The 107,841-nt window shown below is 41.7% G+C and overlaps 14 protein-coding genes across 20 annotated transcripts; 7 read left to right on the forward strand and 7 right to left on the reverse strand.

Moving 5' to 3' along the window:
* Positions 1-24,849: 24,849 nt before the first annotated feature.
* On the forward strand, positions 24,850-30,863 carry LOC120425369 (protein HEXIM2). Its single transcript, XM_039589878.2, has 3 exons — positions 24,850-25,942; positions 26,006-26,296; positions 29,564-30,863. The coding sequence occupies exons 1-3, from the start codon at positions 25,450-25,452 to the stop codon at positions 30,007-30,009; spliced, it is 1,230 nt and encodes a 409-aa protein (XP_039445812.1). The 5' UTR covers positions 24,850-25,449; the 3' UTR covers positions 30,010-30,863.
* Positions 30,864-32,169: 1,306 nt separating this feature from the next.
* On the forward strand, positions 32,170-33,350 carry LOC120425371 (single-strand selective monofunctional uracil DNA glycosylase). Its single transcript, XM_039589880.2, has 3 exons — positions 32,170-32,687; positions 32,748-33,011; positions 33,081-33,350. Exons 1-3 carry the CDS (start codon positions 32,244-32,246, stop codon positions 33,348-33,350), a joined length of 978 nt encoding a protein of 325 aa, XP_039445814.1. The 5' UTR covers positions 32,170-32,243.
* An 81-nt stretch (positions 33,351-33,431) lies between these two features.
* LOC120425376 (tRNA-specific adenosine deaminase 2) lies at positions 33,432-33,929 on the forward strand. The gene has a single exon (XM_039589888.2). It carries the CDS (start codon positions 33,432-33,434, stop codon positions 33,927-33,929), a length of 498 nt encoding a protein of 165 aa, XP_039445822.1.
* Positions 33,930-33,977: 48 nt separating this feature from the next.
* LOC120425367 (tetratricopeptide repeat protein 30 homolog) lies at positions 33,978-36,913 on the reverse strand. Its single transcript, XM_039589875.2, has 2 exons — positions 36,460-36,913; positions 33,978-36,403 (listed from the first exon to the last, which is right to left on the reverse strand). The coding sequence occupies exons 1-2, from the start codon at positions 36,517-36,519 to the stop codon at positions 34,505-34,507; spliced, it is 1,959 nt and encodes a 652-aa protein (XP_039445809.1). The 5' UTR covers positions 36,520-36,913; the 3' UTR covers positions 33,978-34,504.
* Positions 36,914-37,064: 151 nt separating this feature from the next.
* On the reverse strand, positions 37,065-37,415 carry LOC120425384 (cystatin-like protein; the record flags this gene model as incomplete). Its single annotated transcript, XM_039589899.2, has 1 exon — positions 37,065-37,415. A coding segment is annotated over one exon (303 nt), but the record flags the coding sequence as incomplete, so codon positions are not given.
* A 7,386-nt stretch (positions 37,416-44,801) lies between these two features.
* LOC120425365 (uncharacterized) lies at positions 44,802-52,268 on the reverse strand. 2 transcript variants are annotated; one of them, XM_039589871.2, is made up of 6 exons: positions 51,856-52,268; positions 50,385-50,438; positions 48,010-49,647; positions 45,909-47,942; positions 45,674-45,846; positions 44,802-45,614 (listed from the first exon to the last, which is right to left on the reverse strand). In XM_039589871.2, the coding sequence occupies exons 1-6, from the start codon at positions 52,009-52,011 to the stop codon at positions 45,167-45,169; spliced, it is 4,503 nt and encodes a 1,500-aa protein (XP_039445805.1). In that variant the 5' UTR covers positions 52,012-52,268; the 3' UTR covers positions 44,802-45,166. The 2 variants fall into 2 exon arrangements, with proteins under 2 accessions (XP_039445805.1, XP_039445807.1); XM_039589873.2 differs by lacking the exon at positions 50,385-50,438.
* Positions 52,269-55,712: 3,444 nt separating this feature from the next.
* On the reverse strand, positions 55,713-56,473 carry LOC120425375 (uncharacterized). Its single transcript, XM_039589886.2, has 2 exons — positions 55,965-56,473; positions 55,713-55,904 (listed from the first exon to the last, which is right to left on the reverse strand). Exons 1-2 carry the CDS (start codon positions 56,459-56,461, stop codon positions 55,721-55,723), a joined length of 681 nt encoding a protein of 226 aa, XP_039445820.1. The 5' UTR covers positions 56,462-56,473; the 3' UTR covers positions 55,713-55,720.
* Positions 56,474-57,260: 787 nt separating this feature from the next.
* Positions 57,261-59,646, forward strand: LOC120425366 (protein FAM161A). The gene is made up of 3 exons (XM_039589874.2): positions 57,261-58,812; positions 58,871-59,112; positions 59,172-59,646. The coding sequence occupies exons 1-3, from the start codon at positions 57,280-57,282 to the stop codon at positions 59,593-59,595; spliced, it is 2,199 nt and encodes a 732-aa protein (XP_039445808.1). The 5' UTR covers positions 57,261-57,279; the 3' UTR covers positions 59,596-59,646.
* Positions 59,647-59,784: 138 nt separating this feature from the next.
* LOC120425373 (uncharacterized) lies at positions 59,785-61,046 on the reverse strand. The gene is made up of 4 exons (XM_039589881.1): positions 60,751-61,046; positions 60,542-60,677; positions 60,206-60,482; positions 59,785-60,140 (listed from the first exon to the last, which is right to left on the reverse strand). Exons 1-4 carry the CDS (start codon positions 61,029-61,031, stop codon positions 59,899-59,901), a joined length of 936 nt encoding a protein of 311 aa, XP_039445815.1. The 5' UTR covers positions 61,032-61,046; the 3' UTR covers positions 59,785-59,898.
* Positions 61,030-62,033, forward strand: LOC120425388 (uncharacterized). Its single transcript, XM_039589905.2, has 3 exons — positions 61,030-61,034; positions 61,403-61,698; positions 61,749-62,033. Exons 1-3 carry the CDS (start codon positions 61,030-61,032, stop codon positions 61,883-61,885), a joined length of 438 nt encoding a protein of 145 aa, XP_039445839.2. The 3' UTR covers positions 61,886-62,033.
* On the reverse strand, positions 61,957-63,256 carry LOC120425370 (uncharacterized). The gene is made up of 2 exons (XM_039589879.2): positions 62,321-63,256; positions 61,957-62,253 (listed from the first exon to the last, which is right to left on the reverse strand). The coding sequence occupies exons 1-2, from the start codon at positions 63,183-63,185 to the stop codon at positions 62,069-62,071; spliced, it is 1,050 nt and encodes a 349-aa protein (XP_039445813.1). The 5' UTR covers positions 63,186-63,256; the 3' UTR covers positions 61,957-62,068.
* A 3,542-nt stretch (positions 63,257-66,798) lies between these two features.
* LOC120425374 (transmembrane protein 192-like) lies at positions 66,799-68,924 on the reverse strand. 3 transcript variants are annotated; one of them, XM_039589883.2, is made up of 6 exons: positions 68,770-68,924; positions 68,462-68,559; positions 68,172-68,311; positions 67,732-67,864; positions 67,146-67,672; positions 66,799-67,078 (listed from the first exon to the last, which is right to left on the reverse strand). In XM_039589883.2, exons 2-5 carry the CDS (start codon positions 68,495-68,497, stop codon positions 67,166-67,168), a joined length of 816 nt encoding a protein of 271 aa, XP_039445817.1. In that variant the 5' UTR covers positions 68,498-68,559; positions 68,770-68,924; the 3' UTR covers positions 66,799-67,078; positions 67,146-67,165. The 3 variants fall into 3 exon arrangements, with proteins under 3 accessions (XP_039445817.1, XP_039445816.1, XP_052562016.1); XM_039589882.2 differs by having other exon boundaries at positions 66,799-67,672; XM_052706056.1 differs by lacking the exon at positions 68,462-68,559 and having other exon boundaries at positions 66,799-67,672; positions 68,770-68,916.
* A 3,979-nt stretch (positions 68,925-72,903) lies between these two features.
* Positions 72,904-83,868, forward strand: LOC120425368 (adiponectin receptor protein). Of its 3 annotated transcripts, none has more exons than XM_039589876.2 (5): positions 72,904-73,038; positions 81,408-82,182; positions 82,255-82,442; positions 82,505-82,698; positions 82,760-83,868. In XM_039589876.2, exons 2-5 carry the CDS (start codon positions 81,410-81,412, stop codon positions 82,895-82,897), a joined length of 1,293 nt encoding a protein of 430 aa, XP_039445810.1. In that variant the 5' UTR covers positions 72,904-73,038; positions 81,408-81,409; the 3' UTR covers positions 82,898-83,868. The 3 variants fall into 3 exon arrangements, with proteins under 3 accessions (XP_039445810.1, XP_052562015.1, XP_039445811.1); XM_052706055.1 differs by lacking the exon at positions 72,904-73,038 and adding an exon at positions 73,395-73,551; XM_039589877.1 differs by lacking the exon at positions 72,904-73,038 and adding an exon at positions 80,034-80,173.
* A 2,277-nt stretch (positions 83,869-86,145) lies between these two features.
* LOC120425378 (leucine-rich repeat protein soc-2 homolog) lies at positions 86,146-101,344 on the forward strand. 2 transcript variants are annotated; one of them, XM_039589890.2, is made up of 4 exons: positions 86,146-86,292; positions 88,380-89,486; positions 89,930-91,417; positions 99,454-101,344. In XM_039589890.2, the coding sequence occupies exons 2-3, from the start codon at positions 88,654-88,656 to the stop codon at positions 90,798-90,800; spliced, it is 1,704 nt and encodes a 567-aa protein (XP_039445824.1). In that variant the 5' UTR covers positions 86,146-86,292; positions 88,380-88,653; the 3' UTR covers positions 90,801-91,417; positions 99,454-101,344. The 2 variants fall into 2 exon arrangements, with proteins under 2 accessions (XP_039445824.1, XP_052562014.1); XM_052706054.1 differs by lacking the exon at positions 86,146-86,292 and adding an exon at positions 87,568-87,690.
* The last annotated feature ends 6,497 nt before the right edge of the window (positions 101,345-107,841 follow it).

Genomic DNA, 107,841 nt, shown 5'->3' on the forward strand with positions numbered 1-107,841 from the left:
CTCGGTGAATGAGAGTCATGAGAGTGCTCACAAATTTGGCGCGTGTGAATCGAAAATCGGATGGCATGGGCTAGTGGAAACAAAATGTTTTGTAATTAATAACTGATATAGAATTTATGAAAAAAAAAACTGATATAGAATTAGGTTTTAGCACAAAATATTTTCAAGTGAAATTGTAGTGAATTTAACAGTGTGCATGAAATTTACGTAAAGATTCGTGAAAGTAAAGGTTTAGCTTTGTGAAGGTAAGGAATGAGCATTTTCTGAAAAGTTGAAACACGAGGCTTTGGGAACGATCTCAAACTACGTAATGTCATCAAGTTGATCCAGATGTCAGTCGAGTATCGACCATCGGTTGCTGCGATCCTGTCTGACATCGAAGTAAGGCCGTTGCAAATACTGAGCTTATGTTGTAATCTAAAACGCATTTTTCCGCATTTATAATCATATTTAGCATGTTTGGGCTGGATTAAAAATATTTTGATTTTTTATTAAACACCACATAAACCTTTATTTGAAGAGCGGCCGTGGCTGACTGGTTACGGTGTTCACTTTGTGAGCGAATAGTCCTGGGTTCGATTCCCATCTGCTCCCAACGAGAAAAGTTAGGAAAAATAAATCTTAAAACTCTGAACAACGAAAAACCAAAACCGGTTCGATCCCCCGTCCTTTGGATCGGTAAGCAAAAATGCTAACCACTAGGCCATCGCGACTTGGTGAGCTACATCTGGAATTAGGAATACTGTTACTACCAAATATATACGCGCTGGGTCCTTGTCCATTTGACAAGGGTTCGGAAGTTCTGAATCCGATTGATGCAAACGTTCATCAGGGCGGGGCTTGTCGATAAAGCTGAAGTACCTTGCGCTTGGCTAGCCAGCATAGAAATGGGTCACCGAAGCTCGGCAGAGCTAACACCTTCCAAATGCCTATGCGAGTTATTTGTATGTATAGAATGTAGGTCTAAAAATACATGGAAACAACTCAATTTGTAAGAAGTGGCCGCGTGGTCCCGTTTGGTTGGTTGCACACACAATACCGCAAAAACATTATTTTTGGCAAAAAATAAATTTTCTTCAATACTTAGAAATTTTGGAAACTAATGATTGCAAAACAACTGGGCAGGAGCATTTTAAACACTTTTCATTTAAATGTTAAAACCGTAGCTCGTAAATTCAGGATTTCAGACGCTTCATTTAATGAAATTTAAGACCTAAAATATGTCAAAAATTTACCAAAAATTTGCTTCAAACAAGATATGCCAGAAGCAACACAGAACACAACCTTTGCCTCACTTGATAACCACAAACATCGTTTCGGTGTACACTCAAACCCCGATGGTTTGACACCAACTGTTGTCACTTTTTAGTTTGACACCCCTTTTACACGGAGTTCACACACACTACACAACGTTTGTTTTTCGCTTGACAACAATAGGGTACCAACCAACGAGGTTTCAGCATATTTTATAAATTTACTTAAAATTTACGACTCATGGATTTTATTTCCGACTTAAATGTATGTTTTTGTTGATAAAAATCCATGATTTATTCTCGGATTTATTATGTTTACCAACTCATTAGGATGTATCTGATTAACTGATAGAAGCTCTCGTGTTTTCAAGGAATCATTTTGCTCCAAATCTAATTTGGTGCAAAACTGTCAAATTATGGCACTCGCCCGCCATTATGGTACAGTCCCAAACTGTCACCTCTTACTTATACGGTCACTGACTTCCAGTGATCGCGTGCCACATTATATCCATGACGCAACGCCTAATTTTCCCACAACGGTGGCTTAACCCTGATCTGCAGATGGTTGGTGGCCGAGATCGGGCGGATGTCATCGACCTCTGGCCGTCGGTCCGGTTCGGTGTAAAAGTGTTACAAAAGCTTTTTTTTGTGTGCTTTTCCACACCTTGATTTTGGGGTGGAAAAAAACGCATAACAAACCGCGAAGAGAAAGAGATCGGGGGTAGGAACGAAAAAATATATTGGTTACGAAAGAAAGTGCCACTGACCATCATTTTTGCCTTTGCGACCTGTTATAAATAAATGTGTGGAAGAGGAAAGGGGCAGGTCAGCGATATTTGTCCTTGAAAATAGTTTCGAGTTCGCTTTCAAAAACACAGTTTATGTGAGATTTTCATAAGTTGTGACGAAAATAGGTAAATCACCCCTTGACAACTCCAAAGCATTTCACGAGAGCTTTTAAGTGAAACTCATCCTTAAATGTGAAAAAAAAACAACAAGCCGTACACTGTTTTGATCAAAACAAACGGTCAATTGTTTGTTACGGTTGATTGCGAAACGTATCCGCTAAACACCTGAATTGACATACAAAAATTACCTTTGAAGTCGTTGCCATAATGGAGATCGCAACCTGTCAAACGACGAGGGGTGCATTTTATGGCGCTAAAAGTTGCATCTTCACAGCCAGTTAAAAATAAAATCTTTCACCACAATTTTACGGCTGAAGAGCGACGTGCATGAGGAGGGGGAACCGCGGTCGTGCTAAAGCCAAAAAGGCAAAACGAAATATAAATTTATAATCACTCACCACACTGACCACGAGGGGTGGTCCGACGAAACGGAGCGGGGAGGAAGTAAACACTTTTTTTTGTACGCAAAAGGTCGCCAATGTAAAACTAGAAAATCTACCTTTCGCGAACTGGCCCGCACAGGTTCCAGAGTTCGCATTCCGAACTGGAACAGTCGATTCAGTAGTGCTTGAAAATGGTTAATTATGCACTTTCTTTGTTGTGTTTTGCTTAAAATTGGGCGATGCTATAAAAAAGGTGCGCGCCATTATGGCGCGGTCCCTGTCAAATGTCAAACCATAATGGCCGATCGCTGTTGGCCTTGCAGGCGGTGGTGGTTGCGTGCAGCAGAGTAGGGTACATCTGCTTCAGCACGACTTTATTCTAAATGGTCACAAATGAGGCACACAAAACGTAAACGACTAGTCAAGCGGAAATTATAGCCCTCACTGCATGGAAATTGGTCGTTTTCGCTTTGCCGTTGCTGTTGTTGTTGTGTAGATGCTTATTGCTCTAGAGCGATTCCATTATGGTTCTGTTTTTATGTGTATCTTTTCGGCTTCCCTCCCCTCTCATTTTTGCAAAACAGAATTGCATGAGAATAGTTCCACTGACATAGAGCCGTATTGAAGACCTTTGAACATGATCAAATTTGGATAGAGCTCGATCATGAGGTTGAACGTCAAACTTTAAAACACAGATCACATAGTTAACCTGCCATTTTTGACAGTTGTGACAATGATTTTGAAATTTTCGACTTATAGCGTCTTGAGTATGCGTTCTATGTTGTTATGTTTCAAACAGATGCGGAATTTCGAAAATGTATGCTGCCTTTCAAAAACACATTTCATTCATTCCTGTGCGGCTAGAACAGCTGACGGGATTCGGAAGAAAAGGTGTGTTTTGTCACCGTGCCAGGATAACACAATGCCAAAACAAGTCATCAGGCTGAATGTTTTAATGTCACGGCATGAAAATTTGGGAAAAAAAGGAAATCGGAAACGAAATAGAAAAGCCAAAGGGGGATGGTGCCGACAGAGCGAGTACACTTGGGAAGGTGAAGGAAAAAATAAATCAAAAAAGGAAAATTGAAGTGGCCTGACCATGGAAACGATCGGGGCTTGGCAGAGGTGGAAGAAGAAGTGCGGATTAGGGTAGAGTTGGTGATTATAGTACTGACAGTTAAACCGGATTAATGATCAGCTCCAAAAATCACCCAAAACAGATTTTTGAAAATTACTTTTTCTTAAATTTAACAGTTCCTCAAACTAACAGCTTAATAGCTGGCTAACCTTTTGGCCAATTGAGCTTGCTTTCCGTTGTTCTTGATGGGTTTTTTAGTTAGCTCAGCTAATGTTCCTACTATTTCAACTAATTTTTGAAATTTCAGTCAAAATATTCCAAAACTCATCTAGTTTTCCGGTGACATCAATAATACAAAAATATACAGTGAGTCAAATATTTGTCCGTACCCCCCCGTACGGGAAATGTTTGTGATATAAAAGTACATAAAATTCGACTAAAGTGCCATGTTTTATACATCAATCGACGCGGCAGAATGTCCTCTTTAAGACACTGTCATTGGATTTGCAAAAAACTTTTTCTTGAAAAATACAAAAATTGTTTACTAAAAAAAGTAAAAAAAAGAGGTCAAATAATTGTCCGTACCCCTAGTAAAAGTACAAAATCTGATCGATTTAAGTGAATTCATTTATGAAATGTTGTTTCAGTGTCAAATACTAGTACCTTTAGCCAGTTTGTGACAACTTTGAACTTCTGATAAGTTTGTTTAGTTAATTTATATTAAAAATTGGATTAAATTTAGTTTTTTAAAGTAAAACTTGTCAAAACATTAGTTTATAAACAACTATTTTTATAAAATTGCTATTTTGTGTTGTAAGAGTCTCTATTGAACAAGTTTCAACAATATTTGTTCAAAATATACATTGATTTCATCTTTTTTATTGACATTTTTCGACCAAAAATACTGTTTCGGAACAATACCGTTAAACAATCCGGATTGTCCCGGAACCGGTTCAACCCCTCGGAGGGAAATTTTGTGGTGATCAGATAGAGGACAAAAAAACCCACCTCTTGCAATTTGAAGCATCCAATTTCGTCCACTACAGCCCGATTACGATTCCCTAGTCTGAAATTTGAAATTTTCAAATTCCCCAAGCAAAACATTCTGACCCAGAACGGTACAGAAATTCTCAGCACGGAAAGTGAAAATTTCAAATTTCAGACTAGGGACTCGTAATCGGGCTGTAGTGGACGAAATTGGATGCTTCAAATTGCAAGAGGTGGGTTTTTTTGTCCTCTATCTGATCACCACAAAATTTCCCTCCGAGGGGTTGAACCGGTTCCGGGACAATCCGGATTGTTTAACGGTATTGTTCCGAAACAGTATTTTTGGTCGAAAAATGTCAATAAAAAAGATGAAAACAATGTATATTTTGAACAAATATTGTTGAAACTTGTTCAATAGAGACTCTTACAACACAAAATAGCAATTTTATAAAAATAGTTGTTTATAAACTAATGTTTTGATAAGTTTTACTTTAAAAAACTAAATTTAATCCAATTTTTAATATAAATTAACTAAACAAACTTATCAGAAGTTCAAAGTTGTCACAAACTGGCTAAAGGTACTAGTATTTGACACTGAAACAACATTTCATAAATGAATTCACTTAAATCGATCAGATTTTGTACTTTTACTAGGGGGTACGGACAATTATTTGACCTCTTTTTTTAACTTTTTTCAGTAAACAATTTTTGTATTTTTCAAGAAAAAGTTTTTTGCAAATCCAATGACAATGTCTTAAAGAGGACATTTTGCCGCGTCGATTGATGTATAAAACATGGCACTTTAGTCGAATTTTATGTACTTTTATATCACAAACATTTCCCGTACGGGGGGGGGGGGGTACGGACAAATATTTGACTCACTGTATATAAACAAACAAAAAGGCAAGAATATAAGAAAAACAAAGCACGAAAATACAAAAAAAAACAAATTTGCAAAAAACAGCAACAGTGGCTTACCCCTCGGCAGAATTCTACCGAACTTGAAAATCAAAAAAAAAATACTGCAAGATTGACTGTGTACATCCAGATTTGACTGAATATTCCATCAAATTTTCGTTGAAATATGACGCTGACGCAACGCTGACATTTTTCCCATTAACTCATTTTTGAGTAGATTACCCAAGTAACCACCCAAGTAACCATCCAGCACTAAAACATGGTCACTATTTAGCACTGATAGCGCATTTATAGCTGCGAGTAAAAGCTTATCTGCTTTGACATCAGCACTTACAGCTACTCCAGTGCTGAACAATTGCCGAGTTTGGACTTTTCTCGGCTGATTTAGTGCTGGCCCCTACTGTTGTTATCCACCCCTGCAGAAAATGTCAAAAAGTTGAGAGAGGCAAAAATATTTCTCTCTCTCCCTTTACTTCTGCTCCCAATGCTATTTTTATCCGTTTTGTTTACTCTGTACTTCATTACCGACACAGCTGACTGATTTACGAATTCGATTTTTTTGACTGAAGATGAATTGTTCGGGATGTGATACCAGAAGTTGCAGGCTGCCATCGCTGGGGGTAGATTTGGAGACCGTATCCTCACGTCTAAACTGGAAGTGGATTATTCTTGTGATTTCGGAGCATCTTATGCCTTCTATATTAACTCCATCATGAAGTTTTTTGCGAGTCAAATGGTTTCTCAAGATTAAATCAATCAAAGAATAACTTTTAAAAACAATCATTTTTTATTCAACGAAAAAGAGAATATTATTTCAATATTAGACCAGAAAAATAACACTCCATTCTAGCAGTGATACTCAGTGATGTCAAGAGTGTCTTGGAATATGACTTTTTTGGCCAGCACTTCTTTTCCTCTGGGTGGTTCTTTTCTGACCACTGATATCCTGCCTTACGCCGTCCCTTCTTCCGTAAAAACACCGCTCCGGCTGGTTTCCGTCGCAGGAACTTCTGTATCACTTTCCTCATGGAGGATATCTCCATATCCAGATCATAATCAAAATAAAAAGTTGAGCAACCAGGGTGTTTTTCTACAAATGGATAATATTTGTGTAAAATTAATTGTTGAAATATGAATAAAATACTTACATTCTTTTTCCAGCAACCAGCAAAAGCTACGGTAAAAGGCGAGCAAATGTTGACATTTCACCATAAAAACATTCTATCTCGCTCACTTTTCTTACGCGAGCGGGACCGTGTTGCCAGTTTTATGAAAATTGATAAACACAGTTGCCAGCACCAGCACTTACGCTGCACTAAGTCAGTATTGCTGAGTGCTGTAATCTTAGTGCTGATTTGCATTTACACGTGCTGTCGCATGACTAACATGCATTTGAATGCTGAAATATTGCTGTTTAAGTTTTTGTTTTAGTGCTGGATGGTTACTTGGGTAGCTTTCGACAATAATAACCTTATTATATATGAGTAAACAACTGTCAGATTTAAGTGAATTTTACTCAGAATATTCATTGAGTCAAATTTATACAGATCTAAATGATATTCACTAAAATCTGACTGCAAAAAATACTAAAAATCATTCCTGAGAAGGTTTAGTTTTGACAAAAAGTGAGTAATGCGAAATGAGAATGTAAATACGTCAAATCCACAACGACCCAGTCAAATCAATCCGAATTCGGAAACGGAATCTAATTAGAATCGTATACAAATTCAAACGCAACAACCGGTGTAGTGTTCGAACCGGTTGTTGCGTTTGAAACGGAATTTGTGTACGATTCTAATTAGATTCCGTTTCAGAATTCGGATTGATTTGGCTGGGGACCAGTCTCCTTTGGAAAAATTAATCATTTTCAGTATTTTTTTTGAAATTTATTGTGATTAGTGGGTGGCTACCAAGGTGGCTACAGTGTGATTAAACATTTTAATGAACGGCAATGAAGCAGAATTCACGGTACTTGAAAAATATGGTCAACATTTGTGTTTTGAGGCAGAACCGTGGTGGTCATCATCGAAGACGATTATCAGCCGATACACTTGGTAAGAATCTTTGAAAACAAACATCTATTTGTGTCTAATTTTCTCTCAATTTCATTTTTCAGACTCTAATTTCAATTACTTATTTCCACCAAGAAATCATCAAGAAACCAGTTCATTGATTAAAGTGTCTTATAATTATAAGTAGTTAGAATGAGTTCAATAAAAATAAATCGCTTTCAAACAAAAAATTACTCTTTTTCTATAAAAAAAACCAAAAAAGCCGAAATATGTACGTCAGATAATGGCAGGACATTCTAAATAACAAAGTCGCCGGAAAACGGCCCGACAACGGCCCGTCAACGTCGATTTTCTCAAAAGTCGATTTCGACGATCGTCGGACAAAGTGTTGCATATACGCACGAAAAGGGCCCGAATTCCGTCGGACAAACCGTCGGAATTCGGGCCGTTTTGTCGAGCCGTCGGACGAATTTCGGGCCGTTGTCGGCCCCGTCCGTCAGTCAGGGTTATTAAGGGCGTCTGACAGCTTCTCGTTAACGACCGAGGGGCAAGACGCCTTTAGTTTGTAAAGCCTTCAAAAAACTTATCTTATTTTTACAAAAAAAAAAAGATTCTTTCAACCATGTTATAAATATTGACAGTTGAGCTTGAAAATCACAAACTCTACCCTATTTATGATTGCATTTTTCTTGTACTGCCGTGCGCGTGCAGGAAAGAGAAGAAAGTTGCGGCAGAACGAAAGCAAAAGCTACTGCGAGTGTGCATGCTCGGGAATAAATACAGAGAGAGAGAGAGGGAAAGAGTCGGTGTAGTTTTGGGGAAAAGTAGGTCAATTTATAGAAGTACACGGAGGGAAACGATACACGTCGGATCGATTAGTGGTTGGACATCGCAGCAGGCTGCACGTTTCCCACAGTGCTGCAGCTAGATATCATCATCCCCTTTTTGTTGATAGACCCGGTGAATGAGGCTAGCTGATGAAAGATTAAAGCGGAATTCCTCTTTCAATTAGAGTGTAGAACTATCCGGTGGCACGCAATCCGGAAAAGGCGATTTTTGGTTTGATTAGTTTTTCGATGACAGTTTAAATTGAAAACGGTGGTTTTATAGCAAATGTTCTAGGTTAGAGCGTGCACAGGGTGGGGTAACTACCCCAGCATTCTCAGAAATTTGTTCTAAATTTGCCCCACCTTCCTCGATGAGCTGGACAAGCTCAGTGGTTATGGCCGATATAATTCTGAACTAAATCTACCAAAAATCCTTGAGAAATCGCTGTCTTCTTAACAGAACTACTTGCCAAATTGACAGCTATTACTTGGCTATTACCATTAATGCTCTGGTGACTAAAACAGACTTGATGTCTCAAGATATACAGATTCACACGAACCGGTTCATAAAGCTATGAAGCCAGGCTCAAAATTTTCCAAGTTTGTTTGTTTTGTTTATGTTTGCTCCTCCATCACCTAATCCCTATTTTCGTTCGCCGCATGCTTGGCTTCGTGATGTTGATGGGCGCCTCTTTATCGCAAAGATATCGACGGGCAAGTGCTTTTTTTCTGTGCTGCACGTTGCATAACCTGGCACAAGCAGTACCTGCTACGATTACATTCTTGCCCGCTGTGCAAAGTGGTGTATGGCGTACGCCTGCTTTGACCACGTCGCCTACTTGCCCTTTGGCGCCCTTGTTGTCAATTGCCCTTTTACGGAGATCGCCATTAAAACTGGACGGCCATTCTATCACGGGACCCACAAAACAGAGAGCCTTCCGCTGAATTGCCTCGGCAGGCGAGATGAGTCCACTTTTCGTCACCAGCAAAGCTTCAGCGTCTTTTCTGTATGGCTTCCTTATCCCTTGATTCGCCTTCTTCTGTGTAATTCGACAGCGATGAACAACACCAGAGAGATTGCTGTCCGCTGAAAGGTGCACCGCCTACTGTGGACCATTATGGCGACTTTGACAGCTATGGGCGCCATTATGGCAAGGCTCGTTAATTTTCCGATTTTCCATGTGCACGTCGCATTCCCCTTTATGTGTGCACTCTACTACGCACAATTTAGATGAGATTTCTTATGCCATTATGCGAACCTGTTTTTTTTTTCAAGCGAGCTCCGACGACGATGGCGTGAATAAATGACGCAGCAGTTGAAAAAAGTTTTTTTTTGCACCACTATCTCTAGCTTGAGCCGAGCTAGGCAAAGAGCGAAAAGTGGCCAAAAGTCATGCAAAGTTTGAGCAGAACACGAAGCGTTCTGTTCTGCGCCCAATATGTACGTGTGTATCGTGTAACACGATTGACCGTGCTCTCCGCCGCGCGGAATGAAAATAGAAGTAAACATAAAACGAGCAAGAAAAAAAAAACATGAAAGCAAAAGTTTGAGCGACGTTACCTTTCTTATGGGATGGGAGAAGTGGGAAATGTCACGCTCTCTGACATTTTTTATAGCAAGCTGTCACGTGATGCCAGTGTTTGGACTCCTTGTAAACTTTGCGGTTGGTATTTTTTGTAAACTGCGTGACTTGCCATAAATTAAGGCGGCCATTATGGCAACATGGCTTCCGCTGTGGTTATCAGTAAATATACTCCTCGCACATGACGAGTAGATGAACGGCCCGCAGAACTTTTTGTTTATCACACATAAGCCCCCGATGTTTTTTTCCCCCCGCAAGCTATCTGTCTTTGGTTGAGTTTCTTGCTTGCCGTGTCTGCTTTCGACATTCACAAACACACATCGCGCGCAGTAGGCCTCGCACATACAAGCGCACAACTCATCCTGAACCACAGTCAAAGCTGCTGTCTATAACACTGGCCTACTGCGATGTGTTAAGAAGAGACGAGCAAAAATGAATGCCTTTTATTGTTTGTTGATGCGAATTGAGTATGAATGGGCGGTGCACACATACGGGCGCACGCACACTACCATCCACTCAATGCCGTAACTGATTAAAGGTGTGTGTGGTCGCGGTAGGCGTTGCCAGCGCGCTAAATGGTTGTGGTAATGAGCTGCGATATTTATTCAGCAAAATAAGCATTGGAATCCGCGAAATGTCACTCTGCGTGATAATAATCGCGGAGCGCGAACTGTCATCGCGAATAAGGTACATCTCCCCGGGAACGACAATCACACAATCAGCGGACGATTATTTAATATTCTACTCAAACGGTTCGCTATAAACATGTAAACAAACGATTCGAAAAGAACGTGAAAACGAAATCGTTTCGCTTACACCGCGAATCACGGTTGCGGGCATTTTGACAGTTGCTCACCCTTAATAATCACTCACCTTGCATTCTGGGTGTACGCACAACCTCAACAAAGGGGGGCTTTTAGTCACGGTTCGGCTTGTCCTCCCCTTCTTCTTTGCAAATACCTCGAGCAGCAGGCACAAGAAGTGGCCTTTGGGAGCTTTGTGACGAAGAACGGAGGAGGAGGTGCTGCCTTTCGGAAAACGATTGTTTCCGTTCCAAGTAGGCTGTGAGTTTTAAGGTATAGGAGGGGAACACATACTCACTAAACCCGATTGCTGCGATTTATAAGATACTCCATCTTAGATTAGCTCGACGGCGATTAACTTGGCTTGCTTTGACCTTGAACGCTAGATGGAAGCCGATGTTTCTAGTAAAAGAGAATCCTCAGAGGAGGATTCCAAAGGGTTGTAGCAAAAAAGAACCTTTAAAGGTGGCCACATGAGGGTTTGTGTGTGCTGGATCAAACCACTAGGTCGGTAGGTAAGGTTTGTTACACGACAAAATAAAGAACGCAAAAAGTAGCAAAAAAAGCAACTTTGATGAAGAAAACGGTCGACCGCGCTGAAGTTGACCATGTCATGAAATTTTGATGCGAACTTTGGGCTTCGGGAGAGGGAGGGTGGGGGGAGGCGCTTCAGACCCCGACGGAAATACGGTGTTGAATTGGTAATGAACTGGCTCGATTTTTTTTGTTTTGTTGTTAGCCACGCCGTAAAATCGATAGGCCACTTTGAATTGTGTTCTGCATACACGCTCTAGCACTTGAATTAAAGACTGAGCAATCGACTTTAATTCGGCTTATTAAACTTTTATCAGTTGACAGTAAGCAAGAGAGCAACTCTCATTTTTCTCCCCATCTCTCGTTACGTTTGCTTTGCTCTCATTTTTTTCAGAAGAGAGCTTCGGAAGTAACAAGGAAAAAGAGAGCTGCTATCTTGCTCACTGTCATGTTGGAACAGATCATGGAAGAGTTTTATTGTGAATAAAAAATATAAAAAATATAATGAAAAAAAAAACGATTTAAAGCATTTTGCTGATTGCCAGAATTTCTCCGTTTCCGAAAGAGGCCACGCAACAACGCTCTCAACGAAGCCGCTGCCCAATTTAGCATCCCCAAGGGTTCCGCCCTCAACCGCCATCATCCGTCTTTGCATCCTTGGCCCCAAATCTATCCACCTATAATAGAGGCGCTTTGCTGATTGCATGTATGTGTGTGTGTGTATGTTCTTTGCAAATATTCGTACGCGCAAATTTTACCATTATTCCGCTTGGTCTGGTGGAAAATGTTGATGCTGAAAAAGGGAACCATCATTTCAGAGGAGGTGCACCTATTTGGTGCCTATTTCATTCGCTAAGTTGTTATTGGAAACGTATTAGGGCAAAAATAGGCGCACACAGCCTAAATAACGACACAAGACGACGGTGGACGAACATCGGGGTAAAGGTGAGCTAGGTGTATTGTATGCAAAACACATACAGCCCACAGGATTGTTGTGCGGGTTGGAGAGGGCGGACCGGGGAACCGGAGACGGAACCGGTTGGGGGCTCCAGCAATTTTCGTTGATGATCCAAACATGTGTCGCGCACGTTCTCAACCTCATAACACGGAATTTAAAGGTTGCCAGTGCACGAAAAGTTTGATATTTAAGATTTAGAACCATTTGATATTTAAGCATGATTTAAAAAAAAAACAAATGATACCGTCTAGCCCCTCGTACTTTTTTGAATTTGACACTTTTGACAGATCTCTTTTTTCACCAAGGGGCAGGACGTACTTATTGATCGAGTATCGACTTAATTATTTTCTTTATTTACGACAGTTCTAGCAAAACATTGTAAAAGGACCGAAGCCGAAGTGTAAACAAAGAGTCTATCCTGCTCATTCATAATGTAAACACCAACTGACGTGAGCAGGATAGATTCTTTGTTTACACTTCGGCTTGGGCCCTTTTACATTGTTTTTCTTGAGTTGATTACTCGATCCAGGGGTTGTACACTTTGCTTTGATTACTCCCGCTAATTATCGAGTCAATTCGTGTCAAGAAACGCAGCAATTTCCTATTCCCTATAATTTTGGCACGAAGCCGTCTGTCACCAAACGCACGTCATCGTCGTCATGGCTCATCAAAGTGGGCGCTGAGTTCGTCATCAACGCGCCGAATAACCACGTAAAATCAGGGCAGACTCGATTGGAGAAAAACCTCCGCAAGAGGAGAGAGAGAGAGATGAGCTTTTGTTTTTCACTCTCATGTATAGTCGCCGACGCCCCTCGCTCCTTCACATCTGCGGTCCCCCTTCGCTTGTATGTTTTATTTATACACCTTCTATGCAGCGCTTCACGAGGTAGTACAGTCTTACCCCCGCTGTGTTGAACAACCCCGGGATCCGGAACAGGTTGTGACCGGGGGTCGGACACTCTTGTAATAACACTTCATCAATGTTCAAACTCCAAAACTGTCAAGGTTGTTTAAGGTGGGAAGTGTCAATTCATAATATTTTTTAAGAGAGTGTCCAACCCCTCGGCCCAATTCAACCTACACGCCTACTACAATGACGGAGAGACGTAGAATCGCGGAAAGGGTGGTGCAAAAAAACACGCCAAAGCACTTCTTCAAGAATATCCATGGAGATCCCAGTGCGAGGTGGAGTTTAGTCTAGTAAGCCAGAAACTTTGCTTTTTCCCCATCCGAACTCCAAACGCAACAAAGCAGGCCGAACAGCAGGCCCGTTGCCAGAGGGGGTTCGATTTGGGAGTGGGGAAACGGATTGACGTTTGCGGACGGGGGGTGGGACAGGACGAGGGAAAAGTGCGCACTAAGCACACGATACACCGAATACACGAGATCCAGTCACGGACAATTCGAGCGAGCGCGCGGGCAAAGCAAAGTGACAATAATAGGGTTGGCTACCGCGGTTTTTGTTTGGCAAAACTGCCATCGCGCCATAATAAAACGCTGCCCTCTGACAGTTATCAGCTAGCTTGACTGTTTGGGGTGGTCGACCCTATTATTCCAACACCGACTTGGAGGTTAAAATCGCGCTTGGAAACGACGACGACGACGACATTTTTCTTTCGGTACTGCTTTCCTAGTCGTTTCTTCTTTTTTTTGCGCGACATCCAAACGAAAATGTCGATGAACATCCGAAGATATCAATGACATCACGAATGACGTTACCGGAGGTTGCAAAAATAACAACGTGGCACCTTTTTTTTTGTTGCTCGAAATTGCATACATTTCGGATCCATCGAGTCGTAATTAACGACTTTTGGACGCGCCCTCTCTGACGTGAGGTGTATCACGTCGTCGTTAAACGGCAATGAGCGCCACGCAGTAGGCCATGTTATCGCCAACTGGAGGTCTTCAGGGTCAACTAGTAGTAGGCCGAATTTGAAAACATTAATTTGATATGCAGCGGGCACAAAAAAAAACAACATGCATCGGGTGACTGCCAATGGGTTATTCATAAGCTATGTTTTTTTGCAAATTAAAAAAAATCAAAACAGAAAAAGCTTCAAAATCAATGTTTTTGAACAACTGTCAAATTAGTCGCTTTCGATTATGGATGACCCCCTCCCGTTTATTCGTTTATTTTGCTGCTCCGTTTAGTTGTTTTGTTTCTCGCGGATTGCTACTTTGCACAATGGTTCTCCATAGCGGACGCGCCGCGGCTTATAGGGTAAATTACACAGCAAGAAGAAGAAAAAAAACAAACGCACGCGAAACCATGGTACCGTTGAAAGTGTGTTTGTGAGTTGCAGTTTAGCAGTGACCTCTGGCGGTCGAAAGTCGAAGCGCGCAATCAAGTAGGCGGAGGTGGAGCGGGAACTCATCTCAAACATTGCTACGGCAGAAGTCTCAGCGGCTAGTCGTGTTTTTTCGCGGTGTGTTTGGCGCGTTTTTCACGGCGAAATCGAGGCGTGTGCGAGCGGACAGGCCCGTTCCGGTGGTCAGAGGAGCCACAATCTGGTCGTCGTGGACACGGCGGCGGTGCAGCAGTGGAAGAGGAACGAGTTCCTGCATCCGAGCAGCAGCAGCAGGAGGAGTCAGCAGCAGCGGCCGCGGAGGCAGCTGAGGCGAGAGACGGTCGTTGGCAGGAGGAATCGGCCCCGGAGAGTCGACTGCGGTCGGCGGACCAGTTTTCGGCCAGGCCAGGTCGGAGACAACCCCCGTTGTTTACGTGGCTGGCAGCAGGCAGCACAACAACAACAACAACAAGCGCGCGAAAACGAGCTTCCCGCGCATCCCGCTGCGAGCGGCAGCCAGTGCGGCCAGTTCGGCGGTGAGTGCGAAAGGCGAGTTTTTTGTTAGCGTTTAGTTTTTTTTTTTTTTTTTCTCATAGTTTTTTTTTTTTTGGTTAGTTTTTTTTTTCTTTCTCCTTTTCTACTTTTGCGATTAGTTTCATCACTTTCATTTTCGTTTAGTTTATCGCGTTTATTCGCAAACATGGATCCGACCGAGTCGGACCATGAGGAATGCGACTTCGATTCAACCCTTGAGGGTGACGAGGACGTGGACATGGCGGACTCCGTTTTGGGAGTTCCTTCAAACACCACCAACAGGGACCTCTTCCTGAAGGATAAGGATGCTGGCGGTAAAGGGGGATCCTCGGACGGGTCTAAGAGGACGAAGCGAAAGCGTCCTAAATCAGATCCGAATCCGGTTCCCCCTCAACCACCGATTCCTCCCTTGACTCCAGACCCGATTCCTCCCAATCCAGATCCAATTCCTCCCAATCCAGATCCAATTCCTCCTAAAACACCGGTGCCGAATCCGGATCCAAATCCCCCTCCGCCCCTGAATCCTCATTCTCAAAAACCGATTCCTCGTCCTCGTCAGTATCAAGAGGGATCGCAAACGGAATGGGTGGTCTTCTTCCGGCCCAAACAGAAGCCGTTAAACTTTGTACAGATCACCAAGGATTTGCAGAAGCACTATCCTGGGGTGGTCGAATGTACCAAGCTGAACAAGAGCAAGCTCCGCGTGATCGTGAACTCCGCGGTGCAAGCGAATCAGATCGTAACTGATCTGCGGTTCAGCATTGAGTACCGTGTTTGGATTCCGGCCCACAAAGTCGAAATCGATGGCGTGGTGACCGATGACAGTCTGTCGCTTGTCGACCTCTCAAGGGCGGTGGGACGCTTCAAGAACCCTAAACTTCCAGCTGTGGAGGTACTCGAGTGCCGGCAACTGGGCAACGTCACCACCGAGGGTGGCCAGAAGAAGTTCATTCCTTCTGCCTCGTTCCGGGTGACTTTTGCAGGGTCAGCTCTGCCGGACTACATTGAGCTGTACAAGCTTCGGCTTCCAGTTCGATTGTACGTTCCGCGAGTGATGAGCTGCGAAAACTGCCAGCAGTTGGGACACACCAAGACCTACTGCAGCAACAAGAGCAAGTGCTCAAAGTGCGCCGGCCCCCACAAGGACGCGGATTGCCAAAAGCAGGCTGAAAAATGCCTGCTTTGTGGCGGGGAACCACACAAAACTCGTCAGTGCCCAAAGTACAAGGAGCGCGAGGACAAGATGAAGCGTTCCTTGAGGGAACGCTCCAAGAAGTCCTTTGCGGAAATCCTTAGTAAGGTGACCCACTCCAATCGCTTCGCTCCTTTGGCGGATGAAGATTCGGAGGACGAGGAATCCGATGTGGAGGTTCTCTTCCAGAGAGACGAGGAAAGTGACTCTTCCGGGCCAAACCCGAAGCGCAACAAGGCTTCCAAGTCCAAAAAAGCCGCTGGCGGTAAGGGTAAGGACAGTGACTCGTTGAACTTCGAGGAGGATTTTCCTTTCGGTCCGTCGGGTAAGCCCGCTCCGAAGCCGGCACCGAAGCCAGTTCCCAAGCCGCTGAAGCCCGTTCCCAAGCTGCCAAAGATCCCCCTGAAACCGGTTCCTCAACCGAATCCGATCACCGATGCCTTCAAAGGAGTCCTTCCTTTTTCCACAATCGTGGAATGGCTGTGCTCTTTCGTGAGTGAACCGACGCGTTTAATCATAAAGCGGTTTGAGCCTCTCGCTAGACACATCGGGAAACAGCTTGCTAGCACGATGCCCCTCTTGTCGTTCATTTCCTTTGATGGGTAATACACCAAAAACGAAAAACGGCATCTCCATTCTACAATGGAATTGTAGAAGTTTAACCCCCAAGTTAAACGATTTTCAACAATTCGCATTCGAACGGGACTGTGATGTGTTTGCGCTGAGCGAAACGTTTCTTATCGGAGATGAGACGCCAGCTTTCCGGGGGTACAACATCATCACAGAGAGCAGGGCAGGACCAAATAGAGGTGGAGGCGTACTGATTGGGGTCAGGAAATGCCACACTTTTAGAAAGGTCACGCTCCCGAAGCTAGGAGGAATCGAAGCAGTCGCAGTACAAGCCAGGATCAGAGGACTGGACATTTGCATTGTGTCCGTCTACGTTCCCCCACAGGTGTCGTTAACTCGACAAAAGTTGTGGGGTATGCTTGAGTTGTTGCAGGCACCGAGACTGGTTCTGGGTGACTTTAATCTTCACAGCACCGAGTGGGGAAGTCACAAGACAGACCCTCAAGCATATCTGATTCATGAACTGTGCGACGACTTCCAGATGACCCTCCTAAACAGGGACAAGCAAGTTACGCGGATTGCAACACCACCAACGCCAACTACGTCCGGTACGAAGGCGAGTGCCATCGACTTGTCGCTCTGTTCCAACAGTCTGGCAGTTCTCTGTGACTGGAACGTGCTTCAAGATCCTCGTGGCAGTGATCATTTGCCGATCGCTATTCTGGTTAGCCATGGCCCACAGCAATCGACAACGGTGGAGATGCCTTACGATCTGACGCGAAATATCGACTGGAAACAGTACGCGGAGGCAGTCTCCATTGGAGTTGAGTTGCGAGCAGGGTTGGCACCGCTTGAAGAATATGCGTTTCTGGCTAATTTGATCTATGACAGTGCGATACAAGCTCAGACGAAACCCGTCCCGGGACCGTACATCCGAACGCGCCCTCCACTTCCCTGGTGGGACAAGGAGTGTACGGATCTCTCGGCGGCCAGGTCTGAAGCTTATGTGGACTTCTGCAAGTGTGGAATCCGAGCGAACTTCCAAAAGTACAGAGCTCTTGATCGCAGGTACAGTAATACTCTGAAGCGGAAGAAGCGAATGTACTGGCGGGAGTTCGTTGAAGGACTACCAGCAGATACGTCCATGAGCACTCTGTGGCGCGTTGCGAGGGCCATGCGTAGAGGTTCCGTTCCGAACGAGAGTGTGGAAAAATCGGACAAGTGGATATTGGATTTCGCCAAGAAGGTGTGCCCGGACTCGGTGCCGACACAACCATCATTCAACGTTGTTGATGGGAGCGATGCTAATCCTCCCTTCTCGATGGTAGAGCTCTCCATAGCACTATTGACGGGCAACAACACTGCTCCTGGTCCGGACAAGATCAAGTTCAGCTTGCTGAAAAATCTTCCGGACGTCGCCAAGCAGCGTCTGTTGAAACTGTTCAACACGTTGGTGGAGCAGAACGTAATTCCACACGAATGGCGACAGGTCCGGGTGGTTGCCATTCAAAAGCCCGGTAAGCCGGCATCCGACCACAACTCGTATCGTCCAATCAGCTTGCTGTCGTGTCTACGCAAGTTGCTGGAGAAGATGATCCTCGACCGCCTCGAACCATGGATGGAACGAGAGCACTTGCTGTCAGACACGCAGTATGGCTTCCGGAGAGGCAAGGGAACAAGCGACTGTCTAGCTTTGCTGGCCACAGGAATCGACATAGCCCGTGGTAAAAAACAGCAAATGGCTTCTGTCTTTCTAGACATCAAGGGTGCATTCGATTCAGTCTCCATCGATGTGTTGGGAGTAAAGCTGCGGCGGAGCGGTCTCAATCCGACGATGTGCAACTTCCTCATCAACCTGTTGTCAGAAAAACACATGCACTTTGTGCAAGGTGATCTGGCAATCACCCGGATAAGTTACATGGGTTTGGCACAAGGCTCACGCCTTAGTCCATCCATGTATAACTTCTACGTCAGCGACATCGATGATTGCTTGACCGGAGACTGCACCCTTATACAGTACGCAGATGACGCAGTGGTTTCAATCGCTGCCAAGAAGGAAGTCGATCTGCTAGAACCCTTGCAAGATACCCTGAACAACTTGGCCCATTGGGCAGTTGGAAAGGGTATTGAATTCTCTCCGGAGAAGACGGAACTGGTCGTTTTTACGGGGAAGCATGAACCGCCGCAGCTCAATCTTTCTCTCTCGGGAAAGACTATCGAGCAGTCGGACCACTTCATGTACATGGGTACCATCTTCGATCAAAAGGGAACATGGGGGAAGCACATCAACTACCTGAAGCAAAAGTGCCTGCAAAGAACTAATTTTCTGCGCAGCGTCTCTGGCAACCGGTGGGGTGCTCATCCTTCTGACCTGCTGCGACTGTACAAGACAACGATACTCTCGGTGCTGGAATATGGCAGTTTCTGCTTCCAAACAGCTGCGAAATCACGCTTGTTGGTTCTCCAGCGGATACAGTACCGAAGTCTTCGCATTGTCTTGGGATGCATGCACTCAACTCACAACATGACCCTCGAGGTCTTGGCGGGAGTGTTGCCTCTGCGAACTCGTTACTACGAACTGTCTTACCGGTTCCTGATCCGGTGTGATTACAGGAATAAACTGGTAATTGACAACTTTGAAACGTTGCTGAACCTTCACGTTGAGTCTCGGCGCATGCTTCTATATTATGACTTTATGTCATCGTGGGAGTGGAGCCCGAGCACAACGGTACAGCGCACGCCTCCGTTAACCAGCAGCACCCTGATTGGCTTCGACACGTCCATGAAAGCCGATACTCGCGGTATCCCAAACCATCTTCTGCGGGGAGTTGTACCGTCGATCTTCGCATCAAAGTACAACCATGTTCCTCCAAACAACAGATTCTTCACCGATGGCTCCAAGCTCGACGGCTGTACGGGCTTCGGTGTTTATCATGAATCTTATCAGCTGTTCTTTAAGCTGAAGGACCCGAGTTCGGTTTACGTCGCAGAGTTAGCCGCGGTTTACTGCGCACTGCGAATCATCGAGACCATGCCACCTGACCACTACTTCATCTTCACCGATAGCTTTAGCTCTGTTGAGGCTATCCGGTCTCTGAAGCCGACCAGGGAGTCTGCGTTTTTCCTCACGGAAATACGCAAGACTTTAAACAACCTGGCGGCTCAGTCCTTCAGCATCACGGTGGTGTGGGTCCGCGCTCATTGCTCGATTCCGGGTAATGAGAAAGCGGACTTGCTCGCCAAGAAGGGTGCTGAGAGTGGAGACATTTTTGAAAGGCCAATTAGCCTACAAGAATGCTACGGTTTTCCGAGGCAGCGTGCGCTTCTGGATTGGCAAAAACAATGGGACGACGACACCAAGGGACGTTGGATGTATTCCATACGACCTAAGGTGCAAAGAAAAGCCTGGTTCAAGGGAATGGACTTGACGCGTGGATTCATCAGAACGATGTCCCGCCTTATGTCGAACCATTACTCGTCCAAGGCTCATCTGTACCGTATCAACATGAGTGATACGAACTTATGCGACTGTGGGCAGGGTTATCAGGACATCGACCATCTCGTATGGGCGTGTCCAGATCATCAGGCTCACAGAATTAAGTTGAAAGTTACCCTCAGGGCCCGAGGAAGACCACCAGAAATTCCGATGCGAGACGCGTTATCTCAACTAGACCTTGATGTTCTCTATCCGATCTATCAGTTCCTCTTAGATTCCAATATATCTATTTAGTTTTTCTTCCAGTTAGTTTTCCTTCAGCTAGTTTTCCTTCAGTTAGTATAACTCGCCTTCCCACAAAGCCGTCGTTTCTGGTTGCACCGGAAGCAAAGCAAGATCGCCCCAGCAGCTGGACACCGAGTTGCGGCTGAGGACAAAACGCAAAGGCCAGCAGAGCCAACCAAGACCCCTACACAATCCCCCTTCCCTTCCCACGCCTTGTCTTTAACATCAATCCCTTCCCTACTAACCCCGAGTAGGCCGCGGGTAATCGGCTCCCCTCCCACTAACATTTACACACAAGATCCTCTGTAATTATTAAGTTTTTTGTAATTACAAAAGCCGACTCGGTCCTAACCAGGTCCCAGTACCGAAAAGGACCTAATAAAAATAATTTTATGAAAAAAAAAAAAAAAAACTCATCTCAAACACACACACACTCAATGGCATAAGTGGTCGTGTTTAACACTTTACCCTAATTAAATCTAATCTGTTCCGACTAGTGCAGCGATACCTGCGGGATCGCTACGCTACGCCTACTGCGTCGTTCTGGGAGCGCTGGCAGCTGGAGAGCTGTCACGCGACAAACGATTTGTAGACGATTGCTTATTACGTTATTTATTCAACCGAGGAAGGAGTCGTTCGAAGGTGACGTATAATCGTCTGGTTTCATATCAAACAAACTCTCAAATACAAAACATTTCGATTTTTCGATTTAACTACGTCATCCGCAAACGGCCCTACTTCTCTGGGGCTGCTGCGATTAATTTATCTTGAAAGACACCAGCCTGCTATGTTGTCATATTGCTATTTCTGTGTGAGTTTCTGTTTCCACTTCTTATCTGAATTTATTTGATATTTTTCTCTCTGCGGTTTACATTTTTCCATATACAGCAGTTACCGTAGCTCACAGAAGAACCAACTTCGAAACATGAAGCGGAGCTCTGCCCCGTAGTTTGTCACGAACTTTGGCTGACTTAATTGAGCCACGGAACGAGCAATAAAACAACAAACGTGACATACCTGCCTTTGAAGATTGCAAATAGGGTTAGGTGCCAAACTGGGGTCGTTCGATATAGGAAAATTTGTCAGTTGGACGATCTTTTGGACACTAACCGGGGTAATGCCGAAGGGCTATTAAATGACCTTACATCGTTAAATCACAGACAAAAAGATATGAAACTTTCTAAAGTTGCCATGTTTCAAAAATATAGTAGATTGACAGTTACTCTATAGAGAAATAGACATGAACCTCAGCGGATCTTATTTTTAATTTTTACTCTTAATAGTTTTAGCCAAAAAAGAAAATTGTACTTCGGCTTGTCTGTGACTTCATGAATCGAAGATCGCTTTTGAAAGCATGGTCATTTTTTTTCTCAAATTTTGAGATCTATTTTTCTGTGACTGAAAAAAATATATCAAACTCATAACCTTAAAGAGCGTTCTTTTATTACGTAACACAGTTAGTGGAGGGGCGAGTAGAAGAGGCTCCAAAATCATCCCCGTCAACACAAACCACAAACTGGCAACATTTACCTTTTTCACCTAAAACCACAATTTCGGCTGCTGGCGCATCAAATGCATTGGATTGTGCAGCAGCGGCAGCAGCACAGCATGCGAAAGAGCTAGACAAGCAGAACAAATTATTGCGATTTCCAACGTGAAAAAACGCGGACCATCCATTCGCGTTTAAAGGCCGATCCCCAAACAGTGTTGTCACAGACAAAAGGAATGGAAATTTATGGTTACGATAAGTAGTAGCGTTCTCTATTGGCATGTTTTGGAATTAAAACTGAAAAATAAAAAGAACACTTCTAACATATACGTTAGGACAGGAAACAGGAGCAGGAAACATTAAAAATTGCTTAATGCAAAAATGCTAAAATTACAACAATACCATAATAAAATACTTGAAAAACTTTAAAACTCAAATATCGAAAAACCTCAATACTAAAACACTTAAATAAAAAAAAAGTATAAAAAAAGCCTGATTTAAAAAATTCAAAAAATTCATCGATGCAAATAAAATTAAGTACAAAAAGAAAAGAAAAATAAACACTAAAATCAAAGAATACAAATAAACAACTGACAATCAGAAGTGAAATTCATTGCTTTGTTTTCAATGTTTTTTTATTAATTTTGTATCTGACGATTTTAAGAATATAAATTTGTAAATTTAAAATTATACTTGAAGATTCTTTTCCTGCATGTCATTAAAAAGAACACGTGTTTTTTGAAGTTTACATTACATTACTGCATTTTTTGCTTTTATTCAACCAGGTATTAATTTTTGAAAACATTTTTTAAACAAATCAAATTTTAACATTCTTTTTGAAAAGTTACTTTTGCAAAACAACCTCAAATAAAATAAAATTCTAAAATAGTAAAATACTAAAACACTAAAATACTAAAATACTTAAGTACTAAAGTACTAAAATACTAAAATACTGAAATACTAAAATATCAAAATACTAAAATACTAAAATACTAAAATACTAAAATACTAAAATACTAAAATACTAAAATACTAAAATACTAAAATACCAAAATACTAAAATACTAAAATACTAAAATACTAAAATACTAAAATACTAAAATACTAAATAAAAAAACAAATATTAATTTAATAAAACAAAAAATCTAAATTACAAACATAAAACATTTAACTCAAATTCAACAATACAGAAAAAAAAGCAAAAATTCTGGAGTTATTTTTAAAAATACGTCATTTGTTGACACCCCCTGACCAAATTTAGAACAAATTTCTGAGGATGGTGGGGCAGCTTTTCCATGTTGCCCCACCCTGTGCACGAAGTGCCCCTGACTCAAGGCGGTTTCAAAAACACCCAAAAAGCAAAAACTATAACATTTTTTATAGGACCTTTAAAAAAAAAAATCCGAAAATGAACATGGATTATTGCTTTGTATTCCAAAAATAAAAATAAGTATATCCAGAGTTTTTTTTTTTTGAGTAGGTCCTATAAATATATGAACCACAACAGCTTATAGGACCTTAAAAAAAACTCAAGATATTATTTTAATATTTGAAAGCTTGCCTCAATTTTCAACAAATTACCACAAATTCAATGCTATTAATAAAACAGCCCATGTTTATAAATCATACCGCCAACTTTTCATAAACAAGTCAAATTTGATAACGACAAAAAAACCAAACGTTTTCCAAACGGCATCCCCTTGATGAGGTACCTTCTCTGCCGCCGCAGTCCGAGTACAGAAATCCGACGACGACGACGGCGGATCCACACACAAACGCAGGGCCAAAAAGAAAGACACCAGAGCAGAGGCAGAGTGTTTAAAGAAACAAAAAATAAATCCAACAAAACTACACAGCAAACGCCTGCTTGGAGGGAGCGTCCTGGGATGATGCCTCGTTTTGGTTGTTTTGTGAGGAGTTTTGATTGGATTAAGATTTGAGTAGCTTAATGGTTAATTAAATAGTATATTTTTGATTTCTTTGATTTCAGGAATTCAGCATCGGACTTCACAGAACCGTAAGTCAAAAAATACAGAAACATAAACTTTGCAGACTGAAGGAGCTATTAAACTACCCCTAACAAACAACCAAACTCGCACTTTTTCGTGTTTGACAGTTTGCCAAACTCGCAAACTTGTTTGCGTCAAACTGACAAACTGTCAAAAGTTGCGAGTTTGTTTGCCGTAGTGTAATAGCTCTTTGAATACTATTATCAAACGGGACAAACGTTGAACGAAAGCCACCATGGAATGAGGCGGGATCCGAATCTCATAGCAACTTAGGTATCAACAGCCTTAGCCGCTAAGTTCTAGAGTTTTGTTGAATAGGTCCTTTAAACATATGAAAAACAATAGCTTCTACATAGGACCTTTTTTTTTTAAAAAAAAAACTCAGGAGTTGTTGATGTTATGATTTTGTACACAGATTGAAGCTTTTCAATCTTTTGTGTAGAGCTTTTAACAACTTGCTTTCAAAGTTAACGGAAAGCTTAACGAAGTTTGGCGTTTTTGCTTATGCATCGCTACTGTAACATTTTAATTTAGAATAAGCACACTAAATTAAAATAAAATAAGAGTTTGATCAGTTCAACTAACAAAAAGGGATCGTCATTCGAGACCACACCCTCGCTTCGCCCAACGCAGCCTCACGGCAGCAGCCGAACATTGACGAAGTCGGGCCCGAACACCCAAGCAGGCGGCCGTTTGTCCTCTACACACTGTACCAGCGCGGGCTGGTTCGAAGCCGACGAGGGGTTCGACCGATTCGCCGCCTGCTCGATCAACACATTTCGTTTCCACAAGCGTACGCGAGAGCACATGCCACAGTCGGTCCGACAGGAAGAGTCTCCATCTCTGTGTAGTTTGATGTAGCAGTAGGCTACGCGCCAGCCAGTTATTAGAGAGAGTGAGTGAGAAGAAGTAAAAAGGAAGAGGAACATCGAAGGAGGCACAGGAGCGCAGCAAGCGGAGAGAGAGAGAGTGTGTGCAAAGTGTGGTGATTTATACGAAGCCTGCTTGGACGACGGTGTCAGGTCCAGGGGTGTAGTTTACACCGGGTCCACGGGTGTGTGAAATTTTATCTTCGGTAGATAAAATTTTATGTAAAAGTCAAGTCGGAACAATAGAGGATTGTGGTGATTTTTTGGTGGTCCCCTTTTGGATACAACCCTGGTGGAAGTTTTTTTTTCTGCGAGCAGTTGAGTTGGTTCAAGTGCAGCGCCACACGGTGGCCAACGTTGGAACTGCGGCAAGTTGCCAGTGAAAAATGGCGACAACTGCAAATTCATATCCAGAATCGGTGGTATTGAATCGTCAAGTGTATAGTGGCCTCCAGCCTACGGTTGTGCTGTAGAAACAATTAATTGTGCATCGGAGAACACACGCGAAGGGTGTGGTGACTACGTGAGGCAAAATGTCGGCGAAGAACATTGAAAACACGAGCGAAAATCGAAATTTTCTCGCGAGCCAAAATGACGTCGAACCTGCTCAGAGTGCGACCGCAGCGGTGACTGCTGCCGAAACGACTGGGGCGCTCCAAGCGGTTCCCGAGCGAACTACAAACACTTCGGCTTCGGCACCGCCTGCTACGACGACGAAGATGGACGAAGCCGCCGGTATTGCTCGTTCGTCCAGCAGTGGCGGTGGAGGGCCAAACGAGAAGCGCCGGAGTAATGACGGGGCCAAGCGGAAGACTCGCCGGGGCAAGGCCAAACGCGGCAAACGGTCGTCCAGCTCGCGGCCCTACACCAAGTCCCAGTGGAAGTTCCAGAACCATGTCCGGATCGGCGCTGCTGTGGCCAACAAGCGGCGGGCCGAGTCGCTGTCTGACCATCCACCGCTAGTGCCATACAACACGAACCGCTTCCTGATGGAGGACCACATGCCCCAGGTTCTGACGCCCTCAGGTAGAACCCGTGATTCAAGTTTTTCTATAGATTCAGAAGAAAATTATTTCTACTCACTCCCAGAGGATGAAGAGGAGTTCCTGACCAAGGAATTCTCCAGCGTGTACGAGGACGCCCGCTCCGAGCGGCTCGAGGGCCTCAGCAAAACCCAGTTGATCCAGGAATACCTGCAGCTGGAAGCCAACTTTGAGCAAGTCACGCGACGCTTCGCCGCGAAACCAGCTGCTGGTGGTGGTGCTGCCAGCGCGCGGGAAGAAAACGAAAGTTCTGTGAATGCAATCGAAGTAGGCGGCGGCGGCGGCGGGGGTCGCCGGCTAGAGGACCGAATTCGGGAGCTCACGGCGGAGAATCTCGGTAAGTTTTCTCTTTTTTTTTGTGGTGTTGCATGTCTGTTTGTCTGTGTATGTTAAGTGTTCTCTCGCCTACTATATACGGTTGGTCAGAATGTGAGCAATTACTTATTTTCTCTTACTCCACTTGTGCGTTCTCTGATGTGGGTTGATTTTTTTATGTTTTCACGCGGTTCAGTGCACGAGAAAGGGAGAGCAATGTAGGGTGCAATCTTTTTATGACGAGTTGAAAGGAGAGATTTGATTAATATCACATTAGGTGTTTATTGTTTCTACAGGAATCAGTGTTCAAATCTTAGATTTCTGGAGCTATATTTTCCAAACTGATCGTAGATACTTAATTTTTTTCATTATCATAGTTTTTAAAAGAAAATGAAAAAAAAAACTTTTTTTTACAGTAAAGTTCTCTAATTTGAAAGTTTGAAAGATCAAAAACTGCGATTCACCACAGTTTGACAGCTGCGATGTGCACCTTCGAAAATAGATGGCTCTAGCAAAGATTGACCTTAGGATTTTGATAAAAATGTTAAATGATTACGTCTTTTTTGTCTGTGGTGATAGTTTTTCGTTAAACCATCGCACATTCAAGTTCACTCAATTTTCAAAATTAAATTGTCAAAAACTAAAAAAAAATTAGTGTTAAAAAAATTTGCCAATTTTAACAAATGAACATTCAAAAAACAAATGCAGCAACACCCCCACGAAAGCCGCGACGGAAACAGCAATTTAATCAATGCACACGTTAATTACGTCGATTGTCGCTTATCAATCGAGCGAGCATGTCTATTTTTGTACCACATGTCACATGTCTATCGCCGGGCACGCGAGATAAAGCCTTCCCAAAGGCTTGACGCAAGAAAAAAAACCCGTCCAAAGAGGGATGATTAGATTTTGTGGTTAGCTTCTGCATTTTTACAAAAAAAAAAAAAAAAATAGCCCCGTTGAAAAGCTACCAACTCAACAAGATGAGAATTCAATTTGGTACGTTTCAATTCTCGTGGGTCTCGTGGCGCAGGGGTAGCGGCTTCGGCTGCCGATCCCGATGATGCTATGAGACGCGGGTTCGATTCCCGCCTTATCCACTGAGCTTCTATCGGATGATGAAGTAAAACGTCGGTCCCGGTTTCTCCTGTCTCGTCAGAGGCGCTGGAGCAGAAATCCCACGTTAGAGGAAGGCCATGCCCCGGGGGGCGTAGTGCCAATAGTTTCGTTTTTTTTACGTTTCAATTCGGAACGTGATTGACATCCGCGATGCGTGTCGTCCTCGTGTGGGATGTTTTTGGCATCTGGCGGTAAAATTTCCATGCTCAATTTAACTTGTGATTGACTTGTTGCATGATTTCTGTTAAGTGATCGATAAAGCTGTCTGTAAGCTTTCCACATTTTTAACCCATAAATGTGTCTTTCTAATTGTGCACGCATGTTTATCGTGTGCAAAACAAACAGCTGTCACTTTTGATGAACACCCTGTTGAAAAGAGTATGCTGTACGTCGAGTTATTTAAAGTTTATGTCTGCCCTCTAAGTTACAATTTTCGGAAATTTCTCATAGGGTATGCATCTTATTTATTGTTTGTCCGTTAGAAGTCTGAGAAGTAAATAAACAATTTAAATACAAATGTAATACTGTCACTCAAAAAGCTGACTCATCTTATACAAACAGTCTTAACAGTCATACAACAAGCATCTCCGCGGTTTCCCAGTTAACTCAATCCGAATTGTAAAACTGAATCTAATTAGAATCGTATACAAATTCCGTTTCAAACGCAACAACCGGTTCCGTGTTCGAACCGGTTGTTGCGTTTGAAACGGAATTTGTGTACGATTCTAATTAGATTCCGTTTCAGAATTCGGATTGATTTGACTGGGTTACTGTTTCATTGTTTTGCAGTGATCTTATCATTAAGCCATCAGTTCACTCAACTAAACACGCTACCAGATAAACTGTAACTTTTTCAGTTTTCAAAAAAAAATTGAGCATCAAACAAGAACATTCTCATCTATTTGTCTGTGTGAGACGATCACGATTCACGATTGATTTTTTATTTCAAAATCAATCTGCGGTTCCTAAATTGTTGTTGCTATATTCCGGTGAACGACCCTTCCATCGCCGTGCCAGCGCGCGCGTTGACCACTCTGCATCGAGAGCGGTTAATAGAATCAAATCACCAGAAGGCAACAACATTGCGAAACCAATGATGGAGGATGGCAAAAAAGCACATTTCCTCACCATTTGTTTGATTTATTGAGCTGGACACTTCACTTTGAATGGGAGAAGGAGAATTGGCAAAAAAATCAGTGTTAATATATCTAATATTTTATTAGCGTGTAAATATTCAAGTTGACAGATCGTTTGACAACTTAAAGTTGTCAACTTTGCACTCTTAAAATTTGATAGGTTTGTGAAATACCCCACAGATAAAAAAACAGATAGATAAGGTTGAATTTATTTTTTTTGTAGCATTTCGTTGAGTTAATCTTTTCCTAGTTATATTTACGTACGATATACCACCACTAATGAGCACTCACTTATACACCGGTGCACACCATCGTCAGCGCACTGCAGCCCAATAAGTCGAGTGCAGTGCGAACCTGCACTCTCCGGATGATGGAGTGAGAAACCGAAAAATCTCTACCCCACACATCGGGAAAATATTTACATTAACACAGAGTGTGAGAGGGAGATAAATCATGATTGGAGAAAACATAGAGGAGCCAACGAAACCGTTGGTCTCCTGAAATAGGTGTAGTAGTTCATGAATGATTAAAATTTATAACTTTTTAAGTTATCAAATTTAGTGGCTTTGTACTTATCCAGCTTTTCACGTTTTGAAATTTGTTTTTGAACTTAACTTGATTTGAAACTGCCCAGTTAACTCAATCCGAATTCTGAAACGGAATCTATTTAGAATCGTATACAAATTCCGTTTCAAACGCAACAACCGGTTCGAACACGGAACCGGTTGTTGCGTTTGAAACGGAATTTGTGTACGATTCTAATTAGATTCCGTTTCAAAATTCGGATTGATTTGACTGGGTGGTTGATGAGTTGTACAACCTTTTTTAACCGGTTCGCTTTCAAAACAATAAAAAATCAACCCGACATTAATCGGATGTCTGACTTACATTCATCAGAATTGCCCAATCCCAGTCAGTTCGATGTCGTGCTGTCAGTTGAATACCAACCGGTTCATATTTTTTGTTTTCCAATTTTTATGTCATATGTCTATCGCATTTTTTTTTAATTAATTAATTTTTTTTCATCCCTTTAGAACTTCGCCGACAGCTGGAGCACGCGTCCCGCATCGGAATGGTCCTGTCGGCGAAATCGTCCCCGCGGCCACATGCCGCCGGGGGAGCCGGAGTCGAACGGATGGACAGTTCGTCCTGCTCGAGCAGCGAAGACAGCGAGTCGGACTCGTCGTCCTCGTCCAGTTCGAGCAGTGGCGGAAGCAGCTCGAGCAGTATGAGCGAGGATGAAGACGACGGCGACCAAGATGGCCGTCGTCGGGGTGAGCTCGTTGAGGATCGTCAACCGCTGGTGGCCATGATGGACGGTGGGGAGGGGGAACCGAATGGGTATCATCAGCTGAATGGGGTCCTGGAGGAGGACGTCATTCCGTTGGAGAACGGAAACGGAGGCGACTTTAACGGTGCCGTGTCTCCGCTGAGTGCGCACAGCATCAATTCTCCTCCTCCTCCGCTGGTGATGAACTGAACTGCTACCGGAACCGATACTACTCTTCATGTTGGCTGTTTTGATTTCTTGCAGGTTTGATTAGTTTACTTTCTTATCTTTTCATTACGTTTTAGTTAAGTTTAGTGGTTGGATTAAAATCTACATAAACAAACACAAACAGAGTCACAATTAGTTAAGCTTGTAACTTCAACATTTTTCTCAATATTTGAGAACAACATTTCCCTACATTTTTGTCTGCATAATGTTAGTGATTGTAATTCTTTTCCAAATTATTTGATGAAAAAAAATAAAACAAAAAAATCGTAAAATAAAATATATTCCAAACAAAAAGTTTACCCTGTTTCAAACAAATACATTTGACTTGTTATCTAAGTTATGCGAAAGTAAGCTTTTCTTTAGATTAAAACCTTCGAAGCGGAAGAAAAACTGAGAAAACCATTACTTGTTGCTAAAAGTCGTCATCTACCAGAGACAAATTCACACAAAAACAAACAAAATATACAAAGACGCAGGTCGTTGCGACAAAGATGAAATTGACATGTGATTTCTTTAGTAAAACAAAACGCTATTAAGGTTAAATGGACAAAAAGGACACATACAAGTAATATTAAAGTCGAAACAAACAACACATTTACACACAATGCTAGTGATCTAGAATGAGGGACACATTTTATAGATCTAGAGAACGTGAGTAAGAAAACGATCAACTGGAAATCGTAATGTGATTTAACAATAATTAAACACCCAAGCGTCGCGTAAACAAAATTAAGAATCCAGATATTTATATTTTTAAAACTTTTTATATCTCGCGAAAACCAAAAAAAAAACAAGAAATAAAACCCCTTTGAGAGCCGATTTTGGAGAACACAAAATTAACGTTAATTTTCAGAGACGCCAGAATTTTGGACGAACGAAATTAAAACCTCCTCCCACATACCAAACGCCAACACGCTAAATAAGAACGAGTGACTGTAAAGTTTCGTGTCGGTGTAGAAGTGAGTGAGCATGATTTTATATTATTTTTGAAATTATATTCGAAATCTAAGGAAGGACGAAAAACGTCGAAATTTTACACAATTTGGTGTGAATTTGCACTTGCGAAATGTGAAACACGCAAATTAAACAATAAAATCACGACGTGTTGGGCGGAAAAATATAAATTGGACTATTCTTATATATATACCGTAAATAAAAATAAAGCGCTTATTTCCGTTATACACTATCAGGCATGCATTATACATATATATTATTGACAAATACAAAATTGGCTGCAAACCAGGAGAAAATAAAATGAAAATCATACAAGGACAACAGAAACAGAAAGCTACAAACACGAACTTCGGTGGAATGCTACACAAAATACAACTGTATGCTAAGTCTAAGTGTTGTTTGATGAAAAATGAAAATATAGAAGTATATTACTGAATAATGAAACAGGGTGTTGTTTTAATTCGGTCCAGTGATTATCACAATAAATTCTGCTGCAATAAAAACTTTTCAATAAGGCGTAACCATGATTGTTTTGACAAGGTTACGCCCTGATGAGTAGTTAAATGATAAAGCCCTGAATAAATTTTAGCAAACAGCAATACACGTCAGAGACAAATTTCTGATCACTTTTATTACATGTTTTTGCGTCCTCCGGAAGGAACCAGAAAAGCAAGCCAGAGAGGGTGAAGAAAAGCCACAAAAAACGTTCTCTCTTCTTCCCAGTCACGACGTTCTAGCAGGATTCTAGCAGAGTTCTTACAGAGCTGGATAATCTTAAAGCATTCTAGCAGAAATGTTCCACCATTCTAGCAGGATTCTGGCAGAACCAGCTCTGCTAGAATATTTCGTGACTGGGTTTGGTCTGCTGGTCGTAAAGCCATTTCTTGACCCCTTTTCTTGCGAGGTGCGTATTGGTCCTACATAAAACAAAATATTACTATATTGAATATCAAAATTATTTAATGAATTGTTTTCCATCGAAATTTCATTGAATATTATAAATATAATAACGAAAATTTCGATTAAAATCGTTCGATGATTTTGACTTGATTTTTGAATTGGAACTCGAGATCGAACCGGTTCAATCAGATTTCCAATTGAACTGAATGCCAGCCAGACAAATTTGTGTGCGGGCTCATGAACCGATTCGACTTCACCAACACAGCCAAAAACAGTACAAAACGTCAAAAGTTGTTTATAAACAAGTGCGTCGTTTTCGATTGTGGACCGTGTTTTTCCCCCGCAGGTAAATCCTCCCCAGTATGTTGCGCAAAAAGTTGAAACTGTCCGACCAGCCGGAACCGGAACCTACCACCGCTGGCTTCGATTACGCTCCGATGGAGTTCGCCCTCCGTCCCCAGTCATTACTGCCCATAACTTCACCTCATTTCGAGCCCAAGCCACAATTCGCACCACAACCACAATACCAACCGGAACTTCCGGCCATTCCGCCAGCTGTACCGCTGTACTACCAACCTCCGGTCGTTCCGGCCCTTCCGCTGTGGCATCGCATCTACCAGCTCGAACTGCAGCTGTGCGAAGCGCTGAAGCAGATTCCACTGCCGGCGGAGGTGGCCGCCACGTACGATCCCATTCAGTACGCCGCCGAGCTGCACCTGGCGTACATGCAGCGCTTTCTGGACCGTCCGAAGGCGGTGCTGTTCCTCGGCATGAACCCGGGCCCGTGGGGCATGTGCCAGACCGGGGTGCGAAAGTGGAATCTTGGGAAGGGCGAGAACTAAATTTGAGCTTTTATTCTTTCTTAGGTTCCCTTCGGACACGTTCCGTCCGTTCGGGATTGGATGCAACTGCGTGGCCAGGTGTACAACCCGATTGGGGAGTTGGAGGCGCGTCCGGTGCAGGGATTGGCGTGCACCCGGGGCGAGCAGAGTGGCCAACGCTGGTGGGGATTGTATGAGCAGCTGTGTGGTACACCGGAAAACTTCTTCCGGAACTGCTTCGTGTGGAACATTTGTCCGTTGGCGTTCTTCCACTCGAGCGGACGAAACATTACGCCGGCGGAGCTGAAGGTGGGTTGAATGTCGTTTCATCTTAGAGAAAGCTACTAAGAGCTTAGTATTCCTGTACAAATTCTTCAGGGCCCGGCAAAAACTCGCATTCAGCAGGTCTGCAACGAGTTCCTGAAGACGGCGTTGGATCTGTTTAACCCGGTGATCATCGTGTCCGTTGGTCGGTACACCGAGGATCGCGTGAAAGCCCTGGTCAAGCAGAACCTGCTCGACCCGAACAGGGTGCAGCTCAGCTGCATGCCCCATCCGAGTCCGCGAAGCCTCAACAATACAAACTGGTTGGAGAAGGCTCGCCAGTGGCTCGTTGACCACGGGGTTATGCCGTACCTGCAGTCTTAGGACATCGCAATATCCGAAACACATTCCTTTTACAATCAAACATTTCAAGAAGAGAAAAACAAACTTTTTAGAGAGAAATCGATGGACCGCTTCATGGAGCAAGCTCTGGAGCAGGCCCGCCTCGCCGAGCAGCTAAAGGAAGTTCCGGTGGGGTGTGTGTTTGTGCGCGGACAGGACGAGATCATCGCCAATGGGTGCAACCGGGTTAACGAGACGAAGAATGCAACGCGCCACGTGGAGTTTCTGTGCATCGATCAGTCGTTGGAGTACGCGCGGCAGCGAGACATTCCGTGGGAGGACCTGTTCCGCGAGGTGACCGTCGTAGTGACCGTGGAACCGTGTATTATGTGTGCCGGAGCGTTGCTGCAGCTGGGAGTGCGGGAGATCATTTACGGGTGTGGGAACGATCGGTTTGGGGGCTGCGGGACGGTGCTGGACGTTCCGGGTTTATTGTTGGAGAAGGGAAGCCTACCCATTCGAGGTGGAGTTCGGGCGGAAGAGGCGATGCAGCTGCTGCGAGAATTTTACAAGGGCGAGAATCCGTCGGCGCCGGTGCCGAAGACGAAGGAGCGGAGGTAGGTGGCGCTTTTTTCCACATAAATAATTAGATTAGAAAGAGTAAAATATGTTCTTGGTTTGATCCGAAGCATGGCTTTCTACCTAAGGTACTCGCGATTGAGTGTGTAGTAGTGCGGTTGTCAAAATCGTTATCTCTGACTCTCTCACTCCACTGACACTGACATTGTTTATGTTTTGGTTTTCCTGGCACGGTCCATTGTTCGTTTGTTATTGTTTTGGTTTTAGTGGCACGGAGTCATGCACTCACACTAATGCAAAGCAAGTTCGCGAGTACCTATGATATACAGCCTTGGATCCGAAGTCCTTGACTCGAAATTCAAATATCACAGGATGAAACTCAACTCAGATACGATATTTCAAATTTAACGTGTATTTCCGTTGTCAGCGTGACTGACGTTTATAACCAATCAAAAAAATCGTGGGGTTAGGGTGATAAAAACCAGAAATCTATCATTTTCTTTGCTGTGGTAAGATATGTTATGCACACACATTTCACAGAAACACACGTTGAGAAAATTGTAAACAATTCCGGGGAATGACACTTTCTAAAAAAATAGGTTGCGAAACTGCACAGCCTACTTGTACTCCATCAGCCGTGACAGCAGCGCCCTCAGCTTCCGAGCCTCGAGTCCGATCGTCGGCGGTTGCTCGCCGCTGTCCTCGAGCGGACCGGTCAGCACCGACGGAATAGTCAAGCCGTACGCTTCGCAAGTCCGCAAAAACGCCAACGTCTCCTGGATGGCGATCGAGGGCAGCACGATCGTCTGCTTGGCCAGCCCGGTCAACAGGCCGAGCACGCAGCGCTTCACGTGGAGCCACGTGTCTGCACACAGTCTGGCTCCGGATCCGCCGTCCAGGGCGTGCGCAATGCGGGACAACCCGAACTCGTAGTTCCCTTTGGCGCAGTAGAGCGTCCCGATGACCAGGTTCACGATGCACAGATGCAGACACTGCCCGTTGGCGTTCCCCTTGCGTTCCTCGGCACGCTCCACCTTGCGCATCAACTCCTCCGCTTCTTCGTTCTGCGAGGTCATGATGTACGCAACGCAGAGGTTCGCTAGGACCGAAGCCGGAACGGCTAGGATGTCGTCGTAGTTCTGCCGGACGATGGGTTCGTAGAAGGCGGCCGCTTCCTTGTAGCGGTCACCTCGCATGAACAGCACGTGGGCGGCGTGGAGGCGCCAGGTTGGCGTCTCCGAACAGAACTCGGCACTTGCCCGGAACTCACGTTCCGCACCCTGGAAGTCATCTACCCGCCAGGGGATCCAAGCGCGAGCCATAGCCACGGGTAGGTAGCTCTCCAGAGCGGATTCGTACTCTCGGAGGGCCATGCGCAGGGCGTTCTGATCGGGAGCCGAGCGACACTCCTGAACCTTGGCCGCAAGCGAGCGTAACCGGCCTCCGATGCTGTTGGCCAGCACGCCCAACTTCTGCTCTGCTTCCTCCGGAGTAGATTGAGCGGTGATTAGGGCGTCCAGCAGGTCGTACAGATAGGGAGATAGGTACTTGTAGGTCAAGTGGGTGTGCTCGGCCAGGATATCCGCGGCCGTATCGTACATCTCGTGCTTGCAGCAGAGAAGGAGCAGGTTCGCGAACGTTTCCGGTGGACACGTTGGAGGGCCTAACTCTAGGAGGAAAGCCAAACGACGTAGTCCGGCTCCTCCTCCTACGGGATCGGTGAGCGCCATGTTGTGCAAGGTAACCGGATCCAGTTCAGGTTCGGAACGTGGAGGTAAATCCGTCAGCGCTTCGCGAGATCCTTCCACATTACCCTCCTGGTACTCAATAGCTGCCTTCAGATTAAACGCCTGTGCCAACCCGGAAGCGGCCAGTGCCGGAGGATTTCCCACACTGCGAGCTCCACCTTCCGTTTCCGCCTGAGCGCCGACTCCCAGCTCCGGATGGTTCCGGATGCCACGCTCGACAATCTCCGCGATGTAGTTCAACGCTTGCGAGTTCTCCTTCCGCCGGAAGTGGCACAGCGCGGCATTGTAGGCGATGTGCGGATTGAACCCACCGGCTTGCAGTGCCGAGACGTACCGCGCCAGTGCGTCCTCGTGCATGTTGGCCTGGTACAGCAGGCAACCTTCGTCGTTCTTAACCGTTGCTTCCTGGCCGCTTCCTTGGCGCTGCAGAAGCAGCGACTGAGCCGTCGAGTAGTCCTCGTTGCCATAGGCAATTGCCGACAACAGCTGCATGACCTTATCCTTGAGGTGGGGAGCGTCCACCGCAGTTATGATACGGTGAGACTCCTCGAAGAGACCCGCTTGAAACAGCGACTGGGCGTAGTACAGCTTGTACTCTGGGACGTCCGGAACCAGGTTGACCAGCGTTTCGTAGCAGTTGGACGCCTCGATAAAGTCCTGGGTTTGGTAGTAGCAATGGCCGAGGAGGGACAATCCGGCACGGGTCGTCGACACCTCCGGGATTCCATTCAGTACGTTGATGGCCTCTAGGAAGCGTTCCTCCTTGATCTGGAAGCGAGAATCTTAGTATACCAACCGGAAATGGTTCAAAGGTCTGCAATTACCATGGTGTAGATGGTTTTGGTGTACTCTCCGTCGCGGATCATCATATTTTGGGAAAACATTTTGCACCAGACTGAACGATTGCAAGTGGCCGCAACTATCGATCCAACTTTGGAACGAAACGGTTTGTTTTGGTCACCTCACCAACCATGGTTACATGGTTACGAGTGCAACAGGTCGTAATTTGCAGCGCCTCGGTCGGTTCCTTCAACCACGGACGACTCTAGGCGGTGATCTTGTACTGAACCTTGTCACCATCCCCGTCAAACCGGATGTAGTAGCTGTGCAGCGACCTGCGAGGTGGCTCGTACCAGCTTGTAGCCTCGGCCGGCTGCGATGGCAGCGCCCACTGCGGTGGCCAACGCAGCTCGGATACAATGCACCGACGCCACCGTCAATGTGTTCCATGGTTTGTCAGCTGGAGCTGAATCCGGTGTCTTTTCCGAATTCATAAAACATTGTAGTATGCCATGCTGACTACCAGCACTCTCAGTACAGTTCGTTCCCGACTACCCAACACGTCGGACGCATTAAAGTCACAACAAACTGTCTTTATCCGTAGCCTAGCAACGGCTACAAGAAACTTGAAGACAGTTTTGAGTATATTAAAAATCTTTATTTAACAAACAGATAAAAACATATCACACACAAAAGCTCACTCCTTCTCGACATGCTTCCCGACGAAGGTCACCTGTAGCGCCTCGGTCGGTTCCTTCAGCCACGGCCGACTCCAGGCGGTAATCTTGTACAGATCTCCCTCGCCATCCCCGTCAAAGCGAATGTAGTACGTGTGCAGCGATCCGGCCACGACCTGCGTGGTAGCCCGCACAAGTTTGTACTCACGCCCAGCATGGTCCGTGGCCAGCGCCGCCCGGATGTGCTCGTGGTGCACCGGATCGTCCAGGTTCTCGACCTCGCGATGTCCTCCGGCACGGGAAGAAGCAATTTTTTTTTTGGTTTAAGCTACAACAAGCAATGAGTCATTACAGAGATCAGATTCACAAGAATGACTCAAACGCAGCAGGTACACTACTTACACGAAAAGAACAAAGATCGACGAAGGAACGCGGCAACTTCAGAAGACAATACTGGACTGGACAAAGCGATCGCTGAACTGAGGATCTTTATACGGAGGGCGTCTAAGATAGAACAGAAAGGCACGTTATCGCTGCAATGTTGAGTGCAAATATAGGCATTGTTCGGAGGGCGTAGTGCAACGTTATCGACTGAATATATTCAGTGATCATTGGTAGTTTCACACAATGATGTCGTATCTACATGATTCTCGACTCAATAATTAGCAGACGTTTGTTGATAGAGTTACATTCTAAGAGGAACTCACAAAGTTATGGAATCTCTCACCTTAAAATGCTTTTAAAAAGGCACAGTGTTAGCGAAAACGTAGCAACCAGTGAAATGCAACGCTGTTTACAAACTTTGGCTAATGCGTTGTGTTGAATGGTCCATCCACAGATTCCGTCATTTAGACTTTTTATCTTATAATTTTAAATTATCTTTTTTCTACTGTAACAAGTAAATCTCCAAATAAAACCACTTACTGATAACATTATCGTTGTTTGAGGAATCTCCCCTCAAATCATATACGCATTAGTCAGCTGGCGAGCCGTTCTACGCGAGGTTCTACGTGTGTTAGTGTAAGAAGAGAGAAAGCGTGTAAAAATAATGCGACGTTCTGTTTAACTTGTGGAACATAGAGATAGTTGGGCTACTTGAAGCAACTTGATTTAATTTGGCCACCCAAACCGATAATTACTGCATGGCGATGTAATCTCATGGTGATGACATAAATTTGCAGTACTACTACAAATGTATGATGAGATCATCTTACCATCAGTGCAGTCCAGCAGTAGTGTAATGTAACCCTCCAGCTTACCCCTCTTGATTAAAAATATTACTAGTCCCCTTCCAAATTACCCCTCCACAAATAAAAATCTTTAACGGTGCACATCAACCAGAGCTTTTGCACCCAGATTTTTGTTACAGACATTTTAGTATCTTCAAAACTACGGGTACTGCAGGCCAAGGGTGCATGATACTGATGATACTCGTCGGTTGACACACCTAGGCGAGGAACATCCCGGAAGGAGCCCAACTACATCCGTAGTGCTGTTTGGACAAAACAGCATGGCTCTGGTTCCTTGCAAGTGTCCTATTTTCTTACCTCCACGTTGGCTTGGTTTTCATGATGACCTAGCTGGTGGCCTGTGGAAACGACTCGTAAACCTTTGACCAGCGAGGGTCAGAGTGGAGACGGCTAAAAGAAAGGGGCGCGACAATGTGGGAAAGGGAAGTAATTTGTGATTGTAGACGGTATTGTTTTGATTCGCAGTATGTTGAGTCAACTGCTGTGGATGTACCTGAGCATCGCAGAACGGGGTTTCTCTTCTTTCCATTTCAGCTAACAGCTATCTTCTGTTTATTTTGTTTCACTGATTTTCTAAAACGGCTTCTGTTTACTATCCTCCATTTGATTTCGATTTTACTTATTTGATTATCTTATTTCTCAACGCTTTTCCACTCTATTTTACCAATTGATGCTGCTGTAACAAACTTTCTGCTTTCTCTTAATTTGGCAGCGATGTCAATTTTGTTTATCATGTGCCTTTTCTTTATTTATCTATTTGAATAATTTCTCATCTTCCCTGTCAATTGCCCTCAATACAATCTAAGCTTGTTTGTTACCTCTATTTATTAAGTATTGTTAATTTCTTTATCTACTTCATAAATTACTATCTTTCTTTTACTATTGATTCTTTACATAGTATATTTCCTTCACTGTCCATTGTTTTGAAACTTCACTTTTTACTTAAGCAAGTGAGGTCCGAGCCCTTACTCAATTTATGGAATGATTAAAAGATTAACACAAATATTACTATTGTACTTTTGAAAAACTTTTCTAAAATGCTTAGGACCAAAATATTGTAACAAAACACCGCGACAGAAGAAATAGCAACAGATTAACACGACTTAACATTAGGCAAGATTTCAGGAGAAAACAATACACAGTAAAATAACAACTAGTTTTTGAATTCAAACTAAAAATAAAACAGTTTTTGCTTTAATGAAAGTTGATAGGCACACTATAAATGGTTAGGCGCTTATACTTACATCAAACCCTACGTAATGTACCACCCCCGGCCGAGTTAAAATGCGTAACCGGAAAAGAAGGTGTGCATGCCTGGCACGAACACTCAAAGCGTGTTCTAGCGTGTTGCTCGTACTGACTCAGAGCAAGGGTGAGATGTAGGTGTAAGGGCAGTGCGTGTTCGTCGGGAACGTGGTGCATAAGATCGGTCAAGGCCCGTACATACACTGAAAATTGCGAATGGCGAATTCAAAACTACGGGTACTATCGAAGTATTTTTTTTATCCATCCCCTTAAAGTACTGTCCACAAAGTAATTTACAACAAAGTTTGATTAATTTTACATTCCCGTTATTGCAGGATTGGGTCCGTAAGTTTGACCATTTTGGAACAAGAAGACAACAACTTCCTTCGTTGCTGTCCACCATTAAAATTGAAAATTTAGCAATAATTTTGATAAAACCAAACAACTAAGTATTCTAACTGTAACAATGAGTAAAAAGATGTGGAAAAATTATTTTATTTTTTTTAATAATCAAGGTTTTCTAATATTCCGAAAATAGTTATTAGCCCTCCTCCAAACTACCCCTTGAACAACATATTTTTAATTAAAACAAACAACTTATGTGCTATCTTGTGACACGTCCTATCTTTTTTCCAACGAGAGAATCGCCCAGAACGGCGACTCCCTATATTTGAGCCTCTAGCTCGGAACACTGATGACGACTGAATGCCGCGCTCGTTCAATCTGTCAAATCTGCAAAGGGGGACGTCGATATAAACCTTTACGCCGACAAGCAGCCGTAGCGTGTAGTCTACACGCTCAATAGGTTGCATTCAAGTTCCATCCTTATATGCACACCACACATCCTCCCTCTACTCAAGAAAAATGAATAAAAAAACAGATTTTAGGACTCATTGCGGTTTGAGTTGCCGTTTATTTACTGTGCTGTTATCTTACGAATGTCAGAACCAAAAAAAAAAACAAAATGTAACCGGGGTCGAATGGGATCGAACCTAAGCTATCTGGGGTGAGAGGCAACCACGCTTACCATCGCCCGGACTATAAAAGCATCTAGCTCTGATTGTATTTGCACCACATAAAATGTTGGGAGAATCGATGTGATATCGTCTTGTCTGCCACTTGGCCTAACCCTGGCGGGAAGTCAATCATTGCCAACCCTGCCCATTTCGAAACGGTCATCACTAATACTTGCCGATCTACGGCGTACAACGCATCGATCCCCTTCTGATCAACTGAGACGAAAGAGCTCGAAGCACGATCGATACATTCAAGTTAGTTGCACTTCAACCATGTGCGGGTACTAACCGTTGAGAAAGGCCACCTCCAAGCCAAGCCTAGTGCGTGTAGAAAAGTGCGTAATTAGAAAGTCCTCCGAAATTGTTAAGATCCTCCAATCAACCACCAAGGCGACCTTATAACCCAGTATCGCCCACGGACTTGAATGAGCCTATTTGTTTGCCATTAGACCGTCCACCAGCACACTTGATCGTATACAATTTTACAGAACCCGAGGCAGTAGTAGAGTGTGGATGGGAAAACCTTCCGGGAGAAGGATTTTCTTTTTTCGGTTTGATTTCCAGAAAACGACGCAGTGATCTTCGCCGGCCCAATCGTTCAACCGAACTCCGGACAGCATCAACCGGAGTACACGATCACCCGTAGCGTCGGATATCACCTGATCACTGAACACGTAGTGCACACGAGGACATTCAGATGTCCGTAGGAGATCAGAGCCACGGTATCCGATATAAGGGCGCCGCCATTTTATCGTGTGATCAGGATGACGCAGTTCCATCAGCCGTCGAGGAGCGCTCAGACGCTCCGGCCTCTTAGGGTTGAATCTTCATCACGCGGGACAAGCCGTGCATTCTGCTCAACCAAACCACAACGACGTGGTGGTCGACGACCATTATTCATGCGCGAAGGCCGTCGGGAAGCGCTTGGACGTTCCGGCCACATGTTTCACCTGGTCAACCGATCTCGTCACTACAACTGGGCGGTGATCGACATCACCTGCTCGCCTCTGAAGGCCGTCAAGAAGCGTAGAACAAGAGATCACGTGTGAGATGAGACACGTGGTCATCCGACGACAAGACGCCGAACAGCAGACGGCGTTCGCAGATATGGGGTCGCCCGCGTTTCTGCCAGATGTCTGTTCACCCGCAGATGTGTGATTACCCGCAGATGTGGGGTCACTCGCGTTCTTAACAGATCAGATCAGCTAGATTAAGCTCCCCAAGTCGTTCCTAATTCGTTTCGCCAATGATAGTCTACCACTATTCTCAATAAAGTCTTTGATCTAAACAAGTCATTTGACCCTTCGTGGTGGAAAAGCTTACTCTTTTCGCCCCTGGGTTGCGAGTCCAAGAGCGAGAGAGCAACTAAGCCGGTCCTTTGTGAGATATGACAACCATAACCTCTACCACAACGTCTGAATTACAGGCCGTTCCTGTCACGCCTCTTTCATGCATACATTCCATCTCACTCACATAATGTGGACATCTCATCTCGCGTGCATTCTGTGGACATGCCCTCTTCTTTTGTTTTGTCGCGGACATCCCATCTCGCTTCAGTCCTTCAGACTTCTCGAATTCCTTTCATCTTGCGGACATCCCATCTCGCTTGCATCCTGCGGACATCCCATCTCGCTTCAGTCCTTCAGACTTCTCTATTTTCTTGCGGATCTTGCGGACATCCCATCTCGCTTCAGTCCTTCAGACTTCTCGAATTCCTTTCATCTTGCGGACATCCCATCTCGCTTCAGTCCTTCAGACTTCTCGATTTTCTTGCGAATCTTACGGACATCCCATCTTGCTTGCGTCTTGCGGACATCCCATCTCGCTTCAGTCCTTCAGACCTCTCGATTTCCTTTCATCTTGCGGACATCCCATCTCGCTTCAGTCCTTCAGACTTCTCGAATTCCTTTCATCTTGCAGACATCCCATCTCGCTTGCATCCTGCGGACATCCCATCTCGCTTCAGTCCTTCAGACTTCTCGAATTCCTTTCATCTTGCGGACATCCCATCTCGCTTCAGTCCTTCAGACTTCTCGATTTTCTTGCGAATCTTGCGGACATCCTATCTCGCTACAGTCCTTCAGACCTCTCGATTTCCTTTCATTTTGCGGACATCCCATCTCGCTTCAGTCCTTCAGACTTCTCGAATTCCTTTTATCTTGCGGACATCCCATCTCGCTTGCATCCTGCGGACATCCCATCTCGCTTCAGTCCTTCAGACTTCTCGATTTCCTTTCATCTTGCGGACATCCCATCTCGCTTGCATCCTGCGGACATCCCATCTCGCTTCAGTCCTTCAGACCTCTCGAATTCCTTCCATCTTGCGGACATCCCATCTCGCTTTGGTCATTCGACATCTCTAAGTTCTTGGATTTTGTGGACATCTCATCTCGCTTTCATCTCTTTTCACATCAATTAAATACGAGTGAATTTATCTAAAAAACGACAAGAAATACTGATTAGGCACATTTCTATTTTAAAAATGAATGAACAAAATCTAAAGAAATATTTTCTTAATAATTTCTTTACTATGCCGCACTCTATACGGATTTGTGTGGATGGACCTTACTGGCCCAAAAAGCCTGCGAGTTGCTTCATCCGCTGACCCTGTACCACTTCCTGACCAGCTACATAACGCAGAATATCACACAATTGCCTTTCGGAACATTAATTTCTAAACCGAGATTTTGCAACGGATTCGTGTGAACAGACCTTACTAGCTCGACACTGCTGCATCTTTCTTCACACATTAGCATTAAACCAACTTTTCACACAGCAAAACAACATGATTTTTTTCAATGGAGATCACGACACCACGCAACCGGAACAATTCCAAACTTCTCCCAGAGTCTGTCCTCTCTTATCCTGGGACAAAACAAGGCAACAAAAAGTTGTTTACCTTTCAAAGACGCGCCGCCTCAAGAAACGATTTTACTCGCGCCGTCTGAGCGATTCTCTCGTTGGGGGGGGAAGGTCCAGGTTACAGCTACAATATCCGGCAGGATCGCCAATGTGGAATCCCACTATCCAACGAGAGAATCGCCCAGAACGGCGACTCCCTATATTTGAGCCTCTAGCTCGGAACACTGATGACGACTGAATGCCGCGCTCGTTCAATCTGTCAAATCTGCAAAGGGGGACGTCGATATAAACCTTTACGCCGACAAGCAGCCGTAGCGTGTAGTCTACACGCTCAATAGGTTGCATTCAAGTTCCATCCTTATATGCACACCACACATTTTTGACAGCAGAAGTGTTATAAGACAGCAAACAAGCAACGCTTCAAAAAAATACTATTAAAATACTTCACTAAACAGAATAATTTTGACAAGGGTCTTATGTCACCCCAAAACGGACCAAATAAGGCTGGTTCTGTCAGTTCTGAAATAATCGTGTATATAAAAATCATTTCTGCACACATCCCCACAGACAGTTGCTCAGAACTTGATTCGGAGTCGATATGTATACGTGAAGGTGAGTCTCTGAAGTTCATTTTTCGAGTGATGTTATATTCTTGCCTCAGTGAGGTTAGGAAGTGCGTATTGGCCCTTAACGAGGAAGGTGGGGCAATATTATGGACGTTTTGAAAATTACGTCGTTTAGGGACACCCCCCTTGCCAAATTAAGAACAAATTTCAAGTAGGAGCTTTTCTGTCAAGAAGGACCGCGAGGTTAATTTTTCAAAATTGATTTAAAAATCCATTTTAAACTCTTTGTGGTCGTACAAGAGGTCATTTTACTCAGAAAAATAAGCTTTATCGCTGTAAAAAATAATATCAGCAATCTAAGCTTCATTTTAGGACCCAATTTCCCCTTTGAATTTAATGTAACCTTCCAATTTACACCCAAACACCACATCATAACTGATTCTGAGTGTTTCGTACGGTATGTCCACGCATCTCTCCTCCCCTATTGATGCTGTGCAATGATACCCGTTCAGAGAATCTGTTGCTACAATTAATGCAGTGCAGCAGGCACTTAATTTTGCTTCACATTTTTGGGGTTACTCGGTTGAACCGTGGCGATTAGATTGGGTAAAATAAAAAAAAAATAGATCTTGAAAAAACATTAGTAAAACAAAGTGAAAAATTACAAAAAAAAAAACCCCTACATTAACAGACTAGTATTATTTTTCTACAGAATAAAAAAAAAGTGGGATGTGATAACTATGTACGGCAGAAAAAAAAATTCCGCGATCTTACAGTTGTTAGGAAGCATTTTAAACTGCTAGTTGAGCGTATGCAAAAGTTTGTTTGCAACCAAAAGGTTTCAATCTCGAGCAATACTTGAAGATTGGAACAACATTTCCAAACAAACCTTGCATCAACTGCGTGTAGTTTTATTAAAGAGGTATAGTTTTTAATAATAGTGGATAAATAACTCTAGAATTTGTTCTCTTCGGCACAATCTCTCAGCCATCGTTTTGTTTTTGTTAGAGGTTATTGTTCGTTCGTAACACAAAAAATAACTCTACCCTTCGCTTACCTCCCAAGGGTAGAAACACATACACATAGAGACATACAGATATAGATTTGTGGAAATAACGCCCAAACCTTCCCGCTTCTACTCGAGCACCGCCGACGTGGCCATTTCGCTGACGCCACACGTGTTGTCCCCGCGGAACACCCGGTAGTAGCCCTGCTCGCCCCACTTTGGTCCCCACGAGTTCTTGACGATCCAGTACGGCAGCGTCTTGTTGAACATCGGGTACTCCTTAACGCCGTAGCCGACAATCAGCACGCCATGGTCCAGATTCTTCTTGCTGCACAGGGGCTTCCACGGGTGGGAAATTCCTCCGCGGTAGAACTGCATCGCGTTGGCGTTGAGTCCGATCGAAACGGGGCCGTTGGCCACCAGGAACTGCGCAATGGCCGTTTCGTTCTTGGGCAGATCGACGGCTCCCTTGACACGTACGTGGGCCATGGTTTTGTTGAAGTGGCAGGTCTTTTGTTTTTTGGCCAGGTACGGGTACTCGGACTCTAGCTCCAGGCCACCGATCTTCTCGATCGCCCTAAAATAAGTTCATCAGTTAGTACTTTACTACACCGTCTGCCCCTTTTAAAAACTCACTTGTATGCGTCATCCATGAAACCTCCGTTGCAAGCACTGTCGACGGTGTCGCAGTCGAGCAGTTCCTGCTCGGAGTACTCCTCCAACTTTTTCGTCTTGACCTGATGCAAACCCTCGATGTTGCCTACCACGCTGAATGCCCAGCAAGATCCGCAGTTGCCTTGATTTTTCACCTAGAATCGAGTTTTTTTAGGTTAGAATAACCTTTATCCGTTTGACGTTTCGACAAACTCACCTCCGAAACCGCACCCAGCTCCCTCCAATCGAACGCATCCGGCAGTTCCATGTGCTCGTCAATCTCCGCCACCGGATTGCGGATGTGGTTCACCTCGTCCCCTTCCCGCGGTACCACCAGTCCCGTACGCGCCCGGTACTCCGCACTGGTCATGTCGGCAAAGTGCGTAATTCCGTACTTGGCCGTACCCTGCTCGTACTTGTTCAGCTGTTCGATCTTGAACAGATTGTTCTTGAAAATGCGGAACCGCATCTCGTGCTCCAGCGAGCTCTGGTAGGTGCGGTTGTGCCGAGTCTTGAACTTGTCAAACAGGTGACGCGAGTGGTCTTCGCTCTTGGAGTAGTGATGCGCCTCCAGGTTCGGGTGCGGTCGAAGCGAACGCTTGGCCACGGTATGCTGCTGTTGGTTCTCCTGTTCCGGTTCTTCGTCACCGTCACACTTTACGTTGTACTTGCGTTGATCCTTTTCCTCCATCCAAACGCGCTCCCACACGGAGATCTTGCAAACAACGCTGGGATCACCCTTGATCTTGAACGTGTATTTGTACAGAGAACCAGCCACAAGCTGTACGGAGCCTTTAAGAATCTCGAAATCCTGGTACGACTTGGACTTTTCGGTGTTGTAAGCGACCAATCCGGCCCTGATACGCTCCACGTGGCTTTCGTCCCGCAGATCATCCAGCGTGAGATCATTAGACGTACCGACCTTCTTGGCGTGACGACGTTTGCGGGTCTTCTCGTCGCTTCCGTCACAGTTGAACGTGTACTGGTACGCTTGTGTCGGATCCTTCTCTTCCAGCCAGGGACGTTCCCAGGCGTTCAGCTTGCACACTCGATCGGCGCCGTTGACCGGGTACGAGATGTAGTACGTGAACGACCGTCCAGCAACCACTTGAACCGTTCCATTGATGACCTTCGGAGTCTGCTGTTCCGTCGCACTGTTGGCCACCAGGATCTTGTTGATTCGCTTGACGTGTTCGTCTTGGCCAAGTTCCTCCTCGGTCAGCAGACGTTCTCCGCCGAAAGCGCGCTTCGATCGCTTCAAAGCGACAGAGTTGGACTCGTCTTGACCGTCACACGACGACGAGTACTGGTACGCTTCAGCTCCTTCCAACCACGGTCTTTCCCAGGAAACAAACTTGCAGACTCGACGATCACCACCGTCCTGCTTGAATGCCACGAAGTACGTGTACTTAGATCCGGCTACAACCTGACTGGTGCCGTTAATGACCTCCGGTTTGTTGCTTGCGTCACCGCCTGTTCCAACGAGAATCTTGTTGATCCTTCCTAGGTGTTCATCGTTTTTCAGTTCTTCAGCGGACAGCGTCGATGGACATCCGGCACAGGCAAATCGTTTCGTGCGTTTTGTCGGAGCATCCGGACACGAGTACGACACCTTGCGCCATTCTGCCGGTGACTTCTCCTTCAGCCAAATCCGCTCATACGAAGTCAGCTTGCACACTAGCTTGTCCGGATCGTCGTTGAAGGTGACCTTGTACGTGTAAAGAGTTCCCGACACCAACTGCTGGGTCGCTCCCACAATGCGGTACTTTTTCTCCGAGCTACCCAACGAGGACACAAGGATTCCACTGATGCGCTCCTGGTGTTCCGGTTTATTGAACTCCTCCGGGGTCAACTCCAAAGCCCCACCCGTCTTTGGTGCCTTGCTTAGCTTCTTTTTTTCCACGTCACGACGCGAGCGCGTCTTGCCTGCCTCATGGCAGTCGAACTTGTACTCATCGTCACCTTGCAGCGGCGAGAAGATCTTTACTTTGCAGCTTGCCGTCACCTGATCGTCTTCATCTACCAAGTCAACCGTGTAGCGGTAGATGGTACCGGCTACCACCTGGACCGTGCCGCAACGGATCACAAACTTGGAAGACTTCAGGCTACCATCGTTGTATCCCTGCAGTCCGTTCCGGATACGCTCGTTATGCTCCGGTTCGGACACGTCAACCTCTCGATGACCACCCGGAGCGTTGTTCGCAGCACATTCCGACTTGACCAACCGGACTTCCTGATCTTTGACGCGAATCTGAAAGCAAGACATAACATGTAATAACACCGACCTTTGTCCCCTCTCCCCTTTCCTAAGTAAGAACCTCAAGCGTGCAAAACTTGCTGCTCCCATCGATCAGAAGCCGCTTGCACTTGACCACATCCTCGGCCTCTTCGATACAGTGTGAGTTGGCAGTCACGACACGGGCCACAAACAGTTCCCCCTTCTGCTCGACCGCGCTACCAAACTGGTTGATCCGCTTGACGTTGACAACGTCCAGAAGAACGCGCTTGAACTGATCCGCATCCATCGTGTCCAGCATCTCGATCGCCTCCGCAATGATCTTCTCCATGTGATCCATCTCGTTTCGGTCTTCCCCGTTCAGGTCCAAATCCTCAACCGATCGCTTCCTTCTGTACTGGTAGTTGTACGGATTGTACGGGTTCAGGAACGGATTGAAACCGGTGTACGGTCGACCGTAGTGTTCGTGGGACTCCGCGGAAGAGCTTCCGAAGAACGGTGAATAGTGACCGTCGTGCTCGTGCGAGCTCGATCGCGGAGCTCGCTTGTTCCTCTGTTGTGAATCATCAGCGTTGAACTCTCGCAGCAATTCTTCCCGCGTCTGGGGTCGTTGAACTTCCTGCTGCTGCTGATCGTCACTGTCGTCGCTAAAGTGCATCACCACCGAATCGATCTTGGGTGGAGCAAGATCGCGAACCGGCTGGATTACCTGTTGATCTTCGTCGCTTTCCGACGAGTTGTGCTGATCCTCTTCCACGCGATGGGTGACCGTCGCAACGTTGTCGCTAACGACAAACGCCGTCGTGTCTACGTTCGCTTCTCCTCCACCCGGGTTCGTCGTGCGGTAGTAGTTGTCGATGCTGGTTTTGACCTTCTGCAGCAGTTCCGCAAAGACGGGTTCGTACTTGAGCTGGGCATCCCGATTGCCTCCCCTTTGGATCACTTCATCCAATGCTTTCTGTATCTCCTGGTGAGTCTTGAACACCTCCTCGAACGTTGACTGAACCTGCTGATCAAGCGTAAGGTTTGTCGCTGTCGCTGCTTCGGTTGTCGTCGCTTCGGTGTTTTGCTGCTCAACTCGCTTCGGAACGATCACCTCCTCGATCACTTCCTGGCGACGTTCGTCGGCGCTTGTCTCGACTCGACGTTGCTGTTGCGCCTCGCTTCCGAAGAGGAACAGCTGATCCAGCGCATCTTTGGAAGACTCGCTGAGTCCTGGAGTTGTTGCTGGTTCGGTTGTCGTAGTGTGTTCTCTCACTTCGTGCTTCTCAATGATGATTTGGTTGACCAAATCCTTGAAGCGTGACGGCGTCATCTCCTGTTGAGCCCGCACGTTTGGGTCGTAAATCGGGTTCAGTTTGGTGACCACCTCAACGGTGGTCGTTTCGTCCGACGGTGAGGTACAGTTCGAGTGCTCAAGTATCCGATACTTGTCACCACTTTCGGTCGTGATCCATGGTTTTTCGAGGACCGTGAGGGCGCACAACACTTCCAACTGATCTTGGTCGAGCGCTTTCGCGAGCAGTTCGTACCGTACACCGGCAACGACTTCACGGGTCGCCGTCTGGACCTCGACCAAGGAGAATCCTTGGGGTAGGAAGCTTATCGCGATGTAGGACAGACCGCGCAGCGAAGGTCGCAGCTGTTCCTTTGTGCCAAGGGCGTCTACGTGAATCGCGACAAAGCTTTCGCCACTGCCGCTTTTCGTTGACGGTTCGTCCTGTGGATGGAGGGATGTGTGTAGCTATCCGGAGGTTGCTCTCCAGTTGAGGTTAGTGCGCATACAGGTCCAACGATCACCCAACGATGGATTAGCAAGTTTTTATGGTTGATGTGTGTTGTTTTGGTTGAAGGTCGGAGGTTTCGAGTGAGGTTAGGTTTCGACGTGTCATGGCCACTTTTAGAATTTTGTCACGTACCGAAGAGGACCGGGATGTGTGGCGTGAAGCATGCTTGTTTACCAACAGAGTAGTTATTTTGCACGGATGATCAGTTCCAAATGTTTGTTTACTTTTGAGAAAATTTTGATGAACAAATAACATAAATAATTGTAAGGATACTCTCCAGAACAGAATAAGTGTTTCTTGACCCCCTTCGAGATGATATAATAACCAACTGATAAACAAGTTTGCAAGGGAACCACATGGGATTGTTTATATTTGCGTCGGCTTGCGGTGTATTTACTAGGTTATCAGCTTGCGGGACCACGCGAGTTGGAACAGCTTGCGGGTTGTGATAAGAGTCTTGGTGTCGCCATTGATGACCCTCCGGAAGCCATTAGTCATGCTTGGTTAGGTAGGCGGATTTTTAGCACCCATTTTATTACTGTAATTCTATAATACGGACAATACGAACTAATGATTATTACGTCGGCGAAGCGAAACCCCTTAGTAGGCTGCGGGGACGGACAAACGAAACCTGGCATGCTGGGAATCAACAAAAGACAACAAAACTCACGGCCTGCTCCTTGACAAGTTCATGTTCTAAACGCAACCCGGTAGCCAGATAGTCCTGCGTGAATGCGGAAGAAAGTAAAAAGCTCATTTTAATCCAACTGACCTTTGCAGTCGCGGACATTACGACTGATCATGACATACTGCTGAGTGCTGGAGCACCTGGCAAACGCCGCAACGGTTGTTCGAATTGCAAATGATTCCGCAACCCAGTAACCCTTTCGCCAATTAAACCGAAAAAAAATACCGAGTGCCGAGAGTTCAATTGGATGTAATTTGGTCATGCTGTTTTTATTTTTGCAAAGATGGCTGAAGTTGGTGGTTTTGATTTGCGCCGTGCACTCGGATGGCATGGCCAACTAATTAGAATCAATTTGTTGTGTCGCGAGATTTACGTGACCAGCAAACGATCAAGCCTGGGCATGACTTCACTTCGTAGAAAGCAGCAGTAAAGAACCGGTTTCGTGGACGTTCTAGACGGCGCAGAATACTTGAAGAGTACTTGGTGTAGTCAATCGGTGGCTCTGTTCAAAGCATCCGTATAAGCTAAGCTAAAGCAAGTAGTATTAGCTGTAGATTGCGCCGCTCGCAAAGTAATGAATGAAATCACATTCTAATCTTTGCAAGTGGGAAAATGTGAACTAGTAGTCGGCAACGTAGATGAAATTGGAGCACCATTTTGCGATGAGACTAAGTTAGTCACACTTTTTAGCCGAGTTTTAATATGAGGCATTTTTATACCCAATGGTACAAAAACCAACTTGAAATGCGACATAAACCTTCAAATTTGTTGAATCAGCAATTTGTCACTGTGAAGAGTCACTGAACAAAGCAGTTCAGTTTTCTTCGGTTCCATGAAGTCGAAAAGAGCTTCCATCATCAATTATCGAGTATCCGGTCATCGATCTCAAACAAGACACTGAACAGAGAAGATAAAACCCCCAAGGCAGACAACAACAAGCGCCACTTTGTACAAGCAAGTGACGACATTCATCAATGCCTATCAATACTGCTTACGCTGACAGAACAAACAACAAAGTAAAAACGTGAAAATAGGGTCTTTACCTTTACCTCAAAAGAAAGTAAAACAACGCATATTAAAAAAAATCAAAATAAAGTCCATTGTCGCAGGAATCGTTACGCAAATTACAACCTACGCAGCAGGCTACGCGAATCCCCTACCCTACCGATGAGTCATCAAAGAAGACCGCGGACTGCTTGAATCGTCTTGGACAACTCTGCCAAGCCTTCAAAAACAAAAGTCCGACGGCCAAACGCGAAGCGAACGACAAGAAACCGTACAAATCTACGCAAAGAAGTGTTATGTTCTAGAAGAAACAAAAGCCAAGAAATGTAAGCACTGCGACCACTTTCTCGGCCTCAGCTGTTTAGTAACATTACGAACAGATTTGGTTCTACTTTGCATCTTTCTCTCTCGTAGGTATTAGTTTGCTTTATATTTTTGTCTGTGTTACCTTCACATTGTCAGCGCCTGCAGCAGCAGCATCACCACCACTAGTCTCGGTCTGCTCCGTCGCTACCGCAGATTCCTCCTGGCATCTCGCCGCAGATAGGGTTATCGCCAGTAGTATCAAAATATTTACCACCAGCTTGCCGCTCCAGCCGTTCATGATGGAGCGTTCGATGATGTTTCACGAAAGGTTGTTGTTACTGCTGAGACGTCATCCGCAAAAAAAAAAAAAATTCGTACTGCTGATCTTTCCCCCCGTCCTCGCAGTAGTAGGCTACTGCACTTGACCGAACACCCCTACACAAACGCAATGGCAATGTATGTAAACAACACCAATACAGTGATTCACGGCGAAAGAAAGTCCTTTTGTTTACAAATAATCCACGAGAACTGCACAAAAAACACGTCCGTTCACGACGGCTGCCTCCACTCAACTGGTTGCTACGATTGAGCTCTCAGCGTAGTTGAATGGAAATACGGAGGTAGAGAGAAAGACGAGCCTACTGAGACTGTGAGAAAGAGCAAGCGGTTGCATACCTTGCAGGCGCAATCAAGCGAGAATCAAGGGCGGGCATGATTACCGTTTATTCTGAACGTAACATGTGCACAAGCAATCCCTGTTTGAAAAATGTCGCACGTCGTACGAGTTGTCGCACGGTTTTGATTTTACCGTTTCGATATCGATTGGTCAAAAGGACGACAAACGTACGACAAACACTCGACATGCCCGACGTTGTTTTTTCCATCGATTTACCTTCAATTCGACGTCGATTATCGTCGACGCAAACAGTTTGACAGTTCTCTTCAGTTGAACTTGTTCGGACTTGATTGCAACCGAGCCGAACAAATTGTTGTTGGTTTTAGGCTTTGGGAGGATTTTGGCCAGTTTAAAGGTAAGTTGTGTTCTAGATTGAATTACTTTTTCTGCCGGAAAGTTCCGGCCGGAGTGGGCGACAACCAAATCAAATTGTCTTGTATTCCAGATTGCGGTCTTCGTGGCGGTATAGGAGGAAGAGGAGGACGGGAAATATGGATTACTCGGCGAGCCATTCCGGAAGACAGGACGGGAAGGAACCAGTTTGCGATCGAGGAAGCCGTTAGTGTTTGGTGTTTTACTTTCCGCGAGAGGTTGCCTCCATATCTAATGGAACTGGTGAGTCATGTTTTAGAAACGATGGAGGAGGTGTGCTGGGAGTGCGATTGGACGATCGAAATTAAAAATTAGATGAGCATCACAAATTCTTAACTTTTTAATCCAATAATGCTTAAAAAAAACTTCAACGCTGATTTGATTTGATAATTGTAAAATTAAATTATAAAGTTTTTCATTCTTTATTTAAAATTCTAGCATTCCAGAACTTAAGAATGCAAGAAATTGAAAATTCTAAATTCATTTAATTTCTTGATATTGTGCAAATTGTTAATATTCTTAAATTATACAATTCATTAATTTAAAATTCTCAAAGTCTTCAAATATTAAAAAAATAAACTCTAAAATATTAAAATTTTAAAATTGACAATAATTTAAATATTAAAATTCCCTAATTCTTAAATACAAAATTTTTCAATTCATAAATACTAAAAATCTAACATTATAAAGTTCATAAATTCCCAAAACGTTAGTCGCACGAGTTGAAATTTTGAATTCTAAAATTCTAAAAATTATATGTTCTAAAATTCCAAAATTGTAAATTCTAAAAATGCTAAAATTCAAATAATTTATATTTTTAAATAAAAATTATCAAAAATTCTATTTGTTATAAATTCTACGCATTTTAAAAATAAGTAAGTTTCTTAAAATTCTAAAAATTAAAAAAATCTCTTTTTTTTGCACATCTTAAATTTTGATTATTTTAAATAAAACAAATTTAAAAAATTCAAAAAATAAAAAAAAAACAAAAAAAAAAATACAAAATTTTTACAAAATATATTTTTTAAATTTTAAAAATGTTAAAGTTTTTATTTCTTTTAAATATTTTAAACTTTTAAAAATTCTTTTAAAAAAATCTAAAAATTCTTAAATTTTAAAATTGGAAAAATTTAAAATCTATTAACTTTTGAATTTTTTTTTGGTCTAATGAAAAATAGGAGTTAAAAATATCACGAATTGAAGTAAATGATTTTGGTATTGAGGTACTCTCCAATTTTAATATTCAGAAAATTAGAATTTTAGAATTTTAGAATTTTAGAATTTTAGAATTTTAGAATTTTAGAATTTTAGAATTTTAGAATTTTAGAATTTTAGAATTTTAGAATTTTAGAATTTTAGAATTTTAGAATTTTAGAATTTTAGAATTTTAGAATTTTAGAATTTTAGAATTTTAAAATTTTAGAATTTTAGAATTTTAGAATTTTAGAATTTTAGAATTTTAGAATTTTAGAATTTTAGAATTTTAGAATTTTAGAATTTTAGAATTTTAGAATTTTAGAATTTTAGAATTTTAGAATTTTAGAATTTTAGAATCTTAGAATTTTAGAATTTTAGAATTTTAAAATTTTAGAATTTTAGAATTTTAGAATTTTAGAATTTTAGAATTTTAGAATTTTAGAATTTTAGAATTTTAGAATTTTAGAATTTTAGAATTTTAGAATTTTAGAATTTTAGAATTTTAGAATTTTAGAATTTTAGAATTTTAGAATTTTAGAATTTTAGAATTTTAGAATTTTAGAATTTTAGAATTTTAGAATTTTAGAATTTTAGAATTTTAGAATTTTAGAATTTTAGAATTTTAGAATTTTAGAATTTTAGAATTTTAGAATTTTAGAATTTTAGAATTTTAGAATTTTAGAATTTTAGAATTTTAGAATTTTAGAATTTTAGAATTTAATGATGAGATGATGATGCTGAAATTTGTAAACGTTTGATCATTAAATATTTTTAGAATTCTCAAATTTGGTACAAATTTTAAATAATAATAATATTGTCGGATTTTTTAATTATTTGCAGTAATTTGAGTTTTATACGTTTTTAAATTTAAATTTTTAAGATGTCTTCAATTAGAATTCTTTTTAAAAAAAACAATGCGCCATGGGTTTTCTATGAACATAGGACATTTTGTAAAAGTACGCGAGAATAAATAAATTTAGTTTTTCTTTTATAGTTACAAAATATTTGAATGTTACATATTTGAAATTATTGTTTTGAAATTTTATTATTATATTTATTATTGAATTCTGAATTTAATTTATAAATTCTTGCCAATTGTTGATTGATGTTATATTTTTTCAGGCAACAAACATATTCTGATCTGATCCTGCCGGAAACCATGCGTCCCCGTGTGGTCCCGCGTGGCTTCCGTAGAACCCAAGGAAGCAGCCTCTCGTACTCCGGTAAACATCAATCCGTCGGATGTTCAAGATCGTCGCCAAGGTGTCACATCCGGGTTTTGATCAGCGCGTCGAGGAGCAAAAGTCCAACACGGCCAAGATGCTGCCACGGCCGCCTCCAACATCCAAGCCGGAAGCTGCGGTCAAGGCAAATCCCGAAGGAAGCAAAGTTGGAGAAGAATCGGCGATCCGCAAGTGAAATTAAGTGAACAAGTAAATATTTTTGTGAAATTTTGACAGTTGAAATAAAAAAAAACAATAAAAACAAAACAACAGTTTTTTCAACTGCAACATAACCTAAAAATCCGAAATGACAGCACACGACAATAGCACGACATTCTAAATAACAAAACCGTGCGACGTCGGTCGAATGTCGTACGACAATGTCGTACAATTTCGATCATCGATCGCACGACAAATACGACATTTTGGTGCAAAAACGTATGACATTCGTGCGAATGTCGCACGACATTGTCGTGCGACGTCGTACGGTTGCACGGACGACAAACGACGGACGTCCGACGGACTTTTCAGTCAGGGAACTAGTACGACATGGGTATCTTGCTGCAAAGAGACGAATACTGGCGACGCTCGGCCGGATCTGTCAGACGAGAATTTTCTTGAGCTGTCAATGCGCACGCTATCGGACCCACGACGAACTCCACGTTGTACTTGTACTTGGTTCCAGCACCTGCCTCACTGACTCCGCCGATGATTGTCAAGTCGCTACAATAAACAACCCCTAATCAGCGAGACCAATCCTTTGGACGAACTCCTAGAACCTACCTATAATCCTCGATGCCCTCCGACTGCAAGATCCGCTCAACTCTGCCCTCGTGAACGTTCTTTGCAAGTTCCTCGCGGGACAGCACCTCCGGACAGCCGAGACAGTGTACCCCCGGTAGAACATTCTTCCCAGGGTTGTACGAACACGTGTACGAAACCACTGGCTGTTCGAGCATCAACTTGCGCATCTTCCGCGGAGGTTCGGACGACGCCAGCTCGCACGGTCTCTGGCGGGGATCGTCCGCGAACACGACCCGGTAGCGGTAGTGAACGGTGCCAACGACCTGTTCCTGCGTTGCCGAGACGATCCGGAATTTGGGGGCAAAAACCTGCACCGGACTGTACAGCAGGATGTTTCTGACGCGATCCTGGTGTTCGGTTTTGTTGAATTGACTGGTGGAAAGGGTTACGGTAGTGGCGGGGGGAATTTTCTTAGGTGGTCCACCGGCCACAAGAACCGATGAAATCACCACAAATGACATTACAACATGGAACATGGTTAAAGCGCGTATGTTTTCTACGAAGATTTCGACTCTAATGAAGGTTTTGTGAACACTTTGAACAAAACCCTGTTTGAACACCTGTCTAAATACACTCGCTGTTCCTGATTTTTATTTACTGCTAAGAAGAGGATAGTGAACGTACTAGATTTGTTGGGATGATAATATTGTCTACTAGATTTAAGAAACATTAAGATTTCCCTAACACGGACGTCAGAATCAAATAAACTCTCGATGAAACTACAACTTTTTGTCGTGCCGTTAATTTTAAAAGCATGCTTGCTTACCTTATAGATGACCTTCTTCGCGGCTTTTTTATAAAATCATCTGTTGTTGACACTTTTGAAAACCCAACTTTCAAGCCCCAAACACTTTTGTTAAAGAAATCCGCATTTTCTTTTCTTGGGAGCGCCAGTCAGCCGTCGTTGATACTTTTGCAAACTCAATTTCAAAGCTCCAAATACTGCGTTTCCAACTTCTTGAGTTTCGGTAGCTCGCTGCTGTCTGTGTCCAAAACGAAGTCCAAGATATCTGTAAGTAAACAATACATGTTCGTTAAGAGGTTTGTTTATAATTACGCTACATCTAATGAAATCACAAACAAATAGGTGCCCAATCCCGCCTGGCGGGCATGTCCACATTTTCACACTCACGAGGCACCGTTTCCGGTAACCACGGGACACCGATAAACACAAACAAGAACTTTTTTTCTTGCTGGTGGTGAAAATTTGCGTGCAGTGTAAATCGTTTTACAAAAAAACTCCAGAATCTCAAAAAATGCCAGCACTCGAGCGTTCCGCTTGAACCCGTAGACAATGTCCGGCCACGGGCGGTCAGTGTTCTTGAATTCTTGCATCAAAAAGCCGCTGAATCCGGCCAGCAAGCATCCAGTTCCGTCGTACCTGGTACCGCAGTGCAGTTTGGACCGAGGTCCCGAAGACCAGCAGCGTCTGCAAAACTTGGACATGATTACGCGTAAGAAGGCCACCAGCAAGTGTCCGTTGGTTCGGAACGGTCACCCCTCGAGGACACGGACCAAGTGCTGCTCGATTACGCACCAGTTGCGGAAGGAGTCGGACAACTTCCAATCGCTGGTTAAGTTTTACGACAGCATTCCCGACTACGATGACCTGAACCATCTACCGAATGAGGAGTTTTACCACAAGCTGAATACACTTCGGAAGAAGCAGCGGGAGTTGAGATTTTCTTGCTTTAACGCGGCTTTTGAACCCGGATGTAGCAGCAGCAGACGTTCCAAGCGCGATGACAACGATAATGAGTCGCTCAGCTCGTGGAGCAAGTCACCTCCAGCGGTGCAGCAGAGTGGGATTCTCAATGGGACGACCCGAAAGGGTTCAGCGAAATCGGTTCGAATTGAAGCCACTGCGATGGCGGGGAAGGATGACACCAAAGAGGACAGTTCCGAGGGAAGACCTTCCCGCAGGAGGTTCCGCGCTGGAACGCCTTTTATTTCAGACCACGAAGATAGTACAAAGAACGCTTCGACGTGCACCACTCCGATCAACTCGGACTTTGTTGAACGGTATGATCGCTATTGTAAGCGGAATCTACGCTGCAAGTCGGCCTCTCCCATACGGGACTATTCTAAGATCACCATTCCACAACCGTACAAAATGACTCAACGGGAGGAGGACGAACGAGCGCTACAAGATCTGCTGGTCACCAGCCAAAACGCCTTCTCATCATCCAAGGAGACTCTCAACAAGCTAACTTCCACGATCAAGGCGAACCCGGTTCCCATCACTTCTCGAATTCCTCTATTCAACACCATCATGGCCGACCAGGAGTACCGGAACCGGCTAGCAAAGCTCAACTCCGAAATCGAGCTGCAGTCCCAGATGAAGCCATTCCATTTCAGCGAGCGCCTCAACCGTCCCCACAGCCGATGCCTCAGCCGTAGCCTGTCCTCACCGGCCCTCCTGACCACCGGCTTCGAAACCCTCCCTAAACCATCCACTTCTTCCTTCAAAGCCAAACCCTGCCCAAAGAACCTGTTCAGCAACTATTTCTACTTCAAGATGTGGGAGGAGGACTACTTCCGGAACATGAACAAGCGACTCCGCGCCGAGGAACTCATGCGGCAGTCCTCCCTGCCTCCGGCCATGGCCCGTCGGGAGCGAAACTCCCAAAACCAACAACAGCTGATGCGAAAGGGACCGTCGCGCGTCGATTCCGCCGACTCTCCGTCGAAGAAGGGCAAACGAAAGCGCAAATCGAAGCGCAGTTCCAAGCGGAAAAAGGGCATCGAAGAGCGATGCGTGGAGTTCTTTTCCGGAGCGTTCGAAGCCGGCTCGTCGACGCCGTCGCAGTCCAAGTGCGTCGGAAAGGTGAGTTGACTAAGTTGATCAAGCGTGATCAGTTTGAGTGAATCCGTGTATTTTCCAGCTGCTCTACCCGTCGAGCAACTCGAGCTGCACGGGTAGCGTGGACGCGAACCCCGGAACCAGCGCAACGCCGATCTACCCGGTGAACCGTCCGAATCTGGCCGCTACGCTGCGTACCGAGTGGTGCCGCAAGAAGCTGCGCGATCTTGACCTGGAGGACAGTGGTACCGACTCGGTCAAGAAGGCGCCCAAGTTCCAGTGGGGCGTCAAAAAGTCGCAGGCCTTTCAGAACTTGAACATTGAGTAAGTCATGTGTGGGGAGGGTAGTTTCGGATTCGAACCTGAAGATGTTTTGATTTCAGTCACAGTCACCAGGAGGAGCTGAATTTGCGATTGGCGACTCGCCGAGCGGAACAGAAGCTAAGGCAGGAAGAGCATGCGATTAATATGGAGTTGATGAGACAGCGGGTGAAGGCGGCTCCGCTGCTGCTGGAAGGTCCTCCGCAATGGGGCCCTCGGTTGGGTCACGTAGCCCATCGCTGCATGACCAGCGGGGGCGGTGATGGAAAGGGAGATCCGTTGTTTACCAAGTCCGAGAAGGGTAAAGGCTTCAAGAAGAGTGGCAGTGGCGGCGTAGACAAAGGTAAGTCGGGTCGGGCCAGTCGTGACAAGAACCATCGTGAGGACAAGCGCAGCTACAGCGGTAGCAAGCTCAGCAACTACACGGACTCGTCGTCCAAGCTGTGCGACGATGAGCTGGATAGCCATTTCACCGATGATGTTTGAAGACACCATTTTGTTTTCCCTTTGAGTGTGAACAATCAAAATAAACGCGGATGTAAACAAAGAGCTCACACTTTGTTTACACCGACCTAGCATTCTTTGTGTTGTTGAGTTTGGAGATGTAGCTAGCGTAAGGTTCCGTTCAGCTTCCGTGCAATATTTATCTGTGGTTCTGTATTCAAATATATCAAGTGTGCCGTCAAAACAAAACATTGGTCTTTATTGGAAGTAAACAAAAAAGAAAATACGAACTTTATTGGTAAACACAAGCTTCTGTGTTAAACGTAAACAAAACAAACAAAGCTGTCAAGCCCCAATCATGGACTGCTCGACCTGGGACAGATGGGTCGACTCGCTGTTGATCACCTCGGCCGTCGATCGAGCTTCTCGGATCTTGTCCAAAATGTGACGGTTCTCGTCCATTAGCTTGACCACGAGCAAAAATTGCTGGCTCAGAAACTCCTCCGGAGCCATCGAGTTCCGTCGATTTTCACCCGTAAGCATAGCATCCGGCGGGTAGCGTTGCGAGTTGAAGACATTGACTTTGACTGTGGGATTATAAGGGGGTGAGGGTTAGCGAAGGTCTGATGATCTCGCGATCGTGATCGCTTACCAAGGTACGCAAAATGGGTCAGGATGAGGAAGATGCACTCGAGTACACAGATGATACTCAGCGCCAAGATCATCGGGAAGCGCTTGATGTGGCAGTCAATAAAGAAATGGGCACCGAAATACTCCAGGAAGATCGTGTGCATCGTCAGAATGATCAGGTTGCAGAACGAAACCAACTGAAGGGGCAGCTTTTTGTTGCGATGCGTCCAGCGCAGGAACCGATGGTAGCCCAGTATCTTCAACCGGTTGTGGGACTTTTTCACATACAGATGAACACACTAGAAGCAAAACGGAGGGTTAACAACCCATGGTCATCAACAACGACAGATCATCTTACGTAGGTCGCCATCCACAAGCCTGCTCTTCCCAGCAACATAATGTAGTACCCGTTGCATCCGTCATTGATAAAGCATCCGTAGTATCCGTACACCAGACCCGTTCCGGTCAACACCAGCGAACAGACCATCTGAATCCTGTGGAAACCAGTCAAGAACCCCGATGAAAACATAACCTCACTATGTCAAACAACAACGAAAAGCAGCTCACCAAACCACCAGCGAAGTGTTGAGCGGTTCGAAGCGAATCCGCGGGATGTCCTCCTCGCCGATCAAGCTGGACGAGCGCAGGGACTGTTGATCGCCGCCGGCACTCTGCTGCTGTTGTCGGCTGCCCATGGCGCTGTACGAGGACTCGCCTCGAAACAGAAAGAACGGTGGCATGAAGCTGCGGCTTAGGAAGGACATCTTGCTGGCACTCGACACGGACGGACACTGCTGACAGAAATGATGAAGGTCAGCAATGGCGGCTACTCGCGAGACGCGAGCCATGTGGTATAAAAGGCGACCTTGGACAACGACGTCGTACCATTAGTATAGCGGTGGTAGAATGTTGAGATCAATTCCAAATGTGCAAATGAATGATAGGACGATTTTGGTGGATGATGTACCGCAACATGCTTCCGATAAACGAGCATCTTTAACGAGTCTTCGCAGTGCGAAGAAACCTTCCGACCCTCTTTTATCTTGAAAATCTTCAGGTAAGAGCATCGATCATTCCAAGGAATTTGAGCGCATCTGTCAAGTACACTTTTCGCAGCTTCCACTGGTTGGTAGCCATTGGACTGTTCACCCTCGGACTGTACTTGACCCTAAAACCCCAGATCAACTGCACGGGATACAACCTGATCGTGTAACTTCAGGTGGGCTTCTGGATCGGCACCTGCCAAGCCTTCCTGTAGGAAGATACTGCGTCAAGACTATCGACTGTACCGCCGGCTATCGATCTACCGCAAGCGACCGCTGCAGATCGTGTCCGTGTGGAATACGGTGCTGATCGTGACCCAGGAGTACGTTTCCAACCACTGCCCTCAGCATGAGTCCGGTTTGACCAACGGCGAAGAATGCAAAGTTATTTGGTCCGCTCCACAGACTTTTATCGTGGCATTCAGCGGTCTGCAGTTACTGGCGCTTACCGCTTTCTACGTGCCTGCCTTCGGTAAGTGTTTAGAGAGTCCATAATAATAATAGGCTTGGTAAATCTTACAGTGAAATTGATTGGGATTGCCTGTCGAGCGGAACTTAGGCACAGGTTCGAAACGAGATCGGCTAGGTTAAAAACCTTGGAGATTCGTCCGCAATTGACGATCGAGGATCGCCTAATGCAGTGTGCCGAACAGGTCTAGGAGATCCAACGAGTAAACAAAAAGTTAAGACAAACGGCGAAAAAGTTGGGGATCAATGATGATGTCGAATGTTTAATAAACAAATAACAACATTGTTTGTATATTTCCATACAAAAATACGATAATAAACGTATACAATTTCTGTAAACAGCGATACAAAAAAAAGAGAACAAAATGTCACTCCTACTCCAACGCGCCAATGTCCAAAGCCTCCCTCCTCAGCTGCTGATTGGCCACAGTCAAAATCTTGATCTGCTCCGCCTGGCGCATCAGCCGCCAGTTGACCGGGATCTCGTCCTGGTTCGAGAGCGTCCCGTTGGACATGTCTTCCTCCTGCTCCTGAGACGTCAACGACTTGAGCAAACGTTCTACCGAAAATAAAAAAGAAACAAAGGTCATTTCAATGGGATCATATGATCCATGTGGCGTACTCACTAATGGCCGGCACGTAGAAGATTCCCAGCATGATCGTCTCCAGCCCGCAGAAGATCACGATAAACAGCTGCGGCGTCATGTCCGGACCGATCGCGCTGCAAATGTTCGCGCCGTAGTCCTTCACGTGGAACTGCTTGGTCGCGTAACCCTGGGCCGCGATCAGCACCGCATTCCAAAGCGAGACGACCTTGAGCGGCGCCTTGCGGTAGCATATCATGTCCCGGTACAGGTTGTAGTTCTGGTTGATCAACCGCCGGCACGGAGCCTTGATCAGCTCGTGCTGGATGAACGTACCGATCCAGTACACCATCCGGAGATAAACCACAACAAAGTACACGTGACACGAGTACGCCTCGTTGGGCGGAACCAAGGTCATCGCTAGCCCGATGATCAAGATGGCGAACGACGCGATCCAGTGCACGCTGAACGCGGTGATCAACGCCCACGGCTTGAAGCTGCTGCCGCCGACGATCTCCGGCTCGGACACCACGCTGGACTGCCGCGGCAGGATCGAATCCGTCAGCTTGTTGGGCACTTCCGGGATCGGCGAGATGCCCCGCGGAATCTGCACACTAACGCTGGGTTTCGTCGGGGGCTTCGGCGCCGGTTCAACCTGCACCTCCGGAACGGGGACGGGATCCGGTTGCGGCGTAGGTTCCGGCTGTGGCACCGGGGGTTCGGGAGATGGTTTGGGCCGCTTTTTCTCGTGCTTGGTTCGCTTGACCGGCTTGGGTTTGGGCTTGGGGGCAGACTTCGAATCGGCACCATGTTCTTCTGGCTGCTGCTGCTGCTCCGAGTCGGTATGCTCCGGGGCAGATTCCGCCGATTCGGGCTGTGACGCGGGCGGTTGCTGGTCTGGGTCCATTGTCGCGTTACTGTGGGGTGCTTTCAGAGTCGTGGACGCGTCGAGAAGGACTGACCGGTTACGGTGATCTTTCCGTAGCTGTCACGAGTCCATCGCTCTTTCAAGTCATGGGCATGTGGTATAAATCGGGATTTTAAGGGAGTTTGTGGTATGTGTTGTAACCCTTTAGAGACCTGAGGTCACTTCATATAAAGGCCTTCTAGATTTAACTCGATGATTATTGCGATCGTTTTCAGTAGATCAATCCAAATATTATTACGTACGACGCCCTAAATATTTGAAGCGACGATCGTTAACCTAAATAAATAAAATTCTTAAATTCTTATTTTTTCTAATTTTAATTTTTTTTTTAAGCTTTATTCTTAAATTCCTAAATTCACAAATACATGAATTTTAAATACTAAAATTCAACAATTCTTAAATTCTTATATTCTTAAATTCTTAAATTCTTAAATTCTTAAATTCTTAAATTCTTAAATTCTTAAATTCTTAAATTCTTAAATTCTTAAATTCTTAAATTCTTAAATTCTTAAATTCTTAAATTCTTAAATTCTTAAATTCTTAAATTCTTAAATTCTTAAATTCTTAAATTCTTAAATTCTTAAATTCTTAAATTCTTAAATTCTTAAATTCTTAAATTCTTAAATTCTTAAATTCTTAAATTCTTAAATTCTTAAATTCTTAAATTCTTAAATTCTTAAATTCTTAAATTCTTAAATTCTTAAATTCTTAAATTCTTAAATTCTTAAATTCTTAAATTCTTAAATTCTTAAATTCTTAAATTCTTAAATTCTTAAATTCTTAAATTATTAAATTCTCAAAATTCTTAAATTCTTAAATTCTTAAATTCTTAAATTCTTAAATTCTTAAATTCTTAAATTCTTAAATTCTTAAATTCTTAAATTCTTAAATTCTTAAATTCTTAAATTCTTAAATTCTTAAATTCTTAAATTCTTAAATTCTTAAATTCTTAAATTCTTAAATTCTTAAATTCTTAAATTCTTAAATTCTTAAATTCTTAAATTCTTAAATTCTTAAATTCTTAAATTCTTAAATTCTTAAATTCTTAAATTCTTAAATTCTTAAATTCTTAAATTCTTAAATTCTTAAATTCTTAAATTCTCAAATTCTTAAATTCTTAAATTCTTAAATTCTCAAATTCTTAAATTCTTAAATTCTTAAATTCTTAAATTCTTAAATTCTTGAATTCTTAAATTCTTAAATTCTTAAATTATTAAATTCTTAAATTCTTAAATTCTTAAATTCTTAAATTCTTAAATTCTTAAATTCTTAAATTCTTAAATTCTTAAATTCTTAAATTCTTAAATTCTTAAATTCTTAAATTCTTAAATTCTTAAATTCTTAAATTCTTAAATTCTTAAATTCTTAAATTCTTAAATTCTTAAATTCTTAAATTCTTAAATTCTTAAATTCTTAAATTCCTAAATTCTTAAATTCTTAAATTATTAAATTCTCAAAATTCTTAAATTCTTAAATTCTTAAATTCTTAAATTCTTAAATTCTTAAATTCTTAAATTCTTAAATTCTTAAATTCTTAAATTCTTAAATTCTTAAATTCTTAAATTCTTAAATTCTTAAATTCTTAAAATTGTTCAAACCCCCAAAATTTTAAATGTCTAAATTGTTGTTTTTACTTAAATTTTTCTTACTTTATAAATTGGATTAAAAAAAATATATTAGTTTTTGAATACAGTCCAGACTCTTTTATCCGAAGGCCTCGGAAAAATTCCACTCGGATAATCAAATTACGAAAAAAAAATCTTTGTTTTTTATTTTAGATTTAGAAAAATACGAAAAAATATTTTTTGTCCGTGATTCGATTATCCGAAATCCCATAGAAACCTTCGAATAATTGAGTAGTGACTGTATATGTATTTTTAAATACCCAACTCAAATCAAATCATTTTTTTTTTAAATTTCTAAACATGAATGCATATTGTAGAACTTTGAAACTTTCTTAATTTTAAAAGCCTGATTTTTTTTTTTTTGGTTTAATATTTCTGAATATAATTTTTTCAAGTTGCTGATTTTTTTAATCAATATTCGAAAATAAAATTATTTTTTTTAAATTAAGCATATATTTATTTATTTTTTCTTTTGCCAGAAAATTATTGATTATTTTTATAACTTTTCCCTATGTTTACTTCATCCTGAGCTAAAAACTAAATCTGTCCTTTTAAATCATTTTCGGCGTTTTAAGATTCTGCGTTTTGAGGTTCGGCCTCAGGATTATATAATGGTTATATTACATAGAATACCCAATTATTTCAACGTTTGTAATTCTCAGTCGCATTAAAATAGACAAGTCCAAATTGTTTGATTTTTTCATCAAAATGCCAAATAGGGGAAATATACCCTTTCTAATCAAACACCTATCTTCGTCATATGGAGAGTTTGATTCTCGATTTAAGCTCCAAAAATACTATTTAGGCTATAAACTTACCAGCAACAGCACCGCCTGGAGTAAGCACGCAAATTTATGCCATTTACTGGCCAGAAAGTGCAAATTTAATGCACTTTTGATCATAATTTCTATTTTGCGAGACCAATTCTCATCATTTTGATGGCACACACATCCACACGCAAGATCAGAGGTTAACTGCTTAACGAAAGTCGCCATCAATATCTTTTCACTTGCGCTAACGATGTCAAAGCGCTTAAGATATAAAATTGCTTCCAACTACCGGCAACATGTTCTTTTGACCATTACTTAGTTACTCACTTGAAAAATAATCCAGAAAAATGTAAATAATTAGCTAGCACCATCAAAAAAAACAAACGCGCCAAGTCTTTTGACGTTTGATTTTTGACGACCCATTCCAATCGAAGGCTGAAGAAAACCGAGCGAGGAGTGAAGGCAAATAAAGAACAGGCAAGTTTAGAACTGTTGGAGTGAGCAAGTGCTGCCAGGAAACTTTCGCTATGAATGCTACTTTTCGTGAGTGTTCGCTTAAAATTTCATCAATTTTGGCAGCACTAAGCAGACCCAAAAGAGCACTGGAAGAAAAAAAAAGAACTAAGCTGAAAATAGAAAAATGGGCGTGGCCCAATGCACTCGACTGATTAGAATGCATTTTTGAATTTTTATTAAAATGCTTGTAAAAGGAATAGCATAACTTTTAATAAAAGTGAAAATAAACAGAAATGTTTACAAAAAGTTGCTCTACTCGTTGGTGTACTTGGTTTTAGTGAATTTCAAGGAACAATCCAGAATATCCAGCATCATTCAAACACGACCGCTTATTAGGCTTAAAATGGGCATATTTCCCCTATGCAAAAAAGCACCGCTTGAAAGAAAAATCTTTTCGTGAGCATTTTTTATATCGAGTTTTACGTTTCTTCCGAGCTCCGTACCAGCCTTCGAACAAGAACACTTTTTTTCAATCAAATTATGTCTGGAGTTTTTTTTTTTTTGGGTTTGCTATTTGAGTGTTTTTGAAACCGCCTTGAGCCAGGGGTATTAAAAAACACCCAAAAAGCAAAAAATAAAAATTTCGTTCATTGGACCTTTTCAAAAAAAAAAAAAAAAACTCCAGATGTTTTTTTTCCTTCTGGGACTTTAGGATACGTTTTAACCAGTATAGTAACACAATTTGTATGCTTTGCAATTTTTATGTACAGACACTGAAACCAACTGCTTTTATTGTTCGTAAACAAAAAATATTTGCTTTTTTTCTTTTGTTCATTCCGTTACTCTGGGCCTGAGCCTTGTTAACGTCTCATCCGAGAGGGCATCTCCATCCTGTTAACCCTGGAGTTCTAACTACTAATCTACTAAATTCTTTTCAATAATTGCCGATTGACACCTTTAAACAACTCTCGAATGGCCAAATTACAACTTATGAAACGATCAGTCCAATGATTTTACTCATCTAATCAAAATGAAAGGCATTGTTGAATCGTCACTGACATGAAAAAAAGGGAACCAACCGGACCTACCTTACGGAATCACCCCCAGCTTAACCCGGGTACGTGACCGTCCGGACGGCGGCATTCATCTGCATAATCTTCTGGTTCAGCTTCAGGTTGTGGTCCTTCAGATAGTTGATCAGATCGGCCTGCTTCTCGAGCAGTTCGGTCGTGCTCAGTCCACGCTGCGTTAGTCCCAACGATCCGCTGCTGTGGCCACGGCTGCCCTGCAGGGCGTCCGGCGGGGCCGCTGTCCGGTTGAAGCGCACCACCTTGCCGATGTACGACCCGTTGACCAGGGCCAGCACGAACGTTTCCAGCGAGCAGAACATCGTGATGTACACGATCGGCGAGAGGAAACCCACGACGACGCACTTTTCCGCGAACGAATCGCCGTAGTAGTGCTGGATGAGGGCTTGCACCGCTAGCAGGAACGTGTTCCACAGGGAAACGATCTGCAGCGGGACGGCCCGGTGGCCGGTGGTGGCCCGGTGGAAGTCGTGGTACCCGTCCAGCCGGAGCTTCTCGTGGTGGCGCTTGACGTAGTGGTCGATGAGCTGGGGGGAGAAAAGGAAACTGATCAGCTGGGTTGTGAGATAGATTGATGCGTACTTACGAAAGTAATCAACCAGAAGGCGGCCCGCATATACAGCATTATGAAGTACGCTTCGCAGCGGCAACTGTCCTGCCAGGTGGCCGCCAGGATGACCCCGGTCAGCGAGATGCAGGTCGAAATCAGCAGGTGGAAGCTGTGAGGGTGGACAAATTTGGATTTTTGTGGTTAGTCTTCGTTACTTAAATAAACGGGACATTTTCCATAAACAAAGCTATTTAAATGGAATTGATTTGCAGGTAGGATTTTTGTTCAATCACGTTTGTCCGAAAAAAAATCCAGAAAAGCCTATGAGCCGAGACAATCAACCTCGGTCAAAGATAAGAAAATCTTCACCAAGTCTCAAACGCAAAAAATAACAATAAATAAACATGTAAATGCACCGACGACTCGCTACATCGCCATTGCATTCTGGGTAAACCACAGCGCCGAGATTGACTCACCTAAAAGCCGGCACCGTTTTGAGCGGCCGGAAGCCGTCGTCATCCTCGGTGGCCAGTATCGGGTCCAGCTGGCCGTCCTCCATCCTACCGCTGGCGATTCCGGAAACAGCAACAGACGAATCCTCGAAAAAGCGACCTCCCTGCGAAAAAATCGAACAAGATATTACACGACTTTTAGCTTGAAGTGACTCATTCCCCGGCGGATCGCCGAACAAATTCCGTCCGGAACGCAATTACGTGATTCTAGTAAACTTAATCGAACGGCAAAAGCAAGAGCAACACTGACTCACCGTGTTTGAACCAAAGTTCCTAATCAGACTGACCATAGTCTGCCGGGGGCAGCAGTACCAGAGGGAGAGACTTTTCTGTGGCTTCCGACGACGATGAGCTGTTTTGAAAGGCAGGAGAAATGCAAGCAAGAAAGATTCTCTCAACTCAAGGATTTTTTCGTCTTTCCTTTCAGCTTTTGTGTTGCGTTCTAATGACGACGATGATGCACACACAAATACTAGTCTACTAACTTAAGCTAAATACTAAAACCAACTTAAATCTAGGGGCAGCAAAAAGTAGCAAAAAAGAGACGAAAAAAAACACTCACTTGTGATAAGCCAGCCGCTCGATTTGAAACAAAATTTCAACACAAAACGGACAGTCACCGAGCAGACAACGAACAGGAGAGGTCACACCGCACAAAAGCAGCTGAGCTGAGCTAATTTTTTGATGACCTGCGAAGACTGCGAAAGAACGACGACGATGGACAGAAAAAGTGCATCCAACGAAGAAAACAAACACAAATGCATTGAAAAGTGCATCAGTAGCCCACAACAACAAAGCTTTTTCGAGAACTGTCAAATGTACGTGCAGGGGTGGAATTCTGGATAAAGGATTTTATTTATCCAAAATTTAAGATCGGTTTTTACCGTTTTTACCAGTTCGTATACGATTCCAGAAACAAAAATAAAACATTTCTTACGTAAAAAAAAATATAATTTATCCAGAAATTGAAAAAACAACATGGAGTTAAACTTTCTGTCAAGCTGCTGTGAAGTATGCCATTATGATATACAGCTGCAACAGAGACCACAAAAGATCCGGGGGCGAGTCCGGGGGTCGTTAAAGTGGAGTCACAGACAAACAGACGTGACTCTCCATACAAATTATTTTTGAAATCCATCGTCCTTAATAAACTCCACTAAATCACGGCGACGCCAGCGCTGCCTGGTGAGCTGATGCCGAAGCGCAGCCCAAACATACCAATACAAATCCATTACTGTCATGTGTCATGTTAGTGTATGCGTAAGACAATCAAGCCTTAACGATTGTAAACATCAACAGCTGACTGACATAATTTTGTTGATGCTGATCGTCAGTACCCGATGCAAAAAACAAAAATCAACGTCAAAGATGCCGGTGAATCAGTTCCGTTAAGTTGCGCCAAACAATAAAAGCAAGGCAAAGGTTCCAAAAAATGCTGCCGTTAAATTTATATTGAAACAGAACCACAGAAACTTAATTGTGGAAAAAAGATTGAGTGGCGCAACATTGGTAAAAGGCCAAAAGGATGACCAGCAGCAGCAATCTGAGCAGCAGTTCACGAAGGATAAGCAGGTTGCTCCGAATGAGATGACTCCTCCGCAGTAGTGGACACCTCAGCAGGAGCCTTGACATCGGCAGGCAGTTGAACAGGCCTACCGGGTTAATATTGGGGCAAGAGGCTATGGCCAAGGCTGCCCCAACCTTTTCCTGCAAAGCCTGGATTGTGATTCACCGTTAGATTTCCTGAATTCCATAAATTTTTGTGTTCTCGTTTGCTGCCTCGCACGTGCTCACGCTCAACTTAAAAACAAAAACACGCATCACACACACTGAGAAAAGACGGGTGAGCTGTCACGACAGCAGCGCCATCAGCGCCGGGTGAGTGAATGCCGAAACAAAATTGCATTTGAAATAACCGTTTTTGAAGGACGATGGTCCGGCACTCGAGTGTCCCGTCTGTTTGTCTGTGGTGGAGTGCTTTGCTTTTTTTTAAATTGGACAAATAAATCAAGCCAAAAATTGTGTTCACAACAATTAAGTTTATTTTTTGACTACAATTACCCTTTGTACGGCAGCAAAAGATTTAAAATGAAATTTTTAATCAATTTAAAAAAAATAAATTTATGTCTTTGTGTGGTCCAATCCAATAGCCGCTGGCCGGCAGTGAAATTATGGGAAAGAATAATTTGTATCAGACTTGGGTTATGCTGGTACAGCTTATCTCAGCCCCGGGTATTAGGTGGTGACAGCCCTCGCGCTGCTTCCAATGACCCATTTCAGAATGGCAGAGATCCTAGCGGCCCAATTCCGAGGTCATTGGGCATTGTCTGGCCCCGCCTAAACATAGAACAAGAACCAGACGGATTCTCGAACTATCTTTAAACTTCCAATCGCATCAGGCAAAACAGGGATCAGCGCGTATATAATGATAAATAAGTGGCATTTGAGTAAAACACCTTTTTCTTCCTCTTTTCTCGCAGGAAACAACGACGCAGGCCAAACACGATCGAAGCAGGCCTTGCCTCGCAAAGAGCAACGGCGAGACGCATCGTGTAAATTTATTTCTTTGCGAGTTAGACATGCGTCCCTCACACACCAAAAAAAGTGCTAAAAAGTACAAAAAATGCCTCACGGCAAGAAAAAGATGCGGTCGTCATCAACAGGATCGGCAGATTTGAAGAAGCTAAAGAATGCCGAAGCGCTACCTGCAAAGCCAGACAGTTTGAGCAAGGAAGTTCAAAATTCGTCTGGAAACCAGTTCGCTACCCTCCCTGTGGACGTGAGGGAGAAGGAAGAATTTGAACGACGGGAAAAGTTACCACCCATTTTTGTGAAAACATCGTCATCGGATTCGGTGCGCAAGTGGCTGACCGGGTTTATCAAATCTGGTGCTTTACGAGCTTCCATTCGCTTGTGTGCTGATGGACTCAAAATTCTGCTACCTAGCAGAAAGGATTACAACTACGTTCGGGATTTCCTGAACAACACAAAGATTGAATACTACAGCCATGACGTTCCAAATAAACGCCCCATGAAATAGGTCCTCCGAGGCCTGTACGACATGGATGTGAATGTGCTGAAAAAAGAGATAAAAACTCTTAAGTTGAACGTGATCGAAGTCTTCAAGATGACGAGACACAAAAAGGACATCAAGTATCGTGATCAACTGTACCTGGTTCATTTCGAGAAAGGATCGACAACAAAATCTACAGCCATTGCCGTTGAATCAGCGGCCAAAAGTTGCAGAGAATACAACACCTCCTGGCTTCAGTCAGCAACCGAGGGAAAACCAACCAACATCAACGGATGAAGGCAGTAGTGACCTGTTTTCACCACAAGAACTTCTGAACATTTTCATCGAGATGACAACAACACTGCGTAGTTGCAAAACTCGTGCGGAACAAGTAAGAACGCTTGGAGGATTTATCTTGGAATACAGCTCGTAGTTTACTCGTTCTAATGATTTTGAACATTTCAATGAATTTACTTTTTTAGTTTTAAGTTAGGATGAGTTGTTAAATTGTTTTCTTTTTTCTTTTTTACCCAAATGTATTCGATTCAATGCAAAAATGTAAAACAATTTGAAGTAAATAAATGAATGTGAACAGTTAATAATAAAACAAAAAATATAACAAAGATGAAGAGCCTTTAGCCATACCACATAGAATGTAAATGAAATGTCATTATTATAAGAAAGTTCAATAAAGACATATTTAATTTCAAAAAAAAATCAGGGTTCTAAAAAAGGTAGGAAGTATCCCTGTAAAAGGGATTGTTTACCTTGTGTTGACAGATAAAGGGTAGATAGTACCCTTTTTGAGGGGTAATCCTGATTTTAACCTCGGTAATCTAGATTTTATCGAGAAATTAAAAAGAGAGATGTGAGCCGGTAACATGGAGTAAAACTTTCGCAACTGTCATGGTAAACTTCACAGAAGCTTGACAGAGAGTTTAACTCCATTTTTTACTTTTAATTGGGTCCTAAAATGAAGTTTAGATTGCTGATATTATTGTTTACAGCGATAAAGCTTACTTTTCTGAGTACAATGATCTTTGTACGATCACAAAGAGTTGAAAATGGATTTTTAAATCAATTTTGAAAAATTAACCTCGCGGCCCTTCTTGACAGAAAAGCTCCTACTTGACAGCTCGTTCCAAGGGGACCATAGTTGATCCATCGAAAAAATGTTGTCTTGTCAAAAAAATAATTTGCATTAAAATGAAAAAAAAGTGATTAGAAATGGTTTTTAATCGTGTTTTTTACCGTTGTACATAAAAATTGACACAGGGCTGCACAGGGATTTACACCCTTACCAAAAATCATGATTTTTTGAGTTCCAAATCCCACTTTTCATACGATTTTTTCAGTTCAACCCATATAACCATTTTTATGGTTGTAGTACCTGAACTCAAAAAATCGTATGAAAAGTGGGATTTGGAACTCAAAAAATCATGATTTTTGGTAAGGGTGTAGAACCCAATTTCTCGATTCAGCCTGACCATTTTGCCCCAGATCTTTGTCATCATCCCATCCATGCTCAACCCTGCGCACTGTCAGTTTTGACGGATGTCAAACTCTTTTGTGTTTTTTTTCTGCGCCCAGCAGTCGTCGTCGTCATCGCGGAACGGGCTTTTCAGTCTTCGATCGATTTTTCTCCGTCTCGGTGTGTGGTGACCAGCAGCAGCAGCAGCAGCAACTCAGTGAAGCAGCCAGTTTCATCATTCCCCCCACGGTGCTGGATATTTGGGCCTGACAGTTTGAAGGGCCCCACCAACGCGCCAGGAAAAGGAATATTATTTTCGTTGGCTGAAGAAGTAAAACCACCAGGAAGTAAGTGCATTTTCAAGAGTGTTCGGAAAAAAGTGGTTCCCCGGAACGTCGTCACGTAACACACACGCACACGGAGATTGCGAAAAGGGAAAATTTTCCACCCTTTTGGAATGGCTTCCGGGGTTGAGTTTGTTCGATTGCGTAGAAAATAATAAGGCAAAATCGTAGAAGGAAAAAAAGCTTGGGGCGAAATCGACCTTTGGACTCTGCTCCACGTCGGTTGACGAGGGCAGAAGCTCCCCTCGGCACAACGCACACACAAAGAGAGAAAAATCTTAACAGTTTCCAAGAAGTTAGCGACCGAAGATCGCGAAGAAAGCAGGTCATTTCGAAGAGCCTGGAATTAGCATAAGAAATTTTGATGTTTTTGTAAGTTTATTCGCTTGAAGAAGAGAAAACAAGAAAAGAGAAGACTCTTGTGCAATCGCTGGAACGTGGAACACCTGGATTGAGGTTCTCCACGGCAACAGCAGATCGGCACAACGCAACGCAAAAAAAAGAACAAGTCGGAAGGTAAATGATAATTGATTACAGTCGAATCCAGGCGATTTAATATGAGGTGAATGGGGGGAAAATGAAGATTAGAAGAGAATAATGCATACACGCAATCGGCCGAGTCCGGACAAAGCGCAGATAAAATGAGTTATGCCTCTTATTCGAACTTTTAAATTATTTGTTTGTGTCCAAATTATTTTAATCTTAACATCAAATAATTCAAATGCAATATTTTGATTTTTTAAGATGCTAAAAGAACCTTCAATAACATCCACTGATTTCTCAGTTCGAAGCTATAAAAACTACACTCAAAACTTCGATTACGTAAAAAAAATAATCTTAAATTCTTAAATACATAAATTCTTAAATTCTTAAATTTTTAAATTCATAAATTCTTTAATTCTTTAATTCTTTAATTCTTTAATTCTTTAATTCTTTAATTCTTAAATTCTTAAATTCTTAAATTCTTAAATTCTTAAATTATTAAATTCTTAAATTCTTAAATTCTTAATTTCTTAAATTCTTAAATTCTTAAATTCTTAAATTCTTAAAAACTTAAATTCTTAAATTCTTAAATTCTTAAATTCTTAAATTCTTAAATTCTTGAATTCTTGAATTCTTAAATTCTAAAACTCTTGAATTCTTAAATTCTTAAATTATTAAATTATTAAATTCTTAAATTCTTAAATTCTTAAATTCTTAATTTCTTAAATTCTTGAATTCTTAAATTCTTAAATCTTAAATTCTTAAATTCTTAAATTATTGAATTCTTGAATTCTTCAATCCTTCAATTCTTAAATTCTTAAATTCTTCAATTCTTAAGTTCTTAAATTCTTAAATTTTCAGAAGAAAATATTTCAAATATTGGAAATGCAATTTTTTTCGGAATAAAATTTTAGTGAGGAATTTGGAATATAATCTGTATTAAAATTCATAGATTTTGAATTTTTAGAATCTCGAAATCTAATATTTAATCATATTAAAATTTTAGATTTAGTTTTTTTGAGCTTATATTTTTGATGTTTATTTTCATTTATGAGATTTTTACATTTTGTTTATATTGGTTTATAATTTTCTATTTTGTTTATATTGGTCAAAGTTATTGAAGTGTCCCTCTGATTTGCAAAAAGATTTTTTTTTTGACACTTTTCTTGATGTCTCTTGAGGAATTTTTTAAAAGGATTTTTTGCTTTCATTCCTTCAAATATAGAACGAGTTTCATATTTTTAATAAAATACTTTATGTATTAGTTTTTTTCTTTGGAAATAATATTTCTTGAATGTTGGTCCAATTTTTTTTTATATGGCGCGGATTTCGCGCGGATTGAGGTTTCGGTCGGCGCGGATTTGACGCGGATTTTTTTTTCGACTTTCCCGTAACAACCCTGTACCTACCAGTGATGAACAAAATTTTAATTTAATCAGTGGTTTTAAATGTTCAACAAAAAATCATAAAACTTTTTCCAGATTTCAAAATTTTACGATAAATTCGACAACATTTTAATAGGGCGAATCTGCATTTCTGGAGTTTTTTTTATTTGCAAAGACCCAATAAACCAAATTTCCAGTTTCCAAAATTTCCTACATCTATCCAACAATGAAAGGATTCCCAAAATATTTCTCAACCAAATTTACAGCACCCGACTATAAATCTGAGCCAAACATTTCATTAGGGCACAAAACCAAAACGTAAACATTCGGGATTATTCCACTATTCCATTCAGCAGTACACTCCCTACTGGCCCTCCAAGAATCAGATTGATTGCAAACAATTTCCTATTGAAAAAAATCGAAAAATGAATAGGGCACATAACAATGTTTACTCCAAACCAAAAATGTTCAAATGTGCCCTTTTGTTTTACGTAGTTGAGGAACTTTTTGTATTATATAGTGAACATTTCTTAACACTAATTCACTTCAAAACAAAGTTTGGTTTACTTTTCACCAAGGATTTCTGCAGAAAAATACTTCGTTCAGTACACTTTTGAAGATTCCGCTTTTAACTAAACAAAAGGGCCCATAAACATCATTAAAATCAACAATCGGGTGACAGCGCTTTAGTGCCCTTTCAGTTCTCTTCGAAATTGCATTTAGAAAGGGCCCATTATGGCCCCCGGGTCTTTTGTGGCAAGTTTCTGTTAATTTCTAGGCGTCCGAAGGTTATGTGAGGTGACACCGACGTTTTACTTCCCCATCCGAAAGAAGGCGTGATCTCGGCTCGAAAAATGCCACCGGGTCCGTCTGAGATTGAACCCAGGCCTGCTGGGGTGAGAGGCTACCACTACACCACCGAACCCGAATCATCAGTAAAAAATGCCATCAGTCACGCTTCTTTTTTAAATAGTAATTGAAACAAGTTGTCCACTTTTTGCAAGCGATTTTCTCGAATCGTGGTTTTTGGTTTTGTGCCCTAATGAAATGTTTGGCTCGAATTTCACGAATTTAAGTGTTCTTAACTTTTGACAGTGTTGCCAGATGCTTTATTAACTTTATTAAACTTTATTCTATTATATATTTTTTCACTGCATTCGCATTCGCATGGAGATGGTGATCTTAGTGGGTTGCAGACTGGATTTCGTCATATATAAATGATGATTGTCCAGCACAGGTTGCTTAGATATTGATTAAAGGGAATTAAAACCAATTCTACCAGCACAGGACACCACGAAAGCCATCCATTTCCGGCCGCTCCCATCTCCACCATTCACCGGGGTAGGAATAAGGATTTGGAGCACGGGAAATGTTGATGCTTACTTACTTGGAAAAAGGTAGCGAAACCGCAGGCTTTTTTTCCCAACCCTATTGTGAAACTCGATCAAAATGACCGTTTGACCAAATTTTATCGATTTTATATATTTTTTCACTGCGCCCAGAAAGCCATACGAGTGAACAGGAAATTTGAGACGTAATTGAGTAATTTTTATTCAGATTTCGGTAAAACCGAACCTACTCAAAAAAATTATAAGGTTTTCTAACGATAAAAAATACTGCGAACACAGTCTAAGCGGGGCATCGGTTTGTTTTCCACACAGTTTTGTTTGTATTAGTGAATTAAACCTAATTTTCACAGTTTCATTATGGTCAGATCGACATTTGCTAAAACATAGCCTGACATTGAGTCAACAAAAGCATAAGCATAAGCATAGGTGCCCACCCGCAGTTGCTACTCCGTTATTGAACAGGACCTCCAGAAGTTACATCCACGAGCCGTGGAAGATAAGTGGGAGCTATCTTTCCTCGCTTCGCAACTTCTCAAAGGCCCCTATCATGCTGATCAATACCGGCGCCGGCCACGACCAGTGGTAGGGTCACGGGGAAGTGGATGGGAATGTTAGTCCGATACTTGAGTGATAGAGACCGCCCAATCGACTGCATCTCCGACAAAGTATCACATGAGTTTTGAGGGGGTTAGTAGATGGGTATGAGGTCAGGATTCACGAGTGGCAGTGATGTGACCATGAGCATTTTGTTTATCGGTTGAAAATTTTAAATCTTAGGCAGCCGGCTGCGGAAAGATAGATAATTGATTATTTAAAAAGTTTTTTTTTATCGAACGCGTGCCAGCCGAGCAGTATTGCTATGGGCTGGACTTATCAGTATATTTTTACTGTTTTTACAATTTAGATAACGCGAGCAAATTTCAAAAATAGTAAATAAATGACGCTTTACTCTTCATAAAATCGATAGTTTGATGAGTTAATACTAAAACTGCCAGTTGGAATAAATTTTTACGATCATTTACGACGAAAATTATCGCGAAAAAACAGGACTGCGCGTTCCCAGAAGCACTGCACTTATGATGTCATTATTCAATTATAATAACCAATCACCCCATGCACACAAACAGCGACACAAAAGAAATGAAAATAAGCATGCAAAAACAAGACAGCGCGTCCCCGTGGTCAGCGCACTAATCATTTGCTAAAACATAGCCTGACATTGAGTCAACAAAAGGTTGAAAAAAAAATGGGAGTTTGAAGTGACAGCTGTTTGTTTTTCCCATAGCACGGTTCCACAAAGTTACTCGTTTCGGCTAGATAGCCTTATTTGTATAAAAAAAACTGAGAATGAGTAACTTAGGTTAAGAAGTTTAGACGATATCGAATTTAAAATAACTCAGAAATTAGCATTATTATTAACAAAACAAGAAAAACATATTTTCAAACATTTGTCCTTGAACCAGTTATGTTTGACCTCTTGTGTAACGTTACATACAAACGAGAGCATTCTCGTAGCATGTTTGGACACGTTTTTTTATAAATAAATAAAAGAACAGTTAAAGCTCATCACGCGCCAATCAAGACACACACAAAATAAAACCAAGAAAACGTGCGCGTCGCAAGAGTTGTCACACTCTCGCTGGGGTGATTTGTTTACCGTTTCAACTCTGTATGTAAATGGAGTAATTTGCAAATTATTGTACAATTGTTGGAAAAATAATTAAAAACATCTTTTCTTTCTGTTGAATGGAAGTTATTCTTATTTAAGTTTTTTTTAAAGAAACGAACACATTTTCAAATTACTCTACCGACTAGGAAAGACAAAACAACGACTGTATGGTAATGAAGTAGGAATTTCCACTCGCATACTGCGATCAGCAACGCGTAGCGTTGGTGTTGTTTCGTCGATATCGTACATTAGAAAAAACAAACTTTGTTTGTCATCGTAGTAGTCCCCCTTTTTTGTCCAGTTAGTTACGCAAATTGAAGCGAAATTCAAAGTTTGACAGCTTGTACTACGTTACATGTGTCAGTTTTGACAGGTGGGCGTCCCGTAACGATCGTAGAAGTTTTTCGCTTTCGTGACCTGACAAGCCGCGTCAATAAGCAATGACAATCAAACGGGGCAGTTGACCTTTAGCTCCTCCATCATCATTTGTTATTACGACCGACTTGTCGGTGGTGCGCTTGAGATTCGTGCAAAGGCCTCAATTTAGCACGTCAACCGCATTTTTTCGGTTTTTGAAGTCATGCACTCTGACTGACGGCGCACCATTTTATCGCGCGCGCGTTCTATTTCTGTGCGGAAGGGAAAGAAAACAGTTTGTTTTTATTTTATTTCCCGATTCCATCGGTGAGATGTCAACAAAAACAAAGCTGCTGCTTTGCTAAGCGGAAGGGTATTTTTATACCGAGCTTTATGGTTCGATTTTTATCGGGTCCGTTGGGCGCTCAATGATTGAGTAGCAATTATGCAAAAAAGGCAATCAATGTAACGCCACCGCACAGCTAACCTAATGGAAAAGGGTATTTTTAGACCAAGGGCGTTTGGTGCTTTCCCTCCGGCGTCATTAGCTGTCGCTCAAAGAGATGCAAACGACTATTTTTGGAAGCTTGGACGTTTCGAGTGATGGCCTATCTACAATCACTTAGCTTAGAAAATTTCACTTAGCTTAGGAATTTGAATCAATGGAAATGAATCTGAGTTTCTACAATGGAAAAGTAATCAAATTAGAAACTGACGTTTGGTTTGGAAAATTTCAAAATCTACGGTAAGTTGACGTTTCCATATCAAAGGTAAACAAACAACTGCATAGCAACGTATATCAGCCCAGCAAGTTTTCTAAGTTGATTGTGGATGACGAACGTAAGTTGCAGACTTTCCTAAGTAACTACTTTACTTAGATGTTCTAAGCTAAGTGATTGTAGATAGGCCATGAGTCTGACTTAATTAGAGCGTACGCAATCCGTTTGAAAACCCCGATTACCCAAAAATGGGTAATAAATTACTGTCAGTGAGTGGAAGCCATAACGACGCTACTTGACGGACGCCATTATGACAAATTTGACAGGTTCCTTTGTTATTTGCACGTTGCACTGAGATTATCCAGTGAAAGGTTTGCAAACTGCATTATCTCTATATTTTTAAAGGTTTTGAGCCGCTAAATCCTCTAACCACTGACCGTCGGACTTTTCCATAGGGGAATTTCAGTGTGTCAACGCTCTAATGTTACTTGATCCCCCTTTATCACTTTATTTTTACTCCCGGCTGATTGCAATGAGTACAATGTCTGTTTTGACAAACCCGTTCGCTCGAATCGGAACTTGTAATCTCATACCCGCTTTAATCTAACACTCTTAGACCGTATATTATAGCAGCAAAGAGTGATTATTTCTAGCACACTGTGCAGCGCTAGAAGGTCGTCAATCAGAAGCCCGGCTGGGCCACGTGACTCTTTCTCTCTCTCTAAGCCGTTCTTACAGCAGCGCTTAGCCCTTCCGATATAGGTTAGGTACATCTGGAAAACCTGGTTCGCTTTGTGGTTGTGGGACAAAATTGCCGCAGTACACCGTCGTCGTCGTTTGCCCCAAAAGCGACCACAGTCGCCAACATGTGCACACATTCACATAATAATAATGCACATTTTCGATGCGATGCATCGAAGCAGGCCGCGTGCAGAGGCCAAACCAACCGGTTGGGCAATAATCAGTAGGCCATGAGGTCTCGTGTCCCTTTTGCAAGTGACAGTGCTATCGGGTGGGATGATGGGTGAAGTTTGTTTTTAAATAGAAAAATTACATACGACCGTTTGAATAATTAGGATTGGAAGAGGAAAGCGGCGAAGAATGGACCCATTAATTTTTCAGCACTGAACACGTCGGTGATTGTGACAAGGCACGCACGCACAGGTGACAAGCCCGGTAATTTATCGATGATTATACTGTTCTGGATTAAAGCTTGCTTCGATTGAGTGCAATAAAGCTCAAGGTCTAGGACTATGATTAGATCAGGGTTCAATCAGAGATTTTCAAATGGCTTGGCAAAACTTTCAATATGTTTTTAACGAATGTCAGTTTGCCATAATGGCGGCAACTGTCAAAGTCGATTTACAGTTTGATGCATGACGAGTGCAGCTTTGCTGCTAGCAATCGAAGGTCGTCGGGTTGAACATTGCGATTTCACTGGCACAGTTTTTCGCGTTAGTTTAGTTGCCCTAGAGTCCATTTTTATAGCGTGTGTCAGCAACCTTTGCCATTAAATCGGAAGTAATTGTCCGCAATAATCCCCATGTGCCATGAATTAAATATGACGACCTCGGAGGCTCACTCGATGAACATGTGCGATAGATAGCAGTAATTTTATCGATCCCGTCACAGCCCAAGCTCCAAGCTCGTTCATACGAAATCAATGGCAAGCAGCCCAACAGGTGGAGAGCCGGGGAGCCACTAAATTATTCATGCAAGTCCAATACAAACAAGCGAGCTCGCTGGTAAGTGCCATAAATTTTCCATAAGGAGAAACTCTCAAGTTCACTGTTAAAAAGTGGTTTTGCATTAACGTGTAGACGAAAGACCCGTTATTATGGCACGATCTGACAGTTGAGTTGCCATAATCGCAGCAACCTTCACGTCAAAAGATTACCGAGGCATAGCTCGCGGCTTTGGTTGCCGCGAAGCTTTGTCGAGTTACGTGCGACACTTTTTTTTTCTTTATGCAGAGGCAAAACAAATTGATTAGCGCCGTTGACGATGATGGACGCACAAGCTGCGACAAATAAATGGCGTAAAAAAAGTGAGCTCACTTTACAAACGTAGAAGTGAGAATTAGAAATTTCGTTTAAATTTCGTGTAGAATCAAAATTACTCACTTTTGTGTTAACACAACCTTTGTTTTGGGTAGTATCATTGCAAAGTGTAATCGTTTTGACATTTTAACATTCCCAGTAAGAAAATTTCGAACGCATTTTTGGTCGACCAAATGTAGAAGTTCCCAGATTGTAAAACAGGCAAAGGAACAAAGAGAAGGTCGAGTCGCATCTTGTTATCGCTTGGAGCGCATCATTCAATTTGAAGATTGCCATTATGAAATTGCAACTTTTCCATGACCAACTCGCGTGACGCGATCGAATAACTGAATGACACCTTCTTTCCTCAGAAATGACGTCACGTTACGAGCTGAACGCCCCGCTGCAGGGCCCATCGAACGCCGGCATTATTGTTCCGGCGAGTCTACGGTTAAAGGACAACGGATCATCGTCGGCAACGACGCCGGATGATGACGACGACATTTTGAACGTCGTCGAGCCGGACTACCAGCTCCGAAAGCGGCGCGTGTGGTCACCGGAGGAGGAAGACTCGCTAGCGTCAGAGGACATTGACCTGCTCGACGACGATGACGAGCTGGAGGAGGAGGAAGACGACGGAGTCGGTTGTCCGCTGCCGTCGACCCCCGAAGACACCCAGCTGCTCGAGGCCGAAATGACAGAAGTGCTCAAGGCCGGCGTCCTGTCGGACGAGATCGACCTCGGAGCGTTGGCGCACAATGCCGCCGAACAGGCCGAAGAGTTCGTCCGGAAGGTGTGGGAAGCGTCGTGGAAGGTGTGTCACTTTAAGAACCTTCCGGCCTGGCTCCAGGACAACGACTTCCTCCACAAGGGCCACCGGCCTCCGCTGCCGTCTTTCAGCGCCTGCTTCAAGTCCATCTTTCGCATCCACACCGAAACCGGCAACATCTGGACGCACCTGCTCGGCTGCGTAATGTTCATCGGAGTGGCCATTTACTTCCTGACGCGACCCTCGTTCGAAATCCAGTTCCAAGAGAAGCTCATCTTCCTGTCCTTCTTCATCGGGGCCATCGTGTGTTTGGGCTTCTCGTTTGCGTTCCACACGCTCTGCTGCCACTCGGAGATGGTCGGCAAGCTGTTTTCAAAGTGAGTATTCGTTCACAGCTCTTCAATCGGCCTGACATCGAGCCCTTTCATTCATGTTTTGTGATACCCCAGATTGGACTACTGCGGAATCGCGCTGCTCATCATGGGTTCGTTCGTTCCTTGGCTGTACTACGGTTTCTACTGTCACTACAAGCACAAAATGATCTACCTTACGGTGGTCATCGTCCTGGGCATCACGTCGATCATCACCTCCCTGTGGGACAAGTTCTCCCAGCCGAACCTGAGACCATTGCGAGCGGGTTGGTTCCAAATTTCGCGCTGGGTAATTTCTCGTATCTTGATACTTGTCCATCACCTGCAGGTGTCTTCATGAGCTTCGGCCTGTCCGGCATCATTCCGGCCATTCACTACGTCCTGATGGAGGGTTGGATCAGCAAAGTTTCCCAGGCCAGCTTGGGTTGGCTGATTCTGATGGGCCTGCTGTACATCCTGGGTGCGCTGTTCTACGCGCTGCGAGTACCGGAGAGATGGTTCCCCGGCAAGTGTGATATCTGGGTAAGTATAGTTTCTTTCTTGTCTGTCGTTTCTCAAACAGTAAAACAAAACTCTTTTTCAGTTCCAATCGCATCAAATTTTCCACGTGCTGGTGCTGGTGGCCGCCTTCGTGCACTACCACGGAATCAGTGAGATGGCGATGTACCGGGTAACGGTGGGCGAGTGTGACATTCCGCAGCATCCGGCCATCAGTTTTTGAGGCCCTTCGTCTCACAACGAGTACCACTAGGTGAAAGGGTGTCGACGACGACGACGACACGTCCTGGACGAGGAACGGAACAAATTGTTGAGCGATGAAAATTCCCCTCCCCCGTTTCTTTTTGCGTTGGCCTCCTCCCTTTTCCCTTCTAATTTAGCGCAACCATTAGTTAGAGAACAGAAATATGGAGGATTTGTAGATTGATTCTATCAATTGTATTAGTTTAGGTTCATCCGAATGATTTCTTCCGCGTGACCCGTTTGTCGATCAGGAAAGAGAGATTTGTTTTCGGTTTCTTTTTGTTTGGGGGATCAAAGCAGCAAAAGCCCTATTGTGACGAGCTTTTTGGAACCGGGTGCGAAGGCGAAAACCATTAACGGGAGCGCGAGTGTTTTTTGCAGATTTTTTATTACAACTGGTAGAGTGTAGTGAATCAAAGCAAAAAAAATAATCAAATTCATATTTTAATTCGTCTCATAAATCTATAGCATGAAATAAAATTGATTCATCAATGTCCGCGTGTGAATGTGTAGAGACACTAAACAGAAAAAAAAACCTAGAAGTTAACCCTTACAAAATCCGGAAGAATCTTACCAAACCTTACCCCGTAAGCAGCAGTATGAATCCTTCATCACACCCAAATGCTTTAATACGTCCCCATTTTTTAGATTCCTCTATTTCACTTTGTTATTATTTTTTGTTTGTTCTTTATAGTGTATGAAGCAAGCCGCAAAGTATAAGGTTTAAATAAAAACAAAACACACACACAGACACGTTACAAAATAACAAAAAGAAGAAAAAAACTATAATTATTATAAACTAATGAAATAAATATAGTTCATAAATGTGGTGGAAAACACATTGCAATTGCATGGGATGACAAGTGTAAAAAAAACTATAATTTATTCACAATACATACCCGGCAGAAATATTACAAAACAATAAAAAAAACGTATGAGCTATGAAATATATATTACTTTTTGGTTTCCTTGTAATGAAAAATATAAAAAGAAAACTCCTTATCAAAATTTGATTTTTTTTTTCTTTTGCAGTGCATGAAACCAAGCCCTTCTTTCATTTCATTTATTTCGTTATATAAGCATTACTTGTGTGGAGTTACTATACTTAGCTGAGATGTGGACTACCTTTCAACAGCTGATTAATTCAAAGTTGGGAACAGAGTTTGCGGGTGCTTAATGAATCGAGTAAATCTACTGAAGGAAAAAAAGCTTCAAAATAACCCTAAAAAGCCCTTCTATTCTGCACATTTAATTTTTAGTAAATCTTTAAATTTTCTTTATTTTCTAAAAATATTTCAAATAAAACTGCTTCAAAATTAAATTTGCGGACATTTTATCAAATACATTTTAAAATAAGATAATTTTTGTTTATTTTTTTTAAGGGAATCTGAGTGAAAATAACCCGACAACTCGTCAAAACTGCGTTAACTCAGAAATGACCCTGTCCGGCGGTCGTGCGATTCGAAGCGTTATCTACTCGAAATCGATCTTGTCCTGCCATTTTTGAGCGTTTGTCGTGCATTTGATCGAATGTCAAAGGTGACATCTGCAGTTCGTGTTGGTACTAGTAGGCTACGCAATTTGATGACAAATCAGTTTTTCCAAATCCAGTAAGTTTGCTTAGTGAGGTAAAATTAGAATTCATTTTTAAACGCTCAAATCTGCTCCAAATCGCACTGGAAGATGTGCTATTGAGCGACGGGCTCGATGTTTAAGTGCCCATGGTTGCAAATACAGGAACTTTCTGGATTAGCGAAATGATCAAATTAAAAAGGTTAATTAAAGTAACTTTTTTTTGTTTCCCTTATCATTTGCTAACAAAAATCCTTTCTACAGGTTTTGTGCAACCTTCGGATTATAATCGTTTCCTTGTACGGATCATAAAATAATAGAATAAAACAAATAAAAACATAAAATGCGATAAAAAAGAGTTTGTTTTAGTTTAATCAACACAAAAATTTGAAACTTGGGTGTCCGACAATCGCAGGACATTCTAAATAATAAAGTCACACGAAAACGGCCCGACGACGGGCCGTCAACGTCGATTTCGGACAAAGTGTTGCATATACGCACGAAAAGGGCCCGAATTCCGTCGGACAAACCGTCGGAATTTGGGCCGTTTTGTCGAGCCGTCGGGTGGTTTTCGGGCCGTTGTCGGCCCGGTCCGTCTGTCAGGGGAGTTATGAACAATAAACAATATTTTAGTCGATTTAGGCTCGAGATCGAGCCAAATCGACTTGAGGCTCGCTGCCAAAATTCTTGCTGGGTGCGTTCCAACTTGGAAGAGTGTTTGTTCGATTTGGCTCTTTTTTCTCACTGGGAATAAGGCTTTCTAGTCAGAAATTTGCCAACACATTCAAAGTAGGTTTTTTTGCATCAGATTTGCTATAATTTTCTAGCAAAAGTTTTTTATCATGCGACTTCTGTGTTTTTTTTTTGACTGATCGACAGCTCGAACTCGATCACCCAGTCAACTCAATCGGAATTCTGAAACGGAATTCAATTCGAATCGTTTACGTATCCCGTTTCAAGCGCAACAACCGATTCCGTGTTCGAATGGTTCGAATTCGTTTTTATGCTATTCGATCAAATGCTAAAATACCTTTGTTCACTCAGTTTACTGAAACATATCTGCGGGAACAACACGGAAAAGGGGCAGATAAGCATTTTTATAGTTTGAACTATGTTACTTATTGTCGAGCTTCAGGTAAATAGTTTTGTCAATGCTCAAGCGCCTTTTTTTCTAATATTGTTGCAACTTTTATGCAGGCATCAGTATTAATTTCTGAAGCATCTTTTGAAAGAGGCAGTACGACATTGCCTGGGTATTTCAATTCGAATTCTAAGACGGAATCTAGTTAGATTCTGGTTCAAACGTGGAACCGGTAGTTACGTTTGAAACGGAATCTAAATAGATTCCGTTCAGAATTCGAATTGATCTGACTGGGTACAACCTTTCATTACAATTGTATGCATTTTACTTTTTCAGCAAAAATGTTTTTGAAAATAATCATGGTCGGGCTTTAAATTTGAGTGCACATGTAGTTGAGGTTGAAAGAATTGTGTAAAACCAACCTAAAACTAAGTCAACTTTTTCGAAACGTGCTCGGCTGTCATGTTTCGCGGATGAGTCCGACCCTGGCTAGCGCGAGAGAGAAAAAGAGAAGAGAGCGGAGAAAAGGTTGAAAAACATTTTCAAAGCCAGCAGCAGACTCGTTTTGCAAGTGAACCCGTCCGGGTTGTTCCGTGCAGTTTTTTGTGCAAATAAAATAAACCAGGCAAAAGCAGTTACGATCGGATTGAGTACACATTCTATACTACCAAGGAGTACGTGTTAGAGGAAAAGAAGCTGGAATTTGAGATTAATTTCTCTGGGTAAGCGAAATTTTCCATCTTTTCCCAAAATCGGATCGAAGGAGGCCTCCGCCACATTGTGTGCAAGTGTGTGTTTGTATGTGTGTATCTAAAGAAAAAGAGAGCAAGGGAGAGCGTCTGTGAAGAGAGCGTGCGTGGAGAGCGAAAGAGTTGCACCTGTCAGGGAATGTTTTCAAAACAAGAGGTGCGTTTAGTGCACTGTAACTGAAAATCGCACTTTGCTGAGATCGTTTTCGCACTTTTCATACGACTTTTTTTCAGTTCGACTCCGATTACACAAAAAAGTGTAATCGTAGTTGAACTGAAAAAATCGTATGGGGAGGTGCGAAAACGAACTCAGCAAAGTGCGATTTTCAGTTTGTAATTTGTTGTTTTATTGGGTACGATAACTTGTTTGTTAAACTATGTATCAAGTCAAGGAGTTACAGTGTTGCGTGCAAAATTGCCTATTCGACGCCAACATTTCAAAAAGCATCATGTACAAACCGTGCGTTTGACCCCCTCCCCCCCTCGTAACAAAAGTTTCATACAAATTTTAAAAAATGTGTTAATTTTTCGGGTTTTTAAAGAAAAAAGTGGTTAAACAACTATTTTATCATTGTGAAACGTTACAGTAAGTAGGTCCATTCCCGTACTTGCAGAATTGCAGGAAGTCACGTTTTTGCTATATCTTTTTCTTGAAGGCGCAGCACATATCGGCAACTTGGCGAAATTGCAAAATGCAAAGTTTCTCTTGGGTCCTGATGAGGGCGCCAAATTGTTTAAGGAGGGCGACATTTTTGCTAAAGAACTTGTTAGTCGACCTACCCTGCATGTGTCTGATATGCAAAAACAGCAAACAGTCTGAAATTGAAAAAAAGTGTCCCAGTGAAAAAAAGAGTGTTCCAAGTACAAATGCCCACAATGGTTCAAGAAAAAAAAATAGTTCAAAACAAGTATTCTTAACATGTTGATTTTAATTTAAAATTTATCGGTCATATTTATTTTTGTGAACCCTGTCCCAATAGTGCTCCCATATTTGAGATTGTGTGTAGAAAGTAGAAATTCTCGCCAAATTTGATTGAAAAACTCTCACTCGGATGGGCAACACAGCAGCACAAGGCGATTGAAGTCCGTACTAGAAGAAGGAGTGAGCAGTGAGAGCCGGAGAGTGAGAGAATAATGTTTGAAGAGAAAGAGAGGGAGGGAATTTCGGGTTGATGATGATGGGCCTTTGCCATAGCAATTGTCCATTCGTTGAGCAGAAGTGCCACAGGATAAAAGTGAGTCTCGTGGATTGTCTCCTCCCCAGCCAGCCAACACAGCCAGAAGAAGGCAAGAAAAGTTGCAAAGGAAAGAAAAAAACGGGATTTCTTCAGGAGATTTTGCTTTGTCTGTTAAATTGGCAAGTTTGTTGTGGTAAGCATCCGCGGGGGCTCGCAAAAGAGGTGGCCAACTTCCGGGAGCCGTGCTCCGAGCGGCAGCGCGGTACCCTTGAAAAGTGGCACCTTTTTCGGTGGTGTGTGCAAAATGACGTTTTTTTTTTCTTCCTCCTGCTGCTGGCTGGCTGGCTGGCCACTGTTTGGTGGGATGGGGAACAGAAATTTTCCTCTCTCCCAAAATTTTTTGACAGGTCTCGAGACCTACGGAGGGAGGCGTTTGGCCTACTACGAACGGGTTCTCCCTGGACCACACAGTGAGTAGTGTGGCGTAGTGACCATGGCCTTCTCTGTTGTGTGTGGTGAACCTCGGAGGTCGGTTCACCTTGACTTTAAGGAGGTGCATTGCCTACTGCCAGCCAGTCAGTGCTTGCTATGTGCACTTGAGGCACTGAAGTTCAAGTTTGTGTAAGGCCGATGACTAAAGAAGAGCTCTGATTATGTGTGGGATGGGGCTGGCTCACCGTCCGAATTATTATTTCATTGGGGAATTGTTTTTTTTTGCAAAATATGTGCCAACTATTGACCTTCGGGACGTCAATCTCTCGTAACCATCGTCTTCCGTTTTACGAGTTGTTGTTGTTTTTGCCCAGTTGTTCTTCCAAGTCGAACCTGTTTACAAATCTACTGTGCTCTAGCTAATAATAATAACAATAATTTCAATTGCAGATCTCGCTGGTGTGTGACAATTTGCATCGTACACGTCTGAACTGCACGTCAAGAGATAACGACGCTCCTATCAGCAAGCAACGTGCGAGTGGCCGTCCCGTGACGAGACAGAGAGAGAGACAAGCATGGATCGCTGCTAGGAGGTCTCCGCGAAAAAAAAATCAACGTCCAACAGTCACTGTAGATAACACGTTGCGTGATTGCACCACAGACAAAGTCAGCGAAGACCTTGGGCAGAACACGAACGACCTCCCCAAAAACGAACGAACGAGGCATGAATCTGGGAAGTTCCGGTGGAACGAGCACTTCCGGACACACAAGCAGCGGTTACTCGTCCGGTAACGCACCCGGAACGTCCTCGTCGTCCACCGGAGGAGGAGCAACCAGCAGCGAAATGCCCGCCGAAATCCGTCCCAAGGTGGTCACAGTGAAGCACCCCGAGTCGAACAAGCCCAAGCCGACCACCAAAAAGGGCAAAGCGATCCAGGCCGATGTGGATGTCATCAAGGAGTTTCAGCGCTGCAAGGAGGAAAACATCCTTCGACTGGACCTCAGCAAATCCTCCATTACCGTCATTCCACCGTCCGTCAAGGATTGCACCAGCCTGATTGAGTTCTACCTGTACGGCAACAAAATCAGCTCCCTCCCCGTAGAAATCGGCTGCCTCTCCAACCTGAAAACCCTGGCCCTCAACGAAAACTCGCTCACCTCCCTGCCGGACTCGCTGCAGAACCTGAAAGCGCTCAAAGTGCTCGACCTGCGGCACAACAAGCTGTCCGAAATCCCCGACGTCATCTACAAGCTGCACACGCTGACCACGCTCTACCTGCGCTTCAACCGGATCAAGGTGGTCGGCGACAATCTGAAGAACCTCAGCAGCCTGACGATGCTCAGCCTGCGCGAGAACAAAATCCACGAACTGCCGGCCGCGATCGGGCACCTGCGGAACCTCACCACGCTCGACCTGTCCCACAACCACCTGAAGCATCTGCCCGAGGCGATCGGCAACTGCGTCAACCTGACGGCGCTGGACCTGCAGCACAACGACCTGCTCGACATTCCCGAGACGATAGGAAATCTGGCCAACCTGCAGCGGCTCGGGTTGAGGTGAGGGTGGCTCACGGCTTCTTTTTTTTCGTTACAGATCAACTTGAACTCGACCAATATCGTGACTCGGTGTGGGGGTACTATGCCGAATGGTTAAGCGATCTACTTTTCAAGCAGTATTTCAACCAGAAGCGACGGGACCTAACAGAAAGAAGTCGTGACTCAACTCTGGAGTACTGCATCGAATTGGTCTCCAGCAGCTGCAAAACTCTTCCCAGTGATTAGAATGCAGTGGCAGTTGGAAGAGAAAAAGTGCAGTGTTAATGCTACAAGGATAACCATCATGACGAAGAACTTTAGATACTTGAATGGCACGTCCCGACATGGGAGAGGGTTCGCGAAATTTTGCATTGCTACCCCGTATAGAGCCCTGAGACGATACTGATTGAGTTCAAGGAGCTTTCGGCATCGCGGAAATTTGCAATCTCTCGTCCCTTTTTCAGGTACAACCAGCTGACGGCGATTCCGGTCTCGCTGCGCAACTGCATCCACATGGACGAGTTCAACGTGGAGGGCAACAGCATCAGCCAGCTGCCGGACGGGCTGCTGGCCAGCTTGAGCAACCTGACCACCATCACCCTGTCGCGGAACGCGTTCCACAGCTACCCGTCCGGTGGGCCGGCCCAGTTCACCAATGTGACCAGTATTAACATGGAGCACAACCAGATCGACAAGATTCAGTACGGCATCTTTTCGCGCGCCAAAGGACTCACCAAGCTGAACATGAAGGAGAACGCGCTGACGTCGCTTCCGCTCGACATTGGCACCTGGTCCCAGATGGTGGAGCTTAACTTTGGCACGAACTCGCTCGCCAAGCTCCCGGATGACATCCACTGCCTGCAGAACCTGGAGATTTTGATCCTGTCCAACAACATGCTGAAGCGAATCCCGAACACGATCGGCAACCTGAAAAAGTTGCGCGTGCTCGACCTCGAGGAGAACCGGCTGGAGTCGCTTCCGTCGGAGATCGGCCTGCTGCACGACCTGCAGAAGCTGATCCTGCAGTCGAACGCCCTCCAGTCGCTTCCCCGCACCATCGGACACCTCACCAACCTGACGTATCTGTCCGTCGGCGAAAACAACCTCCAATATCTGCCGGAGGAAATCGGCACCCTCGAGAACCTCGAGTCGCTCTACATCAACGATAACGCCTCGCTGGTGAAACTCCCGTACGAGCTGGCCCTGTGCCAGAACCTGGCCATCATGAGCATCGAAAACTGTCCCCTGTCGGCGCTTCCGCCGGAAGTGGTGGGCGGCGGGCCCAGCCTGGTCATACAATATCTGAAGCTCCACTCGCCCTACCGACAGATGTGATTTGGTACAGACAATTTAACGCTGGACATTGTCGCCAACGCCGGCATGCAGGCCGCCGCCCTGGTCGCGTTCGTCCGGGCGGCCCTCGTCTAGGCACCGGCACCGATCGAACGAAGGGGACACGAGGGAAACGAGAGTTGTGTTTTTTATTTTTGTTCGAACGAAAAAAAAGTAACTTCTTAGTAAGGAAAAAAAAAAACAGAAAAATCAATGTGATTTAAAAAAAAGCTTTAATAATATTGCTATTAAACAAAACAAAAAAGGAAGAAACCATAACATTTAAAATAATCAAGTGCGAAGCAGTGAGTCGTGCATGTAAACACAGAGTTAGAGTTATTTGCAAAACAAACAAAACAAAAATGAAATCAACGTATTTAAATGCATAAAAACAAACAGTAACAGTAAAAAGTGAATGGTTAAAGTATATAATATAGTTCAAGAAGCAGCAACAAGCCATTACAATTTGACTTAAAGTGAGAGTGTGTGTACAAAAGTTGTTTTTTTTTTTCGGTTGGTCGTTGAAGAGAATGGAGACGGAAAAGCATCGCCGGTGTTCGGAAGAGAAGGATGCTTGCTTGTGGAACTCTTCCGAAGCATCTGTTTGTTTTAGTTTTGTGGTAAGTCGAACAATTCATATGTTTACTAAAATAAAAAGTAGAAATCATCAATTGATTCCAATAGCTTTTACGTGTAAAACACGTAAAATCAACTTGAAAACTAGAGCGTCCAATTTCCCGGGTTTACAAATTTCCCGGGAAACGGGAAATTTTCTACCAAATTCTCGAGAATTCCCGAATTTAAATATATTGTAAATTGTTTCTGAACTTGTTTCTGATACATATTATACAACAAATTGTAAAGGACAGCGACTTTAACGGTTAAAAAGAGTGTCAATTAACTGCTTGACTGCATGTAAAAAATCATACAGCTACATGAAAATTTATATGTTTTTTTTTTAAATTGCAATAAATCAAGTACAATTAATCAAAAAAAATATCTCAGGTATTTTTTTAATGAGAAGTATTTTTTATCAAGTGAGTAAAATGAATCCATACTCAAAAATCATAATTCTATTAAACTTGTTTGAGAGAATGTGGTTTGACCTATACCCATATCTGAAGTGAAAAAAAAACATGCAGAAATTATGTTTTTCACCCCTCAACAAAATGGTACAGCTTTTAATACGTTTTGTTTTCGTTTTCGTTTTACGGAGCAAGGTGGGGGACGCGGCCTCAAGTCAGTCCAAGTCCGGTTTCTTGTGGAAAAAAGGGTAGTGGCCGAACTAGTATTGCATACAAAATGAACACCACCGGAAGATATAGGGGATCGGGAGGGGGAAGGTGAAAGAAAATTAGTGTAGGTGTGAGTAGTAAGAACTTGGATGACTTGAGCAGTTACGTTAATCTAGCTTTAAAACTGAATAAAAGAAATCTGAAATTATGATTTAATCTAAAACTAATTTGAGATTTAGACAAAGGGATGTATTTCAAATTTAAAGGAAATCAAATAAATTTACTGGAAAATTAAAGAAGAAAACTAACTTGTCAAGGGAACATAAATCTTGAGGCCTTTTTTCTGGGAAAACTAACTAACTTGAATCAACCTCAACTAAACTGTCTGAAAGTAACTTGAATCTCAAATCCCCGAAATTTTAATTACAAAGCCAAACATTTCTTTACCTAGTTTTAAAACCTGTCTTGCTGCTTCCAAAAACAATATACAATAATGAAATGTTCATATTTGACAAGTTGAACACTCGTTGTTAAAACGACTATTTCGTGCCTTCCATTTCATTCGGGCACACAAGCTTTGCAAACAAGAGTGCATCCCTATCATACCTTATGTAAACTATTATTTGAGTGAAAGAGACACAATCCTGTTCACACCTGTGTGTCCTTTTGAAATGTTAGGCTCTATTTGATCGTCAAAACTCCAGTAGATTCTCGATTCGCAACAATGGTCGATACAACCATAATCCGAAAACCGTTAGTTCAACAGATTAACGAATTTTGTCCGATATCATTTCATTATTGATTGATCGAGACTCTATAGATTTTTTGACAATTCAGAATGGTTAGTATACCACTTCAATTGGAATCAGAGATTCTGATAGCATTACTAAACTGGCTTACACATAACTGGAGTCTGGAAGTGTTAAACAGCCTAGAAAAAGTTACAAAAAAAACTAACTATTCCTCCCCATTATCAAATAGATTTAAACCTGTTCCTAACCGATTTTACGAACAAGAATATTGAGATTAAAATAAAAAAAATCAATTTCTTGCAATTTTACATATTATAAAAGCTGTGATTTCTATCAACACAAGTATATAAATATAAAATAGATGTGTGATATATATCAACATCGGAAACCATCTTTGCAAGTAGCCCTGAAACGACGGCAACGTGTGGCTCCATCTCCAGGGAAGAATACTTCAAAAATGTAATTTCAGAGTAGAAACACAAACAATTAGTCATTTTTTTTTTTTTTTTTTTTTGGGAGGGTGGTCCAGCCGCACATCGTTGATGTTGAAACCTCTAAACTGGGCCCTCGTCTTGTCACGTCCGTCAGTAGTCTTGTCGTATATTACAACTAGAACCAGATCTGCCAATGAATTAGTACACTTCGACCAAATAAACACTGACGCTGTATGGATCTGACTCTAGAATAAATGCACAGTTGTGTGTTATTCATAAGTCCAAAATGTTCAATTATTCATATAAGTCCAAATATTCATTTGCGGATAACTACCTAACTTGAATTGAATACAAGATTTAAAGCAACCTATCCGAAAGCTACTCTTATCTCAAATCCCCGACATTTTAATTATTAACCAAAAAATACGTTTCTTTTAAAACCTGTCTGGCTTCTTTAAAAAACAAAAAAAAAAAAAAAACAAAAAAATAACAGTTGATATTTTACAAGTCGTGAATTGAAAAAGAGACGACCATTTGTTCGTCAGAATTCCAGTAGATCCTCAATTCGCAACAATGGTCGATACAATCATAATCCGACAACCGTTAGTTCAACAGATCAACGAATTTAGTCCGATATCATTTCACTATTGATTGATCGAGACTCTATGAAAATTTTGACAAATTATAATGGTTTTTATGCTACTTGAATGAAAATCACCGATTCTGATAGAATTACTAAATTCACTGTTACTAATTTTGTCCCTAAATAACTAAAGGCAAAGTATAAAAAGTTGATATTTATAGTTAAAATCCTAAATTCTACAATCACTATTTTTTTAAACCCGCATCCTAACCTGACACCCACTTTAAGATAGGGAAAAATCACATATGTAGCGGTTCATTGTACAAATGTGATATTTCCACTATCAGAGAACCTCCTTGTCTCGATGACAGCTTACCGGCCATCGATTAAGCCCTGAGACTACGCCAAAGTGGGTTCTCGCAGCATGAAGTGGTGTCCATGTGTAAAAATGGAAGCTTCAGCAATATACTGAACACTTCGATTTTAATTCCACATCGAATCAAATCATACTCTTTGCCAAACAAGCATCAAACCTATGACACTCATTATGACAAAGCCCAGGGAACAAAATGGTACAGCTTTTAATTATATCTTTATATTTTCCTCGTGTTTGTTTTACTTTAAGTTTTGAACTAATATTTTTTTCCATTTTTTAAACACCTCTCAAAAAATACAAAGTAGTATACAAAGTTTTTAAATGATTTTTTAAAGGTTTTATTATGTCACATGATTTTGAGGTTTATAACTGACTTCGTTTGAAAGATTTTACATGGCACAAACACGTAGTTCAAATTTTACGAACATCTCATATGATCATGGTAAACAAAAAATGTTAAACAAACTCTCTATCTTACTTTGACAGCAAAGGGTTTATATATTTTTTTAAACGAAATAACACCAGTAATTCTGTAAAAAAAATTTTTTTCACGGGAAACGGGAAATTAACAAATTTCCCGGGAAACGGGAAATATTTTTTTCCGGGAATTTCCGGGACAGGAAATTGGACGCTCTAGTGAAAACATTTGACCTAGAAAGTTTTGTTTCTGCTAGGGCCACCACGTAGAAGTTATGTGAAAAACTCTAGTGGAAAAATACCGCGTAACTTCACATAACTTCAGCGTAAATATTTGTTTGAGTGTAGTATACTGCGGTTCTACGCATTAGTATCCCATTTAATGTTTGATATGTTTTGACTTTGTTGTGAAATTTTCTATTTCTTTTCATTTTATTTTTATTTGGGGTTTGTAACTCACGTCATACATTTAAATAAGGCAAAATAATATGCAGGGTTGTTACGGACGGCGCGTTTCGCGCGGATCTGGCGCGGATTTGCTGGCTAATTTTGCTCAGGCGCGGATTTCGCGCGGATGGCAATTTTGATAAATAAATTAATTGAGAGAGATAGAATACCTTTCAAGTTATTAAGAAAAATATTATCAGGAATTACGATAATTTGTTTTTTCCTTTGAGTGCAAGAATTTCATAATTTTTATTAATTGAATTTTCTTCTGAAATGTTTGTTTGTATTTTCTTAGTACGAAACGTCAAAAAATGAAGATGAAGATTATGTAGAAATTATTTTTTATATGTTTCTTGTCATTTCTTAACATCTCCGGCTCTGAATATTTAATTTCTTTTGAGTTTAGAGTAATGATTTTTAACCTCATTTATTTTTAATTTTATATTGGATTTATTCAATTTTTAATTTTGTAAATCAAATATTACAAAATTTCCGAAGATATAGACATTAGAATGTGTAAGAAAAACTATTATTGGGGCTTGTTCTGGTGGGTGCCAGAAGCTGGCAACCACATTCGAATTTTGGAATGGAATTTAATCGGTAGAATTTTGTTTTTCTAAATTTAAACATTCTTGGCGAAAATCAAAAGATCAGAACATTCAATAATTTAATAGTTTTTATTATAAGGGACCATCCATAAACCACGTGGACACTTTAGGGGGGGGAGGGGTATGGCGATTGTCCACGATCCATACAAAAAAGTTTTTTTTTGTATGGACAATTGTCCACGAGGGGGGGGGGGGGGGGGGTTTAGATTTCCAAAAAAAGTGTCCACGTGGTTTGTGGATGGTCCCTAACAAAAAAAGTTCAAGATGGTATGTCAGAGACATAACCGAAAGACATAGGACCAAACAATTTGAATGTGTTTTTGGATTGCTAGTGATATCTGGAATATGATTATTTTATTTTGTTTCATAGATTTGTCGACAAAATTGTCATAAATGTTCTCCCAAGGTGAACCTTCCATGAGGGCACCGGCCACTCCAGGTTGTGGCCACTACGGTCGAAATGTCAATTTTCATGTTCAGTATCAAAAACCATGAATTTTGATACCCATATTGCCACAACTCGTATGTTTCTGTAAATGTCCCCCCAGGCCCCGGAGGAACCTTCTTCGAGGGCACCGGCCACTCCAGCTTTTTTTTCACCACTGTCGAATTGACCATTTTTCATGAGAACCGCCGCATCATAGCGACTTCCACGCCGTCCGCTTTGCTCGAATTTCCTCCTTCTGCTGCCGGTGGTTCTTCCTTCTGGTTGCTGGTCCTCTTCTTCTATTGGCCGCTGCTGCTGCTGCTCCGCGCCGGCCCGACGTGCACAGTTCGAGTGCTCGTTCCAATGTGACTTGCTTTTGCGAAATTTTCTGCTTAAATAGCGGCACAGCCGGAGAACGGCACAAAAGGGGCGCGGTCTCGAATGCCTACGCTCGCTCTGATTGGGCATCTGTCCGATTTGTACTGAAAAATTACTCATTTTGATTGCATGTTTTAAGTGCTTTAACTATGTTTAGTCAGACTATCTATGTAGTTAAACAATAGCTGAAGTCTTCCTCTTTCGATTGGTGGTCCAACCATCTGGATTGATTCACAGGGAAAAAAGATATAAGCGTTCAAAATGTCCCCTTTTTTAACGCTTAAAAGTGACGCTTTGGATCGAATTTCTGAACTGGCCCCCCAATATAGTAAGTAGAGACATAGTCCTATGTCAAAAAAAATCAAAATACAGATTATTTTTTTTTCGAGATTTCTATAATCGTATTTTAAAAAATCTGAAATTTCGAAATTCAAAAATTAAGCAATCTGAAATTCAAAACACCAAAAATTTGGGTAATCGAAAATTTTAAGATTAAAAAAAAACAAAATTAAAAAGTCAAAATTTAAAAACTGAAAAATATCAAATTTCAAAACAATATAGAAAAAAATTCTCAAATCCAATCTATTTTTAGTATTCTCAAGCTTATAAATTCTAAAACTCTAAAATTCTAAAATTCTAAAATTCTAAAATTCTAAAATTCTGAAATTCTTAAATTCTTAAATTCTAAAATTCTTAAATTCTAAAATCCTAAAATTCTAAAATTCTAGAGGATTTTGGATTACAAACTGTATAAAAATTCTAAGATTTTGAATATTTAGACTTTCGAAATTTTAAATTTTATCATATTATAATTTTAGATTTTGATTTTATTACGAGGTTATATTTTTCTAATCTAATCTAATCGAACACAAGCGCAGCCAGTCCGAAAAAAGCATCCTGGAAGAACTTGAGGTTATATTTTTGAAGTTAAATTTTTAGGTTTTTAAATATTGTATTTTCTATTTTGAAGTTTTCTTTTCACGACCCTTGCCTTGACCGTCTCTTGAGGATTTTTTTGTAAATGGATTTTTTGCTTTCATTCTTTTGGAGCCTTTAAACATAAAACGAGTTTTTTTAATCAAATAATTTCTGAATTAGTTTTTTTCATTAAAAAATAAAATTTCTTAAATGTTAGTCGCGATATTTTTTTTTCCTTTGCGGTGTCAGTTGACGTCTAAGACCGTTTGTGATCCATCTCGACTAGTCGCGATATTTTTGTATATGGCGTGGATTTCGCGCGGTTTCGGATTTTATGTCGGCGCGGATTTGGCGCGGATTTTTTTTCGACTCTCCCGTAACAACCCTGAATATGGTCCGAGATTTAAAAAAAAATCTGAGCATATTTTTTCAAAGAGTTGAGAAACAAACAAGTTTCACATTTTAACATTGAAAATTACATCAATGGTTTCCAAGATATCATTAGCGTTTTGCACCGAGTTTCATACAACGTTTTTTTTTACAATTTAGAAAAAATAGACGTTGGAAGACTTTTCAAAGAGAAAAAAAAAAGATTTTCTGGCGTTAAAATTTTTTCGACTCAGTAGCCTGTGATTTCTCAAATAGTTTGTTCTGTCATATTTTTTTCTAATCCCCCTCAAGCCAAGTTTATTTTTGCTGAGATTTTCCCTGAGACTCTCAAGGAAATATTAGACTACAACAAACAAGCTTTTTGACTGTTTTCCCGCTCTGTTTGTTTGGCTGCATTTGTTTGCAGAAACTTCAACCTGCATACATTTGGCATTATTTTGCGAGTTTGCAAGCCTGGCAAACTGTCAAGTACAACAAAGTGCGAGTTTGTTTGTTTGCTATAGTCTAATAGCTCCTTGACTGTCCTATGGACATTTCTCGGAAAAATCGAAGGCGCTGTATGAAGCTGGCTACAAGAAAGTACCAGGAAAACATATAAATCACAGTGCTGAAAAGTAACACTTTTCCGGTTGAGAGGTAACCACGCTTACAACTACACAACCGGCCTCGTATTTAAGCAGTCGTTTCTAAAAATGTTTTCATAATTACTGTAAACTAAGTTTTAAAACTTTTCAAAATTTGTTGAAACTACACAGTAAAAAAAATCATGGTAATTTTACATCTGGGAAGGAGTGCACTCAATCCCCGGTGGTTAGTCCGTTTTTCGTTTGACACTTTTTTGTTTGTACCCCGTTGGTTTGACAAAGTCAAACTAAAAAGTGGCGAACTGTCACTTTTTACATGGCGCTCACTCACACTATCAAAACAAACGTTCGGTAGTGTATGTGAACTCCGTGTAAAAGGGGTGTCAAACTAAAAAGTGACCCCGTTCGCTTGAAAACAGTTGGTGTCAAACCATCGGGGTTGTACATCTTTTATGTTAGAAAAAATGTGTAATTTTACCTCTAAAAATGTATAATTTTACCACTTTTCTGGTGTAATAAAACTTTTTCAGTCTAAATTGTGGTAAAATTACATCATAAAAGAGGTAATATGCAACCATTCAAAATTACATCATCCAAGTTAACATTATTTTTTACTGTGTACTTCTCGAAGTACGCTGAACACTTTTTACAATTCCGCTTGTATGTTATTCGTACACGCAGAAAAATAAAGCATATTTGAATTAACAAAACATTTTGTTGATTTGAAAATCAAGATTTTTGTTGAATCAACGCTAAACGTCAAAGCAACTTTTTCAAAACAACAAAAGATTTTTGTGGAATTGAGAAAATCAAGGTTTGTTTCAACGCAAAATCGGCGTTGATTATATATGTCACGCTAGTTTACTGTAATTTATTTTGCATAAGGAATTGGAAAAATTAAATTATTTTTCACTTATCACCCTAATGTCCAAGTATTTTATGGATTGCCCTATTAATACTTTGTTTATTTATTGTTTTGACTCTTTCAAATTGTACGCTCTACAGCATTTACCTTGGCGTTCTATTTAGCACAATTCCTTCTAAACTGATGGCAAAACCGTTTTTAACATTGTTTTTCACTCTCTTTGTCTGTTTTCCCTCCTTTAGAAACCAAACACCGGCAGCAGTAGACGAAATCCGCAAACCTAAAAAAAAACCTGATCGCCTGACCACCCAAAAACCAGCTGGGAACCAGCAACGACGGCAAAGTATCACATTTCCAGCCGCTTCATCCCTTTTCCTGTTTGTGATTTTTTCTTTAGTTTTTGGTTAATTTTCGCCACATTTGTGTTAGGTTGAGCCAAATTTCAAAACAACCATACAAACATTGATCTCAGTGCAGCAAAACAAAAAAAAAAAAAAAAACGGTGCATGCAAATCAGACCTCTCTCTATACTTTGTTTGTTTAATTAACATTGATGGTTTTAAAAATAGTTGCGTTGAAAATCCTGAATGCTGACATCACAAACAATTGTAACTTCTTGTGCGCAAATCTATTGTAACTGTGTCTGTGTAAGTATACATAACGAATAATAGTGACGAAAGTAAAATTTATTTTTATGTTTTTTTAACGCTGAAGATTAAGCAAAAATCTACGAATAATCGATTTCAAAGGCAATCAGTTTTTCAATTGTTCTACAATAAAGCGAAACACAAATATTTGACACAAACACAAAATAAAAAAAGCATGTTGATAGATTATAGTTATTAGGTTGAAAGTATTTAAGTTTAACATTTGTTCCAAAGGTGCTCAAACTTTTTTTTAAACGATTTGACGTTTGACACCAGCAAGTCGATAAAAAAGGCAATTTGTAGCATTTAGTTTTCATTTGAACCCGAACTGGGAACGGTAGCAAAAAAATATCACTGAAGGCGGCATTACACTGCGGAAGCTTTTGTGTCTGTCAAAAAAGATTTTCAGATTTCCGTAGTGGAACAGGAAACGTTGAAATGTGCAAACAAAGTTTCCCGCAGTGGAATACCTCCTTCATTTTAAGGCGAATTGGGACGCAAATAAAAATGGCAACGAATTAAAAGCTTTTGTTTAATCTTATTTGAATGTTTTGCCATCACCTAGTGAATCGCAGGTAAAACATGGTGGCGTCGCCACCCAAATTCGGGTGAAAATGCACAATTTGTCTGTGGTTTCCACCGTAAGCTTAAGTTTGGTAGGATTAGTTGGACTGTGCGGGGTGGATTCTGTAACGGGACACAGCGATCGTCACCCTTCGACACAAATTTGACTTTATTTTTTTTTACACGCCTTGTTATACAAACACTTGCATTTGTTTGACAACAAAACTTTGCATTCCTTAGAGAGAGAAAAAAAAGCAAAACAACTTTTTCTAGTCAGCAAACGAAACTTTTGACAAAAACAAAAAATGGTTGAAGTTTGAAGGGAAAAACAAACATTATTGTCCATTATGGTTGATTAGAGTTAGCAACTTGAAAAAAAGAATCACGTAAATAAGAGAGGAAAAACAAAATGGCCTAATAAAGTTGTAGTGAAAAGATACAAACAAAACACTATTGTGCAAAGTAAAAAGAACATGCTGAAAATTAGGGAAAATTATCAACAAAAAACAAACAGTGTAAACAAGCAAACAAACAATGAATAAGTGAAAGTGAAGAACACACACACACACATGAGTTGTACTACATTTAAGGCAAAACCAGAGTCAAAAGTGAAAAAGCGAAAGCATTAAAGTAATCTTTTTACGAGCGCCAAAAACGCTGCAGCAAAGACATCGGAAATCGTTCTTGACACAAGTTCCTTTGATTTTTCTGGGCAAAAAGAAAAAAAAATCAACTTAACAAACTCAAAATTTCACACCGTACTATATATTACTCAAAGAGCAACTAAAAAGAATGGAAAGAATATATTAAAAACAAAATCAGTGCCATGTTTTGTTACAATCCTAAAATCAAAGATTTTAGTTGAACTGCCGGACTTGTTTGAAAAGTGAGATTACAACAAAGAGAAAAAAAAAACGGAAAAGATATACACAATGCGCACACAAATAAAGTATTCAAAACTAGGGAGAAATCGAGGCAGAGTTAGAAACAAAACAAAAAATGTAACATTTAAAATAATCAAACCTAGCGATACTACAGAACACAAACAAAACAAAAACTTAAGCATAATCGAAGGAAGAAAAACAAGACACTCACAAAACCCAAGAAAAAAAAACAATAGAAAAGAACACGAACGAACTGCGAACGGTGTACACTGAAATAAATAATCACGTAAAACAATCAGAATGCGGATGCATGTCGAAAACTCTTAATTTTGTTTTGTTTTTCTTTTCTTTTTCGAAAGTCTTTATTTCCTCTCGTTTAGGTAAAGGCAAATCTTTAATCGCGGATAAACAGACGTGAATCTTTTTTCAAACTGCATCGCTTAAAAAAAAACGGTCACTTTAAATTCATACTCAAGCACGCCTAGGTACCGTAATGTGCCGCAACTGACGTTGATGGCGCCACTTTCGTTTGATGCCCAAGGTATGTAGATTAGATAAGGTAAGGCGGGGTTTTTAAGCTGTTAAAAAAAATATCCGAATTTCATATGGCATGCTGAACAACTATACAACAAAAAATACGGTCAGACTTGCACTTTTCTGCAAAACTCCATATAAAATCTTATTTTCTTGCCAATTGTTGTTTTTTTACAGCTTTCTATTTTGCGAGCAGTGTCAGAAACATAATTAAACTTTTCAACTCCCCAGCAAACGTCAAATCAGTAAAAACTTACAGCCGGATCTTCTCCGGAAGAATTTGGTTTGGTTTGACGTTTGCTGGTGGATAAAAGAGACTGTCCGTCACATTTCAGTTTGACTTTGTCAGACCAACAGGGTGCAAACTAAAAAGTGTCAACTGAGGAAGTGTCAAACCACTTGAATGGTTATTTTGGACCGCACTTTTGAGATTTTTGACAGCAGTCTAAAAAAATACTAAGCAACTAAATGTTGTTTATTTACATTTGAGCAATTCTCTACGAAATCGGTCTTTTTTCTTCAATTTTATTTTTTTTGTATCTTTTAATCCGACTGAAACTTTTTTGGTTCCTTCGGTATGTCCAAAGAAGCCATTTTGCATCATTAGTTTGTCCATATAATTTTCCATACAAATTTGGCAGCTGTCCATACAAAAATGATGTACGAAAATTCTAAAGTTTGTATCTTTTGAAGGAATTGTTTGATCGATTTGGTGTCTTGGGCAAAGTTGTAGGTATGGATACGGACTACACTGAAAAAAATGATACACTGTAAAAAAAAATTGGTGATTTTTTTATTTAACTTTTTATCACTAAAACTTGATTTGCAAAAAAAAAACACCATCTTTATTTTTTTTTATTTTTTGATATGTTTTAGAGGACATAAAATGTCAACTTTTCAGAAATTTCCAGGTTGTGCAAAAAATCTTTGACCGAGTTATAATTTTTTTTAATAAATACTGATTTTTTCAAAAATCGAAATATCGGTCGCAAAAATTTTTCAACTTCATTTTTCGATGTAAAATCAAATTTGCAATCAAAAAGTACTTCAGTGAAATTTTGATAAAGTGCACCGTTTTCAAGTTAAATCCATATTTAGGTGACTTTTTTGAAAATAGTCGCAATTTTTATTTTTTAAATTAGTGCATATGTTTGCACACTTTTGAAAAAAATATTTTTGAAAAGCTGAGAAAATTCTCTATATTTTGCTTCTTGGGACTTTGTTGATACGACTTTAGTTGCTGAGGTATTGCAATGCAAAGGTTTAAAAACAGGAAAATTGATGTTTTCTAAGTCACACCCAAACAACCCACCATTTTTCAATGTCGATATCTCAGCAAGTAATGGTCCGATTTTCAATGTTGAAATATGAAACATTTGTGAAATTTTCCGATCTTTTCGAAAACAATATTTTCAAAATTTTCAAATCAAGACTAACATTTCAAAAGGGCCAAACATTCAATATTACGCCCTTTTAAAATGTTATTTCTGGTTTAAAAATTTTGAAAATATAGTTTTCGAAAAGATCGAAAAATTTCACAAATGTTTCATATATTAACATTGAAAATCGGACCATTACTTGCTGAGATATCGACAATAAAAAATGGTGGGCTGTTCGGGTGTGACTTAGAAAACATAAATTTTCTTGTTTTTAAACCTTTGCATTGCAATATCTCAGCAACTAAAGGTCATATCAACAAAGTCCCAAGAAGCAAAATATAGAGAATTTTCTCAGCTTTTTAAAAATATGTTTTCCAAAAGTGGGCAAACATGTGCACTTATTTAAAAAAAATGAAAAACTGCGACTATTTTGAAAAAAATCACCTAAATATGGATTTAACTTGAAAACGGTACACTTTCACTGAAGTACTTTTTGATTGCAAATTTAATTTTACATCGAAAAATGAAGTTGAAAAATTTTTGCGACCGATATTTCGATTTTTTGAAAAAATCGGTATTGATTCAAAAATTCATAGCTCGGTCAAAGATTTTTTGCACAACCTGGAAATTTCTGAAAAGTTGGCATTTGATGTCCTCTAAAACAAATAAAAAAATAAAAATAGTGTTTTTTGCAAATCAAGTTTTAGTGATAAAAAGTTAAATAAAAAAAGTTACCAATTTTTTTACAGTGTATCATTTTTTTCAGTGTAGTCTGTATCCATACCTACAACTTTGCCGAAGACACCAAATCGATCAAAAATTCGTTCAAAAGATATAGATTTTTGAATTTTCATGCATCATTTTTGTATGGACAGTTGCCAAATTTGTATGGAAAATTGTATGGACAAACTAATGATGCAAAATGGCTTCTTTGGGCATACCGAAGGCACTTAAAAAGTTTCAGTCGGATTAAAAAATACAAAAACTAAAATTGAAGAAAAAAGACCGATTTCGTAGAGAACTGCTCCGCAAGAATTTGAAAAAAAAAAACTAAGCAACTAGTTGTTGTTTATTTACATTTCTAGTCGCAGTTGACACCAAACTGGACTTCATACTTTAAAAAAAGCAAGCATTCTCGGCTTGCTTTGATCATTTTTTAGAAAATTTCACAAGTCAGTTTGACAAGTCGCAATTCAAATATAGGGCAAAGCGGGAAATGCGCAACACGTTTTGACCTTTTTGAAAGCAGCCTTCTTTATCAATAAAGTTTCTCGGATGCTATTTTAAATTTATAAATTGTGTTTTGACACAAGTTTTGACAAGTTTGAAAACACAATTTCTCAAATTTAAATATTTCTTAGGCCTTCTAAAACCAGTGAAAAAAATTACTCAAAAATTACGTCACAGTGTCCTAATAGAGTTATCTACGTGTGCATGTATTGCGTGTACGTACACGAAAAAAAGTGAGGTTAAATTTTGTACCGGCCAGCAAAACAAATGGTGTGCTGGTGTGTGTGAGATCGGGCTTAGATAACTCTATAATTGGTAAAAAAAAACAGCTAGAAGTCGCTTGACAAAAAAACTTTTGCTGGAAAGAGATAGGAAATCTGATGCAAACTAACCTTCAGCTACCATACAAACATACTTTGAATGTATTGATGAATTTGTGACTAGAAAGCCTTATATTATAGGCTCCTCGCTCGAGCTGTCACAGTCCTCCAAAATTTGTTGGCTGACAAGTCGGGCGGTCAGTCAATCTTATTTATTTATTTGCGTTTAAGAACCACTTAACTCAAGAGTCATTCGGGTTCGAAAAGCGGTCAGTCAAAAAAACTAGCTAGAAGTCGCACAACAAAACAACTTTTGCTAGAAAGAGAAAGCAAATCTGGTGCAAACAAACTCGCAGCTCATGGCTTTCTACAGCCATGCGCGCAGCTGCCGTGTAAACATGCTTGGAATGTGACTGGAAAGCCTTATTGTCTAATTTGTGAATGATTCACGTCTGAATGTCTGTGCTTCAATATCACAATGGTTGTTTTCATTTTTTTTTGTTTTCAATCCACAATCAGCAGCGAATGTAGCCAAACAAACAATCACACATGACACAGTGGGGTTAAAGAAAAAAAAATACGGATGTAACTTACATTTAAAAAGCAAAACTATTACCACTACTGATAGGGTTTAAAATTGCCAAAAAAAAAAAAAAAAAAAAACAAAACGAAAGAGCCGCAAAACAGTGAAGAAAGAGAAAGCAAACGAAATGCACAAACTAGACTATAGGAAAGTAGAGAAAACAAAATCAACAGAAGCGTGAATGAGAGTTTTCGTTATTTCGGTTCCTCTGAAAGCTGAAAGCAAGTGTTGTGAGAGAGAGAGATAGAACAATAGCAAGCGTGCGTTGAATGAATGAGAAGAAGTTGGAAAAGAGCTTAGCGTCAAATCGAACATGAAAAATTCGGATTTTTGTTTTTTTTTGTGATTCATCTTGCAAAACCCGTGAAACGAATGAGATTGTTTGTGCAGCATGCTCAAGGGAAAGAGAGAGAAAGAGAGAAACAAAAAATACAGAAAACGTAACTTAATTGTCGATGGTTGATATTTGTTCACTCTAATGCAAACAAGAAGAAGAAGAAGAAGGAGAAAACAAGTTAGTAAATGGACGTTGTTGTTATCTTGGTGAAACAGAAGTAAATTATTAAAAAAAAGAAAAACGAAAAGAATAAATTATACGTGCTGAGAAAAGTTTAAAAAACTGGTCAGAGATATATAATACAGAAAAAAACAAAAATACAAAGTAATATGAAATACAGAAAAAAAACTGAAGAGTATATATATGAGATTAAAAAAACAATAGAAATAGAGTTAGAGTAAAGCTTAACTCTATAAGAATGATAATTTTCATAAATAAATGTTTGTATATGTAAAACATCGATTGGTTTTATCAATTTTGACTCAAAAAGAAAGCAAGAATGATTGTTTGTATTCTCCCTTTTTACTTCAAGAGAAAGCTTTTTAAAAAAGCTTTTTTTATTATTTTTAAACCGGGAACGTTCAATGGTATCCTCAAACTGGTAGCATGATTGAAATTTAATTCGCTCAAGTTTTCTCCCTCCCAAATTTGTACGTTTAGTTGACTGAAATTGAGCTTTCTATTTTTTCTAGTTTTGTAATTCTCCATTCAAATCAGTTATGTTATACCTTCAGTCAAATTGTACCAACTCAAATTTTATAACAAATTAATTAAAGCGATCTAGACGTTCGCTATTACTATTCACTTTTGACGAATTTGAAATTTTTGCTCCAGGTGGAAAAACATATTCCAACGCATCTTCAAAAAAAAAAAAGTGTTTAGTTTTTGCTGCCGACGTTCCTCTTTGATCTTTCTTTGGCAAAAATTAACGTGGTTATTATTGCGCTCGATCGTAATTTCTCGACTCACGATCAAGAATTCTTGATTGGTAAGATTACGATTTACCATCGAGAAATTACGATCGAAATTTCAGAGTTGTTACGGGAGAGTCGAAAAAAAATCCGCGCCGACCTAAAATCCAAAACCGCGCGAAATCCACGCCATAAAAAAATATCGCGAGTAATATTTAAGAAATTTTATTTTTTAATGAAGAAAAACTAATTCAGAAAGTATTTGATTAAAAAAACTCGTTTTATGTTTAAAGGCTCCAAAGCATGAACGCAATGAATCCATTAAAAAAAAATCCTCAAGAGACGGTCAAGGCAATGGTCATGAGAAAAAAAAAAAAACTTCAAAATAGAAAATATAGTATTTAAAAACCTAAAAATTTAACTTCAAAAATATAACCTCAAAATTAAATCAAAATCTAAAATTATAATATGATAAAATTTTAAATTTCGAAAGTCTAAATATTCAAAATCTAAGGATTTTTATACAGTTTGTAATCCAAAATCCAAGCTAAAATTTCACTCCGAAAGAAATTTAATTTCCGATATTTAAAATAATGTCTTCTCATAATTTTAAAATCTCTTACATAAAATAGGACTTCAAAAATTGTGGAATTCAATAATTTAAAAACTAAGAATTTAAAAATAAAAACATTTAAGAATTTAGGAAATTAAGAATTTTAGAATTTTAGAATTTAAGAAGAATAATACTAAAATTATTTTAGAATTTAGAATTTTTTTCTATATTGTTTTGAATTTGATATTTTTTAGTTTTTAAAATTTTGCCATTTAAATTTTGATTTTTTTTAAATCTTCAAATTTTCTATTACCCAAATTTTTGGTATTTTGAATTTTAGATTGCTAAAATTTTGAATTTCGAAATTTCAGATTTTTTAAATTACGGTTTTAGAAATTTCGAAAAAAAACTTAATATTTATTTTGATTTTTTTGTTACAATAAAAACTATTAAAACATTTTTTTTCGATTTTTTGAATTTCTGAAGCTTTGAATTTGGAATGTTCTAATCTTTTTATTTTCGCCAAGAATGTTTAAATTTCGAAAAAAAATATTTCTACCGATTAAATTCCATTTCAAAATTCGAAAGTGGAGGCCAGCTTCTGTTACGTTCAATCAAGCTCATATTTGGCGTCCACCAGAACAAGCCCCAATAATAGTTTTTGTTACACATTCTAATGTCTATATCT

Source organism: Culex pipiens, chromosome 1 (assembly GCF_016801865.2).
Source record: "Culex pipiens pallens isolate TS chromosome 1, TS_CPP_V2, whole genome shotgun sequence".
Classification (NCBI taxonomy): domain Eukaryota; kingdom Metazoa; phylum Arthropoda; class Insecta; order Diptera; family Culicidae; genus Culex; species Culex pipiens.

Excerpts from the sequence above, each read along its gene's own strand:
- LOC120425369 (XM_039589878.2), top strand. The coding sequence starts at position 25,450 with ATGTCGGCGAAGAACATTGAAAACACGAGCGAAAATCGAAATTTTCTC. Across the intron at positions 25,943-26,005 it reads CCAGGTTCTGACGCCCTCAG|AGGATGAAGAGGAGTTCCTG; the intron begins GTAGAACCCGTG and ends ACTCACTCCCAG. Across the intron at positions 26,297-29,563 it reads GCTCACGGCGGAGAATCTCG|AACTTCGCCGACAGCTGGAG; the intron begins GTAAGTTTTCTC and ends TCATCCCTTTAG.
- LOC120425371 (XM_039589880.2), top strand. The coding sequence starts at position 32,244 with ATGTTGCGCAAAAAGTTGAAACTGTCCGACCAGCCGGAACCGGAACCT. Across the intron at positions 32,688-32,747 it reads GGGGCATGTGCCAGACCGGG|GTTCCCTTCGGACACGTTCC; the intron begins GTGCGAAAGTGG and ends ATTCTTTCTTAG. Across the intron at positions 33,012-33,080 it reads TTACGCCGGCGGAGCTGAAG|GGCCCGGCAAAAACTCGCAT; the intron begins GTGGGTTGAATG and ends CAAATTCTTCAG.
- LOC120425376 (XM_039589888.2), top strand. The coding sequence starts at position 33,432 with ATGGACCGCTTCATGGAGCAAGCTCTGGAGCAGGCCCGCCTCGCCGAG.
- LOC120425367 (XM_039589875.2), bottom strand. The coding sequence starts at position 36,519 with ATGTTTTCCCAAAATATGATGATCCGCGACGGAGAGTACACCAAAACC. Across the intron at positions 36,404-36,459 it reads CCAAAACCATCTACACCATG|ATCAAGGAGGAACGCTTCCT; the intron begins GTAATTGCAGAC and ends TCTCGCTTCCAG.
- LOC120425365 (XM_039589871.2), bottom strand. The coding sequence starts at position 52,011 with ATGAACGGCTGGAGCGGCAAGCTGGTGGTAAATATTTTGATACTACTG. Across the intron at positions 49,648-50,384 it reads AACTTGTCAAGGAGCAGGCC|GACGAACCGTCAACGAAAAG; the intron begins GTGAGTTTTGTT and ends CTCCATCCACAG. Across the intron at positions 45,847-45,908 it reads AGCTGGGTGCGGTTTCGGAG|GTGAAAAATCAAGGCAACTG; the intron begins GTGAGTTTGTCG and ends ACTCGATTCTAG.
- LOC120425375 (XM_039589886.2), bottom strand. The coding sequence starts at position 56,461 with ATGTTCCATGTTGTAATGTCATTTGTGGTGATTTCATCGGTTCTTGTG. Across the intron at positions 55,905-55,964 it reads GAGGGCATCGAGGATTATAG|CGACTTGACAATCATCGGCG; the intron begins GTAGGTTCTAGG and ends TGTTTATTGTAG.
- LOC120425366 (XM_039589874.2), top strand. The coding sequence starts at position 57,280 with ATGTCCGGCCACGGGCGGTCAGTGTTCTTGAATTCTTGCATCAAAAAG. Across the intron at positions 58,813-58,870 it reads AGTCCAAGTGCGTCGGAAAG|CTGCTCTACCCGTCGAGCAA; the intron begins GTGAGTTGACTA and ends TGTATTTTCCAG. Across the intron at positions 59,113-59,171 it reads TTTCAGAACTTGAACATTGA|TCACAGTCACCAGGAGGAGC; the intron begins GTAAGTCATGTG and ends TTTTGATTTCAG.
- LOC120425388 (XM_039589905.2), top strand. Across the intron at positions 61,699-61,748 it reads TTTCTACGTGCCTGCCTTCG|TGAAATTGATTGGGATTGCC; the intron begins GTAAGTGTTTAG and ends TAAATCTTACAG.
- LOC120425373 (XM_039589881.1), bottom strand. The coding sequence starts at position 61,031 with ATGGCTCGCGTCTCGCGAGTAGCCGCCATTGCTGACCTTCATCATTTC. Across the intron at positions 60,678-60,750 it reads AACACTTCGCTGGTGGTTTG|GATTCAGATGGTCTGTTCGC; the intron begins GTGAGCTGCTTT and ends TGGTTTCCACAG. Across the intron at positions 60,141-60,205 it reads GACCCATTTTGCGTACCTTG|TCAAAGTCAATGTCTTCAAC; the intron begins GTAAGCGATCAC and ends ATAATCCCACAG.
- LOC120425370 (XM_039589879.2), bottom strand. The coding sequence starts at position 63,185 with ATGGACCCAGACCAGCAACCGCCCGCGTCACAGCCCGAATCGGCGGAA. Across the intron at positions 62,254-62,320 it reads CTTCTACGTGCCGGCCATTA|AACGTTTGCTCAAGTCGTTG; the intron begins GTGAGTACGCCA and ends TATTTTCGGTAG.
- LOC120425374 (XM_039589883.2), bottom strand. The coding sequence starts at position 68,497 with ATGGTCAGTCTGATTAGGAACTTTGGTTCAAACACG. Across the intron at positions 68,312-68,461 it reads GGAACTTTGGTTCAAACACG|GGAGGTCGCTTTTTCGAGGA; the intron begins GTGAGTCAGTGT and ends ATTTTTTCGCAG. Across the intron at positions 67,673-67,731 it reads CCTTCTGGTTGATTACTTTC|CTCATCGACCACTACGTCAA; the intron begins GTAAGTACGCAT and ends TTCTCCCCCCAG.
- LOC120425368 (XM_039589876.2), top strand. The coding sequence starts at position 81,410 with ATGACGTCACGTTACGAGCTGAACGCCCCGCTGCAGGGCCCATCGAAC. Across the intron at positions 82,183-82,254 it reads GTCGGCAAGCTGTTTTCAAA|ATTGGACTACTGCGGAATCG; the intron begins GTGAGTATTCGT and ends GTGATACCCCAG. Across the intron at positions 82,699-82,759 it reads CCGGCAAGTGTGATATCTGG|TTCCAATCGCATCAAATTTT; the intron begins GTAAGTATAGTT and ends ACTCTTTTTCAG.
- LOC120425378 (XM_039589890.2), top strand. The coding sequence starts at position 88,654 with ATGAATCTGGGAAGTTCCGGTGGAACGAGCACTTCCGGACACACAAGC. Across the intron at positions 89,487-89,929 it reads CTGCAGCGGCTCGGGTTGAG|GTACAACCAGCTGACGGCGA; the intron begins GTGAGGGTGGCT and ends TCCCTTTTTCAG.